This window comes from Phyllostomus hastatus, unplaced genomic scaffold (genome assembly GCF_019186645.2).
Source record: "Phyllostomus hastatus isolate PE091 unplaced genomic scaffold, TTU_PhHast_1.1 phas_contig_196, whole genome shotgun sequence".
NCBI classification, from domain to species: Eukaryota; Metazoa; Chordata; class Mammalia; order Chiroptera; family Phyllostomidae; genus Phyllostomus; species Phyllostomus hastatus.
The window spans coordinates 26,394,768-26,538,946 of NW_025333709.1; the positions used below are offsets into that span (position 1 = coordinate 26,394,768).

Genomic DNA, 144,179 nt, shown 5'->3' on the forward strand with positions numbered 1-144,179 from the left:
AGAGGAGACAATGTTATTCTCAATTCTCACCTCATTTCGTTCCCCATGTCTCAAAGCAGCTAGGGTACCTCTGGAGTCAACAGCAACTTCTGAGAGACTCCCAGCTTCTGGATACAGAGAACATTTTGTTGGCTGCCAGATGGGAGGGGGGCTGGAGGTTGTGTACAAAAGGTGAAAGGATTAAGAAGTACACATTAGCTGTTAAAGAATAGGCATGGGGTTGTCAAGTACAGCGTAGGGAATATAGTCAAATAATATTCTAATAACTATGTATGGTGCCAGGTGGGTATGAGATTTATCAGGATGATCACTTAGTTAAGTTATATAGTATTTAATCACTGAGGTGTACACCCAAAACTAATATAATATTGTATGTTAACTGTAATGAATTTAATTTTAATTGTAGTTTGTTTCCTTCAAGAAGATGATAATCTCCTTGAGAGCAAGGATTATCTCAAGTAGGCTTTGTGCATATCTTCTAATGCTGTGCAGTCAATATAAGTAATTTGTGAATTTTTATTTAGCTTCCAATATGACTTATATATCCATACTGGGAAAAGTATTCTATTTGCAAACAAAGCCAATCAAAGCCAAATTGCTCAGATTACCATAGACTTCCAAAAGCTTTGGCAACTCAGCTGGAATTACCTCATCATGCAAAAGGTGATGCAAAAAAATATGGACCTGCAGAAGCCCTCTCTGCAGAGCATGATTGGACTTTGGGAGAGGTGACAGCTGCTGGGGCAATGTGCTTTCTTCAGCCACAGAGCCCACAGTTCATATTCCATCATTCCTTCTCCTTACGGGAACTTTGGCTTCTCCTGGGCACCACACACCTGCTCTTAAAAAACTAATTTATTTGTGGATTTAAAACTAAAATTCCACCAGAAAAACAAAAATGCCTCTAGACCTCTAAATGAACACAAGTTTTTGTGCTGTCTTGCTGGCTCCCCGTTTTCCTTCCCCTTTCCAGCATTAACCTTCATCTCAGATGCTAGAATCCACAGTCCTCTGTTACCTTGGCAACAACGATAGAATAATAGAATTAGAATTTCCCAGGGGCCCATTCTATCATCATGCTCTTGGAAAGAAAAACATGCAACACACTTATGAATTATAATTTGTAATACTTTAAAGTGGCTGTGCCCATTCATTTTAAACTTATGGCATTTATTGATAAAATATAATTTATGTTAAACTTTCAGTGATTTAAAAAAGTTCGACCATGAGAATAAGACAGGAAATCTTTCTCATTTATTTTTTTTCTATTTCTTTAAAAATATATATTTTCACTCAGCCTCGTATGTTTCTCTTGACATTCTGATTTTTCATCAATTTAAAATGAATAAGAAAAATTTATCAGCAGGAAAGTTTGGGAGACATTGCCATTTTATCTCAATGGACTTGAAATTCTGAAGGTTCCTTTTACACTTCCTACAAGAAGATTCTCACCATGCTAAAATAAATTGACTCTCTAGGGACTCACACTCCCAAGCTACCACATTAAGCACTGCCAGTCTCTGCTGCCACTGATTTGGAGAACTGCCCTTAGTTCCCCAGGTGATGTTTCTAAGACTGTAAGTTTACTTCCCTATTCTCTTATTTCTGTCCTGATTCTTGAGAAATCTCACGGATAAACACTGGTCTTTTTGATATTTAGTAGGGTATCTTGAGCATCTCTGGGTCTGATTCAGTATTTTTGATGGCTTATTTGTTAATCTTTATTTGTGAGTGCTGAGTTCATTCAGATGGTTTGACCTTTTCATCATCCCATAGCAGTTGGGTGTGCTTTTGGTATGATTCCAAGTAGAATTTTAAGAAGTAAACTTCCCCGTGCATAGGAAAAGAGTAGACATAATTCCATTCATTGATTATATATTTTTAGAAATTGAAAGATACAAAATTGATACACCAATGTCTTGGAGTAATAATGCAATTATTTAAAAAATCCTTTTACCCTAAGACATATTTGTAGGTATCCTATAGATAGTGACAATCTCATTGAAGGAGGATATAAAAGTGATCTTTTTCTTTCTTGTAGTTTGAAGAATCTTAGCCACACAACACATAAGAGACTCTTTATTCAAGAGGAAATAGCAAAGTCCTTATTTCATGCTTGAGAATGAAGCTTAAGCTTATAGTTACTAGTGCTAAGTAGACAGGGTATTTGAATTATTTGGCTTCTGTAAGTTGAAGGCAGCCAAGTCAAGTTTTCAACACCTAAATAGGTAAACTTGATTTATTTTTCCTTTATTTCTTCTGGGACTTGGATTCTATAGGCAGAGTATATTATTTGCTGTGCAGCATTCAACAACCTCTTATGTTGTGTAGCTGGTCCTTTAATGACACTAATAGCATTATGTGACTTGGCTATCTTGCCTGGAAAGTCAAAGAACATTATTTTTTAACTTGCATATGAACTGAAAGCAGGACGAAAAGAGATGGAAGTCATCATATGATTGTTATTTACATCTCTCCTAAATGTGAGATCAGTTTGTTCTGACATTAAAATCTAACTTAGCGCCCTGGCTGGCATAGCTCAGTGGATTGAGCGCGGGCTGGGAACCAAAGTGTCCCAGGTTCGATTCCCAGCCAGGGTACATTCCTGGGTTGCAGGCCATAACCCCCAGCAACCGCACATTGATGTTTCTCTCTCCTCTCTCTCTCTCTCTCTCTCTCCCTCCCTTCCCTCCCTAAAAATAAATAAATAAATAAATCTTTAAAAAAAAATCTAACTTAGCTAATTTTTTTTCTTGTTTTTTTTTTAAAGATTTTTTATTTATTTATTTTTAGAGAGGGAAGGGAGGGAGAGGGGGAGAGAGAGAGAGAGAGAGAGAGAGAGAGAGAGAGAGAGAGAGAGAGAGAGAGAGACATCAATGTGCGGTTGCTGGGGGCGGTGGCCTGCAACCCAGTCATGTGTCCTGACTGGGAATCGAACCTGCAACACTTTGGTTCACAGCCTGCGCTCAATCTACTGAGCTACGCCAGCCAGATAACTTAGCTAATTTTAATTCAGCAAACATTTCTCTAAGCATTGTTTACACGCAAAGCCCTTTACAAGATCCAGTGGGGAAATTTAAGATGAAAATTGAACTGTAATATTTATTTTGGGAAGCTGTTGCTCTGTGGACTCTTTATTTATCCTCCTTGTGTTAATTTTAGAGAGTTTAGGTTAATATAGAACAGAAAGACTAGGTATGCCACAGGAGTCTGAGACAGCTGTGCCAGCTTGGGATCCAGAGTGACAGAGGTAGGCCAGCACTGAAACCCCGCCCCCAGCACAGCACCCGCGGGAACTCTCCCTCCAGAGCTGGGCAGCATGAACAAGGCTGCTGGAAACCGGAGCCCTTCTCCAGGATCTAAGTGATGCCAGACTGCTTTAGCCTTGAAGCTCTAGAATCAGACCAGATACAGAGTGGGTTACCTTTATTCCCTGTCAGTTAATCACACTTACCCAGTTCCATTCTTCTCACTGTCCTTCAAACAGCAGATATATTTAGCTAGTTTATATAACCAATAAGAATTTGTAGTTACCATTTGTTGAGCGGTGCTAACCATTTGTATACGTCATTCTATTTAATCTTTCCAAACACTCTATGAAATAGGACCCATTATTTGACAGATGAGGAAACTGAGGCTCAGAGTCAGTGAGAGGATAGCTGGTTGAAGATTCCCACCCAGCACTGTGTGTACCCACAGTTCCCATCCTTAACCCCTAATCTATAAACTAAGAAATCATCCATCTTTGATGATATTATTAATGACAATGGTCCTGTTCTTAAAATAGGTACATTCATGTACCTATTTTCTCTTCTGATTAGAAGGGCTCTGCATTTTAAATTAATCATTGAGCTGTGAATTTTGATTTGAGAATTCATGTTGCTTAAGAAAGATTCAATATTCTATAATCTTAAAAATGTCGAGGATAGCCTATTTTTCCCTATTTCACCAATGGTTACTCAATCTTTCCCCCCTCTAATCATTAAGGTAGTTAAAAAAGTAAAAATCAATAGGTTGTCTCCATCCAAACAGGAGTTCTGAGAGCAGAACTAGGGAGTGAATCACGGCTTATGCTGTTCCAATGATAGGTGTTGCAGGAGAGAAGACAATTACTCTGCTCAGGACTGGCAGAGTTTCTGCTTCACTTGCAATGATCAATTTTCAGTGTTTTCAGGACACAAAGAGAAAACAAGAAATGTGATAACTTTAAGACAACAGCAAATTGAAGCATGCTGCACATGTTCACTATGATTCAAGGGAGTAAAAAAATGATGCTGCAAAGCCAGGAAAATGGTTAAATGACTCCTCGTTGTACAATGATAACCACATGTAGAATACAGTGTGAGTGACAATACTTGGCGACAGGATGACTGAAAGAATAATTATATTTTGATGTCATTATTTTTCTACAAATAAGGAAATAATTAAATATTTCTGACACAAAAAAATAACAGCAAAAAGAAATATCCAGGCCTGGATCTGGAAGCTAGGTTCCTATTTCTACCTGGAATTGAACAAGGGATATTTTTTTTCTCTGAATTCATCACTAATAGTATCTGCCAAAGTAGTTCTAGTTTGCTTCCTCCAACATTTCACCCTCTGTATAGCTTCTGGAATTTATCAACTTAATATTGCAAAATAGATGCCCTATAGCTATTTGAAATATTTCTGTATTGCAAATATTTGTAATATGGACATGGTTTACAGGTATTGGGTTTCATGTTTTGAGAAAGTTGCTTAAATTGAAGATTAGGTTAAGAAGGAAAGGTCTTACTAGTTCTGTCCTTTATTGAGAAGAGTTTTGTAGATTGGGAGTCAGACTCATCTTCAGCCACTGTACCTTTTTTTAGTTCTTCAAACAAACTTACAAGTTTTCTGCCTTAGGACCTTTACATTGAAGCTGCACCTGTGGACTATTTCCTACCACTCCTGCCCACATTAAACCTTTACATGACCAATCTCCTCTATTTTTGATAAATTTTAATTTAGTTTTTAAAAGAGTTTATTTATTTTTTGACAGAGGGGAAGGGAGGGAGATTAAGAGAGGGAGAGAAACATCAATGTGTGGTTGCCTCTCCCATGCCCCACATAGGGAATCAGGCTTGCAATCCAGGCAAGTGCTCTGACTAGGATTCGAACCGACGACCATTTGGTTCGCAGGCCGGTGCTCAATCTACTGAGCCACTATAGCCAGGGCTATAAACGTAATTTAATGTCTCACATTGGGAGGCTTTCTGTGATTATTTCCTCTAAAGTAGGCTGCCTTTTTATCATTTCCATTCTACTCACTTCTTTTTCTGTTATAATACCTGTTATAATTTTTAGTATATTATAATTTGTTGATTGTATGTTATCTACCACTAAAGGCAGGGAATGTGAACATGCCTTTCATTTCCACCTGTATGGATCCAGCAGCTCTCCCACATTTCCTAGGTGCTCAGTAAATATTGTTCAGTGAATGAATGATGATAACATTGCATCTGAAGGCAGAGAAGGAGATTGGTGCTGAGGGAGGATGCTAATCTGGCAAAGAGAATAACATGCAGGAAATAACAAACTGGTAGTGGGAAAAGGTGGCCAACAGAGTGGTTGGAAGCTGCTCTGTGGACATGCAGCAGAGTGAGGGTGGAGAGTGCTGAGAGCAGTGTTGATGTCTTATGTTGGAGGTGACTCGTAATTTGGTTATTTCAAGGAAGAGGGATTTCATATAAGCTTAAAGCACACTGTGTTGAACTCGAGCTATTTTGTTTAAGCACATGTTACCAATGTCAGACATAAGAATAATTGTATATATCTTTATATTTACCATAGTATCCTGCAATGTCTTATCCTTGGGGGACACTCACTGGATACTGTGCAACACTCATTGCCTGAATGAAAGAAGAATGGCAAAGACTTTCTCATTGTGCAGAACAGCTTAATTTTCATCTGAGTTTATGATAAGTATGTGAGTTATAATTACCAAGGGCATATTATACATCAGGACACATATCTTCCCAGAGTAGCAGATACTTCCCTATACTGTGGCGGGCTTGTCCCCAGTCTCCTGGACTGCTAGTTCATCCTTGAAAGAGAGATGACTCTTAACTAGTCTCATTATTTTAAAATAAAATAAAATATTTTATATGCAATATATGCAGGTGTACATGTACATATATACACATGTATGATTTTTTAACTTTCAGTTTAAAATATCACAGAATTTCCAGTAATCCCAATGATTTTTTGTCCATCCTTCAAATGTATCTATGGGCTCAGCTTGTATAGCCACTGTCTTACCTTAGTCAGACTAAAATTAGTTCATTCCATCCAAAGAACCCATAGCACATGTGCACATTGTCTCAGACACATTGAGGAATGTGTTCTAGACACTTTGCAAGGATAACTCCCTGAGGCAGATACTGTTATCATCGCCCTTATTGATGGGGAAACTGAAAGTTTAGGTGGGGGAAAGAACAATCTCACTAAGGTATGCTAGGATTTGAACTGGGGTCCCTTGCCTCCAAAACCTTGGTCATTCTACAAAGCACCGTTTCCAACTCAAAAGCATAGAACGGTGAAGCTGGGGCAGATTAAGAAGGAGCTCAAGGCAAAAAAAATAATTGGGACAAACACAGAATTTTGATTTTTTTCTTGATTAGGCTGATATTCATGCCCTCCCCATTCATCACCGTATGTTCTGAGAAATCTGGACATATGGGTACAAAACTGCATCAGTGTTTTTCTTCTGCTCCAGTGCTTCCTCACCTAAGTTGTCATGTTACATACTTTGATTTTCAACTCTCTTACTTTTCCAAGTTAAAACCACTTTATATTGTCACTTAGATGTAGTTGACACAGGTCTCTCTCTCTCTCACACACAACTTTCTCTCATTCCTCATTCTCTCCCTCCTCCCTCTCTTGTGGCATTGTATAGAATTCTCTAACCTGAGATTCCAGTGTGATTACCCAGGAGGCAGAGATTCTCATTGTTCTCTATCTTCTCCTCAGTGAGAGTTCTATATGAAAACACTCACAATGAAAATCATCTGTAGCGTTTAACGTTGTGAAAATATAACATCAATGACATACTTCTGTTCAAGTTGGAAAAATAGAAATTATTGACAATTGGTAACATTCAATGTTGGCATTGGCAAGAGCACAGTAAAATGGGAACTCACAAACTAGTAGAATTTACTAGTAGTAATTATACAGCTTTTCTTATAAGTAATTAGCAATTTGTATCAAGAGTTTTACATTAAAAATATTTTTACCACATCAAGTTTTGCCCAAGGCAATTTATGTCAAAGATCTATTTAATATATGTACAGTAATTTCTGAGTAAGAATATTCAGTACAGTATTATTCTGCTTAATATTTTAAATAATTTAAGCATCTATCTTTCAGAAAGAGTAAAATAAAATGTGAAGCTATTAGAAGGACTTTTAATATACACTATATTCCTGTTTTTGAGAAGTAAATATATAAGAAATTACTATATAATGCTGAATGAAAACAGCAGGATACTAAGTAAATGCAACCTGATTTTATATATTAAAACACAGATTCAACAAAAATAAGTTCTCTAACAACACTTTAATTTCAATCTCCACTGCTTAACACAATCAAGTCTTATTTTTTCTCATGATGTAGTCCAGTGCAGGGTGGTGGCAGTTGTGAATTTCCCTGTGATTCCAGAAAGCTCAGTATATGGCTTCCAGGCTGCTGGAGTCCAATTTCTTTGGTTCACATCACTGTTACTCACATTCTGTCAGTAAAAGCTAGGCATTCATTCTCTCTTCCCTTAATGTAATTGCTGGGCAGTGTAGCTCTGAGAGCATCAGAGCCTCTCATCTCCAAACACACTTGAGAGCAATTCACAAAATTATGAGCATCTCCTGTGCGATCATTTGACTTTCATTTTCAACTTTGTGTTATTATTTCCTGAATTTTCTAAGATTAGAATAAATTAAATTCATAATCAAACTATAGACTATTAAAAACTTGAGGTGGAGGGACTTCCAGCCAAGATGGAGACATAGGTAGACACACTGTGCCTCCTTGCACAATCAAAATAAGGACAACAACAATTCAGAAACAAAATAACAACCAGAACTGATAGAAAATTGAACTGTATGGAAGCCCGACAACCAAGGAGTTAAAATAGACACACTCATCCTGACTGGTAGGCACGGCAGAGTCGGATGGCCAGGCGGAGAGGAGATAAGGCACAAAAAGCAGTGGCACTGGGCACGCATGGCACCTTGGGCACACAAGATGGGAGCAGGTAGACCCTGGGCACACAGGCGGTGGCTGGCAGATCTGGGGTGCGGGGTGGCAATGGGCAGGCCCAACAAGGCAGCTATTGTGAAGTGAAGCACTGCGCGCAAGGCGGCTGGCTGACTGGGCGGTCCCAGGGTCCCATCGCTGAGTAATAAAGCCTCAAAACACTGATTGAAAACACCTGGGGTGGTGGAGGTGCTGGGAGCGACTCCCAGCCTCACAGGAGAGTTCATTGGAGAGACCCACAGGGTCCTAGAACGTACATAAGCCCACCCACCCAGGAATCACAACCAGAAGGGCTCACTTTGCTTGGGGGGAGTGGCGGAAGGGACTGAAATCCCACAGAGAGCAGAGCAAGTGCCATTGTTCCCTCTCAGACCCCTCCCCCACATACAGCATCACAACCCAGCAAATGGGTTTCCCTGCCCTGGTGAACACCTAAGTCTCCGCCAGTCACAAGTAACAAGCATGACAAGACCAAAAAAAAAAAAAAGGAAGAAAAAAGAAAAAAGATCCAAATGGAAGAACAGATCAAAGCTCCAGAAAAAATACAACTAAGTGACGAAGAGATAGCCAACCTATCAGATGCACAGTTCAAAGCACTGGTGATCAGGATGCTCACAGAATTGGTTGAATTTGGCTGCAAATTATATGAAACAATGAAGGCTATGCTAAGTGAATAGAAGGAAAATGCACAGGGAACCAACAGTGATGGGAAGAAAACTGGTACTCAAATCAATGGAGTGGACCAGAAGGAAGAAAGAAACATTCAAACAGAAAAGAATGAAGAAACAAGAATTCAAAAATATGAGGAGAGGCTTAGGAACCTCCAGGAGATCTTTAAATGTTCTGACATCCAAATTATAGGGGTACCAGGAGGAGAAGAGGAGGAGCAACAAGTGGAAAAGTTATTTGAACAAACAATAAAGGAGAACTTCCCCAATCTGGCAAAGGAAATAGAATTCCAGGAAGTCTTGGAAGCTCAGAGAGTCCCAAAGAAATTGGACCCAAGGAGGAACCCACCAAGGCACATCATAATTACATTAGCCAAGATAAAAATGAAGGAGAGAATCCTAGAAACAGCAAGAGATAAGGAGACAGTAACCTCCAAAGGAGTTCCCATCAGGCTGTCAGCTGATTTCTCAAAAGAGACCTTGCAGGCAAGTAGGGGCTGGAAAGAAGTATTCCAAGTCATGAAGGGCAAGGACCTACATCCAAGACTGCTCTATCCAGTAAAGCTTTCATTAAGAATGGAAGGGCAGATAAAGTGCTTCCCAGATAAGGTCAAGTTAAAGGAGTTCATCATCACCATAGCCCTTATTATATGAAATGTTAAAGGGACTTATCTAAGAAAAAGAAGATAAAAAACATGTATAGTAAAATGACAGTAAACGCACAATTATTAACAATCACACCTAAAACAAAAACAAAAAAAAAACTAAATAAACAACTAGAACAGTAACAGAACCACAGAAATGGAGATGACATGGAGGGTTAGCAACAGGCGGGTGGAAGGAAGAGAGGGGTAAAAGGTACAGAGAATATGTAGCATAGATGGTAGGTAGAAAACAGACAGGGGGAGGGCAAGAATAGCATGGGAAATGTAGAAGCTAAAGAACTTATGACACATGGACATGAACTAAAGGGGGGAATGTGGGTGGGAGGGGGTGTGCAGGGTGGAGGGGAATGAAGGGAGGGAAATGGGACAACTGTAATAGCATAATCAATAAAATATGTTTTTTAAAACCCCCAAACTTGAGGTATAGTGTGAGGGCCAGCTGCTTCTTTCCCCTCTGGAGAGGCAGACAGGGGGACACTCACTCTAGTGTAAGCTTCAGTGTGGCTGTCTGTCTAAAGAGGTTCTTCAGGGGCCTGTGAAGGTGACAGAAAATACACTGGGCATAGCGTAAGGAGGGCTGTTCTCTATGCATGGGTGATTTAGATATATTTATCAATACTCATCACATGGATTGCTCTGGCTGATCTGGCAGGCTTGGAGGATTTTCCTTTCTTCCTTCCTTGTTCCATATGTTTCCTTTCCAAAACCTTCCCCTCTGTCCGAGGGAACAACACTGTCTACCAGCAGAAGTGGGAAACTCACGGAGGGAAAGTTCTCTATTTTCACAGTCTGTTAAAAAGTTATTTTTTAAAAAACACATGTGTGCATGAAGATGTAGATTGAACACTCATTCATTGTAGATGAAGTCTGATGATTTAAGAACTAATAGTAATAGTAATAATAGCTCTATGCAGCATAGATTCTACATAGCATGCTATGGAGCAATGTGGCATGTCCACTGGCCTTTTTAAAGTGTTTGTTGAGAGTGAAATAAGGAAGAAATAAGCACTGTGAGAAGACCAACATCTCTGGTACTCTACATTTGATTCCATATTTTATCTCTGGCCTCCACCCTGGATAAGGAATGTAGAGATATTTCTGTCAGGAAGACCCTTTTCAACACTCACTATTCACTATTGGCTTTAAAGTTCAAGTCTTTCATTTCCTTGCTCATACTTATGTTCTTTTTCATTGCATGCCACCTTCTTGCACTTGTCCTGTTAAAGAGTCCAGCATAACTATTTAATAGTTAATGGCTGGGATCATTTTGCAGGTTTTAGTTTAAAGGTAACCATAGCACACACACACATTCATTATTAACAGCAGAGATGCACTGTAAGTTCTTGGGAATCTTCTTTCCTTTCCATGTTAGCTTCATACGAGTGCTGCTGTCACTGGAATTTAGTTCTGGTACTACTATACGGCAGGCGGACTGAAGTAATAACAGGGGATCGAGCATTATGTGAACTGTAAGTGTCAGTGGATGTGACCATGCTCAAAAGGGAGATGAAACCGGAAAGTGACAGGCCACGGAAAGTCCGGTTTCGGATCGCATCATCTAGCAGCGGACGAGTTCTGAAGGAGGTGTATGAGGATGGGCAACCGTCAGGCTCTCTGGATTCCGAATGTGCCAGTATCTGTGGCATAGATGGACTAAGTGAGTCTGATGGACAGCACAATGGCCACATAGGATCAGAGAGTGATGAATATGAGAACGAGCAGGATAACTTGTTGGTGTTAGCCAGGGCTGCCAGCGAGAAGGGTTTTGGTACAAGAAGAGTCAACATTTTAAGCAAAAATGGCACAGTCAGAGGTGTCAAACACAAAGTGAGTGCTGGCCAAGCTCTATTTAACAACCTGACCAAAGTATTACAGGTAAGTCATTGCCTTTTTCTCCTCCTGAAGTGGTTCCCTGCTCACCATGTGAACACCACTCGGCTCTCCAGCTTGAAGCAAGCTCTCTCGTTCATGACTCCTGCATACTTCATGAGTCCTTTCCCATCTAAGATATTGCCTCCACAGCCACTGATTAAAAAAAGGGTTACTGTGCTTAGCAAACTAGATGGACCTCTCAAAGCCAAATTTCCACCATTTATGCGGTCTATTCTTTCAGCTTGTAATGTCTGAAACAGCATATCTGCTTCTTAGCCAAGAAAAATGACACACTATGGTGTTCAAGGCATCTGAGCAAAACTTAGATGTTAATTTCTGGTTGATCATTCTTAAGACACCAGGTTAGTGTTCATCATCGGTTGTACAGATATTTAAATCAGAAAACGACTGAGCACTGTATGCAGGTGGGTGGGATCAGTTGGAATGTTGTGAACACAGGAAGGCTAACCTTGACTCTCCCATCCCCGAGGAGGTTGCAGGTTCGTCTGTGTTACGTTTCTCCATTAGTTTGCTCTTAAGGACTCTTAGAGCAGCACTGGGAAAAGTTATTCTTCTACAAGAGTAGAGACTGGTATCCAGATTTCATAGTAAAAAATTGCCCTTAAAATTGGATAGATTTTGCAGAGTATGTAGGAATGTATTATTCAGGTCCTGGGCCTTTGGCAATGATTTGATATTAAGACAGTTTTTTTGAAATTGCCTGGAAGTATTGGTAAAATGATATTCTGTTAAAAATAGGCATGTATTTGGGGATAAAATTGATAACCACTATCATTAAGGTAGCTTACCAATATTTTTCATTGTAATATCATTTTATATTATTCTCAATATTTAAATACAATGATATCTTGTGATGAATTATTCAATGCCTTGACATTATAGGGAGCTTCTGGAATGGAAGGGAGGAAGGATTTTTTTAAGTGATATTTGACTGTTTCTTTTTTTCATTTGAAAGGAAGTACAGGGAAAGATCATACTACGAAGACTTTTAAAAGAAATTAAAGGGTAAAAGTGGTTAAGATCAAAGGTCATTTTCATATACAAAACCTGTGAAGGGTTTCACAGATTATAAGTGGGGGTGGGGAACCATAGATTGAAAACAGGTGACTACGTTTTACCAGGTTAGGGACAATCTTGTGTAGATTTCTAGACATGGGACTATTAGGTTGAAATCATCTTAGTCGTCTCCCTGTTTCACCCAATGCAGAAATTATTTTTGCAAAGGGGGAACCAAGACCATATAACAGTTACATTCCAAAACTATTAATTCATTGTAATTAATTTAGCTTGTCATGGTTTCAAAGGCTCTATGGTTTGGAGCATTATTTACAAAGCTGCTGTACCAATTTTAATACTTTGGTTTGATTTTGTTCAAATCTCCACCTCCCCCCCAAAACCTACTATTTATTATGAGTTAATACCTTAAATCTTTAAAACCTGCAAGAGAAAACCTTTTCTTCCTTGTGACTGTATTCTGATTGTGTCATAAATTTGTAAATAGGGAATATAAAAAATTACTTGTGAAAATATTAGTACTCAATTAACTTACAATATTGGCTTGTATATTTTTCTATGCATAATTCCATCACCCATTGGGAGTGGGAAGGAAAAATTCAACAAAACTGTCATTTTCTAATGATTTAACTACATTCCATATCACCCTACAAGCAGAGGGCTCTCAAAATCTGATATTTAATGTTGTATTAATATTAGAATGAAGTTCTATTTAATTAATAAAAAAGGACCCCTATCTCCTCCTTCTTTCTTTATGTGGATAAGCAGTATCCTGAAGGTACTCACAAATCTTGGCCATTATTATCAGTTTCATCATCACCACCATCATCTTCATGGAATATTTTCTGATCTCTCCAGGACAAAACATAAGGTAAAGGAACCCCTACGTTGAATCAGGGCTGCCAGTTGCACTATTTTGAGAAGCTTTATTCATATCATTGTGTGTGTGAATACCACCCCCTGCAGTTGTGCAATACAACCTACAAAGGATTGGGTGGAGATCTGACTTGGATACTTGCTGCTTGCTAAAGGACATATATACATATATACCATAAGCAGTACTAAATGTCTTAGGCATATATCTTCGAGTGAATGAGTAGGTTTCCACATACATCCCACAATGTAGTAGCAGAGAAGTCATAGGGGTTAAAAGCAGAAGTTACATTTCAATTTCCTCCATACATGGGTATGGGGCCAGATGTGACTCTTCCCTGGATCTTTTTATATATTCCATGTTCCCCAGAAAATGAGTAGCAAACTTAAATAGAAAAGACTATGACATAGCAATTTCTGTTGGGGAAAAAAGTGAGGAGTGGTACCTTGTCTATTTGATTAAGCTCCCAATGCACGGGCAATCTTGTTGAAGCAAGGAACTATGACCGAAAAAATAGGCCTTTTTTCCTGTTTTATGTTATAAAATCTTGAAGCACTCAACTTGGAATTTGAAAGAAAACTGTAAATATAAATAAAACCTTTCAAAGACCCTGTAAATCACTCTGCCTCCTCTTCATTAGTTTCCCATTCTGTTCTTCCAGTCTCCTTAAACACTGGCATGTGCTCTGTAAAAATTTTAACTGTGCAGAGAATAGTCATTGAAATTATTTACTTAAAACAACTTACTTCTTAGCAGCACTGATTTAGAAAGTTGTCTAGAAATATTTAGAAATATGTATTTCTAAATACATAAATAAATATGTATTTATTTAGAAATATGTATTAGAACAAATTTTCATTTTCTTTATCAGTTAATTTGCCTTATAGACTTCCGAGCTATGGAGGATGTGCAATATTGAACGAGGTTGCTACAGGTAGTGATGGACCAGGAGGCATAGAGAGAAAGGTCATCTGGGTTCTCTGGGGGCCTTGTAGTGGGTAGTTGGTTGGTTTCTCGGTGACTCTCTCCAGCTGGTCTAGACTATAGCTCCTCAGATCCAGGTGTTCGACTTTCCCAGCTCTCACAGAGCCGACAAACCTGTAATGCTCAGGGGAGGCCAGTCTGGAAATCTGAAAACCTAGACTCTAAGAGTGGCCTGGAAATATGCCTTTGTTAGAAGCTCTTTAGGATGTTCTTATGTACAAGGGCTGGCACAAATGATGCCCCTTTTTATTACAAAATGTGTTGTTATAAAATCATAAGCAGGTAATTCTGTAACATAACACTATCACATTCAAGCACACCATATGACAGTTTAGGTGAAGTGTTCAAGCTAAAACTATAAATTACTACACTCATATTATTACCCAACCAACCACACTCAAGCAGGTGTTGCTTCTGTCAGACCCTGTACATTAAAGTTTGAGAATCATTGACCTAGAGTGTAAAGGGGAAATTCATCCAGGTGCCTGAAGTTGCCTGTGCAGAGAACGTGCTTCAATGTTTTTATGCCTTCAATATTTAATGAGGAGAACAAAGAAGATATGTATTGATCTATGATTTGTGAGGTCACGAGGAGGGTCCTTCCTGAGCCAAACTAAAGATATCTTGACAGACGTGTTTCCTGTGGGTTTTCTAATGCATCACTTAGTTGGCTGAGGAGCAGGCCCGGAAATCTGATCAGTACGCTTTGGTGTAGGTGCAGTGTTTTAGTTATGTTTAAGGAATTCTGCTTTAAAGATATTTCTATGTAGGTAAATGAATGTATTCCTTGCTAAAGGAATATTTTAGAAAGATTATTATTTTTATTTTTCAAAAGCAGTTACTGTTACAGAACCACTGTATAGCTCAAGGCTCACGTCACCTCGTTCGCAGGACTGGATTCGAGACATGCCTTGCTCTCAGCAGTAACATATTTCCAAAATCTCTTAGAATGGGTCAGTGATACAGATAATTAAGGTCATTTATTTTTTCTAATTTATTCTCATGGGATTAAATTTTAGACATAATTGAATTTCACTCAGTGATATTTTCTTGACCTTATCTTCAAACTTGTATAATTTGTTGTATACTCTGTAAGAATCTTCTGTTGTAGTTTTCAAATTTCAATTCCCCTTTTTCCTGCAAATTTAAATTATTATATAGAGGTAAATAATACAAAGGAGGAAAATAATTATACCACACAATATAATTTGGTGGCTCCTTTCTAAAAACTCAAACATTTTCCTTCATCGATGTATGTGCATGCACATCTGTGGTTAGTGTGCTTCTATTTATGACCATTCTAATATTTCAAGACAAATAAAATAAAAATACTATTGAATTTTCAGAATGAGTTGCATTTTGCAGAAGGCTTTCACATACACAATTTTACTTCAATGTATCCAAAATTCTGTGAAATAAGAAAAAAAATTATAATGTTTGTTTTCAGATGACTGCTTGTCAGAGAAATCAAGCATTTGGCCCAAAGCTAGTAACATAAGAATGATGCCTTTTTTCGTTTTAGCTATGTAAGATTTTAAAAACATGATGCTATGCACAAAACCTCTCGATTTTACCTTTTGAAGTGTTATAATTACAAGTACAAAGATGTATAATATATTACAAACAAAAATCTATTATAATTACAAATATGAAGATTTAGGGTACAGCCTGGTTTTTTGAAAGAGCAACATTTCATTAGCAGGCTTTGAAACTTATTATTCAGCCAATATTAAGTCTTCACCTAGGGTTTCTGTAGAGTTCTATTATTTTTTAAATTGTATTCTTAAAATTAATCAATCAAAACCTCTCCTATCTATAACATTATTTGTTTAAGCTATCATGCAGCTACAGGGGTCACCAGTGGAAGGGGATGCCTGATTATTTCGAGGAAGACTGCTGCTCAGCATTGTTCCCTAGCTTTGGGATGGGGAAAGACAGAAGAGTTTGGCCATACTTATGAACTACCTCTGGTTCACTGAACCCAGCTCAGTGAATAGAATAATGTTCCAGTGAAAACAAGGCAATATCCTTGATAACTCCTTGGTCCCAGTGGCTTATTTGGACCCCTTTGGAAAAGTAGCAAGAGCAGCAACAATAATAGTTAGTGTCGATTAGATCGTTACTGAATATGAGACACTTTTCTTGTTATTTATGTGCATGACATCTTTATTTTTCACAGTAACTTCATGATGTAGTATCATTATTAATCTAGTAATAACTTGAATTTCTTTTCTATGTATGAAACATTAAGTTGTAGGTTAAAATATCATTTATCCAAAGAAATTTTTATGTAATATTCTATCAAAATGAGCACCCACTAATGGAAATATTGCCTTTTTTTCCTATCAAAAACTAGACAAGAGACTCTAGAATTGTTGATACAGTTTCAAATCATGCAAAAAGCTACATTAAGAAATTAGGTGACCTGTAATTTAAGAAACAGGAAAAAAAGCATCAATAATGAATTGATACTACTGGTATATTTTTATGTACAATTAAAGACTCAAAAACCAATAGACCTGAAAATCTTGTGACCACCTTTCACATACTATCCCTTTGCTAGTCTAGATCACAGCATTCGACACTAATACTGAGTAGGAACTCAATAAATTCTGTCTTTGAATTAATGAATTAAGTGAAATCCTTTCAGACAGTGGTTATTTTCTTCTTTTCCATCTCTTTTGGGTTTGAAGATTTCCCATAGTGGGTGGGAATGGAGTTTGCATGGGAAAGCATTAGTAGCTTGCTCCAGTTAATCCCTTCTGTTGTGGGTTATCTTCAGTATTCTTTCAGCCATTCATTGAATAACCATTTACTTCTTATAGAGCAGGCTCTATGCTAGATAACTTGATGAATAAAACCCAATTCTTGCCTTCAAAGAATATTCAGCAGTGTGTTGTGAATGGTAGTGGAAAGTGACTCATAGAAGGATTCAGATATAAAACTCAGTTTTGTTTCTTTTTGCCATAGGATTCTCCTGTTTTCTTGTTGGCCTAACAGCCTCTGTGTTTCTCCAATGCTTGTGTTTTCCTCCTTTTCGTCTTTCTCGATGAGACCATAATTTTGTTGCATCCCTTTCTTCAGCTTCTCTTGCTTTCTAATTTAGTTCTGTCTGCAGGCCCAGTAATGGATGGGTCATCTGTGTAACTGACTCTTATCTCGATCCGTGAGTCTCCAGAAGTCTGTAATGATGACTCTGCCCATGGGTGCTGACGTATCCAAGTTCTATGAGCCTTACGAAAACGTCCTCTCTTTAGTTCAGTGAACATCTAGTTTAGATTTCTTTCATTCTCCTCTATTCATTAGAACCCTTGAATCATCATGACAGTTTAATTCATGGGAGTTTGGTTTTAATTGTTTCAAGCCTAATCCTATGAGTCTGCCTGTATTCTATCTTTAGAATAACATGCTGAGCAAAATCACAGATGAGCAAATGCAAGATGAGTTGGAACTGTTTAATGAACTCTTAGGGAAGCCCAGAGGCACCGCATAATTAGGGAATTCACACCTGATGTTTCTAAACTTTATAAAAGCAATATAACTACAGGGCTACACAAACATTCTTTGGGTGGTTTGGGAAAGCTGGAAGAGTTTCTGATATTTTCTCTAAAACTCAGTATTTTGAATGTTGTATAAGAGCAATATAACATTTATGGTCTATAAACTGACACTAAATAAATATATCAATCCCTCAGTCATTATTGCCTGGAAGGAATTTTTAAAATTATAAAGAGAATAAAATGTGATGTTAAAACAAGTTTTTAGTCAAGGGAATTATATAATCTCTTTGCTTATTTTTTCATTTTCATTAAATTGATTGGGGTGATATTGGCCAATAGGATCATGTAGGTTTCCATGTCCATTTCTATGCTACCTGATCTGTATGTGGCACTGTGTGCCCGCCACCCCAAATCGAGTCATCTTCTGTTGGTATATTTGTTTCCCCATACCCTTTACTACTCCTCAGCCCCTAATTATCTCACCTGATTGCTGACAAGTTATTTATGTCTTAGAATATTTCATTTAGAGGAAAAGATTAAATGTACATTTTGTTAATGTACATCTCCTACACAGTTAATATGACAAATTATGGGAGTATTCCTTTTTTTTTTGATTCCTAAACAACAAAATTGGGTCATGGAAGGATTAAAGGAATATTATTCCTTTTATGGATCTTTAATGTAACTAGTGGTATGGAATGAGAGATCCCTATTTTAGGAAAATTCTGGAAGTGTGGTTAGTCCACAAAGCAGGTAGACTAGTGAAAGTCAAGGTACTTATTTGCAAGAGATGGTTTGTTAGAAGAGATGGTTTTGTTAGAAGAGAATTATGCTCTAGGAGGTCAGTGGAGAGAGGATAGGGAGAAAGTCAGAGCACCAAACCCATGGACACTAAATGAAGGTCATTTTAGGAAGGTGGGAAGAACTGGGCAGGCTCTGATCTCAGGGAGAAAGGGGTTTCATGAATTAGACCAGGGTCAGCATGGAGAAGCGGCAGGCAATCCCACTCCCAAGGGGCTCAGAACCAGCCCATGCTGTCAGAGCAGCAGCTCTTGCCTGCTCATTGCTTTTGGTGTACCAGGTTCAAGTCCTCTTATGGCTTCTCATGAGCACCTTCCTTTGACAGCTACCAGCACATTTCCTTTGGAGCATTTGGTGGAAGAGACACTCTCTCGTGTCTGAAGATTCTGCAGAACTCTACTAAAATGTCCCAGATAAACACTCCTTTCTCAATGACTTGGGATTAATGATTTTCTACAGAAATAAATAGCAAAAGCTTTGGAATATAGATTAATCATGTTCACTATATGAAATATAAGCCTGCAATATTTATATTTAGGAAGGACTAAACAATGATAATTACTCACCAAGTGTATTAGTTCTCTATTGTTGAAAAAAAACTGCCATGATCTTAGTGATTTCAAACAAAGCAAATTCGTGGCTTTATAGTTTCAGAGTGAGAACTCTGAAAGAGTCTTATGGGGCTAAAATTAAGGTTTCAACAGGACTCTGCTTATTCTGGAGGCTTTTGGAGGAAACCTGCTCCTTGTCTTTTAACACTTCCAGAGGCTGCCCGCATTCCTGGGCCCCTGGGCCTGCATCACTCCAACCTCTGCTTCCACCACTCTGTCTCCTCTAACTCTCCCACCTCCCTTCCCTTCCAAAGACTTCTGTGATTACATTGGCCCACAGGACAATCCAAGATCATCTTTGTGTCTTAATGCCCTTAATGCAACCATGTCTGCAAAGTTTCTTTTGCCAGGGAAGGTAACATATTCACAGGTGTGAGGATTAGGTCATGGGAGTTTTCAAGCAGTTACTAGTTTGCCTACAAAACCTGGTAGATAAGTAGGCATATTTTTTTGTAAGAGAAAACAAGGGCTTTGAGGTCAATAAATTATTGCTCTCTTTCTTTATTTCCTTGTAGTACAATAGTATGAAACATTGATACCCTTTTCCCAGGGCCATCTGAGGACATGAGTGTACCTCTATAGCCCTTGACTTCAGTCTTGGCCACATGACCTCCTTGAACAATGGGCTGGCAACAGATGTGGCACATGCAGAAGCTTGAAATGTGCCTGCATGGCTGTGTCTGCCCTTTGGCACTCCTTCCATCATCAGAGAAGGACATGCTGCAGAAGGCCAGCTTGTCCCAGAAGAGTGAGAGACAACACAGATCAGAACTGGACCCAACCCACAGTTTGAAGCCAAGCCCGGCATAGCTTCCCTTAGATCAACTGATTGGCAGCTAACCCTCAATGAGTGAGCCATAAATGCTTAATGTAGTATTCCACCCAGTTTGGGGTAGTTTGTGAAGCAGTGGAAGGAAACTGGTACAAGGTCACAGCTACTGAGTATCTTGCTCAGTCCCACAATAATAAGTGATACGAACACCAGAATGTTTAACTCCAAAGCTTGGGTTCTTATTCACTGAGCAACTAGTGTCCAACCGCTCACCTGCTCCTTGAGCTTTCTTTACTATGCCTCTGCTGAGGCCTCACCCGGCCTCTGATGGTGATTTCTAGAGAAAAGAGATTCAGGGTATTTGCCGAAACAAGGTTTCAAATCTTCTTACCATCCCATGGATACTGAACCTGCTGAAGCTGATCATACTAGGACAGAGTGCAGACCATCCATCATTCACTTCATCTATGTGGTTTAAGATTAAATTAATGTTTTTGGTGGTCACAGCACACTGTTGTGATGTTGGCTTGCCTCCTTATTGAAACATCTTTTCTCAGTGAAGAAATTCACGAATTAAAACTTTCAGCCCTATAAAACATCTACTTTTTCATTTAATGTAATACTGTTCTGTTGGCTTCCTTTCTGCGTTTATATGCAAGACTCAACAGTCAACAAAATTCAATTGTATTGCATTAGTCCCAGTTGTCAAAATATTTTTGGACCCTGATTTTGTGTCAGGTTGCTTCTGAGCACCTTGTTGAGTAACTGGAACACAGTTTAGATTGTGGCAAATTAGGAACACAGAACAATATCGTGAGTAAAAAGAAATGAATTTAAAGGAAGTTAGGCATTGCTAAGGAAGTCCCAAATGTGTCACTGAGCACTGGAAACCAGTAAAGCCAAATGAGTGGTCTTACTCTAATACAGGGAGAGGGGGGAGAGAAACGGTGTGGCTGAGGCACAGGCTGCGTTGGCCTCAGAGGACTCCGTGGGTTTCTCCTTATTAGCTTAAAAATGATCCTTATACTTTATTCTCATACTGCCAGAGAGTTTTCTTCAGAAAGGGGGTCATTTGTCCCTAAGTTCCTATATCGTAATTTCTACAACCGGAGGGCAGTAACCATGATCTTTGGGAAGCAGATAGCTTGGGGTCATGGCACAAGCATAGGTTGAGTCAAATGAATGAATACTCAGTCATGTTGGGCTTTAGAGTCATGGAGTTTTATCCACAATCTAAGGCAGTAGCAGGAGTCTGATGGCTGAAGAGTTGCCTCTCTGAGTGCCTGTGCTTTTAACTGCCTTCTAGTACACACAGTTATAAACATTTTCCATTAAAAGAACATATGAGGAGATCTGCTACAAGGATAACACAAATAAACCAACTATCCTTTACTGATGATGCCACATCTCTTTCCAAACCACACAGAAAGCTAAATAACAGGACTTTGGGGCACAGCTTCATAGATTTTCTTGATTAATCACATCTGTCAAGACTCTCCCTCTAACTGAGGAATTTTTCCTTCTCATATATAAAGATATACTATATATATTCTGCAAGGCCATATTCTGCCTGCCTCAATCTCTTTGGTACAAGTTGGCTTTCTTAGGAGCAGTTTTTCTATTTCTATGAAGGATTGCTGGAGAAGAAACTTTCTCTCCAAAAAAGTGACTTGGTGGTGGGAGCTTATGAGAACTGAAACAGGCTCGAAGCCTGTGCTGGAAATGAGGTAGCTGCCTATTCAACGTGCATAAGAGTCTCTTCCTTCCTTCCTTCCTTCCTTCCTTCCCTTCCTTCCTTCCTTCCTTCCTTCCTTCCTTCCTTCCTTCCTTCCTTCCTTCCTTCTGTCCAAGGTGTAAAAGTGAGGCACAACCAGCCACTGCAAGAAACATATTTTACTTGGTGTTTCCACATGAGACTGAAAGTGACTCATGGCTCCTGTTTATAAGGGTGCACAGGGAGTTCTCGGTTAGTCATCACTGGGGCTCCTTTCCTCACTCCTTGTGCTCTGCAGGGCATACAGGCTTACAAGGGACCAGGAAACCTAGCAATGGTCCTGGTCCACAGGCCCTGCTGGACCCATCACCACTGCTGCCCCTTCAGCCCTGTGATGCTGCAGGCAGCCCATCAGGTCCTTCACATAAGTCCTTTCCCAGCATGCCCAGCTCTTACTTCTTTCAGTTCTAGGAGTTACCCAACTTCATTGCTTTATGTCTAGCAAAAGAAGACCCATGTTTCTAGGAATGAAAGCTCACTTTTCTATGAGAGAGAAAGAGGAGACAAATATCATAATTCTCCAGTAGTGTCTTAAATAACTTGTGTGCTTCTTTTCCCTCCATTAATGGATCAGAGTATGCTCTCTGGAGGGAGATGACCTGCAGAGTTCAGCCATTTCCTTGTTAGTATTCTGGGGAAATTTACTCAACTTCTATAAACCACAGTTTCTTCATCAGTAAAGTGGGAAGAATGATAGTGACTATTTTCCATGAAATAAATGAACTGTTGTGTATAAAGCATTTTGCATGATGCCTGGAACATTCCATGGGCTCAAGGAATACTGCTATTATTTTTATTATCCATCTTCCAAACAATTGTGAATTAATTAATGCTAGGGACTCTGTTAGGCAATGAGTATGTAAGTATGAATGAAGCATCATTTCTGTCCTCAGACAAACTAAATTCCTTCTTATGACAGAGGCAAACTCATTGTTACTGTAAAATATAAGTACTCAGGAGCTTACTGGGGAACAGAGGCTGGACATCGTGCCTAATTCTGTAAATATGATAGAGATTTTGTTCCTTCTCATATAATATCTTTTTAAATGGGGCAAGTCCTTTTAAAAAGCATCATGGTACTTCAAGCTTTATTGGTAGAACACACTTCCTTTGGGGAATTCTCACCTGCTGCCTCTAAACTTGGCTGAGCCCCTGCCATGCAAACCTGTGTTCCCAAGGCCAATTCCTCTGTCCAAGATCCTGTCTTGGCTTCAGCCCCTACCTGGGCTTTTGTCTTGGATTCTGTAGTCTAACCCCCTATGGCTACTTGGCCATGTGTTTGTGAGCCTGGCTCTGCCGCACCTGGCTCCACACCTGTGAGCTGAGCCAGCCAGCCACCCACGTGCCTCGTGTCTGAGCATTCCTCTACACCTGTCATCCTGAAAACCTGGCCTGCTCCTTCTGTGCACACATCGACTTTGTCTTTTCTTTAGCAATAGCCTGGGTTGATTATCATGCCTTTCAACAGTAACCCAGGTAATAGTTTTTATTTATAAGGGAGGTTGTAAGGATAAACCATAGAGTAGACTGCTACACATGGCTTAAAATGCACACACATTTACATTGTGTAAGAAGCTCAGAAGAGGCCTCCGAGGCTGTTTAGTGGCTTCAAAATGTGATAAACAAGCCAGCTTCTGCTGTTCTGCTCTGTCATCTTCAGCTTCTTTGGGATGTTCCCTCATGGATTCAAGGTGGCTGCCACAGGTCAAAGGCAGGGCAGAATTGAAGACAGAAGGAGAGGAGTGGCAAAAGAGAAGTCTTTGTAGGTGTGCCTCTTCTATCAGGAAGGAAAAGACAATTCCAGAAACTTCCAGGAAGCTTTCTCATACATTTCATTGGCCAGCATAGAGTCTCATGGCCACTCCTGGTTCTAATAGGAGGTTGGGAGTGTGAGTTTGTGGCATTGCCTCTGTGGTAGAAGGGAGCTTGGAGCATGGGGTTGGCCACAGCTCATGAATAAATGAGCGACGGCACCTGCCACGTCATTATCTAAGAATTTTGCTAAGACAATTTTTATTTCATGCAATTCAACTCCATTGGATTATGCTACTTGAGTTACAAAATCATTTTAATAGTGATCTTATTTCATAACCTATGTACAGTTATTTTTCCTGAACTTGTTATTTTTCTGTCTTTCCAGGTTTGTTTTTTCTAATTTTTTTTCAGTACTCATTCCTTTTGATGTCTGATTGCTCTCCACATTCTATCAGGCCTACAGCTATGGCTTTTACCTGATGGCTTTAATTGTTACAACACTAAAACTTCAGAAACCTCAAGAGATGTTGGGGATGCTAAACCATTTACTTTTAACAGCAACTAAAAGTGTAAATCTATTAGTTATCTATTCTCTCTCTCATAGGGTGCTAAGTGTGCAGTTTTAAAGAGGTATGTGTCACATTTAACCTAAGCTGAGCAATCTAAAACAGAAAAGCCCTTTGCCCAAACAGTGCATATTATTTTATTTCCCCCCCTGCTGTCTGCTTTCATTAAATCAGAAACAAAATAAAACACAAAAGGCAATGACTACAGAGTCACAGCCATCATTCCCAGAGCTCCTTCATTCACTCCTCCATCCTGAAGCCAGTCACCTCAGGGGCTCTGAAGTCAGCGGGCTGGAACTCATTCCGCATTTGAGAACAATGGCAGAAAAGCTCTCTGCATGCAGAGCAGGGCAGGCCCGTCTTCCGCAAGCCTTTCAGCAGTGCTGCCCCAGCTCTCCTGATTCTGCTACTCATAAACAAGCTTTAAAAATTATTCAAAAGAATATGATTAATACTGATAATGAGAATGAATATTTATTGAATGCCTACATGTGACAGAAATTATGTTAGGTCCCTTTCTTATAGCACTTTTTCTTTAATCCTCAGAGAAATTTGAAAGCTGATATTAACTTGTTTTACATGATGGAGCTGACAACTTCCCAATATGATTTAAAGGACCATGAAAAAAACACGGTCCTGGAATATCTGGGCCTTCATGTTAACCTGCTACCGGAAATGTTTTCTGTTGTTTTTCCTACTTCACTTACTTTGGAGATCTCCTTTGTCTTCAGCTGAGTTCCATAGGAACAGAACCTGAGGTTGGGTTCTAGCGCACAGTGATTTTGTGAGAGAGTGCTCTCAGAAGATGGAGGGGATGGAAGCAGATTAGGACAGCAGAAGAAAACTAAGCAAGAGAGTGATCGTGGCTGGAAACCAGCTGCAGCTTGGACACTCAAAGACACATTGCAGCATGGATTTGGTCCCACCTCACAGCAAAGAGCTGGCACTGACTATTGGCTTTGCACGTGTGTGTGTGTGTGTGTGTGTGTGTGTGTGTGTGTGTGGGCAGCATCCATTCTGCTGAGACATTTGGAGATATTTATCCAGTGAAGGGGGAAGTATGACCTTTTTAGCAGCCAATATTTACAGTAGCTGGGGGATGGGTCTACCAGCATCGTGAAAGAAATCTAGAAGTGTCCACTACAATGTGCCTCTTGCACTAGTCAGAATTAGTTGCTTCTTCATTAAGTTTGCTCCATTCACACACAGCCTTGCCACAGTTAGTGGGAGAATTAGCGGGGTAAGTTAAAGCCCCACACTGTGGTTGACCTTGAAGTAATAACTGATATTTATTTTCCCTTGTTTGCTATCCATTTTAGAGGTCCTTCCTCTTAGCTTGCACTTCTGCTGTCGAGGTGGCTGCCATGGTTAGGTGAATAGTATTCTCAGTCCCCATGGAATCTGAGCCTCTGGTCACTACGCCCTTATTAGGTAGGCAGTGGTTGTTGCACTTGGAGGGTTTGAGCAAAAAAGAAAAAAAAAGAAAGAACTTATGGATACAGGCAACAGTGTGGTGATTGTGGGGGGTAAGAGGGGTGGGTAGAAGTGGAAGAGAATAAAGAGAGGATAACTGATGATGGGAAAAAACAAAATAAAAATCAATTAATTAATTAATTTTAAACAAGAACCAAGTGAGTACCATGAGAGGTACCTGAGGGCCAAACACGTTTTCAGTTGCCCCTAATATATGGCAGCAGTTCTATCTACCTCCTTGAGACAATCAAGGTCTGTTACCCTTGCCAGTAATGTGATGCCTTTTTATGTCAGCTGCATTACTAGCTTTAAGTTTAATGGGCCTCTTTCTGTGTTGCTTGGTAGAAGTACTCCCTCCTGTGACCTAGGGCTCAGACTAATAATGCCTAAAGTTTCAAGGATGGAAAGCACAGTTGCCCAGGTGGCTGACTGGGAGTGATGCTGAATGGGATCATTCCTACATCTTCCCGTTGGTCCCATGAATTCTAGCTATTGGCAATAAAGCTCTATATAATGACCATTGCTTTAAGGTGTTGAGCGTAAACAAATAGACAGCCAGATATTTCTTCAGAAAAAAGTGGATGTATTCAGGAACAACAAAGAACTTCAATTTGGAACCTGCAGTCTAATGACAAACCACACACAAGTGCAGAGAACAAAGGAGAGGAATGTTAGTTTATAGAGGAAAGGGAACGTTCAGAGGGACAGTTGTAAACAGAGTCCGTTGGAGGAGATTGTGAGTTCAAAGTGTTGTGGCTTTTCATTGGCTGACTTGTAATAGTCTCTCATTGGCTGAGTAGTTGCTGGGGAGGAGAACATCCTATTCTTTCCTGCTGGAGTAGTAGAGTAGAAACCACCTTCCTGTTAGAGGTACAAAGTTCCCTTGTTCCTACTGGGGGTAATTGATGGGTGAGTGGTACCACATGAGAGCTCCCTCTACATGTCCTCCCAACTCTAAATGAGGTTTTTGTTTACTAGTTCTTGCAAAGGTAGAATTGGCATCCCAAAGAATGATGCCTCTTTCTAAGAGTATCATTTCCAAGCCTATGCATCAACTATGCCCTCAAGATGCTACCCTGAAGCTCTATCAGGTGGCAGTCTGGATGATATGGTACATGGTAGGTACTCCTCCTTGTTCAACTAGCTTACCTGAGCCCTCTGAACCTCTGTGAGCCTGATCTCAGTTAAGCCTCTTTCATTTTGTGATGACTTATTGCTAGGCCTGTTGGACTTCATGACTTTGTGGACGTGACAGTATGCATCCACAAAGCAGTATACAGCCAAGTAGTTCTCATGGCCTGGTAGGGTAACTGCTCAGTTTCTGCTGGACCCAGGCCATGCCAGAAGCTGATTTTTGAATGCTGTGTAGTTTCTCCTGCCAATGGCATGGTCTTGATCCAGAATCCTAGCAGGTTTGGTAGTGTGTCTCTCCCATTGAGGCTCATAGGAGATTGGACGTAGTGCCTTTCTCCATCACAGGTAACTAGTCATGTGGGATCTGCCATGTTGTATGAACCACACTTCAGAACTGCTTGTACCTCAGCCTGAAGCCCTTGGAATGCCCTTCTTTTCTGAGCCCTGCTCAAAACTAGCAACCTCCCATGCCACTTGATAAATGGGTATGTGTTCTCTAAAACCCAAAGGGGTCCACCAAGTGCTGTGCTTCTTTCTTAGTGGTAAAATGTGCAAAATAAAGTAATCTTCCCTTGCCTTTTGAGGAGTTGTTCCAGCATGGCCCAGACCACAGACTCCTAAATAATTCACCAGGAGCTGCAAGCTCTTGGATCTTTGTGAGGTTTATCTCCCACATGCTGGAGGAGATGTGTCTTACATCTGGGTACTTAGTGTTTCTTGCTCGTCAGGTCTTAAGATGTGTTACAAATACTGGTTGACCAGTGTGAGGTCGTGTCTAACGGATGAGGCGGCTCCCATTCATCTGAGGGAGCAATAGCAGACACCACTCACAACAGCTGAGGGGCAGAGGCACACACCATAGCACACACTAAACCTTGTCAACAAAAAATGGCATTATCTGGAGACAATGAAGGAGTGGTGGTGGGTAGGGAGGGGATCAAAATTCAGGATGCTAGGCCCTGGCTGGCATGGCTCAGTGAGTTGGGCGTCATCCTGCAAAGTGAAAGGATGCCGGTTCGATTCCCTTTCAGGGCACATGCCTGGGCTGTGGGTTCTGTCCCCTATTGGACGCATGTGAGAATCGATTATTAAAAATTAAAATTAAACATTAACATTAACATAAACATTTACATAAACATAACATAACATAAACATAAACATAAACATTTAACATAATGTTAAAAAATTAACATTAAAAATTGAGGATGTTAGGACCTCTCATGAAAGTATTGCACAGGAAAGCAGTGAAAGACTGGTGCATTTTGAGATGAGAGAGCCTTGGTTGCCAGAGTTCTAAGGAGCCAGGGGCCTTTCCTGCGGGAAGTGGCAGTGGTGTGGTGGAGAGAGGGCCAAAATGTTCATTCAGTTTCTTCTGTAAGATGGTTCTAGTAGCACTTAGCTGTCTCTAATTTCATTTGAAACAATTTTGTTAGATTGTATTGTGACAGCTGTTATATCAGTGTGCATTTCAAAAAATTTTATCAAAATTGGTGGTTTTGTGCAGCCATTTTAATATTGATGATGGAAGAAAATATGCAACATTTTTGGTGTATTATGCTTTATTATTTAAAGAAAGGTAAAATGCAACTGAAATGCAAAAAATGATTTGTGTAGTGTATGGAGGAGGTGCTGTGTGACTGATCGAATGTTTCAAAAGTGGATTGAAAATTTTCTATGTATTATTGACATTTTGGCAAAATCATTTTTTGCTCTGGGCCTGTCTTATGCACTGGAAGATGTTCAGCAGCACCTCTGGCCTCTACCCACTAGAAGCCAATAGGAGGAGATAGCTGGCATACTCAAAATATCTAAATCAGTAAAGTTATTAGTGATTCTTAGGTATAATCCTAGCAGTGGAATTGCTGGGTCAAAAGGCAGTTTTGTTTTTAGTTTTCTGAGGAAATTCCAAACTGTTTTTCCACAGTGGCTGCACCAGTCTGCATTCCCACCAACAGTGCACTAGGGTCCCCTTTTCTCTACAATGATCACCAGCACTTGTTGTTCATTGATTTGTTCATGATGGTCATTCTGACTGGTGTGAAGTGGTATCTCATTGTGGTTTTAATTTTCATCTCTCTGATTGCTAGTGATGCTGAAGGTCCTTTCATATGTCTCTGGGCCCTTTGTATGTCCTCCTTGGAGAACTGTCTGTTCAGGTACTTTGCCAATTGTTTAACTGGGGTTTTTTTGTCTTCCTGGAATGGAGCCATATGAGTTCCTTATGTATTTTGGAGATCAAACCTTTGTCTGAGCAAGACAAATATAATCAAAGACATTGAAATAAAGAACAAACTGACAGTAACCAGAAGGGAGGGGGGAGAGGGATCATGGGGGAAAAGAGAGGAAGAGCCATCAAGGAACACGTACAAAGGACACATGGACAGAGCCAAAGGGAGCAGGGTCGAGAGTGGGAGGTGGGGATGGGTAGGGAAGGGGTGAGTGGTGGGGGAAAATGGAGACAACTGTACTCGAACAACAATTAAGAAATAAAGTTATTGGTGAAAATGAAAAAATGCGTCTTTTATTTTATGGAATAAACCTAAATGGACTTTTTGGCAAACCCAATAAATATTTAGAAAATTTGTGAGACAGTTATTATACCCTTGGCAGTTAGAAATTGGCTCTGGTTTGCCTATTCCCAGCACAGGATTCAGCAAATAAGCACTACAAATGAGTATTTGGATGTTTTTCTCCCTGAGAAGGTAATTTTCCAGCATACCACTGCTACTACAAAGTTGCTGAAAAGAACATCAAAACAGGAAAAGGTGAAGAAGATGCCTTAATAATTCATGCTGGAGCCAGAGCTGGCCTCTGCACATTTCATTTTCCTAAAATGCACTCGGAATGTGCCATCTGGTTAGCTATTTTTTAAGGTTATTATTGGTATATTCTCATTAAAAAATCGATATGACTCCTGGGTTTGTTTAGTAACTTTATGTTGCTGTAGACATGAAGAAATTGTTCCTATCTCATTTTCCAGACTTCAGGCTTGCCTTCAGCGATCCTTCCCTCCTGCGACTGAAGAGCTAATCATCCAGCTGCCCTGCTAACAACAAGCCAATGGTTCTCTGTAGCATTTACATATAAAATCAAACATTCTAGTCTGGTGTGTGAGCATGAGCTCCTCTCAAAACACAGTGTGAAATAAGGACCTGGGCACAGGCAGTTTACTGGGGCGGTAACCTCAGGGCAGGAGGGAGGGAGGGAGGAATGGGGAAGAGGGAAGCAGATACAGCCACACAAAGCTGCACCAACTACTGCCGTGGGCAGCTAACATTCCGTCCATCCTGGGGCCTTCCGGAGCCTTCTGAGGAGTGTCTGGAGTGCCTTGCAGAATCCCCACCACCAGAGAACAATAGGAGAAGCATTTAGGGACTCCTTCCCCTAGGTGAGCATTGTCCCAAGAGATCTATAATCCCCACTCCATACAGATGTTTCTGAGCTGCACACACTTAAGAGCTGAGAGAGTAGTCTTGCTCCAGTGCCCCACGCTGGGGTGCGGGGGAAAACCCGGCGTGGAAGGCAGAAGATGGCACAAGCTCACAGTGTTTTCATCACTACAAAGTGACCTGAAGCTCGTGTGGAGCTGTTTCTTGAAACCATGGTTGTGAAGTAACACGGAAGAGGTTGCTGATCCACAGGCATGTAAAGCTCTCTGTGGTTTTCTGTTTTCTCCTCCAGTCTCGTCCCCGACTCGTTCTCCTGACAGCCTGTGCACACCAGTGCAGGGAGCCTAACCATACTTCGCCACTGCATAGAGCCCGTTTTTATTTTGCACATGATGATCTGTTGAGGCCTCTGTTTGAAATGCATCCATTAGCTTCTCTCAAGTCAATTTTTAAGATTAACCTCAGATGTGCCTTTTTTTCAGGAAGCTTCCCTGCTTCTCCCAGCTAGTGTTCAATGTTCCTACGGCTCTTGCAATATCCTTACTACAGCTCTACGAAAACCTTTGTTACAACACACCGTCCCAGAAATCTGTTCAGCTCTCAGTCTGTTTAGCACAGGTCTGTGAGGGGCTGTATTCTCAATGTCCATATTCTGACTGCCTAGCATAGTACATAACTATGTAGCCACATAATAAATGTTCAATAAATACTTGTGGGCTGAGTGAATGAATACATTTTGATTTTGCAGTGGATTTCTTTTACCAAAAAAGAAAATCTAATGTAATTGAAGACCATTTCAAAGCAAGTGAAACATGGATATATTTTGAGAGAAGTCTACTAGGTATTCAAATATGTCATTCATTATATGTATAAGTAAATGAATATATAACTGCACAACTAACAAAACAATAATAATGAAACTGTAAGAAAACCAAGCAATCAATCAGTGATAATGAGTGAATGACTTCTACTTTTAGGAATTAGATAAGACACAAATATATAACGAGATGAATAATGGTAAAAGAGAGGAAAGTAAGACACTGAGCTATGAAATGCTGTAAGATAGTGTGGGTAAAGAGGGAAATGAGCAGCTAAAATACATCTGCTCAGATGGGTTCCGAGGTCTTGTGGGGACAGATAACAAGGAGGTTTCTGGCCAGCAAGGTGGGATTTGAACCAGGCAGCATGCGCGGTGATTGCCGGTAGTGACCCCGGAGAAGAACTCGGAGGTTCCAACTCCTGGGTCACACATCTCCCAATAGGTGTGCAATCTTGGGCAAATTTTAGTTGCCTCATTTATAAATGAGAGTTTATAATTATACTTAATTCATGTGGTTATTATAAGGGTTAAAATAATTAATATGCTTATAGAGATGAAAACAATGCCTGGCATAGAACACATCTGTCAGGTACAAGACACTTACCTTAGCATGTGGGGAGGTTAATCTCTTAGCAGAGACAAAAGGTATGTTCGCGAGCCAGTGAAGGGACTGGTTTACTTGCAGCAGAGAGTTCATGTGGGGAAATGGCAGGAGGCTTCCTAGTGAGCACCACAAAAGTCAGTGGTAATGACAGCAAATGGAGAGACCACTGTATGCCTTGCTTTCCCCTGGATAATTGTGGTTTAATTATTGTCTTGATATCACAATCAGGGCACCTTCACTTCCCGAAGTGTCCTGTTTGGATAAAAGATGCCTACCAGAGTAATATTTACACAAGGCTCAGGGGGATTTGTGGCGATTATCTGGCATAAACGGAAGGTGCTCTGGAGCAGAGCGGTTTATAGGTTGGTAGCAAACCGCCACATGCTTATTTAATAATATATCCATTTCCTTAGAACCATCAGAGCTCAGTACTGAAAGGGACCTGGAGATAATCTGATAGAATTCCTTCTTCATTTTTTGTATCAGCACATTCTGATTTGATGTCTCCTCATGATTAGATTCAGGTTATGCATTTTTGACAGGGATATTGTATAACTGATATGTCTTATCTTTTTGAGGTTATCATATCTGAAATCTTATGATGTCCATTTCCCCCTGTTTGTGATATTAATTTGATCCCTTTTTATGGTATTATCTAATTTCTCTCCCGTATAGTCATTTTTCCTATAATAATTAATAAATAATGTGTTGGGAGATACTTTGAGGCTATGTAATTATCTCGTTATCCATCAAACTTCTACACCCAAGATTAACCACCCATCGATGTTTGCCTAGATCAATTTTTAAAGTTATGCTTGCAAAAGGACGATTATTTTTCTATAGTTAGTAGCCAACATTTTTCTGTAAAGAAGATTCTTTGTTTCTCTTTTGTTTAAATATTTATTTATGCATCTGCTTACTATCAGTGTGAATAGACTCACATATTCTTACCCACTGGGTTCTAATCCATCACTGCTCTTATTTTTTTTAATGCTCTAAATATTCCAGTTTGGGCCAGTGGGAATCCCTTAAAACCAGCACTAGTGTCTTTTGACATGCTCCCATCCATTTTTGAGCATTTCCTTACCTTTTGGCACACTGTATTCCAGGCTCACCTTATACCTTTTTTGCTCATACCAGGAATGAACCACTTCTTCCAAGAGCCTTGGTCGCCTTTGGTGCAGAATATTAGGAGACAAAAGTCTGGGTGTTGGGTTTGCTCACTCCTCCTGAAATGTCATTACTCGTTGGTCCTCTCAGTGGACAGAGCTACTGGTGATGGTGGAGGGAGCTCTGTTGTCGTTCGGCATCTATGTCTCTAGTTAATTTGAAGCTTGTGCTCTTCTCTCCCTGTTAGGAATGCTGAAGGCATGGGATGCGTGTGGTTTTATTTCTGCTCCTTGTTGACCCTATTTTGGGAGGAGGATGTGTGGAGTGGTTTGGATTTAAGGAGCCACCAGTATCCGAGGGCTGAGCGGAATCTCTGAGAGCCAGTCTTTGGGTGTCTTCCTTATCCATGGCCCTCTCAGTCTCCAGGGTCATTACACGTACACGAATTTTTAATGAACTAATTAATGTACATGTTGATGAAAACTTTGAGGGTAGAAATGTATGCTCTATCTTCCCCACAATCTTTCATTTTAACACTGTGTAGTTGCTTTAGGGTCAAAGGTTTAGAGGAAAGAAAGCCAAGAATTCCTTAAAATGAACATGAACAAGAGGATGTCATCTGCAATTCCCTTTTATACATTGCCTTCTGAGGCTGCTGTTGTTTACCCAACACATAACCAAAAGTGCATCCTTGGCATTATGAAAGTCAAATCTGATTTTATTGCTGAAAGCAGAAATTTATGGAGGAGGAAGAAAGTGTCCCATTTCCTCCAGTATCGATAGCACAAATGAGAGTTTAATGTTTCATTCCAATGAGACTGGGGCTTTCATTAATCTCATGCTCACAGCTGATGAATGAAAATTGTTTTGTCATGGTAGGCAGACTACTCCTGCAGAGGAATTAATCCCCAATGAAGGGTTGGAACAACTGCCAGTGAAAATGCTATGTATTCGCAGCTTGGCTGAGACCCACTAGCGAGGACATTCCTGGCAGTGACCCATGACTCTGATTCCTCTCTCTGACACAGGGAAAGTGACAAATCGAGCCACTGACCCTCACTTTAATTAAATAGTCTCTGAAACAGGCGGCCAGTCAGGGCAAAGGAGGTACAGCGGGCTTCTTAGATAAGAGCTACTTATACCTGAGCACGGAATGCTTGGAAATCAGTTTTGCATCCACATAATGTTTCCCCCTCATCCTGTTGAGTGACCCCTCCCTCCACCACCAGCCTCACCTTCATGAAGGCATAAACCTAGGATCACAGTCGTGCTTCTCTTGAGCAACTCCAGTTCTATTGAAGTTTTCTGTTTTTTCCTTGGAGGACTGAAATTTGTAGGAAGAGTCAAGGCCTCCTGGCTTCTCAGCATGTCCTCTAAGGACCAGCAGCATCAGCACCACCCGCAAGTTTATCAGAAGCATAGAATTTTGGGTCCTACCCAGAACTACTGAATCAGAATTTCATTTCACAAGACATCCAGGTGGTTCCTTTGCAAATAAAAGATTGAGAAGCCCTGCTTGGGAGGACTGGACCTCCCCGCTGACTTCACGACACCCTTCCGTGTTTTCCTGTCCATCCCAGCTCCATGTCTGCCTCCCTCTGGGGCCGCTCTCAGGGATGGCCCCTTGGTGTTTCCAGTTTGTTGGTTTCTTTCCCTATGAGAGTGTATGTCCCTCCAGAGCATGGTATATTTGTCTTACATTTGTCTCATACTTGGCTTTCAGCAACTATTGGCTATAAATGGTAACTGATGGATTTGATGATTAAAAAGTGATAATAGAATCCTTAGGGTATAATCCCAACAGTGGTATTGTTGGGTCAAAAGGAAGTTCTGTTTTTAGCTTTCTGGGAAAGTTCCATACTATTTTCCACAGTGGCTGCACCAGTCTGCCTTCCCACCCACAGTGCACTAGGGTTCCCTTTTCTCCACAACGTCTCCAACATTTGTTGTTTGTTATTTGTTTATGATGGCTATTCTCAGCAGTGTGAAGTGGTATCTCATTGTGGTTTTAATCTGCGTCCAGGAGGTGAAAAAGAAATACCATATGATCTCACTTATAAGTGGAACCTAATCAACAAAACAAACAAGCAAACAAAATATGACCTGAGACATTGAAATAAAGAACAAACTGATGGTAGAGGGGAGCGAGAGGGGAATAATAGGAGATACTAGGGGAAGGGCCATCAAGGAACATGTATAAAGGACACAGGGACAAAGCCAAAGAGGGGTAGGTTTGAGGGTGGGAAATGGGGATGGGTGGGGTGGGGGTGTGGTGGGGCGAAAATGGAGACAACTGTGCCTGAACAATAATGAAAACATAAAAAAGAAGTGATGATAGAAAACAAAAACAAAAGAAAAGACTGTGAACACCCTTCCTTCTGCCCCTGCGGGTGCCCGGTGTGGTCTCTGCTCAGGTTCTTCGTGCGTGTTGTGTGGAGGGAGTGGATGTTCATTCCCTTCTCTGCTGGCCCCTGTTAACTTTCTAACACATTCTTGTGTTTTGGACACCTGTCTTCTGATACATGACTTCTTTCCCTATCGGTGCCTCAGTTTACTCCACATGAATAAAGCACCAGAAGACTCTGTCCCTTACATCTTTCATGCATGCTAAACCCGAGGGTGAAGTCACCCTATGCTCCAGCTGGGGGCTCCACTAGCTGCCATTTCAATAATAACCATCATGGTAATGTGATAATAGGGTTAAAAACCCCAGGCCAGTTGCTAATATTTCAAAACCGGCATATTTTACATAAATCTGGATAGTGGTATCTCTTGACAAATATTTTCTACATTTTCTCAAGTGACATCAGCCAGGGCTGCACAGGGGTTGGTCGGTCTGACAGGGCTACACCTTCCTATATGCCACTGTCTCTACTCCTTTTTGTTATTTCCCTAACTCCAAGCTCATGGGTCCTTGGTAGTTGTCCTGATATCCACTCTGTTGCTTGTTTATACTGGCCTGAGTTCCTCACGTTTACATTTCCTTCTTATATTTGTGAGCATTTGAATTTGAGGTCCTGGGCCAGCTTCTTAGCCTATCTTCATGGACATGGTATTTTTAAAGTGTTCCATTTGCTTTGAAATCTGGTGTACTGTGATTCCAACATATATAGAGTCAGAACTTTCAGTAGTGCTTTCAGATTGAGAGCTTGACAGAATGTGAAAGGAATATATTTGGATAATATTGATATCCATAAGGCCAAGTTTTCCTGGTGTTCTTCCTGGAACTCCTTCCCCGTTTTTTATTCTCTCCTGAGGACATGCTTATTGATTTTAAAGAGAGAAGGGAAGGGAGGGAGAAAGAAAGGGGTGAGAGAGAAACATCAATCAGTTGCCTCTCCTATGTGCCCTGGCTGGGAATCGAACCCATGACCTTTCAGTTTACAGGACAATACTCCAACCAACTGAGTCACACTGGCCAGGGCCAGGGACCCCTTTGACTATACTGAACCAGTGAGCACAAGGCCATTTCCAAGAAAATGTCACTTGAAAAATAAATTCCCAGAATTTATCCTTTATTTTCTGTCTAGAGCTTAAATTGTAATTTCTTGAGATATAAATTTATATAATAGTTCTTCTCCATTTATATTAGTGATTGCAAAATCTCTTAGTTGACTCCTACATCTCTCCAGGAGCCTGATGCATCCTACTAAGTGGTTTGCTTTGGGAGATATGGAATGTGTAGAATTAGCATGTCTGTGGAGTGTCTGCTCAGTGCAAAGTATTATGACCTCAGAGAAGGAAGCAACGTGTCTGACCTGTGTCTGAGGAGCAGGCAGGGAGTTTGGCATTGCTGACCATCATCAGTGTGCTGCTTCTGCATCATGGCAGCAAGTTAACTGCAGGATAGTGGACACACTGGCAAACGACTTCTAGAACTGGCTGCCTTACTTGGAGTCAACACCTGGAAAGGTGAAAGGGGAAGAAAAGGCAGATGAGCACTGAGCACAGACAGAGAGTATGTTCCTTGGCAATTATCTCAACTACAAAGAACTTTTTAGAATTCCTAATCATATGCTTGCCTGTTCAGGCAAGAAGGCTTTTATTTCACAGCTTATGATGAACTGGTGTAGAACTAATTTGCTTCCGCTGCCATCTGCACTTCATGCACGCGTCAGGAAGAATGGCGTTCAAAGCCAATTATGAAATTATGATATATGCGTTGGGGCAAGGTGTCACGTAGAAACAGCAAATAGTAGTGTAGTGTGTGGTGATCATCCCGGAGGAGCTGGGCGCGTAGAGAATATGCTAATACGGGGTGTGCAGTGTGCACACCAAATGGGCACAAAGGTTCCGCTTCAGATCCCCGCTCTGTGCAGCTTTGAGAACGAGTCCTTCTCTCTGTCAGACTGGATGAACCCAGTAGCGTGCACATGTTCCTCCCTCTCTCTCTCCCCCTTTCTTTCCTTTTGTTGTTTCTTACAAGCTTTCTGAAACATAATTTTCAGAAAATGAAACGTTTTATTCTTTTCTTACTTCCCACACCAAGCTGTTACACTAATCCTGATCAGATCGCTGGTTTTCTGTTTCAACCTGTTTCAGTCAGCAGAGGCCAATACATGATTTCTATAACTTTCACTATGGGGTTATCTTTCAGATCTGCAGTGAGTGCCTTTAAAATCTCAGAAAATAAATGTCAGTGATCTTACCACAGAAGAAAATTCATACCTACACCCCACTTTTACCCATTTTTAGATTTCTTTTTTTTTTCCTCTAGGGATTTTCTAAATTTGGGAATTCAGAACCAGATTATGCTCCTGGTTACTGAAGACCCATGCAGGAAATACCATGAAGACGGCCAGTGGGTAATGTTCCAGTCTGAATTCAGGGTGGGGCGTCTTGTCCATGGGCGCTGCTGTAATTGTACACACATAGACATGCTCAAGCCATCTCTAAATAGTTTACTGAAAAGTCTGAATTTGGTGAGATTCAAATAGTAATGTTCTTAGTTTAAAGATTTTATTTATTTATTTTTAGAGAAAGGGGAAGAGAGGGAGAAAGAGAGGGGAAGAAACATCAGTATACAAGCAATTGGTTGCCTTTCACATGCCCCAACTGCAAGTCCTGGCCCACAACCCAGGCCTGTGCCCTGCCTGCATGTCAAACTAATGATGTTTTGGCTCACAAGCCAACACTCAGTCCACAGAGCCACACCAGCCAGACCAACAATAATGTTTTTATTTTTAAAAAATCACTGTTTTTAAACATGTTTCTTTTTTTAAATTTCATCTCAGACAAATCCCATAACGATTCCTAACTTTTATACTCCTAAAATATTCATTTTCTTATCTATTCAAGGGAATCCTTTCTCCCATTGCTGATTAGACTTGGGGCTAGAAGGACTTGGAGGGATGAGGGGTTCTGCTCCTGGAACATACCATTTGCCTTCCTTTCCCTCCTACTCTGTCTTCTCCTAGGTCCCTATGCCTGTATTGCAGGACGCGGAAAAGGGATTGAAAGTGACAAGTGTTTCTCATGTATCTTTAGGATAATACTGATGTGCTGCCCCAGATACCTTTCTCTTGCTTGCACTAAACATCTGTGGGTCCTTGGGCATGAGGGCAAAGGGATATCTAGACACCGTATGTGTAAATATTATGAAGTTATATATCAAGATAACAAAGGGTTAAATAAGTGTATCCCATATACTTTTCTTGACAGATAAATGTTCATAACGGTCTCCAAGACCAGGTTGGAATTTGGAATTTTTGAACTTCTTGTAATGTTGTAGGTTGACATGGTGACATAGGATGGACTATGTCCCTGCCCACCTCATTATCCATGGCCTGAGGCCTACCATTCTTATCTTTCCACTCCTGCATCTGTCTCATTTTGACAGTGGCCTTGTGCACCTGTGTGTAATCACTCCAGCCAACATTTTTTAAGCTGTTTCACCTGCTGCAAACAGCCACCTCTTGGCCACTCGCTGGGTATAGGGGTTGCACTCCTCAGAAGAATTAAGCAAGGGAAGAAGTCTGTATAAGCTCTGAAAGCAGGCTCAAGACCATTTGGAGAGAGAATTCTGAGTGCTAGGGCATGATCTGCAAGTTGGGTCAAGTTTCAGACAGGCATGTCTCTGCTCCTCACCTTGTAGGGCTGATACTGGCTATAGGAGAGTAAGCGTGGGGTTTTCCAGAGAGCAGGCTGACAGCTACTTTCTCTGATGACCCTCTGCCCAATTTTCCTTCCTGGATGTAAAGGGGGAAGGGAGTTGGAAATGGGGTGCAGTGGCAGTTGAAGGATAGCAGAGCTCATTTATTTGTTTCTTAATAAACCTATGAGGGACTCTTGGTCCCCAATTATCAGGTAATTTATGCTTTTGTGTTCTCAGCTTACAGTCTCAATAGTCCATTCCTGGGCCAAGAAGAAACTCTTTTCATACCCTAATAGACATTGCAGACGTACTCCTTCTCCTGTTGAAGTAGCTAACTTCACCAACTAAAAAGAAAAAGGACTATCTAGCCAAATACATATTCACCTTGTTCTTTGCTTTCTGTGTATAGAAATTTTCTTTCACTTCCGTTATACAATAGCATAATTGTAGTTTCACTTAAAATATGTTCTGGGCAACATGCAAATGGCCAGTTTTATCCTTTCTCTCGTTAGCCTTGCACATGCTTCTCTGTCCCCGTCTGTCACCAGTCTAGGAGATCCACATACACATTATTCCCACAGATACCAATTCCTCAAAGACCTCCAAAGATGCCCCAACATTTGTTTCCATCAGAAACATAATAGATATTGCTCACCAGCCAGACATTAGTTTGTGGGCAACGGTGAAGGTGATACACAGCTGCATATGTGGTACTTTCACTCCTGTCTCTCTCACTCAGGGGAGCATTCCAGAGGCTTAGTGAGTGAGCATGAAGTGATTATGGGGATCAACTTGAATTTACTCCATTCTATTCTATATTAAAATGCAAATCACTTACAAATATGATTGCTATTATCAGCAATAAATTACCTGCCTCAAATTGCACAACTGATTATGATACTCAAGTCGACAAGTAATTCCCTAGATAAGTAGAAAAAGCAACAGAGAGCAGGGTAATTTACTTTCAAATTCAACAAGCACTCATCAGCTATGGACATGTTCTTAATAGTTATTGTACCTTTAGAAATACTTATGTAAAACAAAGTAAGAGTTGTATAATAAATGTGTGTATGTAATGGTGCAGGAATAATGATTAGTGGTTCTGTGATTTTACCTGAATAATCACAGTTAATCCTTAGATCAACTCTGTGGGAGAGAGGGAGAGAGAATTGATTTCATTTCATAGATAAGGAAACAGAGACTCAGAGAACTTCCTAAATCTGCTCAAGCTCATTTAAGAGGCAGTAAACTAGTACAGTCACTGTGGAAAGCTACACGGAGTTTCTTCAAGAAATTAAAAGTAGAACTACTGTATGATATAGCAAACCCACTTTTGGATATCTACCCAGGAAACCAAATCATTATTGCTAAGAGATATCTTTGCTTCCACGATCATAGTAGCATTATTTACAATAGCCAAAGTATAAAAACAACCCAAGTGTTCACTGACAGATGAACATATAAAGAAAATGTGGTTTATATATACGATGGAATAGTTATTATCCAGTCTTTAAAAAAGAAGGTCCTGTTGTGACAACATGCATGAACCTGAAAAGCATTATGCTAAGTGAAATATGTCAGCCAGAGAAAGACAATTAATGCATGACATCACTTTCATGTGCGATCTTAAATAAAAAGATGGTGCACTCATAGAAAGAGAGAGCAGAGAAGTGGTTGCCTGGGGCTGCGGTGGGGAAAACAGGGAGAGGCTGGGGCAAGGGGACGGCTTCCTGTTGTAGGATGTGTAAGTCCTGAAGATCTAAAGTAGAACATGGTGATGTAGTTAACACTGCTCGGCATAATTAACATTTAGAGAGTAGATCTTAAGTGTTCTCACCGAAAAGAAAAGAATTCTTAATATGTGAGGCGATAGACTATATTAAATAATTTAATGGGAAGAATCCTTTCACATGCATACATATGTACATCAAATCATCACACTGTACACTTAAAATATCTTGCAATTTTATTTATCAATTATATCTCAATAAATCTGGAAACAACAGAAGCAATAACAACAAAAGAAGTAATGAAACTCTGTTGCAATTCGGGTCTTTCTGACCCCAAAACCAATTTTTCTTACTATTCTTTCCTTTTCATCCTTTATTTCTTCCTTTACTTAATAAAAATGTATAGAGCCTATACGTTCCTTTTCAGTTGGTTTTTTAAATTAATTCTTTTTAATTTTTCAATTACAGTTGACATTCAGTATTATATTAGGGTCAGGTGTCCCACACAGTGGTTAGACATTTATATAACTTAAGAAGTGGTCTCCTCAATAAGTCTAGTACTCACCTGGCACCATACATGCTTACTACACTAGTACTGACTATATTTCTTATGCTGTACTTTATATCCAGGAAAGTATTTGGAACTGCCAATGTGTACTTCTTAATTTCTTCCATTTTTTTCACCCAGTCCCCCAGCCCCACTCCCATCTGCCAATATTCAGTTTGTTGTCTGTATCTATGTGTTTGTTTCTGTTCTGTTTGTCTTGTTTTTAAAATTCCACACATAAGTGAAATCATGTGGCATTTGTCTTTCTCTCTTCAACATTTCACTCAGCGCAGTACCCTCTAGGTCACAGGTGGCAAACACAAGGCCCACGGGCCGAATCTGCCCTCCACCTTGTTTTATCTGGCCGGGCACCATTCTTCTACCTGGCAGCAGCGAAGAGCTCTCGCTTACCTGTTACGGAGTAGTTACATTTATACAGTCCTAACATTACATTCGGCCCTCTGAAGGCAACCTTGAGGCTGATGTGGCCCCCAGTGAAAATGAGTTTGGAACCCCTGCTCTAGGTCCACAGATGTTGTTGCAAATGTTAAGATTTCATTCTTTTTTTAATTGCCGAGTAATATTCCATTGTATATAGGCACCACATCTTCTTTAGACAATGTTCTATCCATGGACACTTAGGGTGCTTCCAAGTCTTGACTATTGCACATCAAATGTCCTTCTTCGTCTCTTCCTTTGTTTTAAAGTCTATTTTATCTTATGTAAGTATTGCTATCTCAGCTTTTTTTTGTCATTTCCATTTGCATGAAATACCTTTCCTGATCACTTTACCTTCATTCTGTTTGTGTCTTTCGATCTGAGGTGTGTCTCTTAGAGGCAGCACATGCATGGCTCTGGTTCTGCCCATTTAACCACCCTGTGTCTTCTAATGGAGCATTTAATTTACTTACATTTGAAGTAATTATTAATAGGTATGTGGTTATTGCCACTTTATCATTCATATGTTTTCTTTTTCTTAAGGAAATCCCTTTAATATTTCTTGTACAAAACTGGTTTGGTGGTGAGGAGTTCTTTTAGCTTTTTTCTTATCTGGGAAGGAGTCCTAGTTATGTGCCAGGTATGTTTTTAGGTGCTGTGTCTATAGCAGGAACAATATAAAATTCTTGCCTTTCTGGAGTTTAGAGCTACACAAATAATGCACCTTCACTTGGAGGTAAATGCTATGAAGACAATCTCCAAAAGCTAAGGAGAGTCAGAATGAGGGGCGGGGTCACAGGTGGGGGCAGGACTAGGATTGCCTTTCATAGACGGAAGTCAGAGAAGTCATTGTCTGCTTTTTCAAGAGTCTAAGTTCCACCACGGCCCTGGAAACAATATGCATCTGTTAGTAGAAACCCTTAGCTGCTTTCTGTGATTTGTTTGTAGCTCAATTTGTCATGTGGTGATGAATACGTTTGCTCTGAGTATCCCCAAGAAAGGCAAAAGTGTGTCAGATGTTTCTAAGTGAATGGGAAGATGTCTGAGTATAGTTAACATTTTAAGTCTTTACATGGCTGTTGGGAACCGCCCTGACTGGTATCAGAGGCTGAAACCCCCGCCTAAGCTAAGGCTAAGGGAACGCCCTTGGAACCGTAAGCCAGCAAGGAGACAAAAGCTTATCTTCCTGGCAGGAATGCTGCTTCTGCTGCTTTATTCATAACTGAACCCCCAAAAGCTTGGTTGGTTAGCCAAAGACGGGTAAGATTCCCCATGGGGGGAACGACCTAAGCCAGGCACGATCACTTTGGGAGGCCCCCAAAAGAAGGACTTGGGGGGCTGCAGCAAAAGGGGGTGATGGACCCTTGCTCCTCGGCTTTGACAAAGTCTGAGTTCTCATCGTCTGGGAGAAAATCTCCTTATCTCTTGGTTACCTAGTTCCCTTGCTCCACCTAAGCCTGAAACAATGACAGGGTGGTGCAGCTCGGTACTGAGAAGTGCGGATTCCCCAGGGTAATCAGGCCTAAGAAAGAACATGTAAATTACTGTGAAACCTTCTTTGTTTAGAATGCTCTCAGTTGAATGAGAAGGGTCTTAGGAGGAAGTTAGTTTGTTCCTCAGTCTTACAGCTCTTTGACCCCCCAACTCAATAGACGGGCAGAGTTCTTTGTTTTCTATAGTTCCTTACTTCCCCCTAATGAGTACTGTACTTTACCTGAATTATTATGTAGCATGAGCCCAATAAAAGCAGGTATGGACTGTAAATCGGGGCGCTCCCCACTAGGGGGGGGTGGCCATTTCGTCCCTACTTCCCCACAGAAACTAGTCTGTCTCTGTGCATGTGTTGTTTTCTCTCGCGTGTTTATCGTCGAGCCATCCACAGCGTTCCGTGGTCACTGCTGGCCGGTGACCCACGCGCAACACATGGCAAGTAGGTACAGATCCCGTGTTTAGGTTGGATGCCCCTGTAACTAAGACTGAGGTTACACGTTTTGGAGGAGTAAGAGCAAGAGATGGCAGGGAGAGAGTCAAGGAGGAATTTGGGAGGATGTTAGTAAGGGCAACTTGCTCATGAAAGCAGAACATGGAAACTCTAGATGCAAAAATGGAAGCTTCTAGTTTGTTTTACTCAGGCATATATAAACCTCAGAATAAGCCAATTCTAAAAGCAAATAAAAATGGGTCATTTTATGAAGTGTATCAGTCCCATAACTACAGGTTCATTTTAATAATAGATCTCAGTAGACCAATTAACTGAATTTTTCTAATTTCAATTGCCTATTCTTTTCCCAGCAATTTGATTATATTGTAATTTATTTAAGCAATTTCTTTAATAACCTCAGAATGACATTTTCAGATATAACTATCTTCAAAAAAATGCTGAATTTATGCATTTAAAAACTTTACAGCCTAATTCCATTTCTAGAGGCATAATTGAAATGGAATCACTTGGACTGATGCTCTTCCACCATGTTTGCAGGGAGTTTAATGAGGTGGAGAGAGAATGCAAGATGGAGAGAAAGTGCTGACTTTGATAGAGGCAAAAAGTGGAGGTGGAGGGGTTGTGCTGAGAGAGAGCTGATTCAGTTAATCCCACCAACCATTTTCGCCACCTCCAAAGATAAGACCTGAAGCTGAGTTGGACACTTCTGGAAATAAACGAGCAAGAACTTCAGTGTAGAATACCTTTGGGTGGGAGAAGTTCTGATGACTGTGACTCATTCATTACTCCATTAAATGCTGCCATGGGATTAACTGCTTTGACTGTACATTTCAAATGTCCTTGAGAGAAAAGGTTTCTTTCAAATGGGTTCTAATCTTCTCTTTTTACCCAAAGATGCTCAGTTGGTAGCTAATGCTGTTTAGGAGGGGGGAGTGATTCAGCATGTCACTTGCTCTATTCTAGGTTTAAATAAACTAGAAAGAAAAAAGTACAGAGTTCTAGTAGAGAGTGAAATTTATTTTGATGTTCCCTTCATTTTGAGTTTCTTTGAGCTCAGCTCTGGGTGAATATGATAAAAATACTCAAAGTGTTCACCAGAATGGCAGCTCCATAGGGATAGAAATTAATTTTTAGCTTTTTAAAAAATTCATTGCAGTATCACCAGTTCACAGAATCATGCCTGGTATATAGCAGATAAATAATAAATATATTTTTTTAAATAAATGGACAGTTGAGGTGGTGGTATCACCCAATTTATGCTTTTGAAATTTGCTATTCCTAGACTTTGTGAATTTGATTTTTTTTTAACTTTTGGAGAACAATTCATTGACTGAAAAGTAATGCTGATTTTCCTGTTAGATTTTAAGGCTTCAGTTTATTGTGCTATGTAACTTAAGTGTTAAAAACTGATGTTACACATATTTCACATTGGGTTGTTTGGCCAAATTTTAAGCCATCCATGATGCTTTGTTAAATGAAGATATTTTTAACATGGAAATCTCTAGCAGTTTATCTTCTAATTGAGGCTGATAGCTAAGCCTGTGGTTGAAGATGTTTTTAATTGCCCAACTTTGAAAGTGTGGTTGAAGATCCCCCTGAGTTTATTGAGGTATAATTGAGAAATGAAATTGTATGTATTTAAAGTGTACAACATGATGATTTTATATTTATATGCACTGTGAAATGATTGCCACAGTTAAGTTAATTAACACACCCATCAGCTCAGTTACTTTTTTGTGTGTGAGAATGCTGAATATCTACACTGTTAGCAAATATGAATTATATGATATGACATTAATAACTAGGGTCATTATGCTGTACCTTAGAGCCTCAGAACTTAATATACTTAAAACTCAAGGTTTTTCCCTTTGACCACCATCTCCTCAGTCTGCCATTACCCAATCCCTGGCAACCATCGTTCCAGGATCTGTTTCTGTGAGTTTGACTTTATTTTTTTAGAGTCCACATGTAAGTGATACCATACAGTATTTGTCTTTCTGTGTCTAATTTAATTTATTTTGCATGATGCCCTTCAGTTTCACACATGTTCACAAATGACAGGATTTCCTTCTTTTTTTATTTTATTTATTTTATTTTTTTAAGATTTTATTTATTTATTTTTAGAGAAGGAAGGGAGGGAGATAGAGAGAAAGAAACATCAATATGTGGTTGCTGGGGGTCATGGCCTGCAACCCAGGTATGTACCCTGACTGGGAATCGAACCTGCAACACTTTGATTCTCAGCCCGTGCTCAATCCACTGAGCTACACCAGCCAGGGCGATTTCCTTCTTTTTATGTAGCTGAGTAACATTTAATTGTGTAAATGTACACCACTTTTTTTTATTCACTTATCAGGCAATAGACACGTTTTTTGTTCCCATAACTCAGCTATTAGGAATAATGCTGCAGTGGGAGTGTATATATTTCTTTGAGGTAGTTATTTTATGTCCTTTGGATATATACCCAGAAATGGGATAGCTGAATAATATGGTAGCTTTTAAAACAATTTCCTGAGGAAACGCCATACTATTTTCCATGATGACTCTATATTTATGTCCCCATTAATGATGTCCAGGGGTTCACATCCTTACCAATACTTCTTATTTTTTTCCTTTTGGTAATTGACATCCTATTAGAATTTATACAGTTTCTTGAGAATGCTAATCCCCCATAGAGATTTTGAGGTTGCCCACAAAGGAATAAATTTTTCCTTTATTTTTGCTAGCAGGATACTACACATTTTCCTAGTCACTTGCTCTATCGTGTGATAAAGCTATTTCTTTCTTGACTTCTATTATTTTTTACAAAATACTTTCACTTATCATTCTTCATGTTTCTATTAGACTTGCTGTTTGAATAAAGTTTGGAAGAATATGAGCTATCTACATAATAGCTAAAACTAGTCACTTGTACAGATCCATGTACGTAGTCTGTCTGGGAAAAGTCCAGCCAGTGTTAATATAATAAGAATGGTTTGCACAACATTGATGTAACCTGGCAGCCAAGGAGAGTGAATTAGAATGTGCATGGATGAACAATACTGGCTTCACTATACTTGTCAGTGGGGCCACTGGGTAAGCACGTGTACTTTGTGGCCATTGCATTAAAAATGACTGAGTAAGCAGAGTAATGAATTTGCATCAAATTTTGTATTAAGCTTGAGCCTTCCTCCATGGAAACTATTTGGATGATTCAGAAGGCCACAGCTATGGGCAACTGGTGATTGGTAACTTCATTATGACAATATGCCCACTCATGCATTATGTTTTCATGTAGTTTTTGGTGAAACATCAAGTCACCCTGTGACTCAGCCCCCTTAGAGCCCAGATTTGGCAGCCTGCAACTTCTGGCTTTTCCAAAAACTGAAATAACATTTGAAAGGGAAGAGATTTTTGGACTGTCAATGAGATTCACAAAAATATGATGGGGCAGTTGATGGTGACTGGAAGAACTGTGTGAGGTCCCAAGGTGCCTATTTTGAAGGGGACTGAGGCACCATTGTCCTATGCACCATGTTACTTGTATCTTCTTCAATAAAGGTCTCTATTTTTTCATATTGTATGGCTGGATACCATCTGGACAGACCTTATATAAATAAGGACTTAAGAGCTGGGATGAACTTGGAGATGGCAAGACCCCATCAATGAGGTCAGAGAAAGCTCAGGAGCCTGGACAAAGATTATTCTTGTGGTTAATGACACCTGTCTCTGAGATATCATACATTTAGTTGATAACATTTCCTCCCCAGGATCTGAGTCTGGCACTGGAATTTTGGTTGGAGATTGCAGACTCCACACTCTTGGCTTCTGCTTGGGGGAAGAAAGATTTTTAAACAAGTTCCTTGTATAAGCAGATTATTTTGGAATTCCTGAAACACGACTGCTTCAGGAACATGTCATGGCAACGAGTATTTACCATACACCAAATGTTAGCATTGCATTTTGTAACTTGCCACCAAATGAAAGGCTTATTTTTGCTTTCAAAGAATTATAGCCTTAAAAAAGACACATGCATGTATTCAGAGATATACAAACAACAGCAAACTGAATTTTTTTCCACCACGGCATGTGGGTTTCTAGTACTAAGAAATAGTTAGGAAAAACAAAATCAAATAAATGCTGGGTGGTCTGTGGAACACATTTTAAGAGATACTGAGCAAAGTAATCGGACATTGTGTAATAAGTGGCCTCATAGATGGTAGGAACTAAGGGAAGAAAGAGAAGGTAGCAATGGTTAGGGCCAGGAGAGATTCAAGAAGGCTTCGTGCAAAAGTGTGATTGAGCTGGGCTTCGAACGGTGGGTAGAATTTGGGAGGAGGGAAGGAAGGAGGCATTTTCTATAGTCTGACAGGAACAAAGTCTTAAGCAAACCTTGGAAATGAAACTAATCTCTAGATGAAGAGGGAGGAGCTTTGTAAGAGCAGAGGCTCATTGTAAAGGAGTCTGAGATGCGGGCTGAACCCTTGATTAAAGGTAGATGGACCAATGGCAGAGGGGTATGAAGGCTAGGCAGGTGCTAAGCAGGAGCATCTAGCATGACTAAGAAGACATTTTAAATTATTCAGATTGAAATCTTTCCTGAATGATCTCAATGCACTGTATTATTAGGCAGTCTGATGTTCCTTGAGGTGTTAATGCGTGCTTTGTGAAACACTGTGCACTTACCATTCAAAGTTTCTTTACATGAGGACTTCACAATCTCTCATGCTAAAGTGCACTATGGTTTCTGAGAGGGGATGTACTATTTCATTAAAGAAATCCCATTATATATTTTTTTCATTGTGAAAAAAACAGTGGGATATATAGTCTTGACCTTTGTTAATTTGAATAAGGGAGAAATAGGATGAGAAGTAGCCCTCTTTCAAATAACTAGTTTTGTCAAACAGTATAAATATTAGAAAATAGCATTGCCATATTGGAATTTTACTTTCTACAATCATTTTAATAAAATTACAATAGACTAGAACTTTTAGTTTTCTGAGGCCACATACCAAGCTGAAAATTGGTCTTTAATGAGAGAACAAAATCAATTTTTTAATGTCAAATAATAATTATCTCAGTTATAGCACACTGATAACATTTTACATTAATTTTAAGCTTTTTATTACTGGTATTAGATTATTTCATGTTTATTAGCTTTTTATTTTTTAAACTAAATGTTTTATTTTGAATAGTTTTTGATATACCTCACACCCAATTTCCTCTATTATTAACATCTTAAAATTAGTATGGTACATTTGTCACAATTAATGAACCAATACTGATACATTATTATTAATTAAAGTCTACATTTTATTCAGATTTACTCAGTGTTAACTTAATGTCCTTTTTCTGTTTTAGGACCCCATGTAAGAGAAAACATTACATTTACCTCTCAGAGTGTCCTTGGTTTTGATGACCTTGATGGTTTTGGGGAGTATAGCTCAGGTACTTTGAAGGATATCCTTCAGTTTGAATTTGTTCACTGTTTCTCTCATGATTAGACTGAGATTATATGTTTTGGAGAGGAAGGCCACAGAGGGTAAGAGACATTTTTATCACATCAAAGTCAGGGTGCATACTACCAACCCGACTTAACTGAAGTTGAATCTAAACTTGACCTCCTGGCTGAGGCTGTGCTCATCAGGATTTTCATGTAATTTCCAGACTATACTCTTTGGAAGGAAGTCATTATGTGCAGCCCACACTTACAGAATGGGGCATATTTCACAGGGTTGCTCTTCCCTGCTCCTGCCAGAGCCCGGTGGGCATCTTTCTTGGTTCTTCACTGTAAGAACCTGTTGGGATTCCTGAGAGTAAAACTCATGAAAGTGTAAGAGCTTCCCTAAAACAGCAGGCCCTTGAACTTTCACATTATCATGCTAGGCCATGCGTGGGCACCAGCAGTTTACACAAATTACCGTTTAAGGGTCCCACCAGTTTATAGCTTCAAAGACCACAGCGCCGGGTGAGCAGAACTCAGTTATGTCTCTGAATGCATCTGCCTCCTGGGTTTGACCAAGAAAAGTCACTGATGTTAGTTTTCTTCAGCTTTTCTTGTTGTAAGGATGGAATTGACCACTTCTAAGCTTTTTACATGTTGGGGCTGAAACCAGAAATCTAAACTATTACATTTTAGTGATTGACTCATTAGGTACTTTGAATTAAAATGATTGTCAATTTCTATGATCTGATTGCAATTGCAGTATAGTTCAATAAATGGATTAAAGAACACTATGCACTGTTTTCTAGAAATCCCTTTTAGTCTTACTATTCTAATTATGACTATTCTATCTCTAACTATGACTATATTACCTTTCAATGACTTTGACAAAATACCTTTTCTTCAATTTCAAAAATTATCAATAATTTAGACAATTCACTTTTAATGAAAAGTTACTCTTATTTTCACTCTCTAGCTTCTAATAACTGTTAGTCCTCCAAGCGCACAATGCTATTTCAGTGATATAGGGACATAAAAATATAATGGATTATTTATTATTTTTTTAAAGATTTTATTTTTATTATTTATTTTAGAAAGGGGAGGGAGGGAGATAGAGAGAGAGAGAGAGAAACATCAATGTGCGGTTGCTGGGGGTTATGGCCTGCAACCCAGGCAGGTACCCTGGCTGGGAATCGAACCTGGGACACTAACTTTTAATAACATTAAACATTGCTAATGTTTAGTTAGTGGAACATTAAATAATGTTGCAATATAAAACATTTCCTAACTTTTGAATATTACTTTTATCATTTATTAAATCTCTTGATTAATGTTTGTAAGCAGAATATTTAGTCAATTATGAAATTGTTTTAGCTTGCCTTGCTCTATTGATAATGCTTTACCATTCTTTTTTTTTCATTGTTTGTTAGGAAATTATAAGGAATAAATACAGAGTTTAATATAGGTGATGCTAATGATCAATTAAAGATTTGTGGTTTCACATAGTAACATCTTATATGAAGGCCAATAAGGTCTCTGTCAATGTGTAGGATTGTCAAACATATGGTAGGTTCTTTACATAATGGTAAATCTGAGAAAGATCCTATTGACAAAATTTCCAAACTATCACCAGGGAGATTTTATATCTATACCTAATCACTGAATGAAATGGTAAATGTGTGGCCAAAATGTTTAATCTGTTATGGTAGAGAGCTTATTTATTTGAAATGATGATTTTTATGTATAAAAACATTTAAGTGGATTAGCATGGACAAGTTATTTAAACTCTCTGGGCCTCAAGTTTCTCCTCTGGAAAAGGACTGTAACAATACACCTACTTTACTGAATCATTATGAGTATTAAAATGAGTTACTTATATAAGTAAAGTCTTCAGCCAAGAGCTTGGTATATAAAAATCAACATATAAATGTTCACATTATTATCTATGTTATAAGGTGGTTTAAGTTATTATTACTGGCAATTTTAGAATCCTATATGGTTAAAGCTGGAAGGTGCTTTAAAAACTCTCTAGTTTAGAGATTTTAAGTGGTGTGTGAGCTGAGTTGGACTTCCAGAGGTTTGGCTAACACGATGTTTTAAAATTATTTTTAATTGGAATGCTTTGTGAGAGGACATAAAAATCCAGTTCCTTGTAATTCCCACTGCTCCTGGTTGTCTTATGTGATCACTTTGCTTGCCACATTTGCTCTATGGCTTAGCTTTTTAAAGAAAGCTTTACATGTGTAGCCCTTGATCTAGTCTATTCTTCTCATTTCATAGAGAAGCAAATGAATTCCGGAGGGATTAGAGAAAAGGCCCATGGTTGTGACCAAGCTGCAAATAAGATCCTGGACTTGATTCCTAAGCCAGTGTTATCTCCCATTACATTGCAATGTCTGTTTTAGTTGGAATTGCTAAGATCGAGTCTTTCTTTAGTGACAGCTAGATGGAAGGGCTGAAAATTGACCACCTTGTGATACGTGTCTATGGGGAGAGTGTAAATTCTTGAGGACAAAATTATCCTCGCTATTGAAAAGCAAAAAACAAAATAGACTTAAGGTATGTGGCAAGACCCCCACCCCCTTTTTGAAATTACATAGATGGGTCATAGATGGGTCATAGATTACACCATCAGGAGGCTTCCCCCAGCCTTAGTAACTGGTTGTATTCCCAAACGAAAATAGCAACTTGAGCACGTCGTTTCAAAATCTGCCCATGAGGTGTTCTACTGACAGCATGTTCTTGTGCTGTCTTTAAAAGAGAGACTGAAGCTAAAATAATTTGTGAGGGATGAGAGCATCAAAATAGGGTCGTGGGCATGGGAACAATAATGAAGTCATTTCTCTAAAATGTAAGAGGAAGAAAAATGATGTGATTTATTTTGAATACACTAGATCTAGTAAAATGGATGCAACGTGAAGCATATATAAGTAGAAAAATGAGGAAGTTGAGGTTTATTTAAAATGAGATGAGTGTTTTAGTGATGAATTGGATTTTTGTGTAAGGTTTCACTTTACTTTTCGTCACATTTCCTTTACAAAATCAAGAAAGGAAGTAAGACAGTGTAGGTACCTGAACCTGACTCATTGTTAGATCAGTGGGAGGTTTTAATTAGAAACCTTCTCTCAGTGAGAATGAGAAAATGAGAAAAATGTGATAGTCTCATCTGTTGACAGTCATTGGAATTAGGTGAACTTCCTATAAAGTGTTTACTCTTTGCAGGGAATAAATTGAATATGCTATTTAAAAACTCTTTTTTTTGCTGGCAAGAATGTTGAGAGACTCTAGGTTTCAGTGATGTGCATTCTGTGGTGGGGGTAAGAATCACTCTGGGCTCTTCCTGTAGGGCAGAGTTTTTGCACCAGGATCAGTGGCGCTGGTGCCTGGGACCCTCACCCTGGAGATTTGCTGAAGGTGACCTGTAGACCACGCTTTGAGAAATGATGATAATGCATCTTGTCTCCTTTAAGAATGTTAGAAAATTGACATCGTTTTTGTTCTTTCCCTCCCTCCCTTCCTCTCTCCTTCTCTCCTCCCTATGCTCGGCTTTATTTTAAGAGTAAACAATAATAAAAAAGATGAAAGACTTGAAGACCTGAACCTTACCTTCTCACAATCTCCTTGGCATACATAATGCCATTGATACATGACATAAGAAGGCCAAGACTGAAGGCTAAGGGACAAATAAGAAGATGCTTGTGAGCAAAAGGAAGCCACACAGCCCTTGACAGAAGGACTGGGATAGGATACGTTAGTGGAAAGCATAGCATTATTGGTTAGGGAGGAGGACTACTATGGTTCAATTCTGCTTTTCCACATTCATAGCTGTGTGACCTAGGGCAAATCATTTCATATCTCTCAGTCTCAATGTCCACATCTTTCTAAAAAAACCAAATAAAAGCATTTACATTGCAGAGTTGCAATGCATATATATAAATTTGTATTTTTATCAATGAGTTACAGGGAGAAAGATTTGAAGAAGATCATTCTGACATTGATAGTGGGGAGAAAATCAAATTAGGTGATTTAGGACACAGTAATCTACGATGATGATAGTTTAGCATTGCATGGGGGCAGTGAGACGAGAGCAATACAGTATGAGAGAAAACTTACAGGGATACCCCCCCAATAGAAACTATTTTACTATTGGGTTGGATTGACAGAGAGGAATGAATGGAAGGAGACTCCAGTAGAGGATGGGCAGACCCCAGCCAGAGAGGGGTGATGAGAGAGAACATGGATTTGGGGAAAGTCTGATTTTAGACTTGCTGAGTTTGAAGTTATGTCAGGATTTTAAAAAGGAAATAGCTATGAGACTATAGCTCCAGTGAGAAGAAAGGAAAGTAAGTACTAAGCTGGGAGCCAGGAGCAGGAAAGTGGTAGTTGAAGACAATCAGATAGATTAGTCTTTATGAGAGGGAATTTATATAGATGATATCAAAGGTTCAAAGGTTAAACCTTCAGGAATATGAGCAATCAGTAGCAGTAACTTACTCATGGTTGTACAAAATACAAGCACATCACCCACTTTACTGTATCCTTATAAGAGCCCCTTGACAAGGCACTAGAGGATTTTACCTATTTTATTAGTGTGGGGTAGGTTTATTATAGGTTATTTTGCTATAGAGTAGTAGAGATGGGATCCACCACTCAGGTTTCATACCCTGAACTTCAGAATTCTTCTGGCCGTGTAGTCAACAGGCAGATCAGCAGGCATTCCTGAAGTCTATTGTATTCAAGCCTGGGTGATACAAGAGCATAGAAATCAATTATGTCCCAAGCATATGAAAACTGTTTAAAAGGCTGGTTTCCCCCTGCAAACAGTTACTTCTGGAAAGCAAAAAATGTAATCAATAAAATTTAATGAATCTCCTGAAGTTCTGGGAACTGTAGCAGCACCTTTGCTTGGTCATGACAGAAAGGAGACCAACTCAAGCAGACAAACAAACAAACTAACAAACAAAAACACAGAAAGAGGAATTTACTTGTTGACACATGTAAATAAACCACGATCATGGCAGGGATGGAGATAAAAACGAAAGTGGAACTACCTTGGAGACCCCTTCTCTCATTTCTGCTTCCTTCCTCCTTCTCTCCCTTTCCAGGTTTTGGGATGGTGGAAACACCATGTCTGGCATCCTCTATGCTTAGATTGTCCTAGCCTGGGAACCAGGGGAAACCTTCTCTTTCCCAGAGCTGGCTGAGGTTGTGACTGTGCCATGCAGTTCAGAGGGTGGTTGTTTTCTAATGGACTTTACATACCATTTCAGCAGGTGCTACCAGGAGAACAGTGGGAAGGCCAGCAGGCTTCCCTCAGGCATGGCTAACATCTGCACGAGCATTTAGCCACATCCTGATAAAGGAGATGTGAGTGAAGGAGAATTACGATGCTCTCCAATTTGTTTTAGAGGTCACTAGCCAGCTCTGAATTTCACCTCCCATTTCACAAATGCATATTTTAGAGTGCCACTTCAGACTTATTCCCAGTGTTTGTGAAATCATCACATACTTGAATAAAATGACGTTTTTCATTTTAACTGTAAATGTTAACTCTTTATCTCTTTCATCTGTTATTAAAAATGATAAAATGAGGAGAAGTGAGGTTCCTCTTGGTGATTGTTTGAGTGCATCCTGTTGGCTGCTGTATAGCACTCAACCTGCAGCCTTTGGCCTGGAGAGGTGGTTTCAGTTCGAATCAGTGACAACTGCCACAGACTTATCCCATTCAGAATTCTATATGCCCACGGAATGGCTGAGCGACAGCAGTAGCCTACATTTGCACCTTGGGTATTTTGCTAAGAGTAAATTAGTCATTATTGTTATGTAAAGAATTTGTTAATGACACAGCAAAAATATCCAGTGTAAATGGTTTCTTAAGTGACAGTTTGATGATAAACTAGTGACATTTTGTTGGTTTGCTTATTTTGGATTAAAAACATCACTTAGGAGATTTTTCTTTTTCTTTTTTCGTTTTTGATTTCCTCCTTGTGATATTATATTACTGTGGAAAGTATCTAACCTTTAAGATCTCAGAATCTTAAGTTTAAATTTTGGTTTATTATTCATTCAACAAACACGTGTTTAGTGCCTTTGATTATGCTCCAGACATTCCATTAAGTGTGGGGGACACAACATTAAGTAACCCAGACCCTTTGATCTCAGGAAGTTCATAGGAGGAGAGGGGGTGCAGAGTGAGCGCTGGGGTACAGAAGATGGGCAGCACACATCCCATTGTAGAGAGGGCTGGGAGAGACTCCCTAAGAGGCACCACTTGACTTGAATTGTGTCAGCTGAGAAGGAAGAATGAACAATGGAGGAAAGTGTATTCCAGGCACAAGGACTACATGGGAGAAAGTCAGAGATGCTGAAGGGCACGACATGTTTTGGAGAACATGTTTGGTGTGTCTGGAGAAGTTAGCATGCAGTTGGAACTTATACATATCGATCAAATAATCAGTGTATGTTAAGGAAAGCTGTGGGAAACAGGCTGGGGAAGAAAGAGCCACAACACAGAGGGCTGTATGGGTAAGTATTTGGACATTTATTCTGAAAGTTATGGGAAGCAATTGTTTTTTCTTATTATTTTATGTCAAGAAGTGACATGCTGGTCTAGAGAATACACTTTATCTTCCTCTCAATTTAGCAGAATAAAAGTGATGTCATTGGGAGACACTGATTTGCATACTCTGTTGTACTCTTAGTATGGAAATTAAAATCTTTATAAAAAGATTTTATGGAAAAAAAAGAAGTGACATGACCAGATTCTTACCTGCATGCTGGAGAAAGGATAGAAAGGGCCTACATTAGGGGCATGGGGGCCATTTAAGGAGCTATTGTTGTAACCCGGGTAAGAAACTGTGGGGCCTGAATAAAAGTGGCAGGTGTGGGGACAGAAGGAAGGAGATAGGCTTGAAACATAAAAAAGAATTGATAGGACTACTCGATGGATAGAACATGGGAATTGGTGAGGGAAAGTTTTGGGGAGCTCAGGACCATTCCCAGAGTTGAAGCAACTGGTTGAGTAGGTTTAGTGACAATGATGAAGTTAGCCTCAGACGTTCTGAATTTAAGGTCTGGAGAGTATACTCAAGTGGAGATGCTACAGAGATAGCTGGACATCCACCATGGATTGTTGCAGTGGAGTCTGAGCTGAGGATGTGTACGTGGGAGTTTATTAGTCTTTAATTAGCTATTGAAATTGTGGATGAGGTCATCCAGAGAGGAGGTGGCCAGGGGACCAACCTGAGAGTCCATGGGAACCAGAATGTTTAGGGGAAGAGTGACCCTAGCCGACCATGGAAAAGGACTAGCAAGATATGTAAACATCAAAGAAAAGATAATATGGGAAAGAAGGATGTTACATACACCAACAGGAAAAGATTTTTAGTACTTCATGACCTTGAGCAAGTTCACAGTCTCCCTGTGACTCATTTACTTTGACAGCGAAAGTGGAATGATAGTATCTATTGCATTATATGTTGTGAAGATTATAGAGACAATAAATGCGTTCATCTGACATAATGCCTCTAACGTAAAATTCATTAATGAATATTTTTTCAATTTCCCGTGTTGATTGTGTTACTAATGAAATCCTTCATGATAAAATCTCCCACTTAATGAGACTTATTATTTAGTTCAGTAAGTTAGTTAGATCTCTTTCTTAATATCCAAATCTCCAAAATCTAATACTCAGGTCCAGTGAGGAGCTCTGTTATCAAAGCAAGCATAGTCTGGTGAAAAACATTTCCAGAATTAATGTTATTTTCTTCATTCTGATAACACTGTGATCTATCTTATCTAAAAAAACACTTGCATTTGTTTATGATTTGAATATGCAATCAAAATCAAATGGTAAACTTCCTTTACAAAATTACATCAATAATCTTGAACAATAAAGTGTGTATTTGAAAAACATAACTTTTAAGGTTTTGAGCATTATTGTTTACATCTGCTTCTGCAGACTTAATTTCTCACAATTTAGTTTCTTTTATTGAAGCAACCTAATCTGGGGGAATTTCAGAAGAGATGAGAAGGCAATATTTTCTTTCTTTTGATTTATGGTTATTTGTTCTCTTTGAAGTTGAAGTGAAAAATTAGCTAGATTCCTTTCTGGAGCACACAGACAAATTGAACCTCTGGCTTTACACAGAAATTTCAAACATTTTCCTATGTCTTTTCCATTTCTTGTAACACAAAATACCTCTCTGACTTGGTCATGCTAAGTGTGTATTTTTAAGAGCAACTTCTAAGGCTTATTTGACAATTGGGGGCGAAGCCTACTGGAAGGTAAGAGATAGAAAAGGAGAGAAAAGAGAGGTGGTCACACTAGACCGATAAAGAGCAGGCGAATTCCTTCAATGCACTTGCCTCTTTTTTTATACACTTTCATGTCTTCAGCAGCAACTCAGAGAATAAGCCCTACTCACAAGTATTTCTGTCAAAGGTCTTGAAAGAACAATGAGTTTCGTACCTGCTTTACTAGAATTTGCCCTCATTTGATGTGTATAAAGCAAGTGGATACACACAATAAGGAAGATCTTGTCTGATAATCAGAGGTCAGAGTGTTTTCTTGACATCTCACACATTTGTTCAAGCTGTGTTAGGTAATCTCCAAGTTTCTGTTCTATTTTAAGATTGTATATATTTTATGTCTGTACCTAGGATACAGTACCTTTAAAATCTATCTATCTTTCTATCTATCTATTATCTATCTATCTATCTATCTATCTATCTATCATAGGCTGAATAATACAGTCATCCCCCTACCACCAAAAATGTCCATGTTCCAACTCCTGGAACCTGTGAATGAATGTTATCTTACAGCAAAAGGGACTGTGCAGATGTAATTACATTAGGGATATTGAGATGGAAAAATTACCCTGGATTATTGATGGACCCAGTGTAGTCACAAGGGTTCTTATAAGACAGAAGCGTGAAGGTCAGAGTCAGAGAGGGGATGTGGTGGTGGAAGCAGAGGTTGTTACTGTACACTTTGAAAGTGGAGGGAGGGTCTGCTCTGCAAAGAATGCAGGCAATTTCTAGAAGCTGGGAAAGACAAGGCAAGGGGGACTCTCCTCGAGCCCTTGAAGGTGGCATGCATGGTCCTGCCAACACCTTAATTTCTGCCCAGGGAAACCCATTTGGAACTTCTAACCTCTAGAATTTTGCGATAGTGTTGTTTTAAGCCACTGAGTGTGGTAATTGGTTATAGCAGCTCTGGGAAACCAATACACTCTCTAAAACCCCTGTATATTTATAAAACTTGAAGACTCATAAATTTGGTATATATCCCTCTAACTTCTTGTTCCATATCAGTTGAGATGGGATATAGCTGGACTCATGGAGAGTTAGTACGTGACCAACAGGGTCGTATAAAGAGTTAATTCTGTGATTTACTTAGATAGAATACTAGTGCCATTATTTGCCAGGTGTCTGACTCTAGGCTTGTCAAACACTTCTCCGTGCTTTCGTTTCCTCACGTGAAAAGTTAGGATAATGATAGTGTCTCCTGCCTTATAGAATTAAAGGAGTCAGTGCTCATAAAAGGATTTTTCTTCCCCTGAATACAGTGTTTCGAATCCGGAGAAGAGCATATCTAGGTGAGATTGGGACCACAGCAATCATATAGTCAGAAGGACACCTGTAAGCGTGAGGAGGAGGCAGAAATGAGGGATTTGCCTGAGGCGGGTCCAGTCTTCTCAGCTTCTCGGTTTCCACCCGCTCTGTTGCTCTCCGTCTTCAGTCTATTCTGGGAATTCCACAGAGACTGAGGTCATGCCTCCTCCATATACTGGCATTTATGAAAGCATCAAGCTGAGATGAGATGCAGGTATTTCCACCTCTAAAGTAGGTCCTTATCCCATGCAAACCCACTCAAAAAGGCTAACTATATCAAACTGATTATTCAGGCATTTTCTTTGATCTAGAAAATCAAGGATGATTTTAATCTTTTATTGTTTGATTTTTATTCATGATATGTATATATTTGGAAGAGTTGAAGGAAGCAAACAGCTTTCAGAAAGAGTACCAGGGTTTTTGGAAAGAAGGGGTGTAGGATGTTATGAACATGGCCAAGGAAGGGCTGTCTAAGCATTTATTACCCTGAAGCCACTTTTTAAAGTTTTAGTTCCATTTCTTTTGGTTTTGTAGCCTGAATCTTTCATAGGAAGAGAGGGAAAAATAATTTTTCAGTGTCTCGATTCACAGACTATCCCTGATTCATTTGCTGCCTAGTTCTCTCTCTTGCTGTAAGCGCATCACTTTGGGGTTGGGTGCTTCTAATTATGGTGATTTGGGTGTTTGTTTTGATGTCACTTTTATCTGCCACGATGAGCAGAATCTCAAATGCCAATAAATAATGTTTGTAACAATTTCTATAGCAACCAAAGTATTCCTGCTGGAACAGAGATGCTTTTGTTTGGTAGGAAGTTGGTTTCCATCAGATCATAGTTTCTCTTCTCCCAGCTGTGTGGCTTTGAGCTGGCATGACTGTAAAATTTTATAATTTACAATGTGTCTTTAGGTGCATTTCCCATGTGATGCTACAACTCCCACACTGCGGAAAAGAAAGCCCTGGATGTGTAAGCTGATTTCCCCAGTTTGAGGAGCTAAATCCAAGAGCATTGGCTCAGAATTGGTTTTCTTCCACTGCAACACGTTGCTTATTCCAAATAAAGTTTGATTCAGATAATTAAACTGCGAGTCTCAGTTTCTCCCCATACAAAGTGTGTAAGCCGATGCATTAGACTAGCTGTGATGCCACATATTCAGTTCTCAAGGAGGAATATGGGCAACGTCAATGCAAACACTGTCACGACATGAGGAGATGTGGCATCAGAGACATGTGCCACTCACTGGGGTGGCTGCCGCCCAGCGCAGCTGTTGTTTTTGCGCAGGAATGAAACAATACTCCAGAGTCGTCAGATTTTCTGCTTGTTCAAGAGAAGACACAATCTAGACCTTCAAGGAAGCCTTCCTGTGCTTGATCATTGCTAAATTGGCAGAACTGTGACCCTTGTCCAAGATCTCCATGGTGGGGTGTAAGGGCACCTTTATTTCCATAACTCTGATGTACTGTTAAATCAGCATTTTTTGGGGAGGGGGGTATGGAGATTCATTAGGTTCACTGACTTTTCAATTAATGTCTAGGCCAATTCAGTAATAGATTTGGACACATAGAAAATTCCTGAGGAAATAATTGAAATTCATTTATTTATATGGTTTTGGAAAATGATGCAAATAAAAATCTTTTACTTATTTGCACAAATTGCTCATGCACATCTCGGTGCCAGCAAGAAGTGAAGGGTTCTGAATTTAGGACAGGAGGGACTTTGTCATGTCTGATATGTACACTCCACTGTATTGCTTTCAGTCAGAACTGATGGCACATGGAAACAATGTAAGTGGTGATTTAATTCATTAAAGAGAGTTATTTTTTGATCATTGTATAATTGTGAAAGCAACCCTTGCCATTCGAGCTCATGAGGCTTATGACACGTGAATTTGGACTTGTTGGTTATACTGATAGTTAGTGATGATAGTGCTGGTGTGTGTCAGTGACACTTTATAATAATGATATTAATAATTAAAAAGATGCCATTTTACTCAGTGTTTATTATGCATCAGGCTTCATGACAACATTTTTCTATTCATGAAATCACTTAATCCCTACAAATCTCCATGGAATAAGCATTAGTGTGCCTATTTTTCAGATAAGAAAACTCAGATATAAAGAGATTAAGTAAATGGTCCAAGTTATCCAGTTACTAAGAGGCAGATTCAAACCAAGGTGTGGAGAAGAAGCCAGAAGATACTTAATGAGCATGTACTATGTGCCAGGTAATTTCCTAGGTTCTTAGTTCTTGTGAATAAAACTAAGTCCCTGCTTCATGGGCTTATATTTTATGTGTGGAGCTTGACAGTAAACCAATAAATATATACAATGTAATGTCCAGCAATACTAGGTACTTTAAGGGACAGAAATGGGTCAGAGGATAGATGGCTTATTTCCCATAGGATGTTGAGGGAAGTTATGTCAGAGGGTGACACCCAGGCAGAGACATTAGCACGAAGTGGGGGGCTGGGCAATGTGAATTTCAGGGACTGTCCCTGTGACGGTTCCTTCGTGTACCACCACAACTCATTTCTAGAATCATATGCCCCTCTGGGGGTTGCATTTAAGAGGGATGTGTGGTGTATCTTCCCACAGCAAGAGCAAGGACCTAGAGGAAGTAGACCCAGGTTAAAACTCTGGTTCTGCTCCTTTTCCCTCTGAGCTATCTGGACACCTTAAGTTTATTTTCAAGCTTCAGTTTCCTCACGTGTGGAATTTTCATAATAAGCTTCATCTCTTATGATCAATGGAAATTGGACACGTAACATCCCCTTTGTAGTTCCTAAAACTACATATAAATATATAAATATGCAAGAGTCATACAATGAATAATAGTTATTATAGTTATTTTAATAATCTGTGCCTTACAGAGGGACATGGAGAAGTTCCCAGGGTGTTTTGTTTTGTCTTGTGTGTGGTTGAAGTGTAGGGAGGGGATATGGTGTAGATTGTTATTTGCCTTCAGAGCTGAGTAGGGAGTAGTGTTAGAATGGAAGCAGATCCAGGAAAGAGACTCAGAGAGGGACCTCCTGTGGATAAAGTGGGTTTTGAATCATGTTAGTTAAGAGCAAGAATGGAGATCAAGAGGTGATTTGAGAGCAAGATGGACGGGAGGTTTTTATTTTAGTTCAACATTAAGAAGCATTCCATAATATATATGGATGTACCCCCAAAACAGTAATTATATGCTGGGGACAGGCCCCTTGTAGTGCAGGTTTCTCCACTAGGTGAGTGTTCTAGGAAACCGTCTGTATCAGTGTACCAGCTGGCATTGTTGTGAGAGGCTGTGTTTGGCTTCAGTAAATTTTTTTGAAGACTCTTTGAAGGTGTTTGTCCATTTTATGATGGACAATTTACAAGTGTACCTGCCCACACCACACTGAGTGTTCCGTAGTTTTTGACCCAAAACAGCATGACCCCCAAGCCCCACCGTTCCTGTTTACTTGATCTCACCTTGAGCAACTTTCTTTTTTGTTTCTCTGGATGAAAATAGTCCTTGCATGGAAACGTTTTGAAAATGTGGAAAAGCTGAAACAAAACACAGCAGAAGCACTAAGAGGCATCAAAAACCTTTAAAAACTGTGTTAAGCAGTGAGAAAAAGTTCTTGATAGGTGTATTGCATCACATGGAGAGTGCTTTTTGAAGTTTAAACATATAAAAATAAATACACAATTTTTATAAATAAATTCTGTTCTTTTGGATCCCCCCTTGTATATATAGCAAAAAATGAAAAAGGATCTATGGACATGGACAATAGTGTGGTGATTGCTGGGGGCAGGGGGATATAAGGGGATTACATGGTAAAGGAAAAATATATAATAAAGATTAAATTTTAAAAAATTACTTTAAACATTTTTTTAATTTAAGACCTGAATCCCTAAAGTTGCCTGGAGGCCTCTAGTGTCTTGCTGATTGAGGGGCACACTGCGATAAGACCAGGGGGCCTATTTCAGGAGGCCTTTTCAACCTCGGCCAGGCTGGGCAGGCAAAGGGTCAAGTGGAAATAACCCACTGTCCTTGCTCTAGCCTGGGGAGCTGGGTCCGCTCCAGGCTGATCCTCTGATGAGGTGGGGTAGGGTCTAGTTCTTGTCCTGAGTTCCATTGGGTGTAGGGACTCCAAAATTGTCCCAAGATGACTAAGTGACTAAAGCACTTGCTCTGCACAGGGACTAGTACAGGCTATGGACATATGTTGGCTATTTAGTAACCTCTCAGTCTCATTCCCAGCAATTTCCATCTCTTGCCTGCAGGTCTACATTTGCTGCAGGTTGTTGTGAGGCCTCAGGGCACCCCCAAGATTCATCCTTTCACAATTTTTTTCTTAAAAATTTAAAAATTACAGGTTGCATTGAATATTATTTTGTATTTGTTTCTGTTGTATGGCATAATGGTTAGATAATTACATGCTTGATAAAGTGTTCCCTCTGATATTTCCAGTATCCAATGGGCACAAAGATTCATCTTTTTAATCAATGGAAAGGAAGAAATGTCTTGACTTCATTAACATCTAGGTCAGTTCTCAACAAGCAGGCTGCAAATCCCAAAGGCTTCTCAGGGCCGTCTCAGATGCCTGCATCCCTCATTACTCTATTCCCATGGTAACCCTCCGGAAGGGAGCAGAGGGACAGCTAACCACTGCGAGGCTATTTTTAGATTTTAAGCAGATGCTTTGCCAAATCTGTTGAAGGAAAGAGAATGAAACAAATGTAGAAGATTTTTTTAAGGTCAAAGACAATATCATTTAAAATTTATATTATAAAGCTGGAAAAGACCTTGTGAGATCATTCAACATACCTCTCTCTACTTTTAAGAAGATCTATTTCCCAGTCACACCAAAAATTGTACAATAAGATTTCTTTAGAATATTTTACTTAATAGCCTATTTTAATAGGTATCCATATTTCCTACCCTGAATATACCCTGTGTTCAATCTCAGTTCTGAGACCAAGGCAACTGGGACAGAGACTGAGATTGCTCAAGATGAGGACCATACAACTCTGAAGACTTAATTCATTTAGACTTTGGTACTAACAGCACTGCCCAGGTTCGTTCCGTGCATGTCTCATGCAACTATCCACTCTGGCTCTGCTTCACTCACCTTTTAGAAATGTAAATCATTCCCATCCTCCTTAAAAACCTTCAGGGATTTCTCGCTGCCCTTGGGTTAAGGGTCCTGGATCTTTAAAGTGGCTGTAAAGTACGACACATATTGATCCTGTCCAGAGTCATTTGGTGCCATTATAATCCTATCGCTTTGCATTTCAGCAAGAGACCTTCTTTGAGAGTCTCGCCATGCCATCTTCCTCCCATCTCAAGATCTTTGCACTTATATACAGTACTTTCCCTCATGCTCTCCATCTAGTTAGTTTCTCAGTTAACTCCTTGTACTTCCAGTCAGAACTCAAATATCAGGAAGACAAGAGAAGGCACTCCTGTAATAGTTTCTCTTAGCATTTTGTGCGTTTTCTAAACAATGCTTAACAGTTTGTAATTCTACATTTATTTATGTAACTTTTTTTAATTACTTCAAACGATGAGCTCTATGTGGTTGGGGCATGATACTGTTTTGTCATCATTATATATCTAGTGCCTAGCACCATATTTGTCACGTAAATTATTCTAATAATTAAACGAATGACTAGCAGTTATTTTAAGGGGACATGACCTCAGATTCGCCATCAAGCCAAGCTGCCAATGTGATTGCAGTGGGGCTCCTCAAAATGTAATGCGCTCCAGATTTCCCAGAACACTGGTTAAAATGCACATCTGAACCAGTAGCTTTGGGATGAGGCCTATGATTCTGGATTTCCAGCTAGTATGTTACTGGTTCTAACAGGGGTGTCAAACTAATTTTCACCGGGGTTTCATCAGCCTCAAGGTTGCCTTCAAAGGGCTGAATGTAATTTCAATTCCTTAACAGTTAAGGAGCAATTACATCTACACAGTCCTAAAATTACATTCGGCCCTTTGAGGGTGACTTCAAGGCTGATGTGGCCCCCGGTGAAAATGAGGTTGACACCTCTTCTCTAGAACTTGGTTTCCCATTAGAATCAGCGTAAGAGCTTTAAACAAATTCCCTCTAAGGCTCCACCTCTAGTGATTCTGACTTAGCTGGTGTGTGCCTGGGGCTTTGTAAAAGCTCCCCGTTATTCTAATAATCTAACATTCTTGGAGACCCACTGATTCCAGGCAAAGCTCACCCTCAGCAGTAGATAAAGGGATATATTTGTTATCCTTTGCAGTAGACAGCATCCAATGTGACCATCTGACAGGGGTTTATCTTAATACTAGTTTTTAAGTGCATGACTCTTGAGACGCACAGAAAAGCAGTACCTGGCATTGCTGTGTGAGTCGAGAGAATCCCATGTGAGTTGCTTAATGTGGCAACAGAGAGGTTCGATCTTCAACTCCCCCACTTGTACACATGGGGCAAATGCATTTCTTATCAAATATTTTTAACAGTACATGTAGCTATTGAAAAAAGTAGAACATTTTGGTAGGACTACATGCAGTTAAATGTAGTCTTTACAGCCAGAAGAACAGTGAATAGTTGGTCCAATATAGTTGGTCTCACTATAGCTGGTGAGAGAACTTTGGGGCTCTTCTAAAAGCTGCAACATTTGTAGCCAGTGCCCTGGTTCCAGACTGGCCCGTAATCATGAACATGAAGAGGAGCTATAGGCTCTTGGGCATTTGGTTGCTTCCTCTGAAGATCAATGCTTCTTAATCTAAAGCACAGTAACAATCCCCTTTCCTTCACATTTATTACCCTGCTTCTTTCCACTGACTTATTTGTGTGTGTTTACTCTTAGAAATTTCTTGATGTGGAGTGTAATATTTCTGTACTTGGCAGAGCACTGTTGGAAACCGCATAGTCATTGTTTTCATATTCTTGCTTACTTTATCTTCTGGGCAAAGCTGTTAAGTAGCTGTTACTGATATCACATTGTACAGATTAAAAGACTAAGGCTTATTAGTTTATTGGCATCAAAAAGACACACAGATGGCCAGTGGCAGAGCCCAAGCATATCAGATGCTGTTTCTACCCCAGGGTTAATGTATTAGCAGCTATAGGGCAAATCCAGCCTTCAATCTATAGGTCCACATGGTCTCAAGTTTTAATGAGGTGCCAAAATTTAGAGAGCAGCACGTTTTCTGTAACAATCCATATTTCAAGCTTCCGTTTAAAATAAGCATGTCTGACAACACTGAGCAACATGCCTTCAAGCCTGAAGCGTGCCTGGAGCTAAGAAAGGGTTTTCTCTCTCGTATGACACTCTGCCTGCCTCTCACTAATATCTCTCTCAGTCCCGACCTGTCGAGAATTTATGAGTCCTGCTTGGCCCTGCTAAGTTGGTTTCAATTTAGCATTTAAACACTATTGAGGGAAGGAATGATTCCTACAACTCGAACAAACTTTGCATCACAAAAGAAAACTGCCCTCTCTTTCCGTGAGGTGAAGAATATGACATTGCCATTTTCGAGATTTGGGATCTTTTCAGGACGACCTGCACGTATGCATCTGGCAGAGTTCTCCGATTTCTGTGAACACAAAGTGGTGGAGTTAGTAACCCTACTTTCTGATTACAGTTGTAGCTGGTTGGAGTGGGTAATTGTGTGGTTGTGTTTCAACAACTGTGGCTCTGTGGAGTCCCACGTGTCCCTTGTATCTTGGTATGGCTACACTGTGTTCAGTCTCCTGCAAGTAGAACTATAATAAGGGGGGAGTGGTCTTTCCTGATACCAGAACAGACCCCGTGTGGTGTGAGCAGTGTTAGGTGGCTCTCCCAGGAATGCAGTCACTGCTTTCTGATGTAGCAGGAAATGCAGAAAAAAAATGATTCTCCCCTAGGGCTTCTGTAGCTTTGTTTGAGAGTTGCCTCCACTGTTTTCAGGCCTGGCTTTGACCCACCGCCCCCTTTGCTGCTGGTCTCCATGCTTTCCCAGAGTCACTCAGTCTTGCATTCTCTGTAGCAGAGCCCCTGGCTGCACAGCAGAGCCCTGTGCCTCAACAGAGCTCATGCTCACATGTTGTGCTACTTAAACCTCAGAACAATCCTGGGACACAGGTCTCGTTATTCCCAGGAAATTGTGGCTCAAAAGACTCTGAAATTTGGTAAATTGACAAGTAAAAGAATTTTTTCATGGTTAACCATTGCCTTGACTATTTTGTTCCATATTTCACTTCGGGTTGAAGAGGCAGATATATACCCCTAAGGAAAAACTGTAAGCTGCTAATGTGAGGTGTCAGTAGTGCCTTGTTTTGCCTCCTTAAATTAGGATGTGCACAAACCTTATTTTCAATGCAATGCATCTAAAGTTTGGATACTTATAATTTTTGTTGTTGTTGTGATTGTTTAAGATTCATAGGTTTTTTGTAACACTTTGGCTACTGCCCTTGTGTATCCTGACAGCGCCATATCTCTCAGCCCATGTCAATCAAGATGGGTAATTACTGAAATTACCAGACTTCTAAATGACATGTTTTCGAATCCATTGGGTAAATAAATGCTGCTTTGGGTATAAAAAATTTTTTTAAAAGAGGCAAATATAGTGAGTGAACAATGTGTCCAAGACAGGAGAAAAATAATTGTACTCTTCCTTATTTCGACACATGGCATGCCAAGTGACACATCAGCAGTTTGAAGATATGCCACTACTGGGTGTACCACTGTGAACAGAAAGAATGCTGTCAATTAAATTATGTCCTTTAAATTATGTTGATTGCTATCCCTCTGTTGATGACATGTTCTAACTTAAATAGTCTCATCTGAGAAGTGACAAGTACAGTACTCGTTAAACTTTTGTGGCATGCCTTTAGTGTGTAAGGCACGTGCTAAAATGTGTTAATTGTCTTAAAATAAACCACAATAAGAAAGTAAATGCAAACATATTCACACTCCAATGTTTTCCCTTCAGCAACCATCCACTGAACTAGAATTTGACCGGGTGGTGATTTATACCACTTGCCTTCGTGTGGTACGGACAACCTTTGAAAGATGTGAACTGGTTAGAAAGATCTTCCAAAACCACCGAGTGAAATTCGAAGAGAAGAACATAGCTCTGAACGGAGACTATGGAAAAGAGCTGGATGAACGCTGCCGCCGGGTGTCCGAAGCTCCTTCCCTCCCTGTGGTGTTCATCGACGGCCACTATCTCGGGGTAAGGAGAATCCTATTTTTATTAAACCCAGCCGGGGTTGGTAGACATCTGTGAGCCAATGGCAAGGTAACTTGTAACATAAGGACCGGACACTTGCTAATCTGGGAGTTCAAACCAAGGGAACAAAGCACTTATTTCCATCCCAAACACCATGTTGCAACAGAGTTCACCCTGCAGAGGCATGGTGAGATAAAATCAGCACGGAATTGCCTTTTTGACCAGGATACATTTTAAAAATGTTCAGTGGACTTGAGTTTTGTGTTACAAAGTTTAACATGTGTTATAAAAACTATTTTTTTTTTGGTACAGGGAATAAAATGGAATATTTGTAAGATATATAATTTATGAATTCTCTTAGCACTCACTTTCCTACCCCATTATCCAGTGCTTAGTTTCCAACCTAACGAACCTAAGATGACAGTCCTGAAGCAAAATCAATAAGGAATGGGGCCTGGAGCCAGAATCTTATCTGCTTGTTTAAGATTATTCTTGATTTTGGTAATGCGGCGTGAGACGCAAATCCAGGCTTACAGTAAGCAGAGAGAACTCCCAGAGCGGCAAGAAAACATGCCTGCTTCATTTCTCTTTGAATAATAAATACCCTTAGCATAATAGCTCCCATTGATCTATGGACATGCTCAATCCGCGAGAAGCCTTGGAGAGGGCTCTAGTGAGTGCACTTTGCAAAGACTGGGAGCAGGGAGCCGAGAGACACCAGTAGTGGAGGGGGGAGGGGCTGACTACAGGATCACTTATCAAAGAACAAAGAGGGACTGTCCAACTGCAGATTTGCTTGGATCTAGTTTTTGTTTTACATTTGGTCTTAACCTTCAGCTTTCAGGAGAGGTTAGAAAAATCCAGAGCAGAAAATACTCATGTTTTGTTACAGGGAACCTCACATTCTTGTCATGTTCTCATAGGGAAACTGTGTTCTGATATACTGGCTGGAGCCATAGTTATAAAAGGCAGCCTGTCATCTTAATGGAAAGATAAACCCAGAGAAGCTGTGATTCATTAGCTATGACGTTATGCAATCTGACTTGCGAGCAGAGATGGGCACAGACTTCATTCTGAAGCAGAGGAATTTTGATTTGAAGTACTGAGCCTCATTTATTATATTTCAACGCAGGCCCTTAGGTCTCAGAGCGCTGTAACAAAGGCAGTGATCATCACGATGAATCATAATGATAACAGAAACCTGTGCTGTTAGCTTTACATGTGCCATCTCGTCCAAGCCTCAGGACTGCCTCAGAAACCGGGTCTGTGGCACACTGGTGCGGAGGGAACACAGCCTTGGAAGCAGACAGCCTTGTTTCGAATTCTCTGCTCTGATGTTTCCATGTCATTCTGGGCAATTTGCAAGTCACTCTGTGCCTCGATTTCCTCACTGATAGAACTCGAATCATACTATGGCTTTTCTCATAGACTAATGGTACAGATTTGATGATATATATGCTTAGTTCCCGTGCCTGGAACAAAGTTATGTTTTCAATAAATATTGATAATTATTATTCTTGTTTTGCAAAAAAAAAAGAACAATAATTCCTTTCTACCAAGTCACACACACGGCCAGTAAGGGGCAGGGCCAGACTCACAGTTAAGTTGGTCCGACTCCCCAAACCCTTGCTGTTTGTTACGTTACCTGAAGGACAGGGATCTTTGACTGTTGCTGATGCGTTCTTAGCACCTACAGCAGGGCTTGGCACAAAGTGCTCAAAAACACATGTTGAATGGATGTGTGCATGATGCTCTTTTGTGTACATATAATCTTTTCCTCTCTCCTAAGGACATCTTCCACAAGGAAATGATCTGATATTACTCATCAACACCAGGGAGCAAACCACTGATAGCAGTTGTGAGCATTTACATTTTAACCCAGAAAAAATTTCTTCTGACAATCTAAGATGTTTCTCATTGTGGACTTTAAGTTTCTGTGAAACTGCACAATGAAACTTAGTGGGTGACTGATTGCTTATACAAGCACAAGGTTGGCCACACCTGTTATACTGCTCGGGACCATGCTTACGTTCTTCTTGCTTCTGAGACAATCCAACAGGCTGAGGTGCCTTTTCTGCTTTCGTCTTTTAGTTTGAAGATTAGAAAGAGAGTGCAACAGAGGAGGTAGGGTGCTGATTTCTCTCAATTGCTTTTGCTCCGTGACCACTTTATTTTCACACATTGTAGCACAGAGGAGGAAGGGCCACATAAGTGCTACCGTTGCTTCTGAAATTTGAAGCTAATGTTTCAGACTCCAAGAGAGAGACCAGAGATAGAGAGGTGTTTTTTGTTTTGTTTTGTTTTGTTTTTCTTCCTCTTTTTCTCCTTATAAAAGGAGAATTACTTCTAAATCTATAGTTCAAATGGAGGTAAACACTGCAGAATAACATAACAAATTCCCCTCCTGCCACAGGAGCCTTTTTACTTAAATTCCAGGGCACAGTTGTAACTGGAAGCCGCTGCTGGCGTCCAGAGCCCTTTTGCTGCAGTATTCATGCATCCGAGATGGAAGGATGCCCTCTGCTGGGTTTTGGCATGTGGAGAAACATAATTTTTATGGAGGAAAAGAGGCTGATGCTGGTAATTTACGTATATCTGTGAGGTGTTAAACAGTCACATGAAACCATCTGACTTAGTTTAAATTCGGATGAGTGAGAAAAATTAAGATGTGTGAAGCATCTGCATAATACAACTTTCATTAAGAAGGGAGGGAGAGAGAGAGAGAGGGCCAGAGAGAGCCAGAGAATGGGTTCGACAGAGACAGACACAGAGGTATCTAGAGCCAACGGCAGGAGGCAACGAGGTGGGGTGCAGGGAGCAGGAGAGCGTTCACAGCTTCCTGGTCTTCCTGCCAGCGCTGCCATCCAGCCCAGAGGCCTGCTGCTGCCAGAGGCGTTCAGTTACCTGCACTGAAGAGAAGATAAGAGTTCAGCGGGCAAGAACAGAGGAATTCACGAAGATGCTGACCTCGTTTTTCCCAGCCAAACTGAAAACCCAACATGAAAGCGATGCAATCGATCATCAAGAGAAAGAAATTACTTTACAAAACACATTTACACTGCCCCAGGAGGCTCCATGGCCTGGGGGTGGGGGGCTGGGGTTTGGTGAGCAAGTTCAGCTTGGAATTTACTTAGGACAGCTGCCCTGTTGCTTTGATACCAGAAGATCTTCTTTAAACAAAAAGATTGTGTTCCAATAGTTCAGACATAAAGTGTCTTAGAAACTGCAGTGAGAAATAGGTCAGAAATAGCATTTGGACTCTGGACCAACCATAGAACTCTGCAGTGGAAATCCACAAAACCCACACTGGAACAGAGCTGTAACACGCATAGAATGAATAAGTGGGGACTTGGGTAGCAGAGTGAAGATTATAAGGGCCATTGATTTAAGCAGTTCTCTCAAACTAGCTGATGTTGTGGTGAGACTGCTGGGTAATTAATTCCATTGTTTAGCATTAAAGTACTGTTTTATTTCACTGAAGAATAAAAGAATCCCTTTTAAGCCCAGCGAGTTTACAGACTGGAAATACAGACTCTCAGCACGTGTCTAGGGACCACTTGCAAGTCTGCATGTGTGCTCACCAAGGAAGCCTCGGCTGCGTCAGGAAGTGGGCAGCCCTGGAAGCTCGGTGTTTCTGCCACGGCTCACTCGCTAAAGGGATGATTTGTTCCCTGTGCTTCTTTCAATTCCTAGGGAAAGTCTGGAGAGAGAGTACCCTTGGTTACTGCAGTCACACAGGAAAACTGAGAGAAAATGGAAATGAACTTTCTCATTTCCTAGCTTCTTCAGTACAGGAAGACATTTGGAAAGATTGGACTGGTTCCTAAATGAGCCAAACCACAATATCGACCAGATATCTTGTTTTCGTCCATGTTGTTTTGTTTCATTCAGCTTTACTTAGATATAATCACATATAAATTTAAAGTACATAATTTTATTAGTGGTTTTGACAAATGCGTAAACCCAGGAACCTACCAACACATTCGAGACTCTGTGCGTTCTCATAAGCCCTCTCCGACTCCTCGTGCGGTTCAGCAATCGATCCCGTCCTCCTGCCCGAGTGTCCTGGTAGCTGCCGATGTTTCCGTCAACATAGTTTTCTATTCTTCCAGTGTCTTTTCCTGGTTCAGCATCAGGGAAGCGATGAGCTCATCCAGTGAATCTGGAAGTAAGCGGCCCTCTGCAACTCAAGTTCCCGTGCCCTTCAGACTTCACTGCAGATCCTTGCATCAGTTTGAAATTGGCTTCGTTTGGTTTGGAGGGCTTCTTACTGTCATGGTGTGGGTAGGCTGGAGGTGGATTCTCTCAGCTTTTTTTTTTTTATGTCTGAAAAGTTATGTGACCTTTTCTAAAGAGGTATTTTTGCTGGATATAGAATTCTAGGTTGAAAAGGTTTTTGTTCTTTCATTGCTTCAAAGAAGTCATTCCTCGCCTTCCTCTTTGCATTACTTCTAGTGAAACTGTCTGCTGGCATTCTTAAGTTTGTGCTTTCCTTACATCCGAAGGAGAAAATGTATCTTTGCTCCTTCTCTGGCTGCTTTTTCTTAGTCACTAGATTGGAGAAACTTGACGATGATGTGCCTCGATATGTGTTTTTATGTTTCCTTTGCTTGGGCTTCATTGAGACTCTTGGATCCACAGGCCCATGGTTTTTATCAAATTGGAAAATATTCAGCCATTATTTTTTGAAACATCATTTTTATCCTTTCCCTTCTTTCTCTTCTTTTGTCAGAGGTTCCAATTACATGCATATTAGGCTGTCTGAAGTTATTCTGCAGGTTACTTCATTTTATTTTGGATAGTTTCCATTGTTATACAGGATGGGGCAAAAGTCAGTTTATAGTTCTGAGCACATGAAACACAGACTATATTTTTGCATTATTATTTATTAATTATTGTATTATTTTCCATAGAAACAACTGTAAACTTACCTTAGTCCCACCTTATATCTTCTAGGTCCCTGATATTTTCTTATGTAACATCTGATCTTTAGACATTTAATTAAAAATATCTCCCATGTTTCTATTTAACATGCTCAATATTTTTTCTAGCTTTTTGAACATATGGGATGTAGATATAATAACTGTGTTAACCTCTTTGTCTGACAATTCTAGTATCAGTGTCGGTTCTGGATTGGTTTCAATTGATTGATTTTCTCTTAATTATAAATCACAGTTTCTTGTTTCTTTACCTGCCTGGCAATTTTTTTAATTGAATTCCAAATGTTGTGAATATGCCTTGTTGGGTAAAAATATCCCTTGTTGGAATATTTTTGTATCCCTATCAATAAATATTCTTATGGTTTTTGCTGCGATGCAGTGAAGTCACTCTGGGACAGTTTGACCTTCAAATATTGTCTTTAAAATTGTCCAGGCAGGGCCAGGGTAGTGTTCAGTGTAAAGATAATTATCCCTCAGTATGGAGGTGTGGTCCTGTGGGTACTTCCCCAAAGCCCGGTGAATCATGTTCTCCACTCTGGCTGGTAGAAACAGACACTGTTCTGTGCCCCGTTCCCAAATACTGTCCCTTTTCATCCTTTGTGGTGGTTCTTTTGCTGATCTTGAGTAGTTCCCTGAAATATCCTTATTCATCAGTCTCTGCTGAACACTGCACTGGGCCCTCTGCCCATCTCCAGGGTCTTCTGTGACAGTCCTTACTCTCTGGTACGCTGCCCTGCAAGCACCAGTCTCTCCGTTTCCTTGACTCTCAGGCCTGTCTCCTCAGCTCAGAGTGCACCAGGCTCTGCTTGCATTTCCCCCTCCTCCACACGGCTTGGTCAGGTGGTTATGACAGAAAGCTTAGGAAACCATAGATCCCACCTTTATTTCCTGCCACTCAGAGATCGTAGCTCATTGTTCCCTAAAGTCCAAATGCATGAAAAAATACAATAAAAATTGTTCATCAAAATAAGTCATCTGTTAGTCTACTTCCAGGTAATGTAACAAAATACAATGAAATTTTCAGGCTGTTTCTCTGTACAATAATGTAATGAATTACATTATTTTTTGAATAACAATTTTTTTCCACACAAAAAGATCTAAAAAAAACCCCAAACAAATCCCAAAGCATTAAAAATAAGGGTTTTATTATTTTTTTCACATAAAAACTACTGTACAGAAAGATGCTCCAGGCAGAATATCAAGTTCTGTGAACCACCCAGGACTACTTCTCTTTTCTAGCTCTGCCTGTCTTAACACGTGCCTTCTATTTCCAAGGACTCCTGCTGGGTTGGGATGGTTGCTGAGACTCTTGACTTCATGCCCACTTCACACGCAGGAAGGGAGCGAAAAGCAAAGAAGAAAAGAGAAGTGCATCCTACCTACAGGAGCTCCCTTTTAAAGAGCACTTTCAGAAATCCTGCCCAACTTCCACTTGCATTTTTAAAAATATTTTATTTGTTTATTTTTTGAGAGGGGAAAGGAGGAAGAAAGAGAAGGAGAGAAACATCAATATGTGGTTGCCTTTCACCTCCCCCCAACTGGGGACCTGGCCCACAACCCAGGCATGTGCCCTGACTGGGAATCCAACCGGTGACCCTTTGGGGCACAGGCTGACACTCAATCCACTGAGCCACACCAGCCAGGGCTCACTTGAATTTTATTGTTTACTTTTAATCACAAAATAGGCTGGGGATACTGACCTTGATATGTTGAAAAAAATCAGGTTTTTCTTAGAAAAGAAGGGGTATCGTGGATATTGAGAAGGTACTCAGTCACTTTTGATATTTTAGCATTTAAATATGAAGTCTAAGAATTTTGATCTTTATCTTCCCTTCCTTTTTCTTCGGAAGTCATCTTCATCCCTTTTTGGTCATTTCCCGACGATTAGTAACTTCATCAGAGCTCTGGATGGGGGAAGAATCCCCTGAACATTCCAATTTAACCCTGTGGTCTTGTATGTTATCTGCAGTAGACAACACATGTGTTTTATCTTCAGGCCTCTTTGTTCAAAGTCGTGACATTTTGTTTCCTGGCCTGCGCAGTTTACTCTAGGAAGTGCAGGGGTGGGGAAGTTTGCACCTGAAGCCTCAAGTCAGGCTCTTGGAATTTAAATGAAGCAATAACGTTCTTGTACGGTTGCTTCTTTGTCCTTTTTCCTGAATAATTAAGGATCATTTTTAATAGCAACAGCGATGACAATGACAGTGAAAGCTAACTTGAATGCTAAGCGTTTTACTCGTATTATCTCTTTTACATTTTAAAATAATACTGTGAATAGTGAGTACTATTATCATCTCTCCCACTCCAAATTTTGCACATGAAGACAAGTAAGCCTTAGTTCGGAAACTGTTTAAGTACCTTTAGATCATAAATGGCATAGCCAGAATAAACATTTAGGTGTATCTGATTCTAGAGCTTGAACTATTTTAAAATTGAGGTTATTAAATTCCCTAACCCTAATATCTAATATCTTTCTGTCGTTGGTGGAAATGAACCTCTTCAATGGGATCATGAGGAAAACACTCCAAGGACCCACACAGGGGAGATTGTAGTGTGGCATGGTTTATTCCTGTGGAAACAGAAGCTACCCCTTGGGTTTCCTATGTCCCATCTCTCTCTGTCCTGACATAAAAAACTCCAACTGTTTCTTCAACAGGGCCAAAACAAAAGCCAGTGTCCAGAGTTTTTGCTTCATATTAAAGCTTAGTCTTTTGGAGCCTACAGGTGTCTGATAAGCGGTTTCAGTTTCCATCCAGGTAGCGTAGCTTGTTCCTGGCTGCTCCAGTGGCAGAGTCTGCATGGTTGCCGGCTACCTGGCTACTAAGTCCACATGACTATGGAGACAGAATACCTTAGTGTGCAGGGGGGTGCAGGGCATGAGCGAGAGAGAGAGAGAAAGAGAAAGCTTAGTCTGTGGGGAGCTCATGCCATCTTCTGCGGGCACCAGTGGCTGCTAGGCCCACGTGGTCACATGCTCCTGGGAGAGTGACAGTGCTGGAACCAATAGACAAGTGCATCACTGGTTGGGCAAGAGAAAGTTTCTTTGTTCCCCTGGGATTACATTGCTTAGGCATCAGACAGACCAGGTATTTTTTCAAAAGAACCAATCAACTTCCCAAGCTTTTGTGGGCTTTGGAGGGATTACACTCTGACCAATCCCTTCCTTCCCCTGGCCAGACTGACAGGCCTCTTTGGTCCAGCACCTTCCCCTGCACCATTTTGACTTCTGTTGTTCCCGTGAAAGGTTACCAATGGCAACCTTTCTATTTTACTCTTTAGCAGCATATTCACATCCTGATTTACTTTATCACTTGAAACCACCTCACATTCAAGATCTTGAACTTTGAAATGTCCTGCTCTGGCCACAGTTTTCTGCCCTTTAGTCTCTCCCCTTTGCCTCTCTATTAAAGGTACTACGTCATCATTAGTATCCTTTATTCTATCCCCCTTTTCATTTCTCTCAGCTTTTAGTCACAATTTTTGTTTTATTTGGTTCTCTACCTTATTGTAGTCAGGAATAAAATAACATCAACTTTGTTATCACTTGCTGGAGAAGCTCTCTTGAATTTCTGAGGCTGTTAGTTCCCAGTCCTTTGTAACTCCCCGCATCTGTTATTTCTTCTTTTGCTCCTGTATACCTAGGGCATTATTGCAAAAAATCACAAAAATCATAACAAAGAAGTCTACAACAAAGTTGTAATATTAAGGTCCACTATCTAATACTCCTGTTAGTATCGTGTTGGTTTTCTATTGTGAGCTACATGACCAGAGCTCTTTATTTTTCTAATGTCCCCAACAGAAGTCCCGTTGTTACCTCCTGCTCCCTCTCTTTCATAGTCATTACTATTTTTCTTTTTTTCCAGGCTTCAAATCTATTTACAGCTCCTATTTTGTAGTATACTTTGTTTTTTTTTTTGCAGATATTTTACCTCAGTATTTGTAAAAGAACACCATAGAATGATTCCTCATTATTAGTTTCTTATGCCAGTTCTCCAGCTTTGACTAATGGCTCCCCAATTCCCCTAGTCACTCAGACTCAAAATCTCAGTTTACTTCGACTCCATCTTTCTCTTCCTCATACGTAGTTGCTAGCCAAAACTTACATTGTTTCCTATGGAATCTCTCATTTTGGGAGTTCCTCCTAGAAGGTAACAGTAGCAAAACAATGTGGAAACAGATATCTGGATGTGAGAGTAAGTTTTTTTTTGTCTTGCTGGTATGTATGTTAGACAAGTTATTTAATCTCTCCAAGATCAAGATAATAAAATACCCTTATGACTATTTTGTAATGAAAAAAGATTAAGCATAAAAACTCACAGCTCCTGGAACATGGTACACAGTAATTAATTCTTTGCTAATATTATCAAGGCAAGACCTTTAGAGAAAATTTACTTACAGGGTCTATAGGTGAAAAGAGACAGAGAGAAAAAAAACAGCATTAGGATCAATAAGTCATTCATGAGAGAAGGGGCAGAGTTTTATAATGAGACTACACTCAGACATTAATTTCCAGGTGGTCTAATCCATGGAGACAGGATGCTGCATGGCGTCTGAACCTCTGGATAGTGGTAGTGTTCTTAGCATGAAGCAGGAATCAAGGTCAATAGCATTGTTTCATGTGAGCTGAAGTGTCAGGTATCAGAGACACTCCATCTCCATTCATGATATTTTTCCATGAGTAAGTAAATACAGTTATTTAAATGGTGTTCTATTTGTTCATTTTAATACCAGATAAATTATTTTAATTAACAATGCTATTTAAAACATATTAATAAAAGTGTATAACAGAAGAGATTTAAAAATTATTAACAATATATCTCTTTTCCCTTAAAGGGGAAGACTTTATGTATAAGAAACTCTGTATCTCATTTTTCCTTGCAATATAAACTTTTGATTTCTTCTCCACTCCCCCTCTCTCTAACAGTAAATTCACTTTTAATTTTATTCAACTCAGCATTTAATTATGCCAGGGGGTGATGTCTGATTTGTTGTTTATTACTAGAACAAAGCTAATAACTTTAACATGTGTGCCCAAGTAAAAGAATTAAGGTGAAGGAGTTAATTTCTCACAGTCTTCCACGACCATCTTCCTTCCCCCATATTCTCTCAGATCCAGACTCAGTTGAGAGACTGGTGGGACAACCCTTGAGATGAGGTTGCAGAAAATTTACTTTATTAAATTTTGTAGAGACCAATGTAGATAGATGAACATAGAAGTTTCACACAATAGCATAGAATATTTGGTTTGGAAAGAACCTTATATGTCATCTTGTCTTCCTTGTCATCTTCCTCTCGGTGCAAAATCCCCTCTCCACATCCCTGGGAAAAGAAGAATAGTCTTTGAACACATCTAGTGATGATACCCTACTGTTTAAGCCAACCTATTTTATTGCTGTACCCTTTTAAATATTACAGAATTTTTCCTCATGTTGAGAACAAATCTCTCTCCCTCTGACTTCTGTCACCCATTGGTGTTAGGACTTATACCTATAACAATGCAAATGAAAACTGTTTCCTAATCCTCCCTACTAAAACTTCATATATAAAAATCATGGCAAGTTTTCTCTATGATTTCCTTATTTTTACTCTTATCTTGTGGTTTTCTGAACTTCCACATCCTAATTACTCTCCTTAGGACACATTCTAATCTTTAAGTGCAGCACCTAAAACTAAAGCTATCCTTCTAGATGATTATCTCTCTGAACAGGATCTCCGTCCCCCTAATAATGGAGCTGAGATTTACTTTACGCAGCACTACCATGCAACTGATCATACTGAGTTTGAATTCACGGAGACGGGAGCCTGCTGGTGGCTTGGCGAGAGCTGGGTGGTCCAGGGTGGCCTCAGTTGTATACCTGGAAATTTGCTTCTCAGATTTCTTTCACATGGCATTTCTGGAAGATTAGTTGGGACATATTAAATGGTGGCCAAGGAGTTTCTAGCAGAGAGTAAGCCCAATGTGCAAACACATTTCAGGCTTCTGCTGGCATCACATTTGTTTTTGTCCCATTGACTAGAGCAGGTCACACGGTCAGATCCAGATTCAACATGGAGAGAATAGACTCCAGCTCTTGATGGGAAGACCACCAGTGTCATGATGCAGAGAGCATCTATACAAATGCAGAGAGCATTTGTCCAGAGGTGTGGACAAATGAGGGCCAATTGCTGCAACGGTCTACCAAAATGCAGACCTTTAAAGTCATCTAATCCTGGCCTTCTGCCTGAGACAGGTGTGCTCACTGACATTGTCATGTTGGGGGACTGCATACTTTTACCAAAGCCAGTTGGTTACATTTTAACATGTGTGTGCCCATGAAATTCATTTGTGGGATAGGCTGGCATTTGGTGCACAGCTGATGGAACTAAATCAAAGTACTAAATTCCCCTCATATTTCCAGAGTGACATACCATCATCTTGTTCCTTCAGTAATACTGTTGCACCATCAATAACATCCTGTGATATCCTTGGTGCATTGACCAAAGTGCACCTTCACTATATAGCTTCAGTGCAGCTATATAGATATGTTATTCTCCTTATTCACTTCTGTAAGAATCACCTTACTCTCACAGAAGAAATGTAGAAGCAATGGTTTATTCATTTCACATTTTGGGTTCTGGGGTTAATCAATGACAGGAAAAGTCCTAGAATAGTAGGTACTTCAAAAATGATTTGTGTACAATTCGACTTTCACTGCAGAAACTTAGAGTCTGTTAAAGAAAGAGAACTTTGGAGGCATGCAGACATCAAGTATTTATAAATTATAGGCCAATGAAAAACTTTATTCACATAGACTTGTCTTAATATATGAGCTCTGTCCTGAAAGTATTCAGCCACACAATATGAAAAGTAGAGACCTTTATTGAAGAAGATGCAAGATGCAAGAAACATTGTACACAGGACAATGATGCCTCAGTCCCCTTTAGAGTGGACACCTTTGCACCTCACACAGGTCTCCCAATCCCCATCAGCTACCCTGTCGTATTTTCTGAATCTCATCGACAGTCTGAAATTTCTTCTCTTTCAAAGATGATTTTAGTTCTGGGAAAAGCCAGAAGTCACAGGACACCAAATCTGGGGTGTAAGGGGGTTGGGTCACCTGGGTGATTTGATGTTTCACAATAAGACTGCACCAGACGTGATGCCCGAGCAGGCACATTGTGGTGATAAAACTGCCAGTCACCAGATGCTCACAGCTGTGGCCTTCTAAAGCATCCAAATTGTTTTCATGGAGAAATGTTCAAGTTTAATGCAAAATTTGATGCAGATTTGTCAGGCATTTTGAATGCAATGGCCACACAGTACACTTGCTCACTGAATGGCATCTACTGCCCCACCGACTAGTACAGTGAAGTCGTCATTGTTCACACATGCGCATTCCAGTCCACTCTCTTGGCTGCAGGGTTACATTGATGTAGTGCAAACTGTTCTCATTATATTAACAATGGCTGAAATTTTTACAGACAGACCTCATATATTCTGATTTTATCATTTCACAAATTTAAATCTATTGTCCTAGCTGTCTAAGACTTTGGCACTTTTAGTTTTGGCTGGTGTAGTTCTCTGCATGGGAGATACTTTAATTCATCTGCTAGGCCCATTGTCTTCTGATTTGCATAACACGTCAAAACCGGAGTCTTGAATTTGGTGCTTTGTATCTGGGGCCTGTGCAATATTGATCAATTGTATCTATTTGTGACTTCACCAAAAGTTAAAAGAGGCTATAGTACATGCCATTTAATAAAGGGCTCCAGGAGTCAATGTGCCTATTTTTGAACTTAGATGTAATTGCTAACTATTCTCAATGTGATTGAAAAGAAAAGAAAATGTATTTGCAAATAATTAGTTTTTTTTAAAAAATTAGGATTTAAAGACCTAATGAATGCACTTAATATATTTCATTTTAGTTATAGAAAATGCATAAAAATAAACTGACCTTCCATTCTATGAACAGGTGAAAGTTATAGAAATTTTAATAAGTATCCATGTAAAATAGAACTTGAAATCAGCATGCCAGTAAAGAAAAGCTTTTCTTTGTAATGAATTTTATTTCTCTTCCTATGAGATTGAGGTTCAGTGTCCTTTCCACCACCAGAGGGCTCCCACAATATGAGAAAATACGTTAAATAGGAGAATAAATAAAAATAGAAGAAATCATTCTTGATATACCTTTCTTTAGAGCTCAACTAAAGTTAAATATCATACAGATGGATTATAAACAGCACTTCCAATCCAGATATCCTTTTAGGAAAAGATAAAGGCAGCAGGAACAATTTTATTTTATTTTATTTTTAAAGATTTTATTTATTTATTTTAGAGAGATGGGGAAGGGAGGGAGAAAGAGAGGGAGTGAAACATCAATGTGTGGTTGCCTCTAGCACACTCCATACTGGGAATACGGCCTGCAACCCAGGCATATGCCCTGACTGGGAATCAAACCGGTGATGCTTTGGTTCACAGGCTTGCGCTCAATCCACTGAGCTACACCAGCCAGGGCCTAGCAGGAACAATTTTAAATGGGCTACTCAAGAACTTAAAAGAACTGCAATAAATACTTTACTATTTGGAGGCCTAATCCTGAATGAAATGTATATGCCATTCATATTTTCACTGGAAATGAAATAAAAGGGAAGTGCATGTATTTTTCTCTCAGAGTTTCTGGCCCTTAAGACCTATTTATCTATAAACATCTAGTTGGATACCATGATGTTACATATAATTACAACTGAGCAAACATCTCACAGGAGGATTCTACAAAGTTAATAGCTCCTGAGCCAAGTGGCAGGTTTCCTTCTGCAGAGGCAGGACTATGATACATCGTGTTGTGGTTCAGTTTTGTTTTTAATCACTCCTTGGACTCCCAGTTTGATTGAGCTCATCCCAAGATGCCTGTCTCTCCAAAAACAAAAATTAAGCTAAAGACCTGACCATATGTTTTGGTCCTGACTGTGTACATTCTCTGGATTAGATTCAAAGAATGAATAGAATGAATAAAAGGAAGCAAATCGCCTGTGCAACAAAAAGCCCTGAAATGCTTGCCAGGAGCTCATCCCCTCTGGACGTAACCCAGGTCAGCCTTGCAGGAAACCAGCCGCATTCAGCCCCCAGGGGCCAGCGCTCATCCTTTTTTGTGAATCCCCGCACCTCTCTCTGACTCAGGAGGCTCATTTGAGGGACTGAAGAGGCTGAGTCAGGATTAGTGGTTTTCAAATCGTTCTCTCTGGTCCCCTAGAGTTTACTTTGACCTTTCCTTTGGGTATACCTGGTGCATCGTATGAGCAGGAGGGACTTTAATCTCTACTCCAAATGTCAAACAACACCCACTGGTCCACAGAACTTTATTGTATTCCACACATGCTTTCCCCTAAAGATCTGAAACAATCAAAAAAGTTCAGTTGAAAGACTTGGGAAAACACAGAAATACATGTCTAAAGTTCTTTTCAGCTCTTTTCTATTACTTGAATTTGTCTGGAACTGGGACCATATTGCTAAAATACAGGGTGGGGTGGTGATCTACAATCAGATGGGGCAGGTTTGGATGTGTCTCTCCACACAGCCTCCGAAGTATTGTAAGAATGGTCACCCTGAAGAGCTTAGGAGAAACAGCGGAGCAGTCATTGAGCAAACATGGAGCATCATCTGTGTTCAAAGCATCGCACAGTGTCCCAGGAATTCAAAGATATTAACTCTGTAGAATCTAGGCTCAAAATTTAAAGGGTGTGTGGGGCAGGGAGGTGGGGGTAAGCATGGCTACGTACTCTAAGCTAGTTGCACTGTGTGCTGAATTAATGGTAAACCAAAGTTTATTTAGATGGAAGAAAAGAGAGTCGTATTTCAATCAGGATGATGAGAGAAGGTTCTAGGAAGGAGGCAGCATTTGAGCTGTGCTCTGTGAAATGAGTTTGACTCCATTAAGAAGTAGAGGGAATGAGCCTTTAATTCCATGCCACATATGTTCCTACCATAAGGGATTTCTAGAGAGAAATCCAGTGCTATGCTTAACTTGTGAACATCTGGGATTATTTCGAATGAGGTGTGATTCAGTTCGGTTCTGGGAAAGTGCTAGGTGATGAAATTTGGGGTAAAAGAACTCTAGGGAGTAACTTTTTCTGAAAGAATAATAGGTCCGTTTAGATCTCTCTAAAATCTTAGTACCTAAGGAAATCGTTATAAGCCTCCCCTGACATTCAGTTTAGCTCCGTGCTGATTGTACCCAGGCCCCTGCTACCTACCTTGCATTATAGCTGTTGTAGCTGAAGCCCCAAAGGCATTCAAGTCCACTGAGGGCCTGGCCGGAGAGTTTCTTCTTGTTCTTCTCATTGGGATCTTCAGATGTCACACATTTTTTGGAGTTTGCTGTGCTTCAGAGCTCGAAATTACTTGAGCCTGAGCTTCAGTCTTTTGTTTTTCTCTTGAGAGAGTCAAGAGCGTTTAAACACGTGGCATTGGGTAGGAGAGGAGATTCGAAGGACATGGGTGCTGGAAAGCACTCCCTGGGCTGGAGGCATGCTTGCTGAGGATCCTGGCTCCACTCTGCCTCCCGTGTTTTGGCCCTGGGGTAAAACGGGCAAGATCTGCATCTTCAGATATTTATGAGTCGTGATGAGAAATCAGTTCCATGCTGCCACTGCCTGAGACTGCTGGTGCAGAATGGCACCAGATCTTAGTTCTCTCTCAAGCAGAGGATACAATAAAAATTATAATGTGGTTTTTCTTGAAGACTGCTCGCTTCAGGACATCCTTTCACTTTGGTGGTGCAGGACTCAGGGTGAAAGAAGATTATTCACCATAAATATTCTTTCAAGGTCCTGTTTCCCCCTTAGTGCCAATCATATATTGGAAAATGTATTACAACTCATAGTGTAATAAATGATTAGAAAACTGGAATTGAAACTATAATGAAATATTCAGTTATATTTTTACTCTTTAGAAGAAGACTCAGTACCTTTTCCTGAATGTCTCCTCATCATTGACTAGTTTAATATTTTTGAAACGAGCAGTTAATAAGTGAATGGGGACCTATTATGTTCCATGCCAGGCCTTTTGGAGGATTTAGTAGCAATATAATCTGTGAGGTGTACATGCCAGAAACTTGCAGTGAGACTGAAAAGACAAGAGTGGGTATGGAGTAGTGTGGGCCATACAGTCTTTTTCAGACTGTAAGTGTGATAGGTTGCCAGTGGAGAAAAAGATCACTGGGAGATGGAGTTTTCAGAAAAGAATTTTTGAGCTCACAGGACTTGATTCTTTCATCACACATTTGTCCACACATCTAACTCAGCTTTCTGACTGAGTGACCTTGAGCACATTAACTAAGCATCTATGTCAGTTTCACATCTATAAAAGAGGAACAATCGCATCTGCTTCATCGGATCTTTCTCAGGTATTGTTCTAAGCCATGGAAACACAGAAACAGTGACATCCCAATCTCCGCCCACAAGGAACTCCCAGTCAGTGTGAAGGGAGACAAGGAAGGCACGTAAAGTGAATGTGCGCCCTGCCGGATATCGGGACGTCCAGAGGACATCGAGAGTGGCTTCGACACACACAGGGAAGGCCTCACTGAGGATGAGCTGCTTTGGTGGGTCTTACAAGTTGATCTGAAGTTCATAAGGTGGGCAAAGTCTGTAGTAGGGACAAGAAAAGTAGACTGCAGACTCAGAGATGGCCGCTCAGTATGCCTAGAGTATCAGATACGTTTCAGTTGTCAAATTCTTGGCAATGAGTCACTCCAAACTTAGGGACCTCAGACAACGATTTATTATTTCTCACAGTGATATGGGTTGACTACACTCAGCTGGGGGATTCTTCTTGTCTTCTTCTACGCTGAGTATACAAAGGCCACCCAGAAGTTCTAGAACATCCTTTCTTGCAGTTTCTATCAGTCAAGACAAGTCGCAAGCCCAGATTCAAAGTGAGGGGATAGATCCCACCTCTTGATGGATGAAGTGACATATGTCTTTAGGGAAGAAAGGGAATGATGGTGGCCATTGTTGGAGATTATCTATCGAAGTCTACACAGGAAGCTGTGGGAAATGAGATTGGGAAGACGGCTAGAGCCAGTTAATGGAGTGATTCACAGGCTGTGAGGCTGGTTGGTTTTACATAAGCAGTCTTTTATAAGAAGTCCATAAAGACCTCTAGAGCCAGGCTGAAAGGAGTTTAGAGTGTCAGTAGTGATAAAATCTTTTTGGATGGGTTTATAAAATTTTTTTGACATGTACCACATTTTTTTCTTTTTCTTTTGTACCTGCTGTCAAGAATTTAGGCTCACTGTTGTAGAAAGTACTGCGATAAACATCTTTGTAAATGCAATTTTTATATTGCTACTATCTTCTCAGAGAAGTTTCTAAAGATGAGATAATTGAGGCCAAGGGCACAGACATTTTCACCCTTTTGGAGACATTATTGTCCTTATGGACAATTTGTGCTCCACAGAGAGGTCTTCTGACAGCTAGTCGCCTCTGTGTGAGGAAGTGTTGGTCACATGTTTAAAGTATTCTCCACATCTTCCTCAGGCATGCAACTTCCTTCACGGTGGGGTCCATGGAACGTTCCGCCCTGCCTGCCCTTCCTTCTGCAACATGCCCTTTAAGCACCTGATGTGGGTTATCCTGTTCTAGTTTTTATCACGAGGTCCAATGTCCCCTAAGTCTTACATTTAGAATGTAAGATGTGCCATCTCGCCCGCTATTCTCTCTACCTTGGAAGATTACGAACATTTTACTATTCAGATACAAAATTTTCATTCTTTTCTCTTATCCAGTATCCCTGCTTAGAATTCTCTTAGTGTGGAAAAGAGCTGAAAGTCAGATTTGTTTACATTATATTCGATACATTCACCGTGGCTCATGCTATTGCCTCAGGAATCTCAAACCCCTTGCTTTGGTTTTCATACAGGGACCCTGAAGCTCATACTGTTTAGCAGCTGGACTCAGGCAAAAACATGCTGAAAAAATGACTTCCCATAGTTCCTAGCTAACTGTACTTCAGAATGTTAAAGTGAGGTGATTGTAGGTGAGGGAAAGTTCACTTTTTAGTATAATTACTTAAATATAAACCATAATCAAAGTGGGCTTCTTAAAATAGATTTTAAAATATTTTTATAATGATGTTAACTTTTTAAATAGTTTTTTTTTAGTGTATCTTTTCTTAGATTTCTTACCTTTCTTTATTACTTTCCAATTTGGGGGAAATAATAAAAATGTTGGTTTTTCAAACAGCTTTTTTTCCCTCCTTTTTCCATCTCAGCAGTCATCACACATTCTACATTTCATTCCAGTGTAGAAAATGGCAAACAGAGTTCTAATCAATGGTGGGATTTTCTCCCTTTCTTCCTTTCTGCCTGCCTCCCTCTCTCCCTTCTTCCCTTGTCCTTCCTTTCTTTCTTCCAACTACAGTCTGTTTTATCTTCCACAGGCAAGACCTAAGGGAAATTAAAAGAGTGGATGAAAATGTGCTCCCAGCCAGATTGGAGCAATTCACTCCAGTAACAGCTCAGAAACACTCCCTTTATCTCCTTTGTTATCTGTCTCCTTGCTTTTCCTGGACTCTGGGTTATATATTCTTTGGTGCATTCTGTTTGAGCTAAAAAGCCTATTGTATCAACTTCTCAACAATGAGCTCTAGTTTTCAATTACTTAGTTTCAACTAAGAAATATCATTCCATTCCAGGTAGGCAGGTATCAACACTTGTGCCTAAGAGTGGAACAGACATACTGTCTCTTCTCTATTTCTTTCATGAATAATTAAGTGGGGAAGAAATCAATCAGCTCTGTGAGAATAAACTTCTTGTTGCTAATTTTAGCCATGAGAAAGTCTGGAAGGAGATTTTCTGTTTGGGAAAGGAGGGTGAAATATTTTATCGGGTTGGAGGGAGAGAGTAGTCAGGTCTGATGAATAATTGGCCAAAGACAGTTGTTGAAAAAGGCTGTATTATTCTTGGTGATTAACCACTGTTGATCGATTTGGATTGCATCAAGAAGGATGAGATGAGTAGCTGAGGGCTGAAGTCATGAACAAGCAACTATGGGGAGAACCGCTGTAGGACACAAGGGCAAAGGGTGCCTGAGTTCAAGATCCTCAGTCCTTCAATGGCTCTTTGAAGATAGTATGAGTAGCTGACAAACAGGGGGCAATGAAGAGGCAGATTACTATAAACTCTACCAAATGTACTAGATAATTTCAACAGCATCGAAGTTCTTATGTGGACTGGTGAGGATTGCCAGAATGAATGAGAGGACCCCCCTTCCATTCCTTGCTCTGCTCCAGCTCCTATGATAATGGGGACGAGTAGCACAGGTTAAATGTCTCACTGAGTGTGTGCTGCTGTTCAATTTCTTCCACCTATTTTTGAGTGCTTCCTATGCACACAGTCTTTCTCTCATAATCTAGTGGAAGAAACACACTTTCATAATCACCCTAATGCATATATGTGTAATCACAAAGTGAGAGAGCAGTTCTGAAAGAAAGGCACTGGGTCTCTGACGACACCTAATGAGGTAGTTTTACCCCAAGTGAGGGGGGAAGGAAGACTTTCCTGAGGAAGTGAGAGAAGATCAACTACGAAGGCCAATAGAGGTTGGAGAGAAAGGGCTGATTGGATTTGAGTTTTTAGAAGTTTATAATTAGCTTATTCTTACATATTACTCTGAAATAATTTACAATCTAGATAATTTTCTATTCTTTAGCTTTATTGGGCAGATGAAGACTTTTAAGTGTTAATACACAATACACAGAATATTTCTAGGGAAACTACTTTGTATGATACTGTACTGATAAATACATGTCACTAACACATTTGTCCAAACTCATAGAATGTGCAGCACAAAGAGTGAGTCCATGTAAACCACGGACTTCGGGCGATAAGGAAATGTCGGTGTAGATTCAACAACTGTAACAAACCTGCTCTGGTGGGGGGCGCTGGTAATGAGGGGGGCTCTGAGTGTGTGTGGATGTATAGGAAATCTCTGTGCCTTCCTCTCAGTTTTGCTGTGAACCTAAAACTGCTCTCAAATAGTCTTTTTAAAAAATATACATGTGAGTGTACTGCCTTCATGTTCATTTTCCACTTGCCTTCCAGCATGTGTGTATATATATGTACACACACACGTATGCATGTATATTTTTACGGTGACATTCACAACAAATGGACCATTTTTACTCTGTTTAGCATAATATTTTGTCAAAAATATTTTTAATTTTTCCATGTACTTATAAGCAAACTTGCTAATGATTTTATTATGTACCATCATGATGAAACATTTGAATTATTAAAACATTTCCCTCTTGTTGGAAATTAATGTTTCTAGTTTTGGGGTTTGCTTTATATGATATTGTTGGACAGATATCTTTGTTCCTGTTGAATTATGTTTTAGGATAAAATCCCAGAGAAGGGAGTATTGAGCTATAGTTGTATTTTAGCCATATACATCAGTGAGTTTTAGTTTTCTTGCTTTGGATAATTTACATTGTGATTTTTATTATACACATTTTAAAAATACAATGTATTTTTTTTTCATGTGTAGTAATGATTCGCTTAAAGATATTTCTGGTGGCAATAGTTTTCTTGGAAGGGAACGAAGCAGTATATATCACTTTTCCAGTCCTTTTTGACTGTCCTGGAAATGGTTGCACAATCATGTAACAACCACCAGGAGTCACTAGTTTACCACATCCTTGCTCTCAGGAACTCTCACAGGCAATCCCATGCACAGCTGAACTGAGTGGTGCTGAGGAAAGCTACATAGGGTGCAAATCTTACTAAAGTGCCCATACATTTGCTGCCTTAAAAAACATGAAGTATATATGTACCGTGACACACTTTAGTCCAATACAATGAATCAGAAAATTGGAGAATTGTATTTTAAATGTTTCATGGTTCTCCCCTTCTAAGGTGATGTGCAGAGTAAGCGGTTTTATCATCAAAGAATTGGGGGGATCCACTCCACCAGCTCAGGATAGTCTCATTGAATCTGAGGGCATAGAGGCTGTTTAAAGCAGAACTATGGCATACTTGCCCATGGCTGATGCCGGGCCAAACTGGGCTTTACCCACGACTGTTTAATCTTAAAGGAGAATACCTTGAACATAAACACCCTGAAGCATCCAGATTTCTTCATTATCCTACTATACCATAAGCAGCATTTAATCAATAAAGAGAGGTATTTTTCCAGACTGTCATTATTTCTTTAGAAACATGGAGAAAAATTTATATATTTTTTCAAGTATGTTTTTAAGATATAATTTAGTATAAAAATGATTTCATTAGAGGCAAAATTATAATGGAAGTGAAGTGGAAATTTAATTTTATTTATAAATCCTGCTTTTGTGCAATGCCACAGAAACCGGTCCCTAACACTCATGGAACTACTGTCAGTGTCCCCGTGACTTGCGGTTTGCTCTGCTGCGGCTAGCACTGATTAAAAATACACATTATGTCAGGGTAGAAGTAGCTTTGGTTATGAAATGACAGCGAACAAAGCAAAGACATGGATTTACTATACCCAGTGCTATTTTATGACCCTAATAAGTCATCTTTAACTTTGACCTGAAGCTACATGGAGAATAAATCATCGTAGTTTTCCTGACTCGTGCTCATTGATGTGTGGGCCCTTTGGTTTGTACCATGAAGAAATCTTGACTGATAATCTGTGTATTTTGAAAATGCATTTGTAGTTCTAGCAAAATAACAGATTTCCCTGTGACCAATTTTTATTTTTGCTTTAAAAGTGGTCAAATATTCATTTTGTTGTGAATTTATACAGCACAAACAGAAATCCTACAAGTTTAGATTTATTGTGGGTAGCTGTCATCCTTAATTATGGTGTTTTGAAGTTAGCTCTGTGATTTCTCCCCAAGACTGCAATTATAAAAGATGGTAAAATGACATACTGTCTAAAAATATCACCCTCACCCCCTACTGTCTTCCGTCCTCTCCCCTTCCTTGGAAAGCGAAACCCAAGAATCTCTGTCTCCTTACAGGGCAGCGAGGCCATTCTCCTGGGCTGCCTCTGGGCTCCTATTCCTGCCCCATCCTTGGGCTTACTTTTCCCCTCAAGGGATACCTCCTCTTGGAGGTTTGGATACCTCCAAATCAGGGCACTTTCACCAAACAGCTTTTTCCCTTAAAGATGTCTTGCCTGGGCAACTATCAGGACTCTTTAAAAACTCATATAAAGTCCATCATACACCGAATTAAGGAAACAGCTTTAATTCACTAACAACTCCCTAGAAGTATACATGGTAACCAACTTGAAGCATGCCGTTGGCTCAAGAGCAACAAGCTCACTGAATTCCTGAGATGGTTTGACATTAGGTGGTCGTTGGAGTTTAGTTTCTACTTCATGTACCTTTTGTTACCTGCTGTGATGTATGAGCCTACTCTGTTATTAACAAAACATATGGGTGGAGGTGGTGAGAGCTATGTTACCAATTCATAGTTTTTCCAGCCGTATGCTAGTGACAATATGCATAGCTATAGGTATTTCCCTCTTTTAGTTTGATTCTTACCTATTTCTCAGAGATTATGTGATGCCTTTGCACTATAGGAAATCTTTTCTTCCTTAGTCACAATGTACCATTTATAGTGAGTCTCTGCTTTGCTTCATTTGCTTGTCCTAAATCCAGTTGTGTTATTTATTTAGTTAGTTTGGGCTTCACTTTGCACTGGGGCTGAGGCTCATGGATGGTCTAGCTTGGCGTGATGCTTGCTGCTAGACTTTGCAATGGGGCAGGCTCACTTTTTTAATTGAGTCTTTGACTCTTGGAAAGTATGGATTTTTAAACACTGAATTAAAAAATCAGTGGCAGTCATTTGTTCCACACGGTGAGGAAATGCATCTGGATCTACGTGGAGTATTTTCAGAGGAAAATCTATTTGTATATACTCTTCAAAATTTAAGAGCTCAGCAGTGTACATACGTACCTCACTGGAAGCTTCTGATGTCTTGCTTGTGATTGTTTGGACGTGGGTGTGATCGCCTTCTTATATTTTAGCTGATTTGTCCCCTAATGTTGGGCTAAATGAACCGAAGGTAAGCTTTTCCTGCTTCTTATCCTCTTTTGCTATGCTTAAAAAAATCCAGGGGCAAGGAGATGACTGTTTGTTTTGATCTCATAGAAAAATGGGGTGCTGATACTTATGGCCTGATGCAGGCAAGACCTGTATGGAAGCAGGGTTTAGTTTAGGAGGTGTTTTCTCACGTCTTTACTTGAAGAGCATGCCTGTATGCTGTGGTAGCCTTTGAGAGACAGGTTGAATGCATTTCATAATTTGTAGCAAATTCTTTGGCTTTAATTCTATGCTTTCTTGTGTGTATTTATGAAGTGGAACAACAAACTTCAAAGTCTGATCATCTTTGGCAATGATGAGAATGTCGTGTTGTTCAACCTCATGTTTATTCAAGAACAAAGAGCCACCACAGGAAGGAAGGCTGTGGCCAGGTTCCAAACCACTGGCATCAAGGAGCCAAGCCACAGAATCACACCTTGTACTGAGTTACCCTCACACTAATATCTAACGTAGGCGAGACACCTGGTGGAGTGAGATGCCAGGTATGGGGAAGGGCTTGGAGACCGAGCATCCTGCTTTCTGCTCCTCGGTTCTGAATCTTGAGGATTCGTGTCCATGAGGAAGACCAAAGCTTTGGGAAAAAAACCCATAGTGTGGCCTTTCATTAAGCAGATAGTTACAAGCAACTAATATGACTCTGGCCCCATGCTTGCTGACAGTTTTGAATTAAACAGTGTTGAATTCAATAGCTGTTGTCTCTGCTCTCATGGAGCTTACATTCTACTGACTGGGGTGGGAGCACAGGTAAATAAATAGTTACTAAATTACAGATTGAAAATTGTTGTGAGGTTAACAGGATCTGGGATTGAGAGTAATTAGGAAAAAAAACTAATTAACTTGGGTGATGGGAGAAAGCCTGCTTAAGAATCTGAGACTTGAAGCTAAGACTTGGAACGTTATAATGAAACCACTGTAAAGAGATCCTTGGGGGGAAAAAGAGATCCTGGAAGCTGGGAACTCTTAATGTAGAGATTTCGTACATTTGAGTATGTGCTGATGCTGTAAGGCAGGAAGACCCGGCACCTTCTAGGAGCTGAAAGAAAATGGAAAGAAAGCTCGAGAAGAAGTAGTTCGTGAGCTTGAGACGGAGGGGAGCATGTGAGGTAGGTTAGAGCGCTAGGCAGGGCCAGGCTTCACAGGATCCTGTGAATCACGGCAAGAAGTCTGGCTTCGGTTACAAACGGAAGGCAACGGTGTCCAATGTTTTCTATGGGGAATGGCAAGTGACATGACCATTTTGACCACGTAGATCATTCCATCTCTGCATGGAGAAGGTATTGGTGGCAAGCAGGAATAAAACCAGGGGAATGGTGGACCCCTGGAGTAAGATGTTAGCAGTAAGGTGATGACAAATGGATGGAAATAAATAAACATTGCTGGTGAATCAGCAGGACTTAATGATGGATTTGGATGTCGGGTGATGAAAAGTGAGGTGTCAAGTTCAACTGCTGGAATGTTGGTTTGAGTAACTGCCATTAGTAGTTTAGAAACTAAGTGCTTCGGATTTAAGAACTTGGGTAAGTTTCCATGTGTGGGTTTATGTTAGGGTCTTAGAAGCTGCCTCATTTATGTATGCGAATAAAATTCTTTGGCTTTTATTCTCATACCTCATAATATCTTAACTGCTTAATTTTGTATTTTCAAATACCTTTTTTCCATTTTGTTTTATGGAAACAAATATGTCAAGGGGTCTCTTAATTTTCTTAGTCTGCTGTGACTCTCCGTATACTATAATAGTTCACTAATATCTTTTTCCTAGATTTTATTCGCTTAATCTAGTTTTCATTGATTATAATAAACTTCTTCTTATTCAGTGAGTCTACTTTTTTATCTTACTTTTTACTGCCTTGAGTAGGCTTTCATTTCTTTCCATTTATTTCACCATATTAGTGTTTAATATATCATCTTTTATCTATTATTATGCTTTGCCTTATTAAGTGGTTGGTCAGATAAATGATCCTTTCAAGGATAACATTTTATTTGCCCATCCTTTGGATAAGGGGTTTATATATTTACTCTTTGAATTCCCTGAAACAGACCTGCCTACATCCTTTAACAAATGATCTATATTTCCATCCATTTGCTTCTGGCAGGAGACACGCAGATCAAACTTCACAACAGAAGTTTTTCTGTACTGTTTGTCTAAATGAAATGTTGAAATGGTCTTTGAGTGGTAAGAAATGACAAGATCTAAAATCTATGTTCTTTATCATCTACCATAACTGAACATTAGGTACCATTTATAATACATGACTATCATGGTGTTTGAGTATAATAATAAAAGTAATTTTAATAGTAGTTGCGGATATCATTTATTAAAACACTTTCTATGTTTTATAATGAATTGTGGCTTAAAGTGTGTATCACGCTTTAACCTACTAGTATTCCTTAGAAGTAAATATCATTTCAATGTATTTGTAAATGAAAAAGCATAGTTCAGTGAAGAAAAGCACATGCTGGGGTCTAGGTAGATGGAGATCGCATCTGGATGCTGCCAGTGTCAGCTGTGTGATGCTCTTGAACATGCGCTCTTGTGGCACTGATGCTTTTATAATCTCTTTGAGTCTCAGTTTCTCTTGGCAAAACTGTGGGTTTTCAAAGACAACTTGCAGAGATGCTGCGGAGACTGAGTGAGTGAGGCTCACAGAGCACGTGGCTACTGGCAGGCGCTCATTAACTTCTTACAGTTTGCTGCTTCCTCAGTGCTCACCCTGCTTCTCCCACATCCCTTCAGAACTGGCCTCTTTACATCAGAACTTGTGCAGCATTTCGTTTCCAGTTTGCACTTGTATATTTATTCCTTCCCCTCTCCCAGAATTATCCCCTGATATTGTATAAACTTGTACCTGAAAATCTTTTGTTGAGTACTCTAACATACTCTTCCGTAACAATAAAAAATGTGTATATATAATTTTAAAAAATCCTTCTGGTATTGCCTTACTCACTGAAATGGCCAATGTCCTTAAGAGATGAATTAAGGAAGCCTCGTAACTCTAAGAAAATCCCAAGCTTGTTTTCTTGGAGGCCACAGAGGCTGGAACAAAGGGGATGTTACAGGAATACCAGGTTTTGTTCCCATTCCATCCGCAGAGACCCAAGTTTACTCACGCTCCCTGGACTTGCCTGAACAATTAGCTCCTCAATATGCTTCTTCAAGCAGGAGAGAGTTCTGATAGGGAGAGTTCTTGAAGGGGTGGAGGAGAAGGGTCTTAACATTTCTAAATCTCTCTGTTATTATGGCCACCCTGTTTTACTTATTTTCTAAAGTGTTTTAGTTAAAAAAGATCTTAAATTTGGGCAGTGTCCAAGAGTTTGTGCTGGCCTCCAACTTGCTCTAGCTAATGTCGTCTTCATTTTCTCTTTCTCTTTTTTCCTAAATCTATCTATCTATCTATCTATCTATCTATCTATCTATCTATCTATCTATCATCTATTATCTATCTATTTGTCATCTATTTATCCATCTATGCATGCTTACATATATACATATACATATATCTGTATATCTATAACTGTTTTTGTATCCAGCTATCATCTACGTGAGTCAGAAGCTCCTGGTCCAGACCAGCTAGGTATTTGTCTCTCAAATAAGTTGCAGTGGTGCAGAGGTACAGATGTCTATGCTCCACGAGTTCATGTTTCAGCTCGTTGTACCTCCCTTTTGCAGTGAGTCCTCACCTCATGGTTAAAAACGGCCCTACTCCATCCCATCTTTCCAGCTTGTCACAAGGTACAAAGAGTAAGTATGGGAGGACCACCTCACTCTCAAGAGGATGTCCTGGAAGCTCTATGCAGTACTTCTTTCCTATCTCACTGACAAGCTGTTCATCACATGGCTATATCCAACCATGTGGATGCTGGGAAAAGACTCTTTCACTATATGCTCTGCCCAAATAAATTTCAGAGGATTTCCTAACTAAAAAGGAGAATGGAGAATGGACAGTGACAGTGGGCAGGGGTAATTAGGATTCTCTACACACTGTTAATAGAGGTAGGACAGTCTTAACAAGAGAAGATCACTATGGTTATTTAAAAAACAAAACAAAACAAACAGTTGACAATGAATCCTTCAGAAAGGATATTTGGAATTAGGCTCAGTGGAACATCCATTACTTCTATTCATCTGCTGAAAGTAACAACAAGAATAAATAAATATTATTCTGGTTACCAAGGCCCTATGCTAAACACATAATGTTACCAGGGCCTGGCACTATGCTAAACACATAATATGCATTATGTCATGTATTTCTTACCACTCCACATGTTAAAGGTATTTTTCTTCTCATTTCATAGCTGAGAAAACAGGTCTTGAGATGTAAAGTAACTTGCTCCAGCTCACACTCTAAATAAGCAGCAGAGATAGGACTCAATGCATGGCCGCACCCACGATTTTAACCCCAGCCCTATAGGCAACCCAGTGTCCCTTGGTACCCACATAATTCACCTTCCTTCACTTCAGGATTATGGGAAGATTCTCATCATCCTTATTCTCTTGTTCTGAAGACACATAAAAAATGGATTCCATCAAGGGTCAACACCGATAGGAAGGGATTATCTGGGCCTTGCGGGTTACTTTCTGTTTCCCCCTCCAGATCCATTCTCTCCCCTGCTCCAGCTTGCTGGAGACTGAAGCTCCCCTGCTGAGCCTCAGGGAGGCAGCCTCTACTCCAGCATCACACAGACACCTTTGCCCTGTGATATCTAGTTCTTTCCCCATGAGTTCATTCAGAGGGAGGATAGGGCTGGACATCTGAGTGAGGCAGGATACAGAGGTCGAGGTGTTTATTTCCTCTGCTCCCATCATGCTGGGGTGCAGTTTTGGCAGACCCTGTGTTTCCCTCAGCTGCATTCCCATGGCTACATTTTCTGTGAGGTTCTGGAATATACTACCTTTCCCATGAATGTGAGACCCAGGGATAGTAACAGCTTGCTATTGTTGTCATCCCCTGGGAGCCTCTCCAAGCCCGTCGGTGCACTTAACGTTGTCCCCACTTCTGTAATGGGCCCTTCATGAGGCCCATCCAACAAATAATAATAAATGCCGTAATAGTAAATGCCATCTGTTTTCTGCTGGGATCCTGAAAGATGCATTAGGCTATTGTCATGATTTTAAAAAGATCCACTGTTAGACTTGTTGGTGTTATAGTACCTTATAAAAATGGGATATCTGTTTCAATCCATGATATTGAACTTCAGTACACTGCAGAGAAGCCTTTCTAGGTGGCAACTGGGGTGGGGTGGAGGTGTCTTCAATCTTTGGTAATTTTGCTAAGATAGTAACATGCAAGATGGAGTCATTGGTATTGCCTGTATAAGCTGCAGTGATGAATCTTTAGGAACCTGCCAGTGCCCGAACATTCCTCGACACCAGCTGGGACCCAGGCCCATTCAAGTTGCAGCTTCCTCCTAGGAACAAAATTTTAATGGACATTTTGATCAAATACTTATATATCTCAATTACTCTCATCACTTGATTCTTACTCAAATAGTCTTCCTGCTCAGTGATTACACATCCACATTTTCCCAGAGAAACAATCCACTCAATTTTCTTCAGCCAATAAATGATTTCTTCAGTGATTGAAAAATCACTGACTGTCCTCAGTTTTTCACTCTTCAGAGAGCACTGGCTAAAAGCTAGTTAAATCTCCCATAATAAAAAAATACTTTAGCTACTCTACAACTTAGCTGACAAGTGTTATGGTCTAGAAAGTCCTCAAATTCTATAGCAATGTTTCTTTTTAAAAAGTCACAAATAGAGTCATGCCAGTATTTTGAGTGAAGCCCCCCTCTTTTTTACTATATTCTTTTAAAAAAAGATTTATTTATTTATTTTTAGAGAGGGAAGGGAGGGAGAAAGAGAGAGAGAGAGAGAGAGAAACATCAATGTGCGGTTGCTGGGGACTGTGGCCTGCAACCCAGGCATGTGCCCTGGCTGGGAATCGAACCTGCGACACTTTGGTTCGCAGCCCACACTCAATCCACTGAGCTACGCCAGCCAGGGCTTTTTCACTATATTCTTTATCACTTTATGGTGATATCCAGCGACAATGTAAACTCTTGTAAATATCCACTTATCTTTTATAAGTTATTGACTCTAGATGTTTGTGGACCAAATTTCACATGTTCAACATTGATTCTTAGTTACAAGTGCTCTCAGGGGTTTGGTAGTAATAATAACACACACAGCTATTATTTATTGAATTCCTATTATGTCATGCCATGTTCCAGACTCATACATCATCTCTTGTAATTTTTGCAACACTATAAACATTTGTACCCGATTTCCAAACCAGGAAACTGAGTCTTAAAAGAGTTGATGTTACTTGTCCAAGTTAAGTTCTAATTGAATCCAGAGTCTTATTCAAAGAGCCTTTGATGAGCTTAATCACTTCAATCAAAAAATGAGTTAATGCAAAGAGAATTTACGACACAGTTGACAGCAATCTTAAATCTATTAAATAGAATAGCCTTCTGGCTTCTTCTAGCTCAGCCCCCCAAACTATATGCACTTATTAACCTGACGACTTGATGTCACTTTTCATATAATTTGATATCCATCTTAAAGAAACAGAAGAGATGGCCTTCTGCCATAGAGAAGAAAATAATACATCCCTATGATCGCCTATTTTGATGATACTTCTTTTTTATTTTATTATAAACATCAAGATTGGCTTCTATGGGAAATCACTCTTCACAGCTACACTGCAGAAAGTGGCTCAGCACTAATTTTAGACGATGGAAGTCACTTTCTTCAGCAGACATGTTTCCTAACCCCCGAAGGGCTGCCTTGTGCAACTGTGCAAACCAACTCAACTGGTTTAGCTAATTTCACAGTTAATTCTTCCTGCCAGAGACACAGGAAAGCTGTGCTCTTTCCAATGAGATCATTCATGGAGCTTTTGCTGTGCCTTTTGAGATACTGCTACACCCAAGTGTTTTGAGCATGTTTCACACCCAAGTGTTTGGTGCAGAACCTCAGAGCCTCCACAGAGTATGTTCGTGTCCTGGAAAAGATCCAGAACCGATTGCTGAAGCAGGTTCTGCTTTGTCAGCAGGACACAAGCGGCCAGTCCTGAGGCTGAGGTGACCTCCCATCCTGGTGGGCATGGCAACCACAGCAACACACATTTACTGGCCACACCCTTTGGCAGGCACCGTGCTAGGTACTGGGTGAGCTTCTGAATGCCAGCCCTGCCATCTGCTCTCATGATTATGCAGCAGAAGGCTTCCCTGGCAGCCACACTGGATGGTCCTAGCCTCCTGGTCTGCACCAGAGAGCACAGCCTCCAGTGGTTTGCTCTGCATGTCTCATCAAGTGCTCAGCAGCGAGAAGTGATGGCTAGGAGAGATCATTGGCACAGAGTTCATCCCTTTCAGTCCTCTCACACCGGGCATTCTATCATCAAACCACATCAGCTTGGTCCCTTTGTGAAACTCCCTCTACTGAGGTGCTTTTGATTCATACCCTCGTTTGTTTTCCCCTTTTAAATCAGCAGTCATGATAAGAAACAGCCCTTTGGGATTCAGTGCTGCATTTATCACAAAAAAGGCTGAAGATATAAGCACAGCAAATACTTACTGAGTGTCTGTGGTGTAGTCCCTGTTCTCCGCACTGTGTTCCCTGTGCAGTGGGGAGAGTGTGATCTGGGGAACAACTGTTTTTTTGTCTGGGAAAACCAAAGAAGCTTCATTGAGAAGGTAGGCAACATTACCACTGGGTTTGAAGCATTTGTAGGGTTTTTGCAGAAGGTAGTAGGGCAGATACAAGAAACCTTGGGCAAAGGATGAAGCATGTATGTGCGAAGGCACATTATCTCATTGGAGGACCGGGAGAAAGAGAAGAACTCAGGGTGTCCAGAGCGTATGATCTGAAACGACTGGGCTGGAAAGATTGATGTGACCAGATCACGAAGGCCTTTATAGACTGCTCAAGAGTTAGGGGTTTGTCCCTGTCACTAGAAGGCATTCCAATGAGCAGGGTAGGGTAGAGAGAAATAGCCTTCAGGGAGGTAATTAAGTGAGAAAGAAATGGAGCCTTGTTTAAACCAGCAAGAGGGATGCAAACTTATGTTTGATTCAAGAGCCACTTCTGTGATGGCATTTATCTGGAGACTATATTTTTATGGTTAATTAAAAAGTAAGATCATTACTTATTATACCAGCCAGTTCACCTAAAATATTATGTAAAACATTGCTTTGTTCTACTGTGTGCTAAAAAGAACTGTTTTAACTAAGGAGCTGGCTCAGAATTAAACTTAAGGCTCAATCACAGCTATCATTTTTGAGATTTATTTAGGACATTTTCTATATCCTGAATGCCTATTCAAATTTTATTTTATTACTATATCATAGTATGGATCTTTCATTGGAGGCTGATTTTTAAGTAACATGAAGTGATGTGTGAATAAATGCAAATAAAAATAAAATGAAGCATACAACTAAAGTTTGTGTTTGGTTTTGGTTAGTGGGAACATATTTCTAGCTCTTCCGGACGTCTCAGATTTGTCAGGTTTTCAAACATCGGTGCTCCACGTGGGAACCAGAGCCTGGGGATCACCTTGGAACTACATCAGCGTGTGTCTTCGAACAATTTTTGAAAAAAAAATATTCGAGTGTTTGTATTTGTTTACTTTGTTTTTTGATACTGTGTTTGGAACCCCTCGACCGAGCAATGCTTCCAAGAAACCTAGGAGAGTGTGCTAAATGCAAACCAGCTTACACTAATCTATTCTTTTCCTCACTTACTGTTAAAACAGATCGCTTACACTGTGGCCTGGGTTCCTACTTCGGCTTCTTCCACGGCATCATGCAGAATGTCACAGAAAGTTTCATGAAACATAGATTTGCTTATTTTGAGTGAAAGGAAATGGTGATTACAAAGGGTGATGTACATATAACACTTGGTAACCTTATCACCCTAATTAATTTCCTCCCCTTATTCTATGTGCTCAGTCAACTACCATTCTTCGTAAAGATGATATCATCATTACTTTATGGAGAGAGCTTTTCCTAATCTTCTTAGGTTAAATTCACCTTATTATATGCTTTTACAACATCTCGTGCCAATGCCTTTTTGTAGTATGTATGACAATTGTAAGTTTACATTTATTTATGTGATCTTTTGTTTAACGTCCATTTCCTCCAAAAGACTACATTCCTGCAGAAGCAGGTAGCCATTTTTAGTTTTCGCTGCATGTCTCCCACTTAGCAGACTGCCTGATCCAAAGCAGTGTTGACCTAGGAGGGGAGGAATGGGCATATGTATAATGAAGTGTGGTGTATGGTGGATCCTCATGGCTCAAAAATGATGGGCAGCTTTTCTAACAGGGGACTGATTTCTTTTCTAACCTTTTTTGCTATTTCTTAAAGGTATTAGTCTCTTCTTCAGGATTCATACAAGCAGAAGGGTTATGCCAACTGTATTGTCTTTGAGATATTTGTTACTTGCAAAGTAAAGTGGCTTGTTCACATGCCAAACTCACTACTCAGAATTTTAAGGTGGGAGCTATTTGAGAATAAAGCTAATTTTATGTACTGAAGGGTAATGAAAAGTACCAAACCCTGCAGGGACACGAGGACATCAGACGGTGCCCTCTCTGCTCCTAAGTGGCGAGTTTCAGGGAACATTTAGATTTCTCCCATCACGAGACTTGGGGCTACCCTTACTAGGGTAGCTCTCGGTCTCTCCTGCTTGCACTGCATTTACATGTTCCAGAGCTCTCATTCTCACAGTTCTGCCTCAAAAGTGTCTCTATTATTGCCTGGCCTTAAAAGAGACCCTCATACCCATGAAAAGGTGTATCTCCTTATGTACTGATATTCTCGGGAAATAATCTTTTTGTGGATGGTATTTGGCTATGAATTTCACATGTGAGTTTGTTATTTTAAATATAACTCCACATTCAGTTACTTATTCTACTACCTGGCATAGTTTATCAAGACTTCCCAGATACTTATGGAAATAGTTCTAGAATATTTTTAGTTGATTCCGAATCATTTTTTCCTAAAATTAGTACAATCCTGAAAATAATGGTAATAGTAATGTATTCAGTGCACTACAGATATTGGCTCTTTTAATCATCAGTGCAAAGAAAGAATTATTGTCTCGATTTTTAAAATGAAGCCGCTGAAATTTGAAGGGGATAAAGAACATGCCCAGGGCCTTTACTTAATCAATGCAAGTCCTGGCCAGATCTTGAATTCAGGTCCTCCTGACTCCGAAACCTACAGAGGTTCAGGAAGGACAGGGTCAGGTGGAATGTGAGGACGTGGGGCTCCGTGGGGATACAAAGGGGGTTTTAGCTACTATTTATGCTCAGCAGGCACACAAGGACCAGAGGGCTCCTTCCTGGGAAAACACTGAGGCCTGGCCAGATACCGTTGTGGATGGAGGCCAGGCTGAGTAGCAACATGTGAGAGTGAGACCTCCTCGGTCTCTGTTACAGAGCAAAGTTCCTCCCACCTTCAGCACTTGGCACACCGCCTGTGCCCTAGACGCCCTGGCTGTCTTGAAGAACAATGGTTCTTGTGCCCTCAAGTGCGTTATTTGAAATGGGCAAAGCCTGCACTTCATCTGAAACATGAAATCTACTTCCGTGATAATGATGGTGCTGGAATTATTGGACCGAGGCCGAGTATGTACCATGCGTTTCAGGGTAACGAGACAGTCCTCTTCCGGCCTGTGCACTGCAGTCTGAACACCTAGCGGAAGCACGCCGACTGCTGAGGTGGGGGCCGCGGAGCAGATGTGTGAGAGCTTCCCCGGCACATTCATTTCGCTTGGAGTTACTGCGGTGCATTTTCTTACATCGAAGAAAAATGACTCGTATATTGTTTCCTTACTGCATTGGTTTATGTACCGAATTCCCCAGAGGCTTTTCCCATTTTAGCTTAGCTAACTCTTAAAAGAAATAAGACGTAGCAACAGTAAAACATTACCAGACATTGCTATGTTTTAGACTTTGATGTTTTATTTTGGTGCTTTTGTTACCTTTGCTCTCACTTTAGGGGTGTCCCATCTATATACCTGGCAAAATTATCCACAAATAAAAGAATATTACCAGCCTTGTAAAGCCACACATATTCTCTGTAGCCCTGTGCATTTATTCACAGTGCTTTTTAATATATCAAGGTGATGTTTCTGATGGTGATTATGATGTCATGAATTCTATAAGATAAACTGGACTGCAGTGAAACCAGAGCGAGAGGCTCCTATGCAACTTTTGGTGTCTCTGGGCCACACCAGAAGAAGAAAAGTTGTCTTGGGTCACACATTAAATACATTGCAACACATAATCACAAAAAAATCTCATAATGTTTTAAGTAAATTTATGATTTTGTGTTGGGCTGCATTCATAGCCACCCTGAGCTGCACGCGGCCTGCGGTCTGCAGGTTGGACACCCCTGGCTTTAGCCAATCTTAGGGACCTTGCCCGAGCTTCAAGGTCCAGACCAAATGCCACGACCTTCAGAAATCCTTCTCTACCCTCAATAAGCAGAACACTATTGCTTCTCCTGGTGCAGTTGCCTAGCTCGCCCCTGTTCTGCACCATTCATTTGGCACTCATTTTCCATTCTACCCTATGAGCCACTTCATTTTTGTGTTTACATTAAAGTGTATTGCAACCTCCTTAAGAACTAGGACCATTTTATTTGGAAGTGACTCTGTGTTTTCTACCCTGCCCAGCACAAATAGGCATGCAGAAGTGTGCATGCAGAAGTATGTGTTGTGTGATGATGTTTTTCTCGGTCTTGTTGATTAGTCAAAAGTGGGTTCAACATTCTGTGCTGGGGATAGGATGTGAACGAGTCCGATGTGGCCTCTGCCTTTGATTAAAAATAATTACCCCAAGTTTTCTTTCTTCTGCCTCTATCACTATACGTTGGGAAATGGAGTGGGAGAATGTAAGAAGACACAGGAAAGGAAAGGAAAACTGGTAGTGAGAAGAAACACGGTGAGTTTGTGGGGAAGTGCACCCCTGGCCCCCTTCTCAAGGTCACAGTAAAGCTGCGGAAGTTAAAAACATTGGTTCTGGAGTCAGTCCCCTGCCTGTGTTCAAACTCGCACTCTGCTCCCTTTCTGGGTAAAATAGAACTTCTTTAACCTCACTCGCTGAGGTTCTATTTCTGTTATTAATAGAGTCACCTACATCAAATTAGATGATGTTGGGTGCCTACCTCACAGAATGTGCTTAGTGTCGGTGGTGACTCATTTTGTTGTTTTAACGACGGTTCTCTGTACATGTGTGACTCTAAGGAAGACCATCTCCAGGGCTGCTTGGGATGGGGCAGGGACAGGGGCAGCCCAGGCTGGGAATTTGCCCAAAGGCTTCCTTTCCCAAGTGGCAGAGCTGGCTTCAGGCTCCCTGAACGACTCCCGAGGGTGTGCTGGAGCCTTTCCTGTCTGGACTTATTCTGACAGCTGTGAGCTTTCCAGCGCTCGCCCCCTCCCAGCAGTGCTCCTCTTGCCCCCATAAGCCTTACTGGATGGGAGAATACGTGAAAGGAAAGAGAAATTTCTCTTCTTTGGCCTCCGGGTTGTAAGCTTACTTGGATCTGATGGGAAGAATCACGTTCGATATTTTGCAGGTTAAATTTTCACGTTCGATATTTTGTAGGTTAAGTTTTCCTGGCTAGATCTTTGTTTTCTCCAATACTAACAAAACTGATTTTCTTTCCCCCGACCCTCTCTTGTTAATAGGGTGCTGAGAAAATTTTGTCAATGAATGAATCAGGAGAACTGCAAGACCTCTTAACCAAAATTGAGGTAATTGTGCTTTTGGCAACTTATTTTTAGTAATCAAAATGTTAAACACATTCTGATTGTATCTGAGTTTTCCTAATTAAAATTTCCCATGTTCTTACAAATATGTAACAGGATACATGAGGCAGTTTTAGTTTGATGGCACCTGCTGATAAGTTTGCTACAGCTAGAGTGACTTTAGTGTTAGCTTCTAGCAGCCTCACGGTATAAATATTAGGTGAAATTTCTAGTCAGCTTTATCAGAGCCTGATTCTCTGTCATAGAGATGGTGTCATGAGGTGTTTTAAACCAGATGCTTGTCTTGAAGCACATTTAAACTTTTTCACTTAAAATTATTTTCTTTTTTTCTCATGGACCAGGTCATCATTTCTAAAGATTACAGAAAATGTATTTCTACAAAAGTGCACATTTAAAGTTTGTTCCTGTACTGATTATTACAGCACCAGAGAAATACTCTTTCAAATAGCCAATGTATCAAATCGATATGCAACCAGAAAGCCCTCAATACCTCTCTGCTAAACCCAATTTCCTCTGTAGGAAGGAAGATCGAACATTTTATCACGCAAACTGGGATACTTGGAGGTGCAAGGGTGCACTAGTCATTATTCTGGGCCAGCACACACGAACCAGGACTTCCCCGAGGGGACTGGGCAGCCTGCCTACCTGGGATCTGGGGTACATTCCCCTACCTGCTCCCCACGCTGGTCTCCTTCGCGGACCTTGTTTTTGATTGTCTACCATTCCTTCCACTTCAGCTGAGAGAAAGAATTTTTGTGGCTCCTTACTACCATTCCTTTGTGCGAGCTGTTCTGTCTTCCCAGAATGCTGTTCTTCCCATTCCTCATTCTCCCCCGCCATCCTAGAGGCCCATCAGTAGCGCTTCTCCCCCAAATCATTCCTGATCGCTCCCACTTCTGAGTTCCTGTAACCATCTTTGTGTTGGGTGCTTATCAAATTATTTTGACTCCTGTATTGCTTTTCTTTGGATATTTGATTCATGTCCCAAATGACTATATACTTCTTGGTTTTAGGCATCATGTTTTATTCATGCTGCCCATGCCCACAAGCACAAACAATGATGTGTACTTGATAGTCTAAGACTCCTTTCAGCTCAAAAATCTATGTGGATGGAGTCTATTTCTTTCCTGTTGTACCTATACCCTACTCCAGCCCCATGAAGCCATTAACTTGGGTTAACATGTATTTTTTATTTAAGTGAGTGAGGTTGGTTAATGTGTATTATTTTTTTCTGAGTACATTTTTAATTTATGTAAATGATGCATTGAGATACATCTAATTTTGTTTCATATTTTTTCTCCAGGCATTGTGTTTTTAGATACCATCTATATTGCTGTATGAACAGGGACTGGAAAATAATGGACACCCAGTAAATATTTTTGAGTTGAATCCTTTTTCACCCAAGGTGTTTTTGAGAAGGAAAAGCAGTTAATTAATTAAAAAAGGAAAAATATCATTATTTTAGGTAGGGGATGCTTGGGTAAAAAAATGAATAAATACAATACCATTTTTGGTAAAAATATTTATTGTTATATTTATGTATTGATTTTTACTAACAAAAAGGCTAAAGATTAGGAGCAGAGAAGTCAAAAAGGGTTCTCTAACAGCAATAACCAAGATGGGTAGTTGATCCTGTTGGTGTCCAGACAGAGAAAGCAAGCGAACCTAGAGTGTATTAGCAAACACCTTGTTGCGGCAGATACTGGATTACAATTCTAAAGCCCAAGTTCATAGAGATCTAAGCAAGCATTTCCCTTGCTATATTTTTTTAAGATATGAGAAAACATTTTGTTGTCATTTCTAGTGAGATTGCCAACATAGTGTCCATTTTCTGCACTTCTTTTTTTCTTGTAAAGCCTAATTCTTCCCCGGGGGCTGGTGACTGCTTATTTGTTGCTCATGTAGAACAGAGGTAAGAGGCCCAGCAACACACAGAGGACCTGGAAACAGCCCAGGCTGTCTGCACAAGGCGCTGCAGCTGTCAGAGCCTGTCCTGAGCCTCCCAGGAGAAGCGCGGTCTGGATGACGGCCCCTCTCAGTGGGGAAATGGCCACAGCCTGTTCTCAGACTGCAGCCTCACAGCACCGCCCACCCACCCACAGGGGAGGCCAGGCGTGTGCTCAGTCTGCCGCTCTCTGAAATCTGGACATGTTTTTAAGTGGGTTTATGGCAGTATATCCCATTGGGTCCAAGAATCAGACTTTCACATTTAGGCTTATCCACTCGGTGTCATAAGCTACAAATACCCTCTGTGTCTGCCTTTTGTTCGGTGGTTTCTTTCCCAATGCTGCAAATTGAGGATGCTAGAAACTCTATCAGGTATGGTTATGGTTAGCAGCTTGGTCAGACAGAAAGGGGTTTATTAGGCACTGAGCAAGCATTTGCAGAACTAAATTATTGAATGTAGTTCAAAGCAAAATACATGGACAAAACTGAATCATCCAGAGAGGATCAAATGTTGAGCGTGCACTCTTTGAAAATTTGTTACATGGATTCAGTCTGCATCACAGGCAACCTGGGTGATAAGGTTTGTGTCACAGAGACTCAGATAAATTGCTTCCTCTTTGGTAGAATACTTAAGGGACTGTCCAACTCTTCTGGAATAAGATTAGATGATCTGAGGTAAAGAATAGGAAGTGCATTTATTTCCTGATCTTGAAAAAGACATTGAAGATTATTGATTTTAGCATCCTATTCCTATATTAGGTAACAGCAAAAACTTTATATTTGAGTTTTTGCTACAAAAGAAATCCATTTAAATATCATTTATGAAATCCACCCTTGCATCCTTTCCCACTTGGAACTTCATTAGAGTTTTGGGAGCTCCTGTTACTTCAATCAGACGACTGCAGTATGGAGTGGACCTATGCAAAGACCTAAGATCGGAGCTAAAAGCTGTGTTTAAGAGAAAGGGAAGTGTCTGGTCCACCGCTGTAATCCCATTGCCTTAGCGCCTGGCAAGTGGGCCCCCACAAAATATTTGTGGGATGAATGAATAAGTCTCCCTTGTTGAATATCTATGTGTTTAAGTCCTTCACCAAGAATATGTGAACAGAGAGAGATGAAAGGACGATGATTCTTCACTCTTTATTTTTTTTTGGACTTGTACACCAAAGGGGCATGCTTCTACCCAAACCACTATTGAGAGGAGAGATATTCTGCAGATTCTCTACTGAGTGCTGTTCTCAACTAAGTCACAGTAGAACACCGGAGAGCTTGCTAGATTCCGTAGTGGCTTGATGGCCAAAGTCCAGTAGCAGACTTCTTTGAAAGTGGAAGTCTGTTTTGTTGCTAATAATATTGATTATTGTTAACTTTAGTTATTCCTCCTTCCTCAAAGATGGGACTGCTGCCTAAGTTTTGGGGAATTCCTTCGCTTCTTTTACCTTTTGCCCTGAGGGCAAAACGGTCTGTGGAAGTGCCAGACTTAGGACCCAGGAGCTTCTATCATAAGCCAGCTTTTTATCTTTGTAAAGAACTCTTCAGGATGGAACCAGAGCTCCAGTGTAACACAAGTGCCCTTTGCAGGAGACGTCTAGGAGTGACTGAACTGTTTATTTTTACTAGGAGATCAAATGGAGCAGATTGCAGGGGATGACAGAACAGAAAGGGGTTCCTGGAGGCTAATGGAGTCCTGGGGGAGTTTAGGGGCTTCAAGGCCCACTCCCACCCCCACCCCACTTTTTCTTTAGTCTGAGCATGTGTCTGCTTAACTGTTTTACACTTGGGAATCCTATGTAATATATTATTTGGGAAAAATGGATGTAAATAAAGGTTGAAACTACTGTGAAAGAGAAAAGACAATGGAGTTTGCTCTTGAAGAGAGTTCTTCGAGTTTCAGCTTTCTAACTCCCTGGTGACCTGAACATTCTCTTAAGACAGACTCAGAGGCTTTGTCTCCTCATTTGTAAAATGAGGCTGGTCTGAGAATTGGGTACAAACCCTGCAGGCCATGTAAGCCATCCTCTCCAAGTTTATGGCTGAAACAGTGAGTGTTTCTCAGGAATGGAGGTGGCCTCATAATCCTCCCAACACTGTGCTCCAAGACATCGAAATTCCCACATGAATTGAAACACATTTACTCTCCCTTAAGACCTTAAACCAAAAGACTATGTATAGAAAGTATTTAAATAAAATGATTTTAAGAATGTTACAGAAAATAATTGTATCTTGTGACCACAAGCAGTTTAGCTTGAGGCAGCAGTTAGTAAAAATTTCTTCAAATAAGGAGTAAGGAAACAATAGCTAACAATGACTAACTTTATTGAGTGGTTACTATGTGCCAGGCATATTCTGTTCATTTTTTCCTGAACTAACTCATTGAATCTTCCCAACAACCTTAAAGTAAAAGACAGATGTCATAATAGCATGCCATGGATTCTGATAACATTGTTCTAGGATGGCCATGGTTCATTTGTGGTTCTCTTTAAAAGGACAATTTAGCTTTTAGTATTTGTATATTAATTTTATTTTAGGAAATTTACTGGATCTGACTTGTGGGTAAACTAAGAAACAGCAGCGGATTTAACGCATGACACTTTGGCCCTTTGAAAGTCATTTTTGTCAGTGGCAGGTCCATGCTGTAACATATTTTCTTCTTGTTGAGGCACCAGTTTGAACTGTGCACTGCGAGCCTGGTGTTTGGAGTGAGTGACATGGTGAGTGAGCTAGGAGGCTGCCTAGTCTTCCATTCACTTCAGCTTTGCTGTTCTTTGCTTTTCATTACAAACATTTTGTGGCAAAACTGTATGCTATTCAAGAATGTCTTGGGTTATAGCAGGAGTCATAGTTGGCTAGTCTGCACTGGTGCACATGTACTAGTTGTTGAATACACTGAAACATGTGTGTCCTGGTTGTTAAGATAGTGAACTTGGTGAATATCTGTTGCCCCAGACACCCAAGCGTCTCCTCTTTTCTGCCTATAACTCTCCTAGAAGGCTTGCCTTTTAAAGTATAGGATTCACTCTTACACTTAAACCTCAGATAAATTATTAATAATTTTTTTAGTTGAAGTGTGTCCCATGAGGTATTTGGCACACACCTATATGAAATATTAATTGTTGTCTATTAAAAACTCAGTATATTTGGGCATCCCCTATTTATAGTAGCAAAATCTGACAATGCTATGTCACTTGGAACCCAAAGCATTCATACTGCAGCACCAATGGGTGAAATCTTGGGTTCTGCACTCCTGCAGGTTCTTTCCAAGGACCTAGGCCATCATTAAATATTTTTAATATACAAGGTCTGTCCGGAAAAAGTCCAACCATGGTTAATGTGGAGAAAATGGTTTGCACAAAATCGATGTAACCTGGCAACCAAGGAGAGTGGACTGGAATGCACATGCATGAGTGATGACGACTTCATTTGTACTAGTCAGAGGGGGTGGTAGATGCTGTTGATTGAGCATTTGTACTGTGTGGCCATCACATTCCAAATGACTGAGCAAGTAGAGCAATGAATCTGCATCAAATTTTGTGTTAAGCTTGAACATTCCTACATGGAAACTATTTGGATGCTTCAAAAGGCCTCAGCTGTGGGCAACTAGTGATTGGCAGCTTCATCACAACAACACGCCTGCTCATGCATCAGGTCCTGTGCAGTTTTTTAGTGAAACATCAAACAATGCAGGTGACCCAACATCCCCTACAGCCCAGATTTGGTGCCCTCTGACTCCTGGTTCCTCCCCAAACCAAAATCACCTTTGAAAGGTATATAGAAAGTATCCAGCCATGTAATATGAAAAATAGGAACATTTATTGAAGAAGAAACAAGATACAAGATATAGAACAATGACATCTCAGTCCCCTTCAAAGCAGGTACCTTGGGACCTCACACAGTTTTCCTGACTGCCATCGGCTGCCCCCGCCATATTTTTCCTGAATCTCATTAATGGTCTGAAATCTCTTCATTTTCAAAGGTGATTTAGTTTTGGGAAAAGTCAGAAGTTGCAGGGCACCAAATCTGGGCTGCAGGGGGGCTGAGTCACCTAAGTAATTTGATGTTTCTCAAAAAACCTCTGCATGGGCTGTGATGCATGAGCGGGTGTGTTGTTGTGATAAAGCTGCCAATCATCAGTTGCCCATCGCTGCGGCCTTCTGAAGCATCTGAATAGTTTCTGCCAAGGAATGTCAAGCTTCACAAGCAATTTGGTGCAGATTCATTGCTCTACTCAGCCATTTTGAATGTGATGGCCACACAGCACATATGCTCACTCGATGGTGTCTACCGATCCCACAGATTAGCACAGTGAAGTCATCACTGTTCACACACATGCATTCCAGTCCACTTTCCTTGGCTGCCAGGTTACATTGATGTTGTACAAACCATTTTCTTTATACTAACCATGGTTGGACTTTTGCCAGACAGACCTTGTAATGTTCTGGCATAGGTCTAGTGAATGTCAAGGATCTATCTACCTTAGACATTTTAATATCATGCAATATTTTAGTCTATTTTTGATCAATTTTTTGCCAATTCTTGGACAAATAAATGACAAAAACCCACCTATGAAGTAACTGAATTGCTACACACACTCAAACTTCTTGGAAGAACTTTGAATATCTACAAACTTGATGAAGTTCCTTCCTATGTCATTCTAATTGGCAGTCATTACATCAAAGTAACTCTGTACCACTAAAAATGAGCTCTTACATGGATTTGTGCCATCTTGATACAACAGCTAAATCAAACTGTAATTGCATATGAATCTTGCTACCTACAGAAAATGCATATCTGAAATGTGGTCTGGGAATACAAACATTTTAAGGCAACCATGTTCTTAATGTTCTTTTTCCAAAGTACATTCCACAAGGTAGTAATTATGAGACAATTACCTTTGTTTTGGGGGAAAGGATTCACATAGTTGTGCTTGGGAAGTAGTGAGCTAAACAAAGTTAATCAGGTTCCTTTCAGTCATATATTTCTGAGACTTTCATATGTGCAGTTGTGACTCTCCGGAGAAAAGCTATAGTATGTATAAGTGTGCCCGGTAGGTTTCTCTCTCTCTCTCTCTCTCTCTCTCTCTCTCTCCGTGTGTGTGTGTGTGTGTGTGTGTGTGTGTAGATCCACACTTCCCACCTTTATTTCAGCCATTATTCTTGTTTCCAAGATACATTTTCAAGAATTGCTGCAAATTCCTATCTTGCAAGTCAGAAGCTTGATATTAACTCAGTTATTTTTATTTGTTTGTTTTTATTTCATACTGGCTCCTATTCTGTCCTCAGCTGATGGTGCCACTGGTGAACTCCAGCAAAGGTCACAGCTCAAAAAAAGCAAATAGAAATGTGTATGGATAATTTTCAAAATACTATCCTCAATGCACTGCCTATTTATTTTCATTTTACTATTAAGATTCTTTACTGTTACTTGATGTAGAAAGGCTGATAGCCACTGTGTGAAGTTTACAGACTTAGGTAAATGTCTTAATATTTTTATGCCTGTTTCTTCAAATATAAAATGAAGTAAAAGTTGCTTCAGTAAGCTGCTATACCAGGGTGTCTGTGTATGTGAAGGGAGGGGTGAGAGAAGTTTCTATATATACTGCATCTGAAAGTGCTTTTTAAAAACAAAATGTATTCAAATGTGCAATACAACATTGGATCTCCAGTTGGTATTGGCTCTTATTCTGATAGTCTAAACTCACTATTATTGATACTTTTCTATAAACAAAGACATAACATCATTAAGAGAAACTAGAGAGAAAATTATGGCATTTCCCTTTAATTCAAATTACTATCTCCTAGATAGTTTGGTTTGTAAAAATGTATTTTTTAAATTAAATTAATCATTTAAAAAAGACTTTACTAATTTATTTTTAGAGAGAGGGGAAGGGAAGGAGAAAGAGAGGGAGAGGAATATCAGCGTGTGGTTTTCTCTAGCACAGACCTGACTGGAGACCCAGCCGCAACCCAGGCATGTACCCTGAGTGGAGTTGAACTGGCAACCCGTTGGTTCACAGGTCAGCGCTCAATCCACTGAGCCACACCAGCCAAGGCTGTATATGTGCATTTTTATATGATGAGTTTCTCTCTAAGTGTGTGCCCTTCAAAGTAAAGTGCACCAAGCTTTATACATTCAGCTCGTACTGTTCGTGGCCATCAATGGGGCAATGAAGGAAACTTCAGCTAGCTTTTCCTGAGTCTAAGTAACATATTCATAGATAAGTGATTCCAATCCACAGCTATATTATGCCAATATTATTTTCACGACCATCAATAGCACAGAACGACACAAAGGCTGGTTGCGTTGTTCATGCTAACACGTGTCCCGTTCTCTCTTGTCCCCCTGCCACCCTATGCAGAGAGTGCAGCACCCACATGAGTGTCCCTCCTGCGGAGGCTTTGGCTTCCACCCGTGCTCCGTGTGCCATGGGAGCAAGATGTCAGTGTTTCGAAACTGCTTCACAGACTCTTTCAAAGCCCTGAAGTGTACGGCGTGCAACGAGAACGGTCTTCAGCGCTGTAAGAACTGTGCTGGGTAGGCGGAGCTTCCACCCAGGGAAAGCCTCGTTTTACTAACTGAGGCAGTGATTTGCTTTATACTTTTTTAAAAAAATGGTCACGTTTATGGATTAATCAATAAACTTCATTTATTATAATTTCCTTTGTTTTGAATTTTTACTGTGACCATGTTATTTGAGTTATTGAATAAATGTTCCTTTAACAACTCTAGGTGCCAAGCCCTGTGCTAGAACGTGGTATCTAATTGGAATTCCCCAGCACCTTCCAAGACATCCACAATGGGACTCCTTAAACGGGTTTGCTTTTCTAAAGAAAGACAAAGTCCGTCTAATGGTGCCTATTGTAATGCTCTATTGTACTGATGAGTTAGTTCGACTCTCCAGGCGTATAACTCATTTCTATCTGTGTTTCAGCTGCAAGGGAGGGGAGCACTCTGGATAGTGGGGAAGAAGATGATCATATTTATTCTTAGTAATTTTTTTTGTATTGGAGCTGATGATATTAATAATAAATATTTAATGTTACCAGATGGATTTCTTGGTGATGATAAAAAAATGCTGCCAGGAGACTTACCTGTATTGACTGTTTTTCAAGCAGCTGCTCTGTGCAGTTGTCACAGCAGGTGCTCCAAAGGCCACCCTTACAGTCCGCCAGAGCTGGATGCAGGGAGCTGCAGAGTTTGAACACAGCGTAGGCAATGACAGCAATGTGGCTGGAGAAGTTTGGCTGTAATTACTGGCTGATGCCTAACTGTACACATATCTGTACTCTGATGTTTCCTTTATCTGCAATTTTAATAAATGGCCTTCACAATATTTGTAATAAGATCATCGAAATATTTAATCCTTGGTTTTATTAAAAGTTACAACTATTTACCAAATTCTTTCTAATCAGCTAGGCACAGTCTATAGTACATTTTCTGCTTTCCTGGTGGTTGCCCTCTAAGAAGGAAGAAAGTATGAAATAACTATAAGCAGGCTGAAACCTATAGACACTGAATGAAACAGTGTGCTCCAGGGATGTGTAGAAGAAGGAACAACCTAGATAATGGTAAGGAAAGACTGGTGAGCGACTGATATTTAAACAGACATGAGGGGAAACTCGTTAGTCCAAGAGAAGAGGGCCTGCCTCAGGTAAAGGATAGTGTATGTGGAGGTCAGAGAGGAGCTGTATGTTTGGGGAACAGTAAGAAATCCAATATGGGGAGTGTCAGTGTGGTAATAGTTGAACAGTTTATGGCAGACTAAGTATGCCACTAACAACACATCTATCATGAACAATACAGTAAAGAAAAAACAAAACTGTTTGATGTATTGGAAATCAACTAAAATAGAAAGAAACAAGAAGGGATTCATTCAATCCCTAGACAAAGGGAAACAAAATTATCCCCACATTTATCCAGCTTATTCTCTGAGAGCTCTTCCCAGTTTGCACTGAATAAAGCTCTTAAAGAAAGTGCAATTGAACTACAGAAATCTTTAAAATATTGTCATCCAATCCACACACATTAGATTTCTCTACCATGCACACTGCTAGTGAGAGTGTTATGTGGTACAGCCACTTAGGATCCATTTGATAGATTCAAGGAAGGTAAGCATACACTAACTGCATACTCAACAATTTCACTCCTCATTGTTTCTTCAAGAGAATTAAAAACATATGTACACCTGATAGAATAATTTCATGGGAGCTATATCATTAATAGCCAAAAAGTGGAAAGATCTCAAATGCCCACTGACAGGAGAACTGATAAGCAAATTGGGATGTAGTACCATAAGGGCCCAACATCTAGTCATAAAAAAACCCACCAGCAAGAAGCTATTAATTATATCAGTCACATGAATGAATCTCATAAACATTATGTGGATAAACTGAGCCATACAAAAAGAATTTGTACTACATGATTCCATTTATACAGGGTGTGGCAAAGTAGGTTTACAGTTGTGCATATGGAAAATAATACAATGATTAATAAGTTATAATACAAGAATACATTCTGTGTTTTGTATACTCACAACTGTAAACCAACTTTTGCTCCACCCTGTCTGAAGCTATAGAACAGACAAAACTAATCATAGAATAGTTGCTTCAAAGGCCAGAGGAGCAGGAGGAGGAAATTAAACATGAAGAGAACTCAGACAGTGGCACACTTTGTGGCTGTTTGAGAGAGGATGCCTCCTCTGTCCAGAAAGGGGAGAAAGGTTTCTTGCGTTAATGAAGAGTTTCTCCTCGGAGTTCCAACATGGTTCTGAGATTCTCTTAGTTAGTTGGGAAATTTCTATCCAGAAATTTCCTGCCTACTCAAACCCTGGCTATGTTTCTGCAAATCTAGCCATCGTCCCAGTGTCCTTGTCTGGGGTAAAATTGGGTTGGAGAACGAGAACTGTACAAAGGATTCTAACTTTCAGGCCACATCTTGGACTATGGGCTCAGAGGACAGAAGCTCTCTGAACTGCCATTGGGTTCACAAGGAATTTGTTTTTGTTTCTACCTTTTATTCCTTTTGTTTTAATGCACTGGTATGGAATTAAAGTGTTGTTTTCTGCTGATTATTTGTGAGCCTCTAAAGAAGAGCACCGTGGAAGAGTAATGAAATTTACTCTTCTGCAATATCTCGTAAAATTGTGGAAGTTAATGAGAGTAATAGGTTCCGAAAATAAGCATTTAACAGGTTTATTTAAGCATAAATTTGTTACCTTTCTGAAAGAAGTGGGCTTAGACACTTAGACCTCTGTTAAGTACTATAAAATATAAATGAGAGATAATTATACTTGCTATATTTATCCCATATTGTTGTTGTGTGGGATTAATTAGAATCTGTAGGAAAGTCCTTTAACAATACAAAGCATTATACAGAGGCAGGGAGTAATTTCATAATTACAATGAAAATTATGCATCAGCAATAATATCTTTTTATTGACTACGTAAGGAAATGAACCTAATATTTACTGGACTCCTTTTGCAGGCTTGTTTTTTTAGAAGGTATTTCATTTATTTTTCACAATGCTGTAAAGAAACTATCATGTGAATTGTTCCTCATCTTGAAGTTTATGCTAGTTTGTTGCATCTTAAGTGTCCACCAGCACTGTCTTTATTTCTGGTATAAAGTGGGAAATCAGTCGAGCGCACAACACTCCTGCTCGAAGAGGAACACCTCCATGAGCGGTGGAGTTGGGATGGAGAGGAAGGCCTGCCCGGGGCTCCCTCACTCTCATCCTCCATGCGTTCCTCCCTGCAACTCTCCGCTGATTCCAAAGGCCAGGCAGTGCTGGTTGCTGGCACAGGATACACAGTTGTACCATCAGGGCTGGGGTGGTCCATGAACACATTTTTAAAAAAGATTAAAGGGAGGAATAAAAAAAAAGACAAATGCCTAATAAATATAAAATGCATATTTATTTTAAATCTTTTTGTCATATCAAGGTCTTTTTTAAAAATGTAAATTATTAATAAACTGAGTAGAGTGTTGTCTGGTCTCTCCGGTACAAACCTCCGAAGAGCCATTCTGGAATTCTTGGAAGTGGCGTGAAAATTAAGACTCTTTTGGCAAGCAATCTGAATCTGAATCCCCCTTTTAATTTGGGGGGATTTTTTTTCTCCTGACCTCTCATAGTTTCTTCACCCACAATGACCTGACAGTAATTTTTTTCAAGGTACTTGACTTCATGAAGTTACTTCTAAAGCATTAAACATACTTTCTATAGAATAAACGTCTTCCTCTTTGCACTCACTTAACAAGCCTATGTAATATTTAGTTATAACAAATTATTTCACTTAATTAAAATTAGTATGCTATTTAAGTATACATTATATATAATTATAAACACAATTACTAGGCTAAGGGATTTGTGAAGAAACAAGATTGACTCTTGGGGGATATATCTGTCAGCTGGTAGCAGAATTATGTGGGCAGATAAGACTCCTGGTTGCAAGCATTCAGCGGGCAGAGGGCATCGGAAGAAATGTAGTACAGAGGGAATGGGGAGCTTCTACCAACCTTGAAAGTGTGTGAAGTTGGCTAAGCAAGCATTAGCTAACTGAGGGGTCCATTTCAGTAACCAGAGGTATCACTGATCATATGCTCAAGATTATTGATTATCACCTTCCTCACCACTCTTCAGGACCATCAGCAGAGCGCTTTACTTAGCTACCAGCACTTCCAACAGAGGCTGTGTTTGACCTGTAGTGAGTGACTGATGACAAGGGTGAAGTTCCCACGCCTGCCTCACTAGAAAGAGCTCTTTCTTTGGTTTATTTCACTTGGCATAATGTCTTCTGCAGCATCTCACTGTATGTGGCATGTAAAAGTGTTGAATACATTGGAGCAGAGAGTAGAATGGTGGTTCTGAGGGGTGGGGAGGTAGGGAAAATGGGGAGATATTCACCAAAGGGTACAAAGTTGTAGTCAGGGAGAATGAACTAAGTCTTCGAGATCAAAGGTACAGCATGATGACCGTAGTTAATAATACTGTACTGAATGCTGGCAATTTGCTAGGAGACTAGATTTCAGGTGCTCTTACCACATACACAAAAAATGTAACTGTGTGAGGGACACATGTTAGCTCGACTGTAGTAATCATTTCACTGTGTGCGTGTATACAAAATCATCACGCAGTGTATCTTAAGTATATAGAATATATACAATTTATATTTAAGATAAAATAAAATGCACTTTTAAAAAGAAAGAGTCTCACTGTGCAGGCCACTGACTTCTTTCCCCGGAAGCAATCACAGCGGGTTTCTACCAAGAAGCACTCTCCTTCAGAGAACCACCGGCCTCCTGGGAATTTTTTGATGAGAGAAGATCTTTTTTTCCACTGTGGAGAAATACCTGTGCTTCAAAGGAAAATAAAGTGCATCCATTCTGATGAAAATTTTTTGTTCTGGCTCTATTCTGTACTTTTTGAACTCTTGTATTAAACTGAGCAGAGAACACATTGGAAAACTCAAAATGCATGATTTGATGGCAAGGTGACTTTGAATAGTAATACAGCTTTTGTAGAACAACATACGATGCTCTAAAAGCATTGCTTATGTGTAACAACACTGAAGACTGCTCTTAATATTAATCAGTATCTAAGAATCCATACAGATTCTCTGCAGTGCACCTGCCTCAGTCAGCAATCTGTGCTCTGAGGTTGATAATATTTGTCCCTCTACACGTCTGTGATCAGAACCTTTTCTCCCTGTCATCTTGTTGGAGGAATATCAATGAAAATGGTTCCTGAGTGCCCCAACATGGAGGTACACAGATCTGTTAAAAAGCAAGCTATTTGCATAATCTGGAAAATGGTGTTAGGTGTACTCTTACTACAATAAAAATAAAAAGGTTAAGACCGATGGAAAATAGTGATCTTTGCAGTGTTTTCCTTTGAAGTTGCTGGTTGTTTTGTGTCTTGAATTGTTTTGCATTGGACTTGATGGATGGAAACATCGTGAAGCTGAAAAGCCCCCAGGAGAACCAGCCTCACCAAATCGAAGCTGCTGTTCCCTGGAACGCCAGATGCCAGTGCATCGCTCTGAGGTTTACATATTTGTTTGACCTTTGGAGGTCTGTTTTGAGAGGTTTTCTGTGTGCTGTAGATTTTACCCTGAGACAAAATTGTCAATATATTTTCTGTCATAGTTTTATTTTCTGGCTAGGAAATATTATAGCATGCTTTATTCTTAAGAAAGAAATATATCTGCTTTTCAGAACATTGTTCCCCAAGGTAAGCGTGTCTGCACTTTTTGTACTTTTTCAGTAGTTGCCAGGAGTCCTTTGCTGTTATAAATGGGCAAACAGCTGCCAGTAGCTGTTACCTTTTCCTAGTACATCTCTTCTCATTTTCTTCTTTTTTGCATGTTTGTAGAAATAGGGACTGGGGAAGATCTTTGAGGCTATTTATGAAGTAGGAGCGCTTCGGCCTCTGAATAAAATATTTAAGTAATATTATCATTAGTAAGGAAACTCACTGGGTTTCTGGAATTAGGACTAACCATGTCAACAACGTTCCAGGCACTGAAAACGACACAAAAGGAATGTAAGCAGGCTTTGTCTCTACCATGATTTGGGAGCGAAGGCATGTTCTAGATAAACAGAACATAAGCTCTGCCATGCGGATGATTGGTTAGCAGGTGGTAAAGATGCTAAATGCTAGCTTGCTCCAAAGAGCAGAACACTGTATGGATCCAGGAGATTCCTGGGGAGACCCAGCTTGAAGCAGTGCCTGTAATCATAAGTAGGGCTTCTACAGGCAAAAATATGGGTGGAAAGTCTTGGCATGGCTATGGAATCAGGCAGGTGGAAAGCAACAGTGCTTAGCACCGTGTCTGGCAGATGGCAAGCATTCATTATGCATTCTAGTGGTCCCAAAGCTGACGAGGACAGGCTGTATGGCACTGTGGCTTGGAGCGCAGACTGTGGGTTCTGACTCTACAGTTTGGAATCCCAGCCTGTCATTTACCAGCTGTGTGACTTTAGGTACATGTCTTGCATTTTCTGTGGTTTGTTTCATTATTTGTAAAGTGGAAGTAATACTAATGCTTAACTTGTAGGGTTGTTGGGAGGATTAAACTAATACACATGAAGTAGTTATTTCAGTACCATCCATATGGGATTGCAGATAGTGTGGGAATAGATTGTGAAAAGCTTTGAATGCACAGGACTTTTGTATCCATCCTGTAAATAAATGCCTTATCAGCCAAGATACTTATTCCACAAAACATTGGTTTAGAAAAGAAAGTAATTGTATGTTAAAAGAAGTGAGGAAGTTGGCAAATAATAACTTAAAATAATAACTCAAATTTTAGGGTAAAGTATATACTCTTAACTGAGATAGTAAATACTGATTAATTCTTTGCATGATCAGAATGTGTCAGCTCAAGCATTTTTGTATTCTTCTTAACCCCATGACATTGGGCAATTGACATCTTAGTATTCAAAGGAGGAGCGCTTCCATTCGGAGCCAAAACAATGGTCTATTGAACTGAACGTTGAGATTTCGATAAGGCCCTTTTTAGCTTCTGATTGACAGCAGACCTGAAAAAGATTACTGTTTGGCTAAGTGATTGATCCTGTTTGTCAGTGGAAAATGGTATCGTTGCCACACAATGGGCACAGGAAGGAGGGTGGGGATATTAAAGTCTCATGACCCACTCCTGAGGGAGTGGAAAGTGTTAGCGGAATCTTTGGACTGCCCAAACCATTCCCATGGAGTCATCAGACAGAAGGGAGATCCTGAATCAAGCGGTGTTCTTCTAATTTTCTTAGAGCCCTTGGCTAGATTCTGTGTTCTTTTTACTCTACACTAGAGGAAACGAAATCCTCGCCAATAATGTTGGGCATATATTATCTTGCTTGAAACAATACAAATATTTTAAGAGTTGTGAACAGCTGTGAAAAAGTATATATGTGAAAGTATATATGTGAAAGTGATGATTTATTCCTAAATTTTACTTCACGGTTGGCAAAAACTATTACTTTCTAAATAAAGGGAGGGCAGCTACAATTCAAATTATAAGTGAAAGTTTTTTGACATTACTTAAAATTTTCCACACGTGGAAAATCAATGTACATCTAGCTCAACATTTTTTTTCCTTAGAGATAATTACTTCTTCCTCTGGTTTGCCAAATTATCTCTGATGTGTTGTATAGAAAAAATGCAATGTGCATTCTAAATATCACAAAGATGCTAAACAGGGGCAAATGAATGAAACTCATTCCAATACTCAGCTTGGAAGATTATTGAAAAAGGTTAGGGCAGAATTAGAGATGTTTAGATTACAAAATGAAAGAGACAAGCTAACTCCCAAACATTTGCATAGCTTTTAAGTAGCACAAGAACTATGCTTGTGACCTATGTATTTTGCAGTTTCTGATGCTGCTGCTGGCTTCATACTAAAGCATAATCACGGACATCCCAGCAGCTCCTTCATTTTTCTTTCCAGGTGCTGGAAAGTTCAGCACTGCTCAGTAGATGCCTTGCCTTCTGGCTGGCTAAGAGTCGGCATGCTGAAAACATGTAATGAATATAAAGTTGAATCACAGAATATCTGACCTATCTTTGGTGTTCATTGTTGCATTAGAGTGCTAATATTTTTCTCAGTGCTTCAAAATACACTTTGCTGCTTATTTTATACCAATAACCATTGAATCTGAGATGTAGGGAAATTCTGTGAAAGATATTCATTGTCATTCAGATAAAACAGGCAGCTCCAAAATGAAGAACCAGAACGCCTTTGAGCTGTGCTTCTTCTAATATTTAGTTGTGCCCATTCAAGAAAACTGACATAATGTGTAGCTATTATTTGGTAGATTGTGCTGGTGTTGACACCTCATCTGACCACTTTAAAGGAGGTTTGAAACTGAACTATTCGGGATTTTCATCAGCGAAAATAATGATCCAGTGAACACAATGAACACCAATTTACCACATGTGTAAATATCGTTCCTCCATGTAATTTCCTCGATTGTATTTGTAGATCTTGTTTCAAATAATTCTATCAATTCTTCTTCACACAGGAGGTGTTAACACAAAGGCTTCATGTATTTCTAGGGTTGTGTTGGTGAGTGGTGAAGCAGTGTAGAGTAGGAGCTCAAAGACAGAAGATTTGACATTCGGAGAGCTGAAAAAACTCACATATTTAGATGATTTGACCAGAAAATTGATGGCAAGCTTTTAGTAAAATGTCTTCCTCTGAGATCTAATGTAGACATAGGCTTTCTTTTAAAATTCTTTTTTTTTATTTTTTAAAGATTTTATTTATTTATTTTTAGAGAGGGAAAGGAGGGAGATAGAGAGAGAGAAACATCAATGTTTGTTTGCTGGGGCTCATGCTCTGCAACCCAGGCATGTACACTGACTGGGAATCAAACCTGCGACAGTTTGGTTCGAAGCCCACACTCAATCCACTGAGCTACTCCAGCCAGGGTTTCTTTAAAAATTCTTTTTGCCTTTTATGTTTAGAGCTGGTGGAGGCTGGAGGGGGATGGCTGTCAACACTTGCCCTAAAGGTCTCTCAGTTTAATTTAACTTTCCTGAGCAGGTGACAGCCTCCTTTGACTTGTTTCATGCTTTCTCTCTCCTCAAACTGTCATGTTGAGAGTCAAGAGATGAACTAGAGTGTTTACCCAAAATTTGCTGCTTAATGATATTTAGGAAATATACTATACACACTGGCATATTATCTGCCAAAGTTAAAAGGAAAAATGATTAAAAATCAAAGCATGTAATTAGGTTAATAACTTTTTTCCAAAGTAGTGAACAGTGAAGTTCATCAACAAATGGAAGATTAAATGTAATTGAAATAAAATGGCTACTTTTTGTTTTTCAGTTTCATAGACATTTTTCCAACTCTTGCCAACGTAGCCGGTCTGGGTGAAATGCAGTGATACTTTTTTTCATGGACTGAAAGAGGGTTGTGGATGCTGGTGAAATGTGCTACTGCTTTTTACTGCTGGACATACCCGGTCCCGGAAGTCTGTTTTGTTTTAATGTAGACATTGTTCTGTAATGAAGAAAACCAGTTAAGGAAATCACTGCCACTTGAAAAACAGACTTTCACTTGGAATTACGGTAGGACTGCAACAACATAACACAACCAACTGCTGAGTGTCAAATTCTGCTAAAAAGATTTTCATAAAGACTTTGATAATTGTGAATATATCCTGACTAGCATTTTCCAATTTACTATAAACTTGATCTCATCACTTTCATAAATTGTAACCAAGAGAATACTAAACCGTGAGTAGACATGTTTATTTTAATTGCAAAATTGATGCTGGTAGAATCCAGTGCATTTGGCTTCAAAGTGAAAAAAGAGGGTTTGCATAGCTGGTTTTCAAAGACATGCAGGTTTGAGCTGGACCGACCACTGCAGTGTGGGTGAGAGGCGCACTGCCTCTGGCTGGCTCATCTGAAGCCCTTTCCACAATGTGCACATGTTTTCCAGAACCATTCATCTCCTGTTGAGCTTCCTGCAGACACACAGACACTTCTGCCCCATTGCAGAGCCCGCCTAATGCTTTATTCATTTTGTTTGATTTATTTATACTGTGCCTATTTCTCCCAGTGCTCTGATGTGAACTTAATTCAAATTTGATATTCAAGGCGAATCCAAGAGCCAAGAACAGTTTTAATGAAAGCAAATACTAGTGAAGTATGGAAAGATGAGCCATGTGTTATGTAGTAAGGATTCTATCAGTGGAGGGAAATGAGGGTTCCAAAGGAGTTCCAAAAATAAAGATATTTTGCCTTTCTACACTTTGAGAGGACACGACAGGGTAGGCAGTCATATCCAAAGTAGAAAGAGAAAGTCACATCCAAAGGAGAAAAGCTAAAGTTCGGAAGGCCGCTGTTTCACCATGACAGGAGTGTCAGTCTTTACGACTAACTTATAATCATCGCCAAGTTTCACTCCCACAGGCTTCTGGATATTTTAAGGGGACATGATATATACAAAAGTAATAATATCATATTTTTCTTTAAAAAATACAAACAAATTTTGTGGCGCATCTGAGTTTGAAAACTTTGAAAAGTTTGGTCACCCTGGGTAAAAGTGATTAGACTACAGATCATACAAGCAGAAGTGTTATTTGAGATGAAAATGATACAACGGAGTGCCTTGAACTTGATTTTAGAGTAAGAGCATTGACTCTAGAGGACTGTACATGTGACTGCATACAGAAGCAGTTAAAACAGACAGCAGGTTTCAACAATCTTTTTAATTGGGCATGGTGTAATCTAGACCACAGAAAAGCCACACATGTATTCTCAGCATGAAAGTTTTAATATATGGATTGATGAGGCACCAATTGTTAGAAGAGTGGGGGTCAAGGTAGCCGGCATTGGAGATTGCAGCATGAAACATCAAATGAAGGTTCTCAAGTCCTCACCTGAAAGCTGTTGCAATTCTTAAGCATTTCTAAGAAGCTCCCATGAGCCCCTTCCATTTTCATAGGTGGGGCTGGTGGTCCCTGACCTCCCTTGGAAGACTCTGAGTCCCGTGTTTGTCCACACAGCAGACTACAATGACCTCTGGACAATAATGGTTCCTTACAAATCTCATGTCAAAGCCTTTCATTGGCAAGCTCTAACCTGAACCATACAAAGAAGAGAATCATCGGAAAAGAATGTAGTCTTCAACTTTCCGGTCAGTACCTACAGGTGTGCTGGATTAGACCTCAGAGGAAGACAGAGGTCGTAGTAAATTGACATTGGCAATTTTCAAAGGCAAGTACAGAAAACTCTGTTTTGTTTCAGATATAAAAACCTGAAAAATACTGGCAAACATTGGGAAGAGAAAATTAAACACAATTTACAAAGTGTCTTATACTTAAGTGCACAAAATACAGAGTTCTGGAAGCTTAACTTCTTAGTGTTTGGAAAACTACTATAAGAATGCCAATTATTGAAGGACATGACCTAAAATGACAATTTGCCCTAAAATGGTTTAGCTACAGCTTTTTGTGGTAGGCATATATTGACTATCTGCCCTGCTCCCGAACCAATAAATTCTCCCTTTGCTATGGAAACTGATGACAACGCTAGTCCCCAAAGCCACATAATGAAATCCTGTCCACAGCTGATTTGGCCACAAGAAGGCATTTGGCTCAAGTGGGGCTGATAAGATTCTCCCTGCAGGGAATTGTAGGCGAGTCTGAGCTTCTTGTGAGCATACTGGGTCTAACCTTGGGAACTCTGGGTTAGCCGAGCTCTGTGTGTCCTGTCGATGAGGAAGCCAGCTAAGGAGACAGGGAGATAAGGAGAAAGTCCAGCGAGAAGCAGGCTCCGGGGTGTAGTGAGAGTGCTACCATGTTTCAATTTCTTGCTGTGGCTGCTTTTGGTGACCTGGACGTGTGGCCCTTGGGTTCTATAAAAGACCCCAGTGTCCATGTTGTACATCCTATCTCCTCAGCCTATCTCAGCTATTTTTTCTTTTTCTTAAGGTTTCCTGAGTTAGCATTGTTGCTTGCAACAATAAACCACTAATAAAGAATATTCATTACATTTACTTTTATTTAAAAATTTTAATTGATTTTAGAGAGAGACTGAAGGACACACACACACACATATCAAGTTGTTCTACCCGTTTATGCATTCATTGGTTGCTTCCTGTAAGTGCCCTTACTGGGGATTGAACCTACAGCCTTGGCTGTATCAAGATGCAGTGCTCTAACCAGCAGAGATACCTGCCCAGGGAGAATGTTCATTATATTTAAAATACTATTCAATTCAGAGAATGTCTCAATTTGATTTAAGAGAATATCGAATGAATAAACCAGTACCTTTCTTGCTTATTCCCTTTCTGATTCATTTAGTCACTTCCACATTTTCACTTTTCCTAACATTCTGTGGTTTTGGAACTTTTAACTGAACTTACTCCTCCTATCCCCCACCTCCTGAATGGGGAAGGAGATCAGAAGATAAATGAAATGCGAAACTTGTGGTTTTGGATTTGCTAAATGCAAAAAATAAATGAAATACAATTAGATGTAATGACAAAAATGAGGCTCTAGCAGGGCTTGGCGGTGGTCTGTTCCTAAGCCTGTGGGACAAATAAAGCATGATGTTATCTTAACAAGATAGCCAAAGCTACGCTACAGAGGGAATGCACTGGACTGCACATCAAACAACAGATTGCCAAGTTCTCTTCAACTAAGTAATTGGCCACACTGGTAAGTATATTATTGTTAATGTAAGCTACTGTAATAGGTAACCAGAAACCTGAACTAGCAGTGGCAAATTTAGAAGTGAGTTAAAAAATTGGCACAGGAACATTTATTGCAATTGATCTTCATATAAGGAGAGACAGACAGACAGACAGAGGCGATTTCTTGTTGGCACAAAGCTTTTCTGAAAAAAATAAGAAATGTATATTATTGCCAGTAACCACTTCATCATTTTCACAAGAAAATAACAATTACAATCACTTCATGTATTATTTCTAACCTTCTAACTGTTCCTTTGGTATTACTGCATTAAAGCTGATTTTGCTCGCGGAGGCCGAGACATGAATTGTGACCACAAGAGCATCCAACAGGAAACGTTTATGTCCTAAATAATTCAGGCAGAAGAAGAATTTAGATTACTTAGTTCTCCTTAAATAATTTAGGGGTGGCACTGAAGGGCACCGAGTAATCCAGCCTTGAATTGAGGAACCAAATTAGGGAGCGTGATTTTTGATATTTAAATCTTGGATATTGTTTCTCTTTTATTCCAGCATAACGAGTCTGAAAAGAATCTTTTAAAAGGAATGGGTTACAGGTAGACTGGAAATGTCAGCTCTTAGCAGCTTATCAGCACGGCGTTGAGTGCTCTGCAAGGAGCCAAATTATTGTAGCCCTATGTAAGGCCCAGCAAGCACATCTCATTATACTTTTCCTGCAAGACTCATTTCATATAAATCATTTTTTCCTCTTTTTATATCATGTATTTCTCTTTAAAAAAAGAACTATTGTACCCTAGAATGTTTGATATGTTACTCATAAAAGAAATTAGTTGCAATTTGAAATTCTTTCAGTTTTAGGAGAATAAAATAAGTTGAGTCTAGATACTCTAGGGTCATGATAGAGCTTTTGGTTGAAAACATGATCAATATTGCGTTGGCCAAAAAGTTCATTTTTTTTCTGTAAGATGGCTCTAGTAGTGGTTAGTTGTCTTTAATTTCATTCAAGATAATTTTGTTAGATTGTATTGTGACAGTTGTCATATCAGCATGCATTTAAAAAAAACTTACCAGCCCTGGCTGGGGTGGCTCACGGATTGAACGCCAGCCTGGGAACCAGAGGTTCCTCGGTTTGATTCTCAGGCAGGGCACATGCCTGAGTTGTGGGCCAGCTCCCCAGTAGGGGGCCTCGTGAGAAGCAACCACACATTGATGTTTCTCTCCTTTCTCTCTCCTTCCCCTCTTTCTAAAACGAAATAAATTAAATTAAAAATTAAAAAAAAACTTACAAAAATTGGTGAATATTTGTGTAGCCATTTTACTACTGAAGATGGAAAAAATATGCAACATTTCCAGAAAATTATGCTTTATTATTTTAAGAAAAGTGAAAACAAAACTGAAATGCAAAAAAGATTCATGCAGTGTATGGAGAAGGTGCTGTGACTGATCAAGTGTGTCAAAAGTGGTTTGTGAAGTTTTATACTGGAGATTTCTTTTCTTTTTCTTAAGATTTTATTTATTTATTTATTTATTTACTTACTTACTTACTTTTAGACAGGAGAAGGGAGGGAGAAAGAGAGGGAGAGAAACATCAATGAGTGGTTGCTTCTCACGTCGCCCCCACTGGGGACCTGGCCTGAAACCAAAGCATGTGCCCTGATTAGGAATCAAATTGGTGAGCCTTTAGTTCCCAGAATTCGCTCAGTCCACTGAGCTACACCACCTGGGGCTGGAGATTTCTCACTGGACGATGCTCCAGGGTCTGGTTGGGTAGGACAGTTAAAGTTGATAGCGATCCAATCAAGACATTAATTGAGAACAATGAATGTCATACCATGTGGGAGAGAGCTGACATGATCTGAATATCCAAATCAATAAAGTTGGTGAAAATGAAAAATGTGTCTTTTATGTTATGGAAAAAAACTAAATGGACTTTTTTGGCTAACCCGATGCTTCTTAGGAGATGTGGATGATAAAGTCACAGATTCCTTCCCCTTGGCCAAATCAATCAGACATTTGTTTGAATCTTTATGCAAATTGAATTGTTTGGTGTTAAAACACAACAACATTGTTTTAACAAAGAATAATTACAATAAAGTTATGCTATTAAATGAATAAGGAAGACTATGACAAATTTACATAATAAGTGGCTTGATTTAGAAATCTTGTTTTTATAATAGAGTTTTATTAAATAACTAACATTTAAAAGAGATAAGTAAAACAAATGCTTATAAGCTTATTATATTTATTAGCTGATCAAGTTTCAGCAAATAAACAGGTAATTTACCATTTTATAACTGCTTATTAAAAATACAAAGAGAACAGCTGCAACTGGCTTTTTAAAATTTATTATTTTTATTGATATGTTACTTGCTGTTTTATTTCCTTTGTTAATATTGTTTTTTATTACCAGCAGTATTTTATTTTATTTTAAAATAAACTTTAATGAGGTATAATTGCACACGATACAGTTCAGCTGTGTGACTCTTGACAACAGTATACACCTGCTGTAATGAAGAGTCCAAACCAGGGAGCTGCTTAAGTGTTCACGATATTCTGGAAAAAAAAAAAGAAAAAATCCACCCAGTGGACTGGCAGATGTGGACATGCGTTTGTTACTCACATTACAGGGGAGTGTGCCCATAGCGATGGGTCAGTGCAGGAGAGACTGCACCTGCCTGGGTCCGAGAGTTGTTTTAAGGGTTCCCAGACCAAGGAGGCACACGTCCTACCCGCAACTCTTAACTACATTACCTCAGTGTAAAGAAAAGGTGAAGAGGTGGTCCTGGGACAGGAAGCCACTCCAAAATGAGATAAGGAGGAAGTTACTGTCCATTTCCAAAACAATATGCATTCCTTCTGGCCGGGGCCCCCTGGCTAGCCCTCAGTCATGGGAGTGGGGAGGGCCATGCATTGACCCCACACTTCCCTAACCACTATCCCAACAAACACAGCACATTTCCAGCCTTCCAGAAAATTCTCTCGTGCCCCTTTGCTGCCTGTGCCCCCTGACTCCCCACCCTCCAGAGCTGGGCCACCAGATCTGATTTCTGTTATTATAGATTGATTTTGCTTAATTTAGAATTTCTTATACATAAAATGACACAGTAATTCTTGTGTGTGTGCCTGCTTATTTCATTTAGTACAATGCCCATGAGATTCACTCAGGTTATTGCACGTATCAGTATTTCATGCCATTAACTTACCCAGTTGTATTATGTGGGATGAATACACTACAGTTTGTTAATCTAGTCACTTTTTGATGGACTTTTTGGTTGCTCCAGTCTTTGTGATATTTAATTTAGTTTAATTATTTGTTAAAATAATGTAAATTCTGAAATAATTTCAAACTTAGATAAAATTTATTGAATAGCATAAAGAATTTAGTTTTCCTCTCATCATTTAAGATTTAGTTGAGGATATGATGTTTTATTACCCCCAATACTTTGCTCTATATTTTCCATAAAGAAGGACATTCTCCATGAGCTCATATCGATACCTTCAATTCCAGTTCAGCAAAAAGTATTTATTCTAATTTTCCCATTTCTATATTTGTAACTCTTTTATCTGGAGAAACATATAACTTAGGGAATTCATCCTCTCCGTATGTTTCCAATCTCCTCTTGCCACTGTTGCCACCCCCTTGCTCCTTAGGTGGATGCATTTCCCTCTCCCTGCGTAGTCCCTGTTAACAACCTACCTGTGCCGCCTGCTGGTGGGCACACGCTCTTCATCTTGCTCTGGCTCCAGCATCTTACACCAAATGGTTACCACCATTCCCATCCCTGACCAACCCGTGTCTTGCTTTGCCCCTCCTACTGGCTAAATTATTCAGGGAGAAAAAGGAAGAAAGGTATGAAAACAGACAGCAATTTAAGAGTTTATAATCTCAAAGGGGAGCTTTTCAAGTTATTTACCCAAATTCCAACTTCAGGGTAACTAGACATGTAGAGGGAATGAACTATGGCTTTTTCATTTTCATGTATAAGAAACATGTTGATTAACATATTTTTCACTTGTAATTATGTGTATTGCATTTAAGAACTATAGAATCAGAGGTTTAGAACTGAAAGAGGAATTGGAATTCATCATCTGAACAAGTTATTTTAGAGCTAAGGTGGGGTAAGAGAGGGGGAATGATGTTCTTAAAGTGTTCTCGTTGGTAGGCATGTGAACGTTTGAATTTAGCAAACAAAACAAAAAAAATTTCACATCTTTGATTTCCCTCACAATTTGCATTTAGTTTTTTAAAATTTAATATTTATTGTATTTCTTCAATTAGCATTTCATCTCCTTATATCCCCTCCTTCCGGCAATCAGCGCACTGTTGTCCGTGTCCATGAGTCCTTTTTCTTTTTTGCTCAGTCCCTCTACCCCCTAACCTCCCCTCACCCACTAGCTGTCATCCTGCTCTCCACCTATGAGTCTGTCCCCATTTTCCTTGTTAGTTCAGGTTGTTCATTAGATTTAACATATGAGTGAAATCATATGGTATTTATCTTTCTCTGCTTGGCTTATTTCTCTTAGCATAATGTTCTCCAGGTCCATCAATACTGTCACAAAGGGTAAAAGTTTCTTCTTTTTTATGGCTGAGAAAGTATTTCACTGTGTAAATGTGAAATAGTTGTCTTATCCACTTATCTACTGATGGACACTTGGGCTGTTAATATCAATAAGGACTTCTCAGAATGGTTCAACATTTCTGTTGTATAGGAAAAAACAATACCCACAATTTTTTTTGAGTGCCCACTATATGGCATATAGTGTATTAGAAGCTTTCCATAGATTTTTTTCATTGACCATTTGGACTTTATGGTGTGTGTATATTATATGAAAGCTGAATGCAGGTTTATTCACTTACTGAGAGTAATACCTTTGGTAGTAATAAAATTACAATTTATATATAGATGTGCATAATTCTGAATCACTTCTGCTATGCTGGAGAACCTGTCCATATTTTCAGCAGTGGTCCATGCATGAGTTGGTGTTAATAAAATCAGCTTAATAAAAACAATTATTTCTTTTTTCAGGTACTTGGAAAGTCCTGGGGTGAGTCTGGTTTCAGCTGCAACTTGATCATGCCACAACTCAAACTATGGCCTTGACCCATGTTGTTTCTCGGCTCAGCAATGCTTCCTTTTACATGTTGTCTTCATTCTCCATCTCCATGAGGGACAAGCTGGCTGTAGAGTTCTGTCTGCATTCAAGCAGGTTTAAAGTCAGGGGAAATAGATGGAGGATCCCTCAGGATTCCTAGCAAAAGCTCCACTGTGTTTCCTGGTCTCTGAGATATCATTTGTCCATCCCTTGACAAAGTACTGGGGTCAGTTAAAGCTGTCTGCCTAAGCCAAGTCTCCCAAATTCCACAGTGTGGCATTAAACTAGGTACAAAGCAGCTTTCCTTAGGAAATTTGGAGTATTCCCTTAGAAGAAGACTCAAGGAATGTTTTGTGGCAAAAGCAAAGAATGTTTACTAAATCTTTTCATAAAGAATTATCAAATAGAGCTTCTGACTCTATTATAGCTCACTGCCATCTACACTTTGGCCAAAGAGCCAAAATGCATCGTTCACATAGCATGTGCCCAGGGCTTTATGTTTACACCATGGCCAAGAACATGGTGTCCTCCATTCACAAAGAAGCAAGAGCATTTGGGCCATACTTTCACCAGCATCTGTAAAGCCCCCACATTCTGTAAGTGTTTCAAAAGCAGATTTTAGTCTTTCCCCCAATCTCTCTTCATTTTCATAATTTATTTCTAGTTCTCTTCTTTCCCTTGGTATCTTGCCTTCACTTAGTTCTAGATTCTTACCACCTTTCTAATCTTTCTTTCCTAAGCAGAAAGTGAAATTCCAAAAAATAAAGTCAAGTCCTAAATTTCTTTTATACTATGTCCACTGGGAAAGACAAGTTCATACATTAAACTTCATACTTCACATTTCTTATTTTTTGGAACTTTTAGTAATAGAAGGCTTACTATCCAGAAATAATTGGGTGTATCTATCTTCTCATTAATTAGAAATTTGACACTCCTCCCAAAGTAGGTTTTGTCCTGGGAACTTCTGAACAGTTCATAAGCTGGGTGATTTTGTACAAAAAAAATAGAAAATGTTTAAGCATAAAAAGTTTTAAATGCCATAAATAATATCAGAGAAATGGGTTAGATAAAAAATAATCTAAAGAGGGCTAAATGTAGTTATTTGTTTATTTGCCTCATGCCGGACAGTTGCTTTCAGTACACTGCTATGGATTCAATGACTTCTTAGCTGGGCAAGTCCATTTTAGCACTTCCATCTTTCCAATTAAACATTTTTTCCTCAGATGGTTATATCTATGATGCAGAGTGGTTAATTTGCCCAATTTGACTGACTGTACATAGGAATCAGGCATTGTCTAATTTTTGGATCGCAGAGGTGTGGCAGACTTTGCGGAGCTGGGGGTCGCCCATGGGCCGTTGCTGCTCACCCGACCACTGGCATGTGGCCCATCTGATGCGTAGCCAGACTTCCTTTTACCTATTTTGCACATGCAAGCGACTAGCCTATGAGTTCCTGGCCACCTACTTATGAGTATCTTTTTGTCATATTAATAGCAGATCAATAAGTTACTCTAACTGAAGAAGAATATGTAATTATATATTTATGCTGTCTATTTGATTTTTCTCAAAACTTATACTGTGATCTTAGAGCATTAGGAGAGATTATAATGTCTACAGCATCCATTAGCACTTGACTTATAATTTGTTTAAATTCAATACCAATATACCTAGAGTGAATCCTTCAACTTACCATTAAAATGAAAAATTTATATGCCGAGACACTTAAGGATTTACAATCTTATGTTCTGCTAGTTAGCGAAAAAAAAAAAATAGAAACAGTTTTTAGGGAGGGAGTTGCTTAAGCTGCACATTTTGAATAGAGGCTATGAGACAAGTAAAAGGGGTAGGAGCATGACTAAATAAATCGACTTAAGGAATTCTTGGGAAAATTCCCTAAAAAAGCAGTGTGTGTCTTCCTCATGAGGCCTGCCAGCTAGGGCCAAACTATATCTGCCAGTTCCCATTTTGAAGTAGGGTAGCTGTTTCTTTTTAAAAACAAGCAAGCGAACAGAAATAACAAACTGATGCAGCCTTCGAAGTCAGTTAAATGTCATAAGCTATAAGCAGTAACAATTCTTTCAAATTATGACCATGTTAGTAAACTAAATTGAATTTGGGTTTAGTGACAGTATCACAAACCCCTTAAACATGCTAAACAGGCGTTGACAGTAACTATTGCAGAAAAATCCATGATACGCACACAGCAGAAAGATAACCTTCCATTAGTTACACTGTGTGTGAAGAGCAGTTGGTGGTACCTATGACTACAGATCTAAGCGCTAAATCCGTAGTTCTGTCCGCACCTCGGGCACACTTCGAATTAGGAATAAATGAGGTCATATATGGGCACTAGACCATATCTTGTTTAAGCAAGCAGCAACACACTGGTTTATTTTGTATCTTCATCACTGCCTAATGTACTGCTGGGCAGTACATTAGGTGCTTAATAAATGTTTCCTGAGTTGGATCAGTAATCACTGTATATGGAAGTTTTTACTGCATGGTACTGTGATGGCTCGCTTACTTTTAATTACTTACCTGATTGTTTACCTCACTGAGGGTAAGTTCCTGTCTTTTTAATACTAAGTACTCAAAGTTTATTGTCGGGCTTGGCACCTACCAATAAATATTTGCTCCCAAACCAAATAAAAGTTGAATTAATTATGATGCCCTTGGAAAGTACGAGGTGAAGAATGCCCCAATGCAAAAGATGAAGTCATTGAAACCAGAAATCTCTGGTGAGTTTTCCCAAACACAGGACAAATCAGAGGAGACTATAATTAGGTGTGTGCTCGGCTTTCTATCAGCTTGGCTTATGAACCATGCACGCGGATCTGTTATGCCTGTTACTTTAAAACCAGAAATGGTAATCCTTCACCAGCTGCTGTTGCTGAACAATAGCTCATCGGCTTCCACTACTGATTGCACCCGAATATATTATTCTTGTGGAGTATACAAATCAATCCCCACACCCACCAGTAATATCTCCCAATAAAGTAAGGAAGGTATGAGATTTCAGTCTCAAGATAATGTCTATTTTACTATTTATATCCTTATTGTTTCTCCTCACTTGATCTAGCTGGCTTTTTAAGATTATGGTTATTTCTTGTCACAAACTATCTCCCTGGTTTGCAAAATGTCCTTTGTCATTTCCCGGATGTGCATAAACAGTTGCGGTTTGTAATCCTTCACTTATAAATGGCCTATTTAGGTCTTTGACAGTGTGGAGCTGATGCCGCACAAGGCATTTTGCTTATTAGAATGCTGCTCCTTATCTGGAACCACTGACGTCTTCCTGCTCTCCAAAGAATCCTGGTGCCTCCTAGTCGGCATGTGATGCCCCTGGCCTGGCGCCGAGGTGGGAGAGGGCAGCAATGGTTAATAGCTCACATGCTATCACATTTTTCCATGTACAAGGTTATAGGTAAGGAGACAGAAGGGATAACAGAAATAAAAGTATTTGAAATGCATGAAATGCTTTAAAATATATTATGTCATGATTGAAAATACTTACAATCCCAAGTTTTCTTAAATAAATGTCCTGAGAAAAAAAAGAGGGGAACCTTTCCCCTAATTTTTAACAGAATTTTTAAGGCTTAAAATACCTAAACAGTTACCACTTTCTAATTCATATTATCCTCATTTTCAGGGTATCTGTCATTGCAGATACGTCAGGGCCTCTTCCACAGCCCTGCTCTGGCTTCGTTGCACATAGCAGGTTGTTGAAACTCCTAACTCTTGGTCTGAGGTCTTTCTGTTTGGCTGCCCAAATGCTTCTGGCTTAAGAGGAAGGTGAGCCGAGAGCATCGATGCCCCCAGAGCAGTCTATAGCTAATGATGGACAGGAAGCTGAGGAGTGGGAACTCCTGGTTTCTCTGACATTCGGAGGGATAACCAAAATTCTCATCTTTCTCCCTGCCAGTGGGGTAAAGCTCTATGGCCCTGAGGTGATGTGCTCATTAGTACACTTTTGTGGCTTCCTTCACTTCTTCATTTTGCTCCTCATTCCCTGTGGGTGTTTCCTGAGATTGCCTTTTAAATAAACTGCTTCTGTTTGAATCCTTGCTCAGGGCATGCTTTTGATGGAGCTCGTAGCTGAGTTTGTATTGCAATGAACTTAGGGCAGAGATTGTGGCTGTTCTATCCATTCACCTAACATTACAAATAGAGCAGACTTGCACCAACCTGGCATCCAGTGCTGGGTGAATGCCTTTCCACATTTGAATAGTAACAAATTTTGCTATTAACAGAGATTGGCGTGTAATATTAGACCTGCTCCCCAAGAATCCTCAAGATATGCAATTGAGAATTAGGTATCATACTTAAATGACAGCAGCTATTGTTTAGAATGCACATTTTATTTTATCTTCACAGAAGCACCAAGACCTGGTTAAGATGGACATTGTCTCTGGGACCAGATGACCTGGCTTCATGGTGTGCTGCAATGTTAGAAGCTTCAGGAAAATAATTTTCTTAGTTATGCCTGTTTCTTCTCTTTTAAAATGGGATGAAATTAGCTGTCTTACAGGGTTGTTAAGAAGATGATACATGTTATGTGTTTAGCCAATGTCTTGCATGTTCAATAAATACTAGCTATATTAATAGCTAATATGATATACCATTATGAGGATAAATGATTCATCTTATTTATGTTGTAGTAAGTGTGACCCAGGGATCTCAAGAAACTTGTCTAATGTTGTACAGTTAGAGAGTGTCAGTCTGGATTTGACATTTTGTCCTTCTGAACTTGAACTTTCAAATCCACCCTCCTTTTCTCATGCTCACTACTGCTACCTTCACCTGGATCACTGTCATTTTCTGCTTAGACTTCTGTAAAACTCCGCTGTCCTTATGCTGCCACCAGATCACCAATAGTGATCTTTCTAAAATGTCTACAAGTCTGACAATATCACTTCTCTTGGATGATTATCCATAATTCCCAGGTTATAATCCAAGCTCTTCAATATCCCCTATAAAATCTTTCATAAATTGTGAATCACTATTTCTTCAGTCAGTCTCATCATTCACCACTCTCCTATCCTTTCCTTTCCCACCCCATCTCTACCCACTCTCCAGCCAGGCTGTGAGTATTCTTGCCTTGAGACTTTGCATGTCCAGTAAGTCTTTAATGTCTTCCATAGGTTCTTGGACACAGCAACTTTTAAGGAGATGACATATAATGAAATCCGTTTTGCCACAGACTAATTGATATAAACAAGAGTTAAGTTTCTATGGCGTATTTGTGATCACTAAACATTACCAAACTTCTAAGCTAAGAACCAAAACACTTCTAACATTAAAAACGGAAATACCTGGCTGGCATAGTTCAGTGGATTGAGCACAGGCTGCGAACCAAAGTGTTGCAGGTTTGATTCCCAGTCAGGGTACATGCCTGGGTTGCAGGCCACAGCCCCCAGCAACCAACTGCACATTGATGTTTCTCTCTCTCTCTTTCTCCCTCCCTTCCCTCTCTAAAAATAAAATCTTTAAAAAAAACTGAAATAAATGTGAGCTATGCATACATTTAAGAAAGATGAATAAAAAGCAAGTAAGATCATTTTTTTTGCACCCCTGCTTGCTCCAGTTCAGGGTAGCAGGTGGAAGGTGAGACCCACACTGGGCAGGACACCCTTCCACCTAGGGCCACCTACCTATACACCCCACCCACACTTACTTGGGCTGGGACAATTCAAACACACCAGTTAAACTAATGTGAATTGTGAGAGGAAACTGGAATACTCAGAGGAAACCCACGCAGACATGGGGAGAATGTACCAACTTCACATGAACAGTGGCCCTGTCAGGAGCCTTTTTTTTTGGTCAAAAGCAACAATAACAGCAACAACAACAACAACAACAACAAAACGCCTTGAATGAGAAGACTTTGTTCGAGGGCCTACTGCACTGACCGCTGCTTGAAACCCCACACTACTTTACCTCCCACTTCTTTGTCCAACATCATACTTGTTTTAGGTGTCAGCCGAGATTCTGTACCCTTTGCAAAGCCTCTTTTGACCCCACAAGCCTGAGTCAGTGCCTCAAAGTGTTTGACATTGGCCCTCATTCAGGATATGTCCGAGACACTCATGTGTCTCATCCAGTCCTGCTCTGCCCAAAGGGTCAGGTTTTAGCAGACTGGCAGTGTCCACCCCTTGTGTCTTGGAACACCTCATCTTAAAGCTCTGAGCCCCCATGTAAGAAGACCTACCACAGTTGCCATGTCATGAAGAAGCTCATGCTAGCAACATAGCTAGAGATGGAGACAGACACAGAGAGAGGTATTTGGCCACCCTCCGGCTGTTCCAGCCCTCAGCAATTCTAATTATTCTGGCTGAGGCCCCAGGCACCATGAAGGAGGGTTGAGCCATTCTCTTGGTGCTGACCCACAGAAGAATGTATTATGATAGTAACAAATTGTTTTAGCCACTATGCTCTGAGAGACTCTGTAACAAAGCAGTTGATAACTGGAATGGGTGCTTCCCCTGTATGCTTGCACAGTGCTCTCTCCTTACCCAGCTGTGGTGTTTGTCACAGGACCCTGTGATCACTTCCTGTTGTGTGTGTCTCCACGGACTTGCACGTCTGTAGGTGTAAAGATGGCATCTGGTTCCCATCATTTATCACATTGGCTGGCACAGAGCTGGTGCTCCGTAAATACTGGCTAAATAAGTAAATTTAATTTTATTCATTGATTCAGACCTATGAAGGTTAAAAACAGTTGTTAGATTATTGCTTTATCAATGATACCTATGGTACCTATGATATTCCAGACATCATGGTGAGTGCTGGGAGCACAACAGGGAATGGGAAGCATAGCTCTTGCCTTCATGGAACAGATCTTACAATTTTATAAGGGAGACAAACAAAAATTTGTGTAACTAAAGATAGGAGTATAAATAATGACAGTGTACGGTTGTATCAGAGCATTTCCCAGGGAGGCATAAAATAACTGGAGAGACCTGGCAGGCTTGCCTAAGGAAGTGACTCGAAGAGTAAATAGAAATTAGGCAGTTGAAGAATTGGAGGTGGTCTGGGTTGGGGTAGGAATTCTAGGGAGCGGGAGCAGCGTATAGGGAGTCTCTGACGCAGTGAAAGTCTCTGTGCCTTGAAGGCACTGGAAGCAGGCCAGCGGGGCTGGGCTCAGTTTGCTTTGTCTCTCAACATTCTAGGAAGCTTCACCTTTGTTGCTTTAGCAAAAGCTTTTCTCTGTGCCATCCTATAAGTTTTTCCAAATGAGAGACCTCTTCTACACCTTAAGAAATCAAAGATTTTTTTTAAAATTAAGATTTTAATAAAAAAGTTAGTTCTAGCTGCCTCACTTAGTGGTAATTTTTCAAAAGTGTTCTAAATATTCTTTTGTCAGCTCATCTTTAATTTCAGGGGTTTTACAAATACAATAATTATATGGTGATTTTGATCTCAAAATGTCACTGAGAATGGTTAGCCAGAAAAAAAGGGCATTGTATTTAAATATTTTGTACCAGAATAAAATAGAAAAAATTGGTCTATTTTTTTTTTTTGGATTTTGAGCATTATCTATGAATGCCTCTATTCATATTATTTAATGTTTCTAATTATTTAAATAAAAATCTAAGGAGATTGATGTTATAACAGCTATATGCAGAATAATATTTATAACAATTTAATTGTTGTGGTGTATTACTGAAATATTTTCTAATTCTTAATGTACATATTTACAAAATAAGTTTAGTATAATGACAATAGTTTAATGTTGCCTATAAATAAAAAGCTAGTATGAGCTTAAATTATCCTGGTTTTTAACTCATAATTTCTATAGCCAAAATCAGTGGTTTTCAACCTTTTACATCTCATGGCACACATAAACTTATTACTAAAATTCTGCAGCACACCAAAAATATATTTTTTGCCGATCTGACAGGAAAATAGATACGATTTTGATTCATTCATACTAGATGGCTATTGTGTTGGCTGTTGTAATTTTTCCTACTTGACAATCTAAAGAGGTCAGAGACCCTGATTAAGTAGTCAGATATAGCATCAATGTTTCCCTCTCTTTCTCCTTCCCTTATCCTGTCCTTAAAAAATAAATAATTAAAATCTTTAAAAAATTCTTGAGGTACATGAGTTGAAAATTTCTGGCTTAAATGAACAGAGAGATAGTGGAGTGAGTGTCCAAGAACTGAAGGATACTTCAAAAATTCTATCATGAAACACGGAAACAAAAAAGCAGTAGTCAAGTGAGTGCTTTTATGATTGCTTTGATCATATTTAGTAGTAGGGAGAAGATTAAAATGCATAAGGAAATAAAAGTTAAGATGTGTTTGATATGGTATAGGTTTTAAAGGTCTCTGTGAGGAGTTTTTCAAGTGGAATTAACTTTCTGAGGCCAAATTTTAGCTATAGCTCCCACCATTTGATCAATGGACTTATGATCCCCCGGAAGAGTGACCTCAATTGTTTCTGAGACCCCCAAAGAAATGCACCATGTATGCTCACAAAGTACTGAGCATACAGCTTCAGACATCTTTTTCCCCCTATTAGAGTCACCTGGTCACTCTGAGGTTGCCTGAAAGAGCCTTACTGATGCCCTAGGAGATTGCCAGAGCCCAAACAAAGATGGTTGTCTTTCCAATTTCCAAAGTTTTGCCAGTGCAAGGCTCCTTGTGCCTAGAGACATACAAAACTTTTTATAAAAACAGTTATTTCAACCTCTCTCTTCTGACCCTTCCCTTCTACAAATTACTAGCATTTCACTGTTATCCCCTCCCTTTCCATTTTGGTTTTACAAGGATGCACAGTGATTGAAGCCAGTGCTTTACAAGACTCAATTCTCATATAACTGATACCCATCCCTCCCTTTCTATACCTCTGCTAAAACAATACAGGCACATCTCAGAGATATTGTAGGTTTGGGTTGAGCATTACAATGAGGTGAGTCCTAATGTTTCTGCTGGTGGAGAGTCTTGGGTTCAGTTTGTAAAAAACACACCTGTAAAGCACAATGAAGTGGAGTGAAGCGACACAAGGTATGCCTGTACTTGGGGTAGGCTGACTAAGTCTCCAAAGATGTCTCTGTCCAATCCCTGGAATCTCTACATATATTGCCTTACATGGCAAATGGGAATTAAAGTTGCAGATCAGTTGACCTTAAAATGGGGGTATTAAGTTGGGTTAATCATTGGCCCCAATATAATCATGAGAATCCCTATAACTGGAAGACAGATGTGGAGGAAGAGAGTCAGAGGGAGAGTGACTACAGAGGAATGGTCAGAAACTTGTGATGTTGTTGAGTTTGGAGTGAGAGGAGCAAACCACAGTCAAGGAAGGCAGGTGACATCTACAAGAAGGAAAAGACAAGGAAACAGGTTCACCCCAAGAGCTGCCAGAGAGGAATGCAGCCTTCCCAGCACCATGATTTGCCCCTGTGACACCCGTGTCAGACTTCTGGACAATAGAACAGAATGACAGTAAATGTGTGTTAAGTCACTAAGCTTATGATAACTTGTTCAATAAAAAAAGAAACAATAGAAAACCAATATGGTAATCAAATCTACAAATGAAAACCAAGAAAGTGCACAATGTAAGTCTTACTTCAGTAGTATATAAAGTCATATTATCAATGTAAAACATATGTATATATCTATTGAAGTTAATGTTTCTATCACATTTTAATTTATGGCATAATATTGCATAATTGGAGAGGCAGTGTGCTTGGAACAAATTCCTTTTGGGGGCAAAATTGACTGCATCAAAGAAGAATCAAAACCTTTAAATTTGGAAACTAGAAAACTGTAACTTGCATGCTGTTGCTTTATTTCAATCAATGTTTGAAATACCTTAGGATCTACTCTTAGCTGGAATACAGGAATAGAGAGAAAAACTAGGTAAATATTATAATGAAGTCCCATAGGGAGTGGGAAGCAATAAAGTATTATGGTAAACTTGACATAAGAGAACACTTATAGGCAAAACTAGTGAAATAAATACAATGTCAGGTGAGGAAGCTTACATGGAATGACTTCAATCTTTTCAGACATGTAGCAGGTATATGTTGAAAATAACGATTGAATGGAAGAAAGAAAATCATTGAATTTTGTAAAGCAATAGATGTGTGTCTATGTTTAGGTTCTCTAATACCTAGTCACTCCCAGTAGGGTGGCCCTGGACAAGACATATTCTCTCTCTCTCTCTCTCTCTCTGTAGACATTTTCCATTCAATATATGCTGGTCTTTGGTAGATCTATGTTTCCAGCTAGCCAACCTATACAGCCCCAGAAGAAAAAGAGATATCCTTCTCCTTGAAAAACCTGGTAGGAGTTCCAAAATTCACCCTGAATCTATGAGTGGTAACAGAGACATTAAAATCATATGATCAAGGAGAGGGGAGTGGTGGTTTCCCCAAACAAAATCAGGGCATTATTCTCAGAACAAATAGTAAGTGCAGAGCAGATACAAATACAGCAGGTACTCAATACAGACCCAGTTCTGAAAGTTACTAGCTGTATGACCTTGGACAAGTGACACGAGCATTCTGAATTTTGACTTTTCAAGTATATAATGGCAGTTAATATCAGCTTTGCCTAATTCATTGTGTCGAGGGAGGGTTTAATGAGAGAATGGGAGAGCCCTTGGTAAACAGCCTGGAAGAGGGCAAGGAAGCAATATCATCTTCTGTTTGACGTCTCCTGGGTTTAGAACATCTGTTACCTCCACTATTTCCTACTTATTTCAATTGACATGCTTTCAAAAATCTTCTTGAATCCATTTAGGACAATATTAAGCCAAATAAAAGGCAGCCTGGACTCATACAGATTCTGTTCATCACATCACCCTAACTCAGCACGTCGTTACTTATCATCACTCTTTGGTGATTGCATGTCAGCCCCAACGGTACTAATTTATTCTAATTAGGGAGACTCTGCATCCCCGGCACAGAGCAATAGACATTCTGCTCCGGAACAGTTTTTCCCCAGCGCGTACCTACTGTGTCTTGCCTGTCCTGCTGGTTGTCCTTAAAATGGCTTGCAGGTTTGCCTGTCATGTGGTGCTTCACTCTTCATGGTACTCTCTCAGGTAAACATCACCCAATTTTTTTATTTCTTTGAAAAGTATTTTGTGTTTTGTTGAAATGGAAATGATAGGAGCACACGTAGATCTCAGGACTGTCTTCTTCGACACATCAAGGACGTCCTGCATGACAGGCTTCAACAGCCTCTTTGGACTGTCCAACCTTATTGTTGTAACTATAATTATAGATGAATAGTGCCCTTCATGCAAAATTGGTCCTGCCTATGCATCACTTCACCGAATCCTCATCTAACAACCCTCAGCGGGTATTATAGTGCCATCTACTAATAAGGAAAATAAGGTTCTGAGGTTCACATGATCATCACAGTGCTGCACGGTTTGGAAGCCACGGCAGCTGGACTCGGACACAAATCTCATGGCCGAGGTCCGCGGCAGCACTCTGTGTCCCAGACGGGAAGGGCTGGTGGGATGAGCCCTGCAGTGCACAGAGCAGCTACCTCTGACGGGCATTTTTACGCATGTCAGGTGGCCTTGCTCAGTGACTTGAGCTTTTTGAGGTTTCAGTGGCAGGGGTAGAAAAGAGCATTCCCCATGCTCTGGGAACCATGAATCAAGTCATGGTTGGCCCAGGTGCGTCACTGTCCACCTGACATGCTGCTTCTGACACAGCTGCAGGTTGGTAAGTCTGGGACTGGGTGGTGTTCAATCATTCTTGTAACGTGCCTTAAAAATAGTGTGGCAGTTTATTGAGATACAATTGACATACTAAACTACAACAGTTATATTGTACAATTTGATATTTTGCCATATTTAAACATGCATGAAACCATCACCAAAGTTCAAGGTCATAAAAATATGTTCACTCCCTTTTGTCCCTTCTTAACTGTTTCTACTCTCTCTGTGCACTGCTCCCCTACCTCCAGGCCTTCACTGATTTACCTCCTGTCGCTGTAGGTGAGTTTAGTTTGGGGATCATCTGAAGATACATCCATGGTGCTGCACGTATTACCTCTATGTCTCTTTATTGATGAGTAACATTTTGATGTACAGATATATTCCAGATTGTTTCCATTCAGTTGTTGATGGCCATTTGGTTTGTTTTCAGTTTGTGGTTATTACAAACAAAGCCACTATAGACATACATATACAAGTCTTTGTGTGGACTTAAACTCTCAGCTTTCTTGAGTAAACACCTGGGAATAAAATGGTTGGATCACAATGTAGGTACATATTTAATTAAAAAAACTCAAAAAATTTTTCAAAAGAGATTGTACCATTTATATCCCCACCCATAGTGAATGAAATTTCTGTCACTTGATATCTTTGTCAGTACATGGTAAAGTCAAGTAAAATTAGCCCATAGGTGTGCAGTGTTGTCTTGTGGTTCTAACTTGCACTTTCCTTAAGACTAGTGATGTGGAGCCTCCTTTCATATTCTAATAGCCATCTGTGTATCTGCATTTGTGAAGTGTCTGAACAAATCTTGTGCTTGTTTTTTAAAATTTGGGTATTTGTTTTATTATTGTTGACTTTTGAGAGTTTTTCGTGTATTCTGGATACAAGTCTTTTTTTCAGATATCTGATCTGCAAATATTTTCGCCTAGTCTTTGACTTGCATTTTTATTATCTTAATAGTGTCTTTCAGGAGTAGAAGTTCTGGTGGTGGGGGGAAAATGCAGACAACTGGACATGAAAAACAATTTAAAAAGTTAAAAAATAAAAAAATAAAAAAGTTCTGAATTCAATGAAATTCATCCTTTTAATGTCTTCTTTCATGGATGATGCTTTTGGCATTATAACTAAGGAAAAGGAGCCTAATCCAAGGGCATAAACACATTTATTTTCTTCTAGAAGTTTTGCAGTTTTAGGAGTCACAATTTTATATATAATTTGAGTTAATTTTTATATGATTCAGCTGTGAATTAAAGTTAAACATTCTTTTTTTTCTACATGTGAATATCCCAAGCATTAGTTTTTGGAAAAAACTTCCTTTTCTTACTAAATTGTCTTTGCACTCTCTCAAAAATTAATTGACAATATAGGTACAGAGCTAATACTGGACCCTCTGTTCTGTTTCAGTCACTTACTTTCCCTGCATGATGCCAATACCAAGTGTCTTGAACACTGTGGCTTTATGACCGATCCTGAAGTCACGTGGTATCAGTCCTCCCACTTCATTCTTTTTCAAATAGATTTTTGGCTATTTTAGGTTCTTATGAATTTCCTTGTGAATTTGAGTCAGGTAGTCAATTCTCTATTTTTTAAAGAAAAAACTCTTAAGATGAACACTTCCAGAGAAACAGATCTAGAGAAATCAGATTATCCTGATATTATTGCATAAAACCCTGATCTGTTCTTTGCTGGGCTAGACACTGGAGAGGCAGAAGTCCCAGCTGGTGGCACAGCGATGAAGGACCCTTTGGTAGTGGGAGGGGACTCAGAAGAAGCCGGTCACACAGCATTTGCCTCTTCAGGTGCCAGCCAACCTTAAGCAACACTGAGCTGAGGAAGAGAGGAAGCTTGAACTTAGATTGCAATTTGGAGTTGTTATTATTTTCTGAAAAATGGAAATTTCAATCATAAAAAGACTATTTTTGATGACTAAATATAGCTAGAGGAACTTTTGTTACCTGTAAGTGATAAAAAATTGGATATACTTCCACTGTGGATGAGTAAAAACCTGGAGTGTAATTGTGGTACCACATGGGAAGTACCTGTTTAACATATTATAAAACTGCCAAACTGTTTTCCAAAATGGTTACACCCACACTAAATTTCCTTGGCAGCACATGAGAGTCTCTGGTGTTCTGTGATCTCTCCAATACTTGGTATGGTCAGTCTTTTCAATTTTATTCATTCTAATAGATGTGAAGTGGTATCTCTTTAGGGTTTTAATTTGAATTTCCCTACTACCAAGTTAAGCATCTTTTCATTCACTTCTTTGCCATCCATACATTGTCTTATTAAAGTGTCTTTTCAAATCTTTTCTCAATATTGAATTTGGCTGTTTACTTATTATTGAGGTTTGAAATTAAAAAATATATCCTGCATATAAGTTCTTCATCATATATAACCTATTTTAACAGTTATTTTGTCCTAACAAAATCCTGCAGAAGGGACAGCATTACACACAGTTTGCACGTGAGGAGAGGGAGACTCAGGGAAGTGAGTGATGTTCCCAGGTCAAAAGCAGGGGGCCTGGGGTTTGCGCTCAGACGTCTCTGACTCCAAAACCCATCCCCTTGCCATGTCATTTCGAAGCCCCTGGAGTGAGAATAAGAGGAGCTGGGACAATGAGAGCAGAAGAAGGAAGAAAAGAAGAGAAACTCGGGGAATCTTTAGCCAACCAAAGCCTCTTTAATGCCATGCCGCTTTAGGCATAAAGAAACATTTTTAAAGTGTTTTCTAACACTAGTTGCTATGTCTAATAACAAAAAGGTATTCTATAAGTATACCTTAAGGAAGTTTTCTATGTGTTATAATGTGGTTTATCTCAAATTTTTGGAAATTAAACACATGCAAAAACATCACATTTTATAGAGAATGTAA

At 39.8% G+C, this 144,179-nt stretch overlaps 1 protein-coding gene across 1 annotated transcript; it reads left to right on the top strand.

Moving 5' to 3' along the window:
- The first annotated feature begins 11,080 nt into the window (after nucleotides 1-11,080).
- On the top strand, nucleotides 11,081-111,895 carry GRXCR1 (glutaredoxin and cysteine rich domain containing 1). Its single transcript, XM_045834700.1, has 4 exons — nucleotides 11,081-11,476; nucleotides 67,382-67,624; nucleotides 103,333-103,398; nucleotides 111,716-111,895. The coding sequence occupies exons 1-4, from the start codon at nucleotides 11,093-11,095 to the stop codon at nucleotides 111,893-111,895; spliced, it is 873 nt and encodes a 290-aa protein (XP_045690656.1). The 5' UTR covers nucleotides 11,081-11,092.
- Nucleotides 111,896-144,179: the final 32,284 nt, after the last annotated feature.

What these genes read in the sequence shown, in the direction of transcription:
- GRXCR1 (XM_045834700.1), top strand. Translation starts at nt 11,093, where the DNA reads ATGCTCAAAAGGGAGATGAAACCGGAAAGTGACAGGCCACGGAAAGTC. An exon ending in TCGACGGCCACTATCTCGGG is followed by an intron (nt 67,625 to 103,332) that starts GTAAGGAGAATC and finishes TCTTGTTAATAG; the next exon opens with GGTGCTGAGAAAATTTTGTC. An exon ending in ACCTCTTAACCAAAATTGAG is followed by an intron (nt 103,399 to 111,715) that starts GTAATTGTGCTT and finishes CACCCTATGCAG; the next exon opens with AGAGTGCAGCACCCACATGA.